At 38.8% G+C, this 115182-nt stretch overlaps 3 protein-coding genes and 1 pseudogene across 10 annotated transcripts; 3 read left to right on the top strand and 1 right to left on the bottom strand.

The window, feature by feature from the left end:
• Positions 1–434: 434 nt before the first annotated feature.
• On the top strand, positions 435–2243 carry LOC118651951 (putative RNA polymerase II subunit B1 CTD phosphatase RPAP2; the record flags this gene model as incomplete). The annotated part of the gene is made up of 1 exon (XM_036301680.1): positions 435–2243. A coding segment is annotated over one exon (1809 nt), but the record flags the coding sequence as incomplete, so codon positions are not given.
• A 10656-nt stretch (positions 2244–12899) lies between these two features.
• On the bottom strand, positions 12900–26022 carry COMMD6 (COMM domain containing 6). 2 transcript variants are annotated; one of them, XM_036300480.1, is made up of 4 exons: positions 25890–26022; positions 25789–25800; positions 16595–16747; positions 12900–13121 (listed from the first exon to the last, which is right to left on the bottom strand). In XM_036300480.1, exons 1-4 carry the CDS (start codon positions 25929–25931, stop codon positions 13071–13073), a joined length of 258 nt encoding a protein of 85 aa, XP_036156373.1. In that variant the 5' UTR covers positions 25932–26022; the 3' UTR covers positions 12900–13070. The 2 variants fall into 2 exon arrangements, with proteins under 2 accessions (XP_036156373.1, XP_036156374.1); XM_036300481.1 differs by having other exon boundaries at positions 25745–25800; positions 25890–26007.
• A 12615-nt stretch (positions 26023–38637) lies between these two features.
• On the top strand, positions 38638–89960 carry UCHL3 (ubiquitin C-terminal hydrolase L3). Of its 7 annotated transcripts, none has more exons than XM_036297870.1 (11): positions 38670–38786; positions 38902–38913; positions 39200–39329; positions 54891–55019; positions 59597–59753; positions 60442–60527; positions 62391–62438; positions 78272–78460; positions 82531–82606; positions 88849–88907; positions 89743–89960. In XM_036297870.1, exons 3-11 carry the CDS (start codon positions 39294–39296, stop codon positions 89824–89826), a joined length of 864 nt encoding a protein of 287 aa, XP_036153763.1. In that variant the 5' UTR covers positions 38670–38786; positions 38902–38913; positions 39200–39293; the 3' UTR covers positions 89827–89960. The 7 variants fall into 7 exon arrangements, 6 of the variants coding, with proteins under 6 accessions (XP_036153762.1, XP_036153767.1, XP_036153766.1 ...); XM_036297872.1 differs by lacking the exon at positions 39200–39329 and adding an exon at positions 40808–40835 and having other exon boundaries at positions 38704–38786; XM_036297869.1 differs by lacking the exon at positions 39200–39329 and having other exon boundaries at positions 38638–38786.
• Positions 89961–91116: 1156 nt separating this feature from the next.
• LOC118650415 lies at positions 91117–98426 on the top strand (annotated as a pseudogene).
• The last annotated feature ends 16756 nt before the right edge of the window (positions 98427–115182 follow it).

Here is a 115182-nt window from a genome sequence, read left to right as displayed (position 1 = left end):
GCACTATGTGTTTTAACTAAGGTCACCTCTCTGAGAACGGTTGTTTCCCCAGGTGGGGATTTTTCCCTGGAGTTAGGGAGGGAATAAAACCCCTTAACTAAGTGCCAGGCGGGTAATTAATCACTTTAACTACAAACAATCACACTTAAGCTACATAATCTTTACTTAGGATAATCTCCTTCAGTTACTTCCTTGTAGCTTAATAGAACAATAGAGTAACCTTGGGATGGAGATAAGAAACGCCCTAACCTTTGGAATAGAATTGATAGGATTAAAATCAACTGGTATAAATACAGATGTAACAAGACAAAAAATAGAACTTGGCTGGAGATCCTGGCTAGAGAACCTGACTAGGCTGCTGATCAACTGAACGCTGTCTCCGTGTCATTCCTTCTTCACCGACTCCATCCACACCTTTGGGAACCCCTGGACCTGCTGGGGCTGGACCCCAACAGATGGCGCCCAAACAGAGACCCTTAGGTACTAAACAGACAAGTACCTTGAAACAGGAAGATGCTTCTAAAAGGAAAGCAGAACTAGAAGAGACTGTGAGAAAGAAGATTGAGTTTGAGAGAAAAGCTCTATATATTGTTGAACAGCTTTTAGAAGAGAATATTACAGAAGAATTCTTAATGGAGTGTGGGAAGTGTATCACACCTGCTCACTACAGCGATGTCGTGGATGAACGTTCTATTATCAAGCTCTGTGGTTATCCCTTATGTCACAAGAAGCTAGGAATTGTACCAAAACAGAAATATAAAATTTCTACCAAAACCAATACAGTCTATGATATTACTGAAAGAAAGTGTTTTTGCAGCAATTTTTGTTATAAAGCATCTAAGTTTTTTAAAGCACAAATTCCTAAAACTCCAGTATGGGTTCGAGAAGAAGAAAGGCACCCTGATTTTCAGCTGCTACAGGAGGGACAAAGTGGCCATTCTGGAGAAGAAGTACAGTTATGCAGTAAGACCATTAAAACATCAGATGTTGACAATCCTGGCCATACTGAGAAGCAATATAAATCTAATTCTTCTAGCATTCATAGTGATAGTAGCAGTGATAATGAGCAAGACTTTGTTTCCTCCATTCTACCAGGAAACAGACCAAATGCAACGGGTATAAGGCAACAGCTGCACATAAAAAGCATCATGAAAAAGAAAGCTTGTCAAAAATCTAACTTCAAGCAAAAAGACAAAGAACAGGCAGTAATAAGTATTACTGAGCAGTTAGGCAATTGCAGATTAGATAGTCAGGAGAAAGCTGCTACTTGTGAACTTCCTTTACAGAAGGTAAATACTCAAGTTTCTTTAAATAATCCTTCTAGAGAAAACTTAGATGCTTCAGAAATTCCTGAAAATAAATACAATAGTTCAGAAATAACTTTAGTAGGCATAAGTAAGAAAAGTGCTGAACATTTTAAGAGGAAATTTGTCAAATCAAACCAAGTTTCTAGGTCAGCTTCTAGTTCAGTGCAGGTGTGTCCTGAAGTTGCAAAGGCAAACTTACTTAAAGTTCTGAAGGAGACTTTGATTGAGTGGAAGACAGAAGAAACTTTGAGGTTTTTGTATGGCCACAATTATGCTTCTGTGTGTCTAGAACCCTCTTCAGTCCCTCTGGTTAAAGAAGAAGAGCTTGATGAAGATGACATAAACTCTGACCCAGATAGTCATTCCCCCACCTTGCGGGAATCTCAGGACAGCTTGGATGAGTCTTTGCCTTTCAGGGCCTCAGATACAGCCATTAAACCACTGCCAAGTTATGAGAGCTTGAAAAAGGAAACTGAAACATTAAACCTAAGGATCAGAGAGTTTTATAGAGGACAGTATGTTTTAAATGAAGAAACCACCAAATCACAAGATTCAGAAGAGCATGATCCCACCTTCCCACTGATAGATTCAAGTTCTCAGAACCAGATTAGAAGACGCATCGTACAAGAAAAATTGAGTAAAGTATTGCCTGGACTTTTGGGGCCTCTTCAGATTACATTAGGAGATATTTACACACAACTTAAAAATCTTGTTCGAACTTTCAGATTAACAAATAGAAATATTATACACAAACCCGCAGAATGGACCTTAATTGCTATGGTGTTGCTGTCATTACTGACGCCAATTCTTGGCATTCAGGAGCATTCTCAGGAAAATATGGTGTTTACACAGTTTCTAGCAACCCTGCTTGAAGAATTACATTTAAAGAATGAAGACCTTGAAAATTTAACCATCATATTTAGAACCGGCTGTTAAACAGAGTGGTGTACTTCATGAAGAATGAATAGAAAATGAACTGTACACCATTTCTAGAATTCTGGTCACAATAATGGTCTGGTGATGACTGACAGCTAGCTTTGTTCCAAGAAAAACCTTTACCTTCTCAGATTTCAACCCCTTCTCTCCCAGCCCCAAAAAGTGACCAAGTAAAGGATAAATTCAAAAAATAGCCTCATGAGACTTGATGTACACACATGCTCGTGGGATTCCAGTTATGAATTGCTGCCATCCCCCTGTGCTGCCCCAGTGGTTTTCTTTGCAAGTGCTTTTGGAACTAAGAAGCTAGTATCTTGGATTAACTGATGCCTGCTAGTGCTTTCTGATTACTTGCATTCTGTTTGTCGCTTCAAAGGAAAAGTAAGGACAAGACTGTTGGACCAGTATTGCAGTTCTGTAGTGTCATTTCTTATAAAAAATGAATTACCAAAATTCATATATTTAAAGCCTAACACCGTTCTAATAAAGGCACAGATTTCTTTTTAATATTTGTTTCAAGCTCTTTAATCTTTATGTTAACTAATCTATTTTCTTCAAATCTCTGCAATAGTTCTTTAAAATCAAACAGTTGGTTAGCAAGCTGACTTTTTTATGTGCTCTAAACAAATAATTGTGAACTTTTCATATGTTGAGTGCTTTCATTTTGATAACTGGATCTCCATTTGATATTTCATTTGTATAACTCATTTGCAGTCTGAAAATTTTTTTAGTGCCAGTCTCTGACATATCATGAAAAGTTAATTTTCTTTGCATTTAAAAATCTCTGGATCATGAAGAAAACGTGATGAAAATAAATTAAACTGAATTACCTTAAAAAAAAAAAAGGAATTTATCCTTTACTTGGTCACAGAGTGACTTCCCAGGTAGAGGGGAACCATTATTCCAACAAGGATATACAAGTCCTTGCATCCCTGGCTATAAGACATAGGATTTTTATCTGAAAATAAATGAATATTTAAGAAAATAAAAAAAGAAAGGTTATCTTGTGATAACAGGAAGACTGAACGTTATAGAAAATTATGAAAAGAAATGTAGTTTATATAGCAGAAGGAAATTCAGATGTCCATCTTTTTTTAATTTACCTTTATTATTGAAAGTATTACAGCTGTCCCCCCTTGTTTCCCCCATTGACTCCTTCCATTCCCCTCCCAAGCCCTCCTCAGGCCTTCACTGCACTATTGTCTGTGTCCATGGGCTATACATGTATGCATATAAGTTCTTTGGTTAATGTCTTCCTGCCACCCCCACCCCTTCCTTCCGAGATCCGTGTATGCATGCTTCCATGTCTCTGGATCTATTTTTTCCAGATGTCTATCTTGATGAACCAAGCAAGTTCGTAAGTCCTGTGAGAGAGAACTCAGGGACATGGACAACAGTGAGCCAGAAATGACCTTATCACATACCTAAGTAAAGCAAATGAGACACTCAGCAAAGTGATTGAAGATACAACCAGGCACTGAATGCTAGAAACATTGGTCCTCCAGGATTTGTACTAGTTGCTATTGTCCCTAATGACTAACTATTCTTGCAGGAATCAGGACCTCCTAGATAAAGCAAAGGTACAAAAGTGATCCCTATCATCAAAATTGACACCAAAAAAGATGCTGATGTCTAAATTGATCAGGAGGCCCACCTGTCTGAGTCAATAGCTGGCATGCTGAAGTCCATAATGGAGAGCACAAAGTAAGGTACAAATGCTACAGTTTTTTTATTTTTTAATAAAACATGGTAAATTACCAGGATTAAAAAAATTATAGAAATTTTCACACACAAAAATACAGTGGCATAATGAACCCAAATATACACACCACCCAACTCCAACAATTATTCATAAGTGGTTAATCTTTCACCTACACCCCCATCAACCAGCAAGCTCCCCAGCTGATTTGTACTCACCTTATAGTTTGAACAACACTACCTCAAAATCTTCTCTCTCAAGGGCATAATCAGTTTCATTCATTCAATAATCTTGACTCTTGGTGTACACGTGGGACAATGTAGGCACCAAGTATATGATTGATGAATAGTTAAATGTCTATACCAGAAAGCAAGGGTTTTTCCAAACAGTCCCCCTCCCCCAGTGGGCGGCATTTTTAGCAAGTGAAAAACACTCTCTTTCCTCATTCCTCAAACTAAGTAAACTGTGTGTCTGGTGGGAAGGGGTGGGCATGCGTTGGAAGGAGACAGTGAACAGAGTCTGCTTCTCTGAGATTCCCATTGGCCCTGCATTCCTTTGCAGACTCCTATGGGCTAGAATGCTCATTTCTGTCTGAATTCCTCAAACCTGTTGCCTGAATCATCCTGGCTTAGAATCTGAAATCTCCCTGCATCCTGCAGTTGTGCTCTTGATAATAACGGTCCTTGAATAGCACGTCTGAAATATTCCTTTGCCCTTTCCCTTAGTACAGAAACGTGAAACATAGTAAGGCATGTAAGTTCTTTTCTTTAACAAATGTTCTTCATATGCTGAAATAATAACTAGCCAAAGATTAATAGCTACTTTCTCCTATAGCACTTGTAATCCAGAAGTGCATACATCAAGATCAAGTTAATCAAGCTATGCAATCCATCATCCTTAGTATGTCTGTGTGCTATAAAATGGTGGTTAAATCAACTGCTAGAATATCCCCCCTATCAAATATAGGCCTGCTAAAGTCAGCACACCCTTTGAAGAATGACACGTGAAATAGTAAAATTCCATTTAAATGATGGCGCACATAAGTTTCTTATTCAAACTTAAAAAATTTTACTTGCTTATTTTTTAATGTGTTTTTATTGATTTTAGAGATGAAGGGAGAGGGAGAGAGAAACACTGACTGCTGCCCTCCCATACGCACCCTGGGAATCAAACCCACAACCTGGGTTTGTGCCCTGACCATGAATCTAACCGGTGACCTTTCCATGCACAAGACGACACTCAGCAAACTGAGCCATGCCAGCCAAGGCCAAACTTAAGCTTTTAATACTTAAATTCTAAAATACTTGATCAGTGAATTCTTGATCAGTGTAGTAGAATATATGGGCTAAATTTATACTAGCATCATTCATTCCATGATGAATATAAACGGTAATATCAATAGCACAAAAGCAGGTATACTGTTTCTTTAGGCAACATGTAAGAAGCTTATAGCAAGTTACCTCCAGAATTTTTAGTTAAGTTTAATTATTCCTGTGCTGAAAAGAGTTAACATAGTAGTCCTGATTGCTTATACTTAAAAAGGCCTGCTTGTATAAAAGATTGGCCCCTGGCTGGCATATGGGAACTTGGATTCAGGTGGGTTCCCACCATTCACTGATATGCTTGACTCTTTGTCTAAACTGTTTGTACAAACAATATAATTTATGCAAACTCTCACATTCCTTTTAGGAGACTGAAATTGGGGTATGTTCCATGCAAAGGGTGTCTATATGATCAACACCCAATAAAAACCCTGGGTGTTGAGTCTCTGATGAGCTTCCCTGTTTGGCAGCATTTTCCACAATTTGTCACAACTTGTTACTTGAGGAATTAAGCACATCCTGTGACTCCACTGGAAGAGGAATCAGAAGCTTGCATCTGGATTACTCCAGATTTTACCCCAGATGCCTTTTCTCTTTGCTGTTTCTGCTTTGCATCCTTTCATGGTAATAAATCATAGCCATGAGTATGACTACATGCTGAGAGTCTGGGAGTTATTCTAATGAATTACCAAAACTAAGGGTGGTCTTGAGCACTCCAATCCCCAAATCTATTTTGAAAACAATCACTTAATTGGAGGGTTACAAATCTGCACCCTGTAAGAAATGGTTTATAAATGCATTGCTAATGAAAATTTGGGGATTCCCTAAGCATTTAAGTTAAAAAAGAAATATAACAACTTACTGTAATTATAACTTATGATTTTGGTTAGTGTTGTAACATAGCAATAGAACTCTTAAACCAGCACACAGCTACCCCGCTGCAGACATTTTCAAGTCTCCTTTGCAGTGGTGGCCACATGAATAGGTTCTGGCTAATGGGATGTGAGCAGAATGAAGTGTGTAACACCCAGATCATAGGTTTATATGGAAAAATATGCCCTTGCCATTCCCTTTCTCTCTTCTGCTGACTGATATGTAGACTTGGTGATAGAAATGGGAGCAGCCATGTTCTTCACCAGATGGAATCCATAAAGAATCCGGAGCCCTCGATGACTTCCAAAGGAGAGCCACCACATCAACTCTCTTACTTCGCCCACCTCACTAGGAAGATACACCCACTTTCATGCATCCATGATCCCACATGTATTATTTTGCCCTGTTTGTCAGCTGGTTCAACTGTAAACTGAAGCCGTAATAACATTAACCGAGTCCATGTCATCTTTCTCACCAATCCTAAAACATGGACCAGGTTTTGTGGTCTGACCTATATCAGCAACAGACCTTTTCCTTTCAGACCTCAAAGTGCCCTCACCTCCCCCAGTTTTATTGAGCTATAACTGACATATAACATTGTATTAGTTTAAGGTACAGCATAATGATTTGATATATGTATACATGGTGAAATGGTTGTCACAATAAGTTAACACCCATCACCTTGCACTGTCATAAATTTTTTTTCTTGTGACGAGAACTTGTAAGATTTACTCTCTTAGCAACTTTCAAATAGATAATACAATATTGTTAATTATAGTCACCATGCTGTACATCAGACCCCTAAAATTTTAATAATCTCAAAATCTAAAATACAGAGCATACCTAGCATCCAGATCTTGCTTTCTAACACCATTGTCCAATAAAAAGAACCAGGGCTCCTGGGAAAAATGGCTGACTCTAGAACCAGGACAGAAAATATACAAATGAGCCTAGAATATCTTGTAGTGTCAAGTGACGGAAAGTAGGGAAGTCCTCAATAAAAAAAAGGGGGGGGCAATGTTAAAGGGGCACAGGAGCCAAATAAAAGAGCTCCCAAAGGTCAAAATTGGAATGATTTGAGCAACAAGAGGATTTAATTATAATTCCAAGTATAAAATAAATATCCATGAGTTCATACTGATATAATAATTAGTAATTGTGGAAGAGAAATACCTCACATAAGAATTACAATTAAAATATGTAGCTACTGCCCTGGCTGGTGTGGCTCCATTGATTGAGCATCATTCCATGCACCAAGAGGTCGCAGGTTCAATTCTTGGTCAGGGCATATGCCCAAATTGTGCACTCAATCCCCAGTAGGGGGCATGCAGAAAGCAGTTGATCAATGGTTGTCTCTTACTGATGTTTCTCTCTCTCTCTCTCTCTCTCTCTCTCTCTCTCTCTCTCTCTCTATATATATATATATATATATATATATATATATATATATATATATTCAAAGAAGGGGCACATAACTCAGCACTCCTTAAGTATGGACTGCAGATAGACACTCCCTTCGAAAGAGTAAAGTATGGGAAAAGGGGAAGAAATGAACTCTATAGTGGAGAAATCTAACAAACACCATCTCAGCAAGGTAATCTAGGTCAACATCAAGTCATAAATCATATTGCTAGAATACACCCTTGATATGTGAAGAAGATGGAACTTTATGTCTGTGACTTCCTCCCAAATATCTACCACTCCAGTCCAAAAAAGCCCATCAAATCCCAATTGAGGCACATCCTACAATATACCTGACCAGTGCTCCTCAAAACTGTCAGGTCAGCAAAAGCAAGGAAAGTTTAGGAACGGTCCGTCACATGACTACTAAATGTAACATGATGTCCTGGATGGGATCCTGAAACAGAGGATATTAGGGAATAACTAAAGAAACCTAATGTATCACTATTGGCTTGTCAGTTATAACAAATGTACCATGTAAGATGTAAGATGTTAAACGGGAAACAGTGTGAGGTATGAAGGAACTCTATAGGATCTTCTCATTTTTTTATACATCTAAAACTTCTAAAAAATTAGTTTATTTTTTAAAATCTAAATCACAAAATAATCTTTACAAATTATTATAAAAGGTCGTTCTGCTTAAGCACTTCTAAAAACAAGCCACCAGTATGTTGGAAGTTTCAGTCCCTTTATTTTTTTTTCTTTATTAAGGTATTACATATGTGTCCTTATCCCATTGCCCCTCCCGCCCCCACTCCCACTCATGCCCTCACCCCCTTGATGTCTGTGTCCATTGGTTAGGCTTATATGCATACATACAAGTCCTTTGGTTTATCTCTCCCCCTTACCCCCACCCTCTCCTACATCCCCTCTGAGGTTTGATGGTCCCTTTAAATAAATATGACTGTTTTGCCTTCCTTCCACATAAATCTGATTCTTATGTTAACCTGTCTTGGTAGCAGAATATACTAAAATACTTGTGTTATGTTTAATATGCTCAGGGGCAATCTATTCCTTTTGTAAACAAAAAGCTCATTAATACATTTTCCAAGTTGAAAATTAGCTGTTTTCCAAAAGTTTACATTTAAATCAAGTGTTTGAAACTTGAAACACATTTTCCCACAGAAATGTTATTACAGTGGTTAATTCCCAGGCCTGCCCAGTGAAGCTCATTAAATTCATTATAAGCAAAAAGACATTTGCAATGAAAATAGTATAAAATTATATTATGAAAAAAAGCTTGTCTTTTAAATTCAAAAGATAAATTTAAAAGTACAACTTAAATGTATTCAGATTAATTCCATCACTGGAAGTGTTTGAGCCAGGAGCTCACTTTGGGCCTCTGCATATAACCTTAAATACTGTAAATGTGGAAAGGGAGGAGATTGGAAGGCATTGACTGGGATGGGTGGTAGATGGAGACCCTATGCACAGTCTGGGAAGGCAAGTATGTTGTTTTCACTCAGGCTGGGTGGGGGGTGGGAGGGTTTCTCCTGTGATTTCTGGGTATACAATGAAACTGGTGCTCAACAGGATGGAAAAAGAAATAGAAAGGGGACGTGACTCCTCCGTCTTAGAATCAGTAATGTGCTACTACCCAGAGGGTGGGTAACAGGATACGCCTGGTGGCAGTTGGTAAGCCCGAATGAGCAGCTAGCTACCTCGTCAAGCTGGTGGGACATCAGTCCCCAGGTGGGCAGCAGCAGACCTTGGACTTGAGCTCCTCACAGCAGTGTGCTACCTAGCAGAGGACAAAGAAAGAACGTAGGCTTAATAGTAGACCTGCGGGCCAGCTGACGGGAAGTGAAAAGGACATCCATTTCCAAAGTGGAGGATCAGAAGAGGAAACAGGTAAGAGGTAGCAATGGAGTTTCTCAGAGGGGTGCCAACCAAAATGTTAGACCCAGCTGGAGCCACCATTTTTAAAGCACAGCAAGGCCTATGTTTGATGTGTTTCAGGTTTGTCTATCCTGGTTTGAGGAGGCACTTTAGAAATCATTTTGTTTCATAAACATCACACATTTGTTAAATTAAAAGAAATAAGAAAACATTATATCACTAAAAAACTGTAAGAGCTTTTCAAAAGCAACTTAAAACCAAGTATTTAAAAAAAATAATAATGTATTTCCAAGTATTTTTTAAAACCATAGCACAGCCCTGGTCAGTGTGGCTGAGTTGGTTGGGCATCATCTCATGCACCGAAAAGTTGCCTTTTCGATTCCCAGTCAAGGCACATGCCCAGGTGTGAACTTGATTCCTGGTAGGGGGCGTGCAGGAGGAAGCCGATCAATGTACTGCTCTCATATCGATGTCTGTCTCTCTCTCTCTAAAAATCTATTTTAAAAAAGTCTTAAAACCATAACATATTTTTTAGAATACATCATGGACTTAAAACAAGAAAAAATGTTTTAACAATTCTTCCTTTCCTTCTCTAGATACCATCTCCACCAGGGCTTCTAACCCGATAGCCTTCCTTCCATGCCTCTCTTAATTTTCCATTCAGTGTTCAAATGTATGGATGCATTTTTAAAAATATGTTTCTATTTAGTTCAGAGAAAAAGGGAGAGGGGGAGATAGAAACATCAATGATGAGAATCATTGATCGGCTGCCTCCTGCACACCCCACACTGGGGATCAAGCCCACAACCCAGGCAAGTGCCCTCACGGGGAATCGAACCATGACTTCCTGGGTTATAGGTCGATGCTCAACCACTGAGCCATACCAGCTGGGCTGTATGGATGTATTTTTACAAAATTTTATATGCCACAGTAATATGTACAATATTGATAATATCCCAGAGGCAAATCTTAGCAGCTATATGACATTCCATAGCATAGATATGCCAAATTTACTTAACCATTTCCTGACATGTATTCTTGGCTGCTTCCTTTACTTTTTGCACTGGAAATACTACAATAAAAATCTTCATAGATATATTTTGTGGTATCCAGAAAGCTCACCAGCTTACAATAAAAGTTTGTTTCTCGCTGACACTACTGTCCGCTCAAGTCAGAGTGTTCTTGCAGTTTGCCTCCAGTGGTGCTTCTGGGATCCACTTTCTTTTTGCTGTTTTACAGTCCTTCGTACCAGCAGCCAGGATGGGAGAGGGCTTGGAGGATGACAAGGAAGGATTGGTGAGGAAGGCTGGATGTGCCTTCAGACACTTCTGCCCCAAACCGATTGGCTACAACCCAATCATGTGATCCCAAACTAACTGCAAGGGAGGCTGGGAAATGCAGTCTTCCTATAGGCCCAGGCATAATAGATGAGCATTTCGACAATTTTGCCAAATATCTTTATATTGGTGGTTTTATTGCAAATTATATATTCCTGGACTGTGAAATTTCTGTGTGTGTGTGTGTGTGTGTGTGTGTGTGTGTGTGTGTGTGTGTGTAATCACTTTGCAAAAAGACCACAAGTCCTAGTTCTGCCAGCAGTCAAAACACTCAGCACCATTCTTCTTTCTAAATCTACCCTTTATAGGCACTAAAAACCCGGAAATTCAGTTGGCTAAATTTGTGTCAGCAGGGTCCTGGCTTAACTTTCACATAATGAGAGGCCCGCATGGACAGATGGCAGAATAGCACGTGGTACAGTGACTTCCAGGTGATGAGCTGCGTTGTGCCGATTGCTGGCAGTGGCCTTCCCTGAAATTCCTGCACTACCGGACTTTCTAAAGCCAGCCATCTCTCCTGCCTTGTTTCCTCAGTCTTTCTGACAGTTTAGTGAATGTCTAATTTCTTGTTAAACTCTCTTCCTAAGTGAAATACTTAAAGCACTAACTTACATATCAACCTAGTGTTTGTCTTTTGTCTTTGTATATGGCCCATTATTTTTCTACAAATAAATGTTTAATTTTTATTTTCAAATACATTTGCTTTAAATTATAGCTATGGGGTTTCTATCTTCCCAAGCCTCAGTTAACATAAATATTCCCTAAGACTTCTAATTTTTATCTTTTCTATTTAATTCATTAATCTGGAATTTATTTTTGCAAATATTATAACTGTGCTAGTATCATATATAGTCACATTTTCCCACCTAGCTGAAATACCATCCTTGCCCAAAATGTCTTAATCTATTTGTAGGCCACCTAGTCTATTCCAGTGATCTATTTGCCCATTCCTAAGCAATGCCATATGTGTTGATTGCTGTGGCTTCATATAAAATACTTTAACAATTGGTTTATCAATTCAACAAAGATCATGTAAAATGTTAACTTTCCTAACAGGTTAACTCAGTTGTAAACAGAACTCAGAATAAAACTTATCTATCTCTGGGCATGTATTTGAACTTTCTATAAAAATTAATAACAAATAATTGAATGCGTGGCTAATATAAGGAAACAATGGTCGATCCTAACCTGATTTCAAATGTTTGAGAGCAAACTCACCCTTCTCACTGATTGTTTTTATAGTAATTGAACACTGTGTTACTGAATTTATAAAGTAATGTCATCCTTCTCAATGTTTTCAATCATTGTTATTTATTTTTTATTGATATGTAATTCACATACCACTGAGTTCTCCCTTTAAAGTGTTCGGTTTGTTGTCATCACAACTAGCTAGTTAATATTAATAATGGGAAAAGGACAGGAGGCCAGACATTATAAGCATGGTCATCTGGGCAGCTTCACCAAAAAGCTACAGCTTCACCTTCCCCAGGGAAGCACAGGTCCATTCCCTGCAGATCACTGGGGGAAGGGACCGAAGAAAGGGGGACATGGGCACATGTGCAGTGAAGCCAGGGTGATGCAGCGAAGAAGCTTGCCTGTCATACTAGCCTGAAAAAAAGATAATTTGGCTAGGAGGGCAGAGCCACTGCAAGCACACAAAATCTTGGAAGGATAAAATCCTCAGACAGAGTTCCCTCTCTCTTGTGCTTCTTATTCCCTCTCTGTCTCTTGCTCCATGACCTGCACTCGCCTGTGCACACACCTATTTCCTCTCCATAGCCACAGGGCTCAGGGCAGTGCAGACCCCACACACAATGGAGTGCAGCTGGGAACACGAGCTAAGCTAGCCAGATGCTGGACTGGACTGGATTTTCATATGGAGTGGAAACTGGGCAGTGGCCTTAACCCTGACCCTGCTGAAGATATGACTGGACTTTTTCCATGGTGGATGGGACCTTGGAGGAGAACCCCCTGAATTTTACATCATCAATAAAGTTTTCCATGAAACCCCATCCTCCCGAGTGGGCCTCAGAAAATTGTTTTCCCCATGGCACCCCAAGAACTCCACTTCTGCTGATAACAAATTCAGTGGCTTTTAGTACATTCACATCTATAAGTGCACTGATCACTTATCTAATTCCTGTGTGTCTAGTTTTTTTATTAAAAAAATGGAAAAACAAAAGTACAATTTTCTTTCAATAAAAAAGTCATCTGATCCTCATACAGTTAGAGTGCAGAACGTGAAGTCCATGATTTTAGAACGATGGTAGCAATTTACCAACCAAGCAATCAGTTTTCACACAGTTTCAATAATTGCAGCAATTTCCTTGAACTGTCTGTAGAAATTCTGGAAAGGAGAAAAATAATGTTAATTTTACTTTCAGAGGTAATAATATCTGACCACCAGAGGCTATATAACAATAAGATTATATGTGAATGTGATATTCTGAACTATTATTGAAGGTTACTCTGAGGAAAAAAAAAAGAGGCATAATTTGGTACTATAAGCAAAAATATTGCAGAGTTGGATAACTAGCACATAACTAAACTTTTCAAAAAGTATACAAGAAAGTTCTTTTGAGATCACACCAGAAAGGTTCATTAACTAGCCAGCACTGTCTTAGACACTGAAGATAAAAATAACAAAAAATGACAGGTTGGTTCCCAAGCCTCAAATCACTTTACATCTAGTGAAAGACTGCAGTCCAGGGTGATAAGGGCTGTTTTGTTTCAGATATGGATTCAATTGCACTATGAGAGACCCAACATTGACAATGGCTTAAATGATAGGAGCTTATTTTTCTTTCATTTAAAAATTGAGCTAGTCTGATCGTTCTCCTGTAGAAGTCATCTTCTTTTTTCAAATTTAGATAAGAAAGGGATCAAACATATTCTGTCTTCCTTCTCTTCAACCTGCCAGGAAGTAGGGAGGCAAATTTAAAATTTAACCTCAGCAAAAATGATTTACACATTTGCCTTTTCCTTCTTTTTTAGTTTTAACTCTCTACTGGTACTTAAGAGTGTATTTTGTTTTAATTTACATGTAAATTGATTATGGAATGAGAAGGATGTGACTATTTCTTTCAAAATATATACCGACTAGAGGCCCGGTGCACGAAATTCGTGCCCTCTCGCAGTCCGAGACCCCTCAGGGGAGATCGGGCCTAAGCTGGCAGTTGGACATCCCTCTCGCAGTCCGGGGTTCTTGCAGTCCAGGACCCCTCGCTCCTTACAGCCCGCATGCAGTAGAAGCGAGAGAGGCTCCTGCCACTGCTGCTGCACTTGCCAGCCGTGCACCTGGCTTCTGGCTCATCAGCACTCCCCCTGTGGGAGCACACTGACCACCAGGAAGCAGCTCCTGAGTTGAGCGTCTGCCCCCTGGTGGTCAGTGCACATCATAGCAACCAGTCGTTCTGGTTGTTCCGCCGTAATGGTCACTTAGGCCTTTATTATATAGACTAGAGGCCTGGTGCACAGAATTCGTTCACCGGTAGGGTCCCTAGGCCTGGCCAGTGATCAGGGCCAATTTGCAGGGCCATCAGGGGACCCCGGCAACTGCCAGTTGGGGCCTGCTGACTGGAGGCAGTTCCTGCGTTGAGTGTCTGCCCCCTGGTGGTCAGTTTTCATCATAGTGACCTGTCATTCCACCGTTAGGTTGATTTGCATATTAGGGTTTTATATAGGAAAACTTCGGTTGGCTGGGCCCAGTCTATGCACCGATAGGTTGCCTGTTCAATTCCCAGTCAGGGTACATGCCTTGGTTGTGGGCCTGGATCCTGGTAGGAAGGTTTGTGCAGGAGGCAGCAGATTGATGTTTCACACTCATGTCAATGTTTCTCTCTCTCTTTCATTCCCTTTCCCTTCTCTCTGTAAAAGTCAAGGTCAAAATTTCAGCTACAATAAAAGATATAAATTGAAAGCTCAAAGAATGTTGCCAAGGTTTCAGTCCTGTAATTTGACTAACGGGCTCTGTTTTCCTCATTAGATGTTAAGACATGTAAAAACTAACTTTAAAAGAGTTGCCCCATTTGTGTGTGTTTTTCCTATGAGGAAAAAAAAATTCTGCAGGTGGAATCAGAGCATATAAAGGCTACACAGAAAAATAAGAATAAGATTCTGAATTATAAAAAGAACTGAAATCTATATTCTCTTTTGAAATTGAAGGGGTTCTTCTATTCAGTTGAAGGCTACTCACAAATCACAATATACTATATTTATTTCCTTTTTAATGAAGTCCTAATTCCATTAAGATATTAATTAGCATTATTAATGCTGAATCTGTGACCATTCTTTTTCGTTTTAAAGCAGAGATATCAGTTTTAAAAGAAAGAAATCAAAAGGAGGAAAAAACCTTAAAATGTAATTTGTAAAACAGAGCTACCATATGATCCAGCAACCCCACTTCTGTTCCAAAGGAAATAAAATCACTATCTCAAAGACATATCTGCACTCATATGTTCATTACAGCTTTATTCACCATAACCAAGGTATAGAAGCAACCTAAGTGTGTGCTGACAGATGAAGGGATAAAGAAAATGTGATATATAAAAACATATACAATATAAAAATATTTATACATATGATATATAAATACATATACATACATTCACAACAGGATACTATTCACCCTTAGAAAGAAGGAAATCCTGCTATTTTGACAATATGAATGAACCTACAAGCCAGAAGACAAGAAAGACAAATATCGCCTGCTCTCATTTATATATGCAATCTAAAAAAGTGGAACTCATAGTAACAGAGAGTAGACTGGTTATCAGGACTGGGGAGTGGGGAAAATGTGGAAATGTTTGTCAAATTACAAACTTTCAGTTATAAGATGAGTAAGTTTTGGAGACATAATGTACATCATGGTGACTACAGTTAATAATAATGTGTTATATGCTTGAAATTTGCCAGGAGAGCAGATCTTAAGTGTTCTCACCATACAGACACACATTAAGTGAGGTGACATAGTTTAATTAGCTTGATTGTGGTAATCATTTCACAATGTGCATATAACCAAAATATCGCCTTGTACACCTTTGATATATACAATTTTTATTTGTCAATTATACCTTAATAAATCTGAGGGGAAAAAGTAAAAGAAAAACTCAAAAGTGGCTTATGAGAGCGTTTTCTTAGGAGTACTAACTGCTGTGAAGATTCTTATCTGTTCACTCAGCTTGAAATAAAAAAAACAAAAACAAAACCCTAAGACCAGTTAAAGTAGTTAATGACAACACATTTCCCTGTATGTACATTTTTAAAAAAATGTAATTTCTCATCTACCCTCTTTTTTCTTCCTTCCTTATAGAAAACAGGTAGAATGCTAATATGACTAACAGGACTCCAAATATAAACAATTCAGATACTCAAATCTCTATCTAACAGAACTAATCAGCAAGTATTAGTGTTCTGATCTGCTTTTTATAAACATTATTAGTCAGAAGATTCAAGGTTAACACTATTAAAAATAAGATTCATTTAGCTCATCATTCTCAAATATTAAACTTAAAAAGAATAAAACAGTTAAAAGCAAAGTAAATATCCTGCGAGAGAAAATGAAAACTTTCTAAATATATTACAGAAGACTACTGTGAAAGTGATCAAATGATACAGTACACAAATTCAGCATATTATATTGAAAACAACTTATCAAATTCCCAGAGAAAACAAATTCAGATCTTGTATACTAATAAATAGAAAGCACATCAAAACAATTGTAAATAAAAACAATTAATATCCCCCCTTAAGATTTTATACATAATGTTAAGCAGCAATGACAGAACAATGAGCTACAATTGACTGAATTAAATCACAAACCTGAAACTGTGGAATTGTCATTTCAAAAGACTTGGTCTTTACTTGGCCTGAATGATCTGCCACTTTTAGCATCACTGCAACATAAGGATACTTAAGTGATCTGCAACTGTCTGAGCTCACAGCCATACCCAGTTTCCACTGAAAATCTACAAGCTGTAATGAAACAGTACAAAACAATACATTGGTAATAATATTGCTCTGAATTCAGATATTTATTTAATTTTACTGCTCTCACATTCAACTTTTGTCAATCATAGTTAAAGAAAACATCTTTATCCTAATATTGCTGGAGGCACAACCACCAAATGAAAATGGAGAGGCAATAAGGGATATAGACAGAGTTAGAAAACAATACTGTGCCCTAGTCGGTTTGGCTCAGTGGATAGAGCCTCCTCCTGCGGACTAAAGGGTCCCAGGTTCAATTCCTGCCAAGAGCACATGTCTGGATTGCGGGCTAGATCCCCCCCCCACCCCGAGTAGTGGGCGTGCAGGAGGCAGCCAATCAGTGATTCTCTCTCATCACTGATGTGTCTATCTCTCTCCCTCTCTGAAATAAAAATAAAAAATAAAAAATACTATCATAATTACAAAAGGAAAAACAAAAAAATCTCCACAGGTGTGTATTGAAAGCAGAAGGAAGATGTGGCAGTACTAGTTTTCCTTTAATTTTGCTTCTGCATTTAAGGGGCCTCCAAATGCTCTGGTGTCTCTTACCTCTTTTCTATTATATATGCCTTCCCCCATTCCATAACCTAAAAGTCCTAAAATGGAGAATGAGTTATATACCCTTTTCCTATTTGACTGAGGCACACATGGGAACCATTCCAGTTTCCTTCCTCACCATGATCCTCAACCTGAAACCTTGCATTAGCATAAATACTGGGTGATAGGTAGTTTAAATTTCATCACCATTGTTAATGGACACCTGCCAGGTGATGTGCTATGCAATTTAAATGTTTAAATGCCTTACTGAATCATCATAACATTCTAGGCTATTATTTCCATTTTGCAGATGACACACAACTGAATTTTAGATAGCCTGGATAATGTGCACAAGGTCACATATTTCTAGAATCAGAACTTGGACCAAAGTTTGTTTGACTCCAAAGATTACATGCTTATTGACTACTGGCTGCCTCAGTACTTTTTAGCTAATTCCTGTCAATGATTGTTCAGTGTTGCTATGGCATAAAACAAGGTTGGATAAATGCAGCTCTTAATAATGACTCTAAAATATATGACCCTGGCTCAACCAGTGTGGCTCAGTGGTTGAGCACTGACCTATGAACCAGGTCATGGTTCAATTCCAGGTCAGGGCACATGCCCAGGTTTCTGGCTCAATAATGATTGTCTCTCATCATTGATGTTTCTCTCTCTCTCCCTCTCCTTTCTTCTCTGAAATCAATAAAAATATGTTAAAAATTAAAAGTAAATAAATAAAATATATGGCCATGAGTGGATGAATTAGCAGGCACTCACAAAAAAATACTTGTCTACTGACAGATACCTTTTGCTACCAAATTAATGCTTACTGTGTAAAAGCTTTGCTTGTTAATAAATTTCTTTTTAAAAGGTGGGATTGGTGTGAGAACCAAAATTTCCTTAACTGCTTTGGACCAATCAGCTACAGCATTAAGGTCAGGTTGGTGTTCATAAAAGGTTAATGTATTTAATAAGTAAAAAGATTGTATAGGTACATTTTAAATAAAAGCATCCCACACAAAAATAGAAAAAGGATAGTAGGTATATAACAAAAGAATTACCAATGAATAAACATATAAAAGGGAAACAGGGAAATGCAATTTTAAACCACAATGAAATACCACTACACATGTACCAATATGGCAAAATTTTAAGTCTGACAATTCTAAGTATTAGGAAAAAAGGTGTATCATACGCTGTTGATGGGATTCTAAATTGGGCCAATCTTTTGAAAAAATGGCTTTACCTAGGAAAGCTGAAAGTATGCACGCCCTGTTATCCAGAGATTCAACTACGAATACAACCTAGAAAAACTTGTGCATGTGTACACAGGATATCAGAATGTTTCTGGTAGCTTTATTCATTATAGCCCTAAATTATAAATAACTCAAATGTACATCAGTATTAGAATGGACAATGAAATGCAGCAATGAAAATTAATGAACTTCAGCTACACTTAACACCAAAAATGCTGAAACGAGTAAAATTATGTGATGAATTCACTTAACTTGAGAAACGGGAAATATAATAGTTTAGGAATGCAAAACTAGATGGCAAAACTATGAGAAGCGACAATATGATTATCACAAAAGGACAGGAAGGAAGGAAGAGGTTTGATTGCCAAGGGCCATGTGGTTAGACTTCCAGGACTGGTAATGTTCCATTTCTTGAGTTTTGATTGTAGTAACACAGATACTCAAATTTAAATTACTCTTTTTTTTATAACTTTATGAGATGAAGGTTAACTAAATTTATTGTGGTGATCATTTCACAATATCTGTATGTGGAGTCATTATGTGGTGTACTTTAAACTTATATACAGTGCTCTATGTCAATTATATCTCAATAAAACTGGAAAAATTAAAATAATTCATTAACCTGTCTATATGTTTTGTATATATGTTATTTTGCACATATAGCAGAGTGGGATATAAGTCAGTGAGTTCCTGGTTGAAAAGAGAAAGTTATTGTAGGCCTGGGTGATCAAGAGATAACGCTATAGAAGGGATAACTTTAAACTCAGTTTGAAGAATAAAAAGAACTGAAATTGAGAGGGAAATGTGTCTTATTTATATATTCCGTAAATACACGCCTACCAAAGAATAAGTGCCTAATAAATATTAAGCTGAACCAACCAGAGATAAAAAGAAAAATAAATCTGGTTAAGGAAGAACATATTTACCTGTCTTAAACTGGAAGGCTTTTATAAGGAAGTTTGGAAAATAAAGCCAAGAAAGGTGATCAAAAGGCCACTAATTCTTTACAAATTATATGAGTTTTCAGAGGTTTCCAAAATACTCTCAGGTACTCTATCTTATTATGGAAAACAATCTATCATATAAGTCATTTAAACTTTTCCTGTAGGCAATAGGGATTCACAGAGAATGATATAGTGTATTGATTAAAAAATATTCATCTGGTGGCAGCAAAATACAATAATCCAAGTATAAAGTTTTAAATGCCTGAATGAAGGTGGTGACAGGTAGGATTGAGCTGAACCTCTGAAGAATGAATCACTAGGTACTGATGATTATCTACAGTTATGGGAGATATCAAAGAAAAACAACTATAAAAATGTGAGCCCAGATGACTGGGAGAATTCTGATATCATGTATCAACCAGGACTTTATATATTTTAGGTACAAAGGTATTACCAAGAAGTGAGAAGGAACATCTAAATAAACATGTTCAATAAGTGGCTAAAAATCCGAGAACACTATTCAAGGGGTTCATGATTAGAGACAGATATTTTATATCAGTTCAATGGTGATGTCCAAAAATATAACTGGATCCATTTTAAACTTATTCATCCTATACATCTCCTTGGTGTAAGAAGTTCCATTTTTTATTGTCCACAGTAAAATGGTAGAGTAAAACACTGCTTATGTGACTCTCAAAGCCTGAAATAAAACTCTGAATCATCTCAAGCAGAAAAGCAATTAAGGAACACAATGGTGGAGTCCGCTGACCATTACAATGGTGAAACTGGCAGGTGAGAAAATGAGGAGAGCTGCCATTCACTTATTGGGCCAAGTTAGTATTCATGGGTCAAAGAAAGCTGGGGTTAGGTTTATGGGATGAGAATCTCCCAAATTCTAAACTGAACACTTAAATGAAAATTAAACGCAAACCTACTAAAAAGTGTAGTTTAGCCTTAAATAAAAATTAAGTGCATGGGATATTAAAAAAAAAAAAAATCAAAACAGAGCACACTTATCACTATGGAGAATATTAAGAATGAAGTAATGTAGCCTTAAAATTCTTAGAGAATGAAGAAAATAATTTACAAAGAAAAAAGTTAGTAGGGGGGAAAAAACATCTTGAAGTAAAATGAATACACAGAAGAAAAATAATCAGAAAGCAAATGTAGAGTAAAAGGTAAAATTGATGAAGATAAAATTGCTAAAGACCATTTCTATTTAAATTTCATTTTTATTTTTCAAAACACAACCCAGGAGAAAATTAGAAAAATAATCATTCACAACTCTCTCCTGAAAACTATTTTCTTATTTCTGTGCCCCCATTTCAAGTCTTTATCTGTAATTTTTATAGCTAGAGTCACAAAATAGATATTTTTATGTTCTCTTCCTTTTAAATCGATGTTTTCAAATGGAAAGAATGTTAAGTGTTCTGCACACATTAATCTCTCTCAGAAGTGCTATGAGGAAATGACTGATCAAACAACTCATCCAAGGACACAAAACTAGCAGAGCTGGTGTTCTACACCACATTTGCCTGATTCCATACTCCACACACTTTTTATTATACCTAGCTGCAACATGATTACTATTTGGAATGAAACTAAGTTCTAGTAGGTCAAGAAAGTAGATTGGGACAAGAATGTTTAGCATCTTCTACATGGTAGACCTGAGCTGTCCAACAGTAGCCATTAGCCAAATGTGGCTATTTAAATAAATTAAAAATAGAATAAAAAATTCAGTTCCTCAGTTGCACTAGCTATATATCAAGTGCTCACCTGTCACATGAGGCTAGTGCTACCACAGTGGACAGTGCCAATATAGAACATTTCCATCATTGCAAAAAGTTCTATGGACTTGCATTAACGTATATGTGGAAACTGATTAAGGCATGAGTGATTAGCAATTTCTACTTGAGAATTCATATTGGCTCTAGCTCAGGTAAACATCTGCTAAGTCACCAGCTTCCCTTATCTTGTTTAATGGCACCTTTCTCCATACTTCGCTTTATTTTCCTAATAGCACTTATCATCACCTGAAATTATCATGTTTATTTATCAATTGTCTCCCAAAGGAAATACAACCTTCAAGAGTGCAGGAGCATTATCAACCTAGTTTAGTACTGAATCTACTGAATACCTGGTACAAAGTGAATGTTCTAATAAATATTTATTGAGTTAATATGTTTAGAACCTCTGTTAGTCTCCAAAGATAGCTTCTAAAAATTGGTATATGTACATGATGCTCCTCACATCAAGAAATGGAGCTTTGCTGGCCGGTGTGGCTCAGTGGTTGAGCCATCGACCCATGAACCAAGAGGTTATCAGTTCAATTAAGGATCAGGCTCAATTCCCATTAGGGGGCATGCAGGTGACAGCTCATCAATGATTCTCTCTCATCATTGATCTTCCTATTTCTCTCTCCCTCTCCCTTCCTCTCTGAAATCAATAAAAACGTGTGTGTTTTTTTTTTTTAAAAAAAAGAGCTTATTTTCCCTCTACAAGAACCCGAGCTGTCCCAGCAGAATATGGCAGCAGAGACTTTCTGGAATCCTCAAGCATGGGCCTTAGGAGAATTGGAAGTGTCTGCCTCCTTCTTCGTGGAACGCTGGCTCTTGGGACTGCCTTTTGGAACCCAGCCACCATTGATGTGCACAGCCATGTGAAGGAGAACCAAGTCACTCCCATTACCAGCTCTAGCTGAGCTCTCAGCCAAGGTCATCACTGAGCCATGTGAGTGAGTCCTCTTGACTTCCGGCCCAATTAGGCTCCTAGGTGACTAAAGCTGTAGTTGAAACGTTAGGGAGTAGAAACTACAACTCAGCTAAACCCAGTTAACCCACAGAGTTCTAAGAAATAATAGTTGTTTCAATCAACTAAGTTTTGGGTAGTTTGTTGTGCAGCAATAGAGCAACTGGCAGAAAATAACTTTATCAATAAGCTTATTATGATCTATGATTTACCAAAAATGTATTCTCATAACTATATAATCTGAACTACATTAGTTTATAGAAATTTTTGCAAATACAAATAACGAAAAAATATTACAGGTAACCAGTTACCTCTTAGATGTTAATACACCCAGTAAAAATAATACTAAAAAATAAAATAAAATCTTTCCCATTAAACACATTCACTACTAGTGCCCCAGCAACGCCAAACATATCATCTTTCCTCAAAAATGTTTTTCATCCTCATTTCATTTCTACTGATGGCCCCTACTTTCCTAGTGACTCACATTTGAACTGTAGTCAACTTTGATTTTTCTCTCCCCCTTATTCAAAACATGTATGAATTGCTAGGTACTCAAGATTTCATTTCAGTCAATGCCACTCACATTTATTCCCGTCTTCCCAATCTCACTGTTACAAACCTACTTTAAGCCCATTTTTAAAATCTTGCCTTGAATTTCACTGAAGTCTCCGAATTAGTTTCTTCTCTATAGTCTTTCTCGGCTCCAATCCAGAGTACAGACTCCAAACAGTGCGTATAGATTAACAAATTCTAATACAACTGGTCCAAACCTGTAAAGTCTGCTGCCCCAAGAGCTAGTTACCAACCATTCACCTAGCACTAAAGTCATGTCATGGAAATCCTGAAGAGCTTTCCCACTTGTACTCACACTGCATCCCTTCTTTACAGTAACTTTCAACCTTTACAGCTTTCCTCATGCTGTTCATGCCTCTTGGCATTCAACTCTCAAACATCTTAAAATTCAAAACTCCTCTCATATTCTACCCATTCTGCGAAGTCTTTCCTGGTTTACTCAGCCTTCCTATGAATGTTCTGTGTCACTTCTTTTACCCTAGCACTTAGAACATGTTGCTGTGTACACCAGTCATCTGTGGGTATGTTTCTCTCCCCCATTCACTGTACTATAAATGCCTTGAGGGCAGCTGGGACATCCAACACAATACATAGAACAAAAACAGTCACACATTTATGAAGCACCATATACACTGTACAAAATTTAAGTCATTATTTCTTATATATCGGAAGAGGGAAAATGGCACTAGGTATTGTGTCAATACAACATACTTCTTTTCATTTATACCATAAAACTGGCAAGAAAATAAAATGTGGCAGCAATAGGAACAATCATTCATCTACGAAGAGTTCTAATTAGACATCTATGTAAGAGTCATGAATTACTTCAAAAATGATTCTAAATATCAGAATGTGAAGTAACAGATACTCTTAGACCTCTAGTGCTGGGCAATATAGCACCACGGTTTGTTAAATTTAATAAGCACAGATTCTAAAGTCAGACAGACAGGAGTTTGAATCTCAGACTTTGTAGATATGACTACATTAAGAATCCTGAGGTGAAGTGTTTCCTGGATTATACATGTGGGCCCAGTGTAATCACAAAGTCCTTATAACAGGGAGGCAGGAGAGTCAGAGTCAGAGAAGGTAACACAACGGTGATAGCAGCAGAAAGAGAAGCGACAACAGAAGCAGACGTTAGAATGATGTGCTTTGAAGATGGAGGTCGAACTCACAAGCCAAGGACTGTGAGCAGCCTCCAGCTGGAAAGGCAAGAAAACACATTCTCCCCAACAGCCTCCAGAGGTTCCACAGCCCTGCCCAAACCTTGTTAGTCCTACGACACTAATTTTAGATTCCTGACCTCCAGAACGTTGATAAATTTGTGTTGTTTTAAAAAACAGTACTCCCCTCCCAATAAAAAGGTTCAATTTTTAAAACCTTATAATCTAGTATGATTTCGTTTCAAGATATCTTACGCAAATCAAGGTGATTTAGTGTAAGTGAATGGATAAAATGAGTTATGAAAGACTGAATCCAAGTGCACTAACCCAGTAACTCTGAGCAAAGCCAGACAAGAGTGTTGATTACTGTCTCTCTGAGTCCTCCCTACCACCCAGGAATCCTCAAAAACAACAAACAGCAAGATCAATTGGAGACAAATGACACAAAGCAGTCAGTGGTCATCTCTCAGCCCCTTGTATTCTCATTCTTTCTCATTTCATCTCTTATAGTATTTTGTATGGATCTGGGTGACTCCTGACCTAAAACAATATCGTTTTAGTACTCTTCTTCTGGGAAGTGTGTTATAAGTTATTTGTCTAAAAACAGTGTATTAGCTAAAATAGAACAAGAACACTTGTAACAAAGAAGCAGGATTAAGATATAGCTAAGAATTCAAATTCTTATTTGAGTATAAATATATAAGGTATCCCCAAAAAATGCATACACACACTTTGAACAATTATAAAGGCAGTGTTTATTAAAATACATTTCATTTTCAAAATTCAGCTATCAACCCTAGCCAGTATGGCTCAAGAGATAGCGAATCAGCCTGCGGACTAAAGGGTCCCGAGTTAGATTCTGGTCAAGGGCACGAACCTCGGCTACAGGCTCCAGCCCTGGCTCTGGTCAGGGCGTATATATTGGGGGGGTGGGGGGGCAAACAATCCATGTATCTCTTTCACATCAATGTTTCTCTCTCTGTGTCTCTCCCCCTCCCTTCCAATGGAATCAATGGAAAAATATCCCCGGGTGAGGATTAACAAAACAACAACAACAACAAAAATTGGAGCTATCAGCTCTTAAACTGTGTTTACATTTTTGGGGGACACCCTGTACACACATAGTAAGATTAAAGAGGTATACTCTCCATTCTCAAAATAACTAGTCTTTAAGACTAAGAAAATGTTTGCGGTTCTATCTTTGTAAATTTTTGTAATTTATTCCCTCAATAATCATCCTGAAATATTGTGTACCTAGCCCCGCGTGCTCAGTGGTTGAGCATGGACCCATGCACCAAGATGCTGCTGGTTAGATTACAGGTCACGGCACATGCAGGCGTTGCGGCTCAATCCCCAGTAGAGGGCGTGCGGGAGGCAGCCGATGGAGAGCTCTCAGCTGGATGTTTCAATCTTATCGATGTTCCTCTCTATCTCCCTTCCCCTCTCCCTACAAGGCAATAAAAATATTAAAAAGTACTGTGCAACTGATTTCGAATAAATGGGACCTAATCAACAAGAATACTTGGCCTGAACTCTTTCGGCTGGGCTGGGTGGGGAGGTTAAAGGACGATGGCAGCAGGCAGTGGCTACCATCTCAGGTGCAAAGAGGAAGGAGCAGTGCGGGGCAACGCAGGTTGGGGGACGAAGGTGACCGGCTTGCGGACACAGGCCTTGGACTGCGGGGGAAGCTGGGGAAGGTTCACGGCGCATCGGCCCGGGTTCCCAAGGCCGAAGGCGGGCCAGCGGCGGCCCGCCCCTTACCCGCGGAGGCCAGCGAGGACCGGGCGGGGCTGCCACTCACTCACCTGGTTGGTGACCTGAAACGGAAGCAGAAAAAACAATTCAGGGAAGGACCTTTCTCGCACCAGAGGTCCGCCTCCCCAGCTGCCTCTAGCCCAGGGCTTACCTTGGCCTTAGCATCCAGAGCCGGCTCGTTTGACCCCTCCATGGCAAGCGTCCAGGGCTCTGCACCACCGACTCAGGTGCACGCTCCCCGAGCTACCACCACTTCCGCTTCCTCTTCCCGGCCCGGGTGGCCTGGCGCACGCATCGGCGTGGGGGAGCAGCAAACAAACATTTTTGTGTAACTCACCCATATGATCAATTAAAAACTAGTTTTAAGGAATATAGTCAGAAAAAATTAACTACTCTAGGAATATTGTTACCAGTATGTAGGCTATACCCTGCTATGGGAGAACATAGAACTTTAGGGTGCCGTCTCCCCCTACTAGCGCTGTAGATGTGGACTCTTCCTATGAGGGGGGCACAGCTCCCTCTGCGCAGGCGCAAGCTAGTGGCTGGCGCGAGTAATTGATCCCGATCAAATTGGCCAGCGGCGAGAAAGCCGCACCCCCTTCCCCACAGAAGTTCGTTTTACGAGGGAGAAGTTGTGGGAACTATAGTTAATAATCAGCTTTCGTCACTCGGGTTTCCTTCCCAGGGCTCCCTGGGGGGTGGGGGGGTGCTTTATCCCCGCTGCCATCCTGACCGCAGCAATAGCGCCCCGTCTGGGCTTCCCGCTTCCCTCCTACTCGTCGCAAATCCACTCCATGCTCCATCTAGACTCACCCACTTAACATTTTTACACATTTGCTTTAGCCCTAGTTACATACATAGTAATGATGACACATTGTCCCTAAGTCCTTGAGCATGTATCTCCCAAGAACAAGGGCATTCTCCCGAAAAATCACAACTATCACACTCAGGAAATTTAAAACTGATAAAATATTAGCAACCACATGGGACAAATGCAAGTTTCCTCGGTTGTCTCAGCAATATTCTGGAGAACTGTTCCGCACGGTACCCAGCAACGTAATGAAGGGCCACCGGGTGCGATTGGTTATGGTGTCTCCTTAGTCTCCTCTAATCTAGAACTGCTCTGGTCAAGTGACAGGACAGCCTGGGTTCCCCCTGGAGGCTCCGGGGGAGAAACCCTTTCAGGTTTGGGCCGAGCGCAGTTTCACGCAGCTGCCATTTCCTTGATGGCTTTGGAGGGGGGGGGGGGGGGGCTTCAGCTTCTAGAGGCCCCCTGCATTTCTTGTCTTGTGGCCCCCTTTCTCCATCTTCAAAGCTAGTAATGGCAGGTCAAGTCCTCTGCACACATGGAATCCCTCTGACCTCCCATTCGCATCACCTTTCTTTCACCACATGGGGTGTGTGTGTGTGTGTGTGTGTGCGTGTGTGTGTTTTAATATCTTTTTATTGATTGCAGAAAGGGAGAGGGAGAGATAGAAACATCAATGATGAGAGAGAATCATTGATCGGCTGCCTCCTGCACACCCCCCACTGGGGATCAAGCCCGCAACCCAGGCATGTGCCCTTGACTGGAATCGAACCCGGGACCCTTCAGTCCGAAATCCGATGCTTTACCCACTGAGCAAAGCCAGCTAGGGCACCACATTGTTTTTAAGGTCTCAAATGACGACATTGGGTTTACCCAGGTAATCCAGGATAACCTCCCCGTCTTAAAGTCCATAATCTTTTTTTTCTAAATATATTTTATTGATTTTTTACAGAGAGGAAGGGAGAGGGATAGAGAGAAACACTGATGAGAAAGAAACATCAATTAGCTGCCTCCTGCACAACCCCCACTGGGGATGTGCCCGCAGACAAGGTACATGCCCTTGACTGGAATCGAACCCGGGACCCTTCAGTCCCCAGGCCGACGCTCTATCCACTGAGCCAAACCGATCAGGGCCATAATCTTAATTTCATCTGCAAATTCCCTTCAGAGCAGTGCCTAGGTTGTCTCTGATTGAATGACCAGGAAGAAGAATCTTGGGGGGAGGAACATCTTTCAAAATTCTGCCTCCCACAAACAACCTTCATATAATTGTGGGAGAACTGCATTAGTTAACACATGGAAAGCCCCCAGAACTGTGCCTGCCATGGAGCACTCAGAATCTATGCAAAAAAAAAAAAAAAATAGCCAAGGTTTTGGACTCAAGGTTATTAGATCTGATTAAAGTACTAATTAGCTTAGGAACACAGTCTCTGAATGAAAAAAATTATTTCTTTTCTATGGACGTGTGATGAAAGATAAGACACTGTGGTGCCTCCCTCTGGTCAGTGCATCATTTGTTTCATTTGTCAGGGAATATTTCTGTAGCCCTTGGCTGCCATCAAATTATGATCCACGGAGGGAACTGTGCTCTATGCGAAGCTGTATGCACACATACACAACTAAACACACACAGGCCACATGTACACACACACACACACACACACACATATGTAAATCTTAACTACATAAAAATGCCCCCAAGAGATGAAAAGAAATATATTTAAAAGTTAATTTTTTTTTATTTCTCTGTATTTTTCATGCATTGTGAATGTTCCCCCAAGTCCCGTGTGGTTCAAGGTTCGGGATCTGGAGGAGGGGCCGTACGCAAATGAAAGAGATGAGACAAGAAATAATAACTTGGAAATATTGGGGGCCAGGCGGGCAAGCCCAATGCAAGAGAAAGGACTTCCCCTGGTGCCCAGGCCTCGCCAACCTCTTATTCAACTTTGGATACACATCTAGCTCTTAGTCAGGCAGGTAATTGTGGTAACAGACAGACTATCTTAAAGGTCAGTAAATATTAGAAGCATTTACTTTGAGACTATTTGATCAGGAAATAGGTTGAGCCCCCATTGTCTGGACTAGACAATCTGTACATAACTCTGGCCCTTGCCAGGGGTTCAAGGTTCACCTGCGTTCCGGGATCCTTGTTTGCACTTCTCTGATAGTGAAGACAATGGGTGGCTTCCTGCAATGCATTCCCTTTAAAAGTTTATTTTTTACAAATTTAAATTAAGCATGACTGTTCCTTTCTAAAAATCTATTGATCTAATTTGGGGAGAGTAAAATGTCAGTTGTATGTAGCCCAATCTCTGCTAATAGTTACTCTTATTCTTGTGCTCCTGACACTCTAGCAACACATGTGATCAACTGTTTATTTTTAAGGCCTCCATCTTACAAAATATCAGATTTTGTGCAAGTTTAAGACTTGGAAAATATAGATTTTATGAATAGAATCAAGAAAAATGCTAAAATTAAAGATGTGTAAGCATAACTTTTGTTTTATTTATATTTTTATTTTATGACATGTAAGTAGAACATATAAATCAGAAAAAAAATTTAAATATGTTTTATTGATTTTTAAAGAGAAGGGAAATGAGAGGAAGAGAGAAACACCCATTCCCAACATAGGTCAGCCTCCTCCCTCCCACACTCACCACACCAGGTATTGAGCCAGCAACCTGGGCATGTGCCCGGACCAGGAATGGAACCGGCCAGCTCCTGGTGCACAGGATGATGCTCAACCCACTGAGCCACACCGGCCTGGGCAATCAGAAAATAGTTTCGAAGCCCAGCTGGTGTGACTCAGTGGTTGAGCATCCACCTATGAACCAGGAGGTCACTGTTTGATTCCAATCGGGGCACAAGCTCCATTGGTTGCAAGCTCTATCCCTAGTAGGGGGCGTGCAGGAGGCAGCCAATCAATGATTCTCATCATTGATGTTTCTATCTATCTCTCCCTCTCCCTTTCCCTCTGAAATCAATACAAATATATATATTTAAAAAAGAATATAGTTTTGAAGCTCTTATAATAAACCCGGTACTACCAGATGTGCAGGAGGATGTCCCACGAACTGTGGCAAAAACTCTGATCTCAGAAGAATTACAGTGTAATGGAGAAAATAAAATTGACACACATGAAGCAAGTAATATTTCTATCTAAGCTTGTAGAGAGAAGTGCAGATAATGCAACAAAACGTGGGTGAAAACATTCTGGGAAAAGAAAAACAATAGGTGTCCACTAAATACATTACCATACCCTACCCTACCCTACCCTACCTTACCCTACCCTACCATACCCTACCATACACACCCTACCATACCCTACCCTACATACCCTACCATATCATACTCTACCATGCCCTACCATACCCTACCATACCATACCCTACCCTACCCTACCATACCCTACCCTACCATACCATACCATATCCTACCATACCCTACCCTACCCTACCATACCCTACCCTACCCTACCATACCCTACCATACCATACCATACCATACCATACCCTACCCTAACCTACCATACCCTACCCTACCATACCATACCCTACCATACCCTACCCTACCCTACCCTACCCTACCATACCATACCCTACCCTACCATACCCTACCCTACCATACCCTACCCTACCATACCATACCATACCCTACCCTACCCTACCATACCATACCCTACCATACCCTACCATACCCTACCATACCCTATGCTACCATACCCTACCATAGCCTACCCTACCCTACCCTACCCTACCATAGCCTACCCTACCCTACCCTACCATACCCTACCGTACTCTACCATACCCTACCCTACCATACCTTACCATACCCTACCCTACCATACCCTACCATACCATACCATACCATACCATACCATACATCACTGGGGGGTAGTAGGCATAATAATGCCCCCCCCCCCAAGATGTCAACTTCCAAATCCCCAGAATCTGTGAATATGTTAGGTTACATGGTAAGGGAGGATTAAGGTTGGGATGGAATTAAGTTTGCTAATCAGTGGACCTTAAGATGTTTCTGAATTACTCAGATAGCCCAATGTAATCACAAGGGTCCTTCAATGTGGAAGATATATGGGAATAGAGGAGTTAGAGTCAGAGAAACTTTCAGGGATATGATGTGAGGAAGATTCAGCCAGCGCTGCTGGCTTTGAAGATGGAAGGTGGCCAAGAGTCAACGAAGCAGGCGGCCTCTGGGAGCTGGAAAAAGAAAGAAAGTGGATTCTCCCATATAGCTTCCAGAAGGAACACAGCCCTACCCACACCTTGGTTTTAGTCCAGTGAAACCCATTTCAAACTTCTGATCCTCAGACTGTAAGGGAATAAATTTGGGATGTTTTCAGCTGCAGAGTTCATGGTAATTTGTTCCAGCAGCAGTAGGAAACTATGACAGTGGAGGATCACGCGATGTGCTGGAAGCTTTAGAGTCCCACAGGCCTGAACTGAAATCTGTCTTCTACCACTCAGCTGTGTGACTTCAGTAAAGGTAGCCTTTCTGAACTTCAGCATTCTAATCTGTAAAAATGAGGCTATTAATATTTGTCTCACAAGGTTTTTATTCAAGCTTAAATGAGATCGCATATACAAAGCACATGGCAAAATTCCTGAACATAGTAAGTACTCTGTAAATACTAGCTCCTATTATTATCATCATGATATTCAATCCTCTAAAGAAAGCTCTACCCTGGCTTGTGTGTCTCAGTGGTTAGAGCATTGGCCCTCACACCAAAAGGTCATGGGTTCAACCCCTGATCAAGGGCACTTAACTGGGTTGCAGGTTTGATCCTGAGCCTTGGTGGGGGCCAGTGCAGGAGGTGACCAATTGATGTCTCTCCCCTCCTCCCCTTCTCTTTTTACCTCCCTCCTCCCTTCCACTCTATCCAAAATCAATGGAAAAATATTCTGGGGTGAGAATTAACAAAAAATGAAATAAAATAAAGTAAAATGAAGTCTCTGGATCATACATTATCTCCATTTTAAACATGAGAAAAACTGAAGTTCAGGAATGTTAAGCAACATCACCTAGCAAACGAAAAACTTTGTTTTTAATTTACAGTCTGCAATCTGATTTCAGGGAACTCCAGAGGGACTGAGCACTCCCAGTATACCTGCTAAAATCCTTCCCAGTTGCCTTTTGCTAATTGAATGTTCTATTTGTGCTTCAGGCTGTTCAAGAATGTGAATAATTGAGTGCATGTTGTGGGGGTGGTGGATAGTGGTGGTAATCAGTGGGCAGCATAAGCAAAAATGCAGAACTGGGAATAAAGCAGTCTTCGTGATCCTAAGATCACAGAGGTTTTAGAGCTTAAAGCAGAGTACACACAAATTCTTAGTCTCTGCGCCAAACCTGGCTTACCCACATATTTAAAAGAAAAAAAATTATATCGGAAACTGAATGAGGATGCATTCAGATTGGTCTCACATGTCCCAGTTTTGTCCCTGTCCCCACATTCTTATTTCACTCCACCTGGCCAATTAACACAATTAACTGAAACCTGCATGACAGGACATCGTTTTCAACCTTTGGCTTAGGGCAGTGGTTCTCAACGTTGGCTGCACATTAGAATCACCTGGGAATCTTTTTAAAATCCTGATTCCTGGGCCTCATCCTCCAGAAATTCTGTTTCTTTGTTTCTTTGTTTCTTTGTTATGGGGTGGGGCCACAACATTAGTAACGAACAAACAGAATTTCCGGAGGATGAGGCCCAGAAATCAGGATTTTAAAAAGACTCCCAGGTGATTCTAATGTGCAGCCAAGGTTGAGAACCACTGGCTTAGGGGGATTTTGCAGAGTCTCTCATTTTAAAAATTAGGTCTAAGTAGGTTAAGTGCATGATAGATAATGGTAGTCACTATTTCTGATCAAGTGGGGAAAATTATTAAGCCATCCTGTAGACAAATATATAACTTCTGGATATGTTCCTAAGTACTACAGAAAGGCTATTTGGAGATGGTTGTTTGTCAATGCAAAGACAGATGACAGGCTACGTGCACATGCAGCAGGAAGACAGCTGGATATATTGCTATTAAGGCCAATAATATGAGATAGCATGCCGTCACAGTGGTGCACCATGAAGGAGTTACAGGTACATAGAGAAACTGGCCCCCATAGCTCCAGGGAAAGCTGGGTGGAGCCTGATCCCCGGGGCTGGTTAGGAGGACTATGACAACTGTATTTGATGAAGTCAGGTGTTATATAAATACTGCATTTCATCAATTGTTCAGTTTGTACTTTTTCACATTTAATGTCTCAGAAATCATATCGCACATTGCATCAGACGGCTTCTTACAGTGACAGGGAGCCAGGTAGCAGTTGTGACTCAGGTGTTTTTTGCCTGTGTATGCATGAACTTGGTCATAGCTGTTCAACACTTCTATTGAGCTATGGGTATTGTTAGCTGTATATTATGATGTTTAGCTATCATTCAAAATGTCTTTTAAAAGATTGGGCTGTGGTTTGGCATAATATTTATCCACATGTAGAAATAGGCATGAAAAGAGAACAGTGGGTTGTAAACTTGTATCAGTAAGGCAAATGTAGATTATTGTAGGGATGACCAAAATTCCAGGTTTTCTTACAAAGCAACGAAATAATTTACAGTCCCAAAATAAGATGGATAGTCTGGAATAGACAATCAAAAGGGTTGCTTATGTCAGTTTAAAGTGAAGAGATTGCCAAATCCCTCAGAATATAAAAAACAAACTTATTAGGATGAAAGAGCAGGTTTTGAGGCACAAGTACTATTGTTAAGACATCAAATATCAAATTGTCCAGAACTTCCTGCTGCTTTTGAATAGAAGCTGTTGAATTTTCATCAGTTGCTGAGAAAATGAAACTGAGTTTAGTCAAGTAGGAAATGGTGGAAAACCCTGATGTTCTCTGACAACCATCAAAATTAATATGTCAATGTTAAAATTGCATGGTTTATATTTTTTATCTGTATCATGTGGTGAAAAAGGCTGGGAAGTACTGGAATAGATAATAAATGCTACTGGCTTTTGAGAAAGAATTTTAGGATGGATGGAGACTGTGAAGTAATAGCCAATTACAACTTCAAAAAATGTTCAAACTCATTAGTGATCAATGAAAATAAAATTTCTTGACCTCCCATTAAGTTCTAAGATTTCTCTCTCATAGGCTCCTTTTCATGATCCTAACTCTTACCTCCTTTTATTCACCCCCTCACTCTCTCCCTCTCTTTCTTCCTTCCTTCTCCAACTCTCTCCACATTCTTCTATCATGCAGAGAGGCTTTGCAATGATCTGTTGTTGGGTGTCCTGCTGACTCTGGTGTCCTAAGGTCTCAATCTCCAATTAAGTGGCTCATCAATGGAATGTTTCTGAATAGACAATTCCTTCCTAAGAGGAATTCAGACACTGCTGTTGCAACTATACACTTTTCACTTTGTTAAAATTGCACTTTTAAAGCTTATCTACATATATAAAACCCTAAGCTACCAGTTGACTGTTTGGCCGGTCGCTATGACGTGCACTGATCACCAGGGGGCAGATGCTCGATGCAGGAGCTGCCCTCTGGTGGTCAGTGCGCTCCCACAGAGGGAGCACCACTCAGCTGACAGAGGAGTGCCAGATGCTGGGCTCACAGCTGGTGAGCACAGCTGGGGTGCGAGCCTCTGCCACCTCCATGGCAGCACTACCTAGTGGCAGAGGTGGCAGGTGCAGCAGGGCTGAGATGAGCAGGAGCAGCGCAGTGCCCGGCACGGTGCCCGACCAGGGCTTGGACTCCTCTGGGTCACCTGCCACTTCGTGCACTACTACATCCCTGGGGGATGTTGAACTGCCAGCTTTGGCCTGATACCTGCAGGCTAGGCCGAGGGACCCCACTGGTGCACGCTGGTCCTCTAGTAAATAAATAAAAATAACGTCATTGTCATAGATATAAGCAAGTTTCAACTCTTTAAAAAAATTTTTTTTTAAGCAAATGCTGCTCTCTTGCTTTTTAAAATGTTTTTTTTTTTTAATTGATTTTAGAGAAAAGGGAAGGGAGAGGGATAGAGATAGAAATATCAATTGCTGCCTCCTGCATGCCCCACACTGGGGATCAAGCCCTCAACCTTGGTATATGCCCTAATGAGGAATGGAACTGGTGACCTCTTGGTTCATGGGTTGAGGCTCAACCACTGAGCCACACCAGTTGGGCAAAATGTTTCAACTCTTGACCCATAATTGAGGCAGATTTGTCCCTAGAATAATTTACAGCTTTTTTCCTTCTTTTTAGCCTTCTCCAACCCCCAGCTTTCTGAGTTCCAGTCCCTGGTTTGTGAACATCATGGTGCGTTTCTTGTTTCTTTCCTGCTTAGAAAAGAGTCCTAGATATGGCTGCAGAAAATCTAGGCTGAAATCACTCTACAGCCTTGGGAAACAGCTTAACCTTTCCAAGCCACCCTTACCTTGTTTCTAATAATGCGACAACTGTATCTCCTCCCCTGCCCACTTTACAGACTGTATTGGGGATCAAAGAAATATATATATGAGAGATGTCAAGGTTTCCATTAAGTGTAAAACCTGAATCAAGTGTGAATATCTATTATTTTCATTGCTAAAATAACATCTCATCTAATTAAAATAATTAAACAGTTCGTTAATGAACTAAAGTTGCATTAACGTATACATTTTTTAAAGAATTTGGAGGTCAAACCACACATTTGTATTTGGTTAGTAGGATTTGGGGGGTTCCTTTCTGAGTCTCAGCTGAGGCGCTATTTCCCACGCAGGCTGGGGCTCTCTGGTGGAAGTTGGGGGTGGTGCAGTTCTATCAATTAGCTGGGTACTCCTTTTAATTTGATTATTCAAATTCCTGGCAGGCATAGCAATTAGTTTTTGCTATGTAAAAATATAAATATTGAAATGTCCACAAATCCCCAATGTCATGCCACAAGCAAACATTTATTTAGCTTACGTGAGTCGGGGGCTAGTAGTGGGTTGGCCAGTCTAGACTGGGCTCCGCTGTCTCTCTGTTCCTGGGACCAGCTGGCTAGCCAACTAAGCACATTTTTCAAGGCTATGGTAGAGGTGCAAGACAGCAAGCAGACACACAAGCTAGTTATGGCTCAGATGTGGAACTGGCACACCATTATTTCTCTCCCATTTTATTGACCAAAACAAGTCATGTGTGGAACTCGGTGTCAAGGAGTGGTATTTATGGTCTACAAAGTCAGCATATATACTACATTAGTAAAGACAAGCCATTGCTCCCAAGGGAAATACAGGTTAGGTTTCTATGAGACTCTGGTCACATTTTCATCCACAGATCAATACACAACCTTGTTTATGTGTGTTTCTGTTTAGAGACACCTTATTTACTACATGTTTGGGTCATACATATACACAGTGAAATCACCAACAAAAATGCAAAAAATGTGTCAGGCCGGTGTGGCTCAATGGTTGAGTGTCGACCTATGCACCAGAAGGTCAAGGTTTGATTCTCAGTCAGGGCAAATGCCTGGACTGTGGGCTTGATCCCCAGTGGGGGGCATGCAGGAGGTAGCTGATCAATGATTCTCTCTCATCATTGATGTTTCTATCTCTCTTCCCCTCTCTCTTCCTCTCTGAAATCAATACAAATACATATTTAAAAATGCAAAAAAAGTGACACTAAATAGAACGCAAAATGAGCACTTGTTTCCAATATGAGACTTCAGCTGGGAACTCAAATTTTTTGCCATTCCTCTACCCATGTCTGCAAATGACATGATTAGAAAGAGGAAGGTGGAGAGAAAGAGAGGGAAATTGAGGTAGGAGAGAAACATGGTTTGGTTGCCTTCCCTACGTGCCCTGACCAGGGATAGAACCCACAACCCACAACCCAGGTACATGTCCTGACCAGGAATCAAACTGGCAACCTTCCAGTTGCACAGGATGATGTTCCACCAACTGAGCCATTCTGGCCAGGCTAATAAAGTTTGTGGGGTTTTCTTAATCCTCACTGGAGGATATTTTCCCATTAATTTTTCAAGAGAGCGGAGGAGAGGGGAAAGACAGAGAGAAATATCAATGTGAGAGAAACACATAGAGTCATCTCCTGCACGCACCCAGACCAGTGCCTGGGCCAGGGAGGAGCCTGCAACCAATGTACTTGCTCTTGACCAGAATTGAACCCGGGACCTTTCGGTCTATAGGCCGATTCTCTATCCACTGAGCCAAACTGGCTAGGGCTAATAAAGATTTTATGGGTCCAAAAGTCTCGGCATGCTGGGACAACCTTTCTAAGGTGAAGAAAGAGTTATTGTACGCTACATTTTCTATTAATTTGGAAGAGGCAGAGCACTTGGTGGGACTTTTTGGCTTTCGGAGGCAGCATATGCCACACATGGGAATACAGCTGCAAGACTTTTCTTGGGAAACACAGACAGCTGCCAGTTTAAGTGGGTCCCTGAGGGCACTATAGCAAGTCCAAGCTTAAATGCAAGCTACCTTGCTATTTGGCTCTATGTCTCAGCAGATCCAATGGTGCTTGAGATGTTCATGGGAGTTAAGGATACTGTATGGAGTCTTAGGTAAGCTCTAATAGGAGAGTCATGTTGCAGAAACTCAGGATCTGGAGCAAGTCCATACCTCTGACAGCAAGTCATTTGTAAAATAGCCCCTGGTATGCCACTGAGAGCCTGACCACGAAATTCAAGTATGATGAAACTACAGCTGCCCATCGTGTGCTGGATATTTCAGATTTACCAAACCACAGTTGGGTGGGGATAGCAGCAAGCTATCGGGCAGATAAGAAAAAAGAGGAGTCATGGATGGGAAATTCCTTAGAGGTCAAAGAACAGTGACCAGAAAAAACATGAGTGGGAGAGGTGAAAGTTTCCCACGAAAGGCAAACTCAGCATAATAATCTTTTCCTCACTCTCTGTTTCTCTCCCTGGCTGCCCTCTATTGGGTGCATAATAGTAATATGCTCTCTACCCCAGGTCAAATCTCCAGAGTTACCATTGACAATTCCTGCTCATCAAAGGGACACCCCCTTAAAACAGTGTCTTTTTAACCTGTGCCTGCCTCTCGATCTTCATGGTTACCGCCTTAATTCAATCTCATCAGTTCACGCGCAAGTTTTCTACATGACTGACAGTGTTTCTCCATACCAGATTATTCTGTTCACTCCCCAGATATTTATTGTGCATCTATTATGTATCTGGCACTGGGTTAGTCATAGGGGAAACAATGTGAAGAATTTAAAAATATGCTGCTGCAGGCCTCATGGAATTTACAGTCTGGTAAAAGAGAGATACAAAAATCCGTCTTAAAATCCTTCCGTGATTCCCTGCTGTTTTCAAGATGAGCCCAAATGTCTCCAGCATCACCTCTAATGACTGTCCCTGAATCTTGCAGGCTCTGCAGCCACAATGTATACTTTCCTTTCTTCAGGGCACCTCCTTTAAAGGGGTTCACTCCCGCTGTCCACCTTCTACAGGAAGCCTTCCAGGCACTCCCTTCCCCCTTCAGCTTCACTTCTCTGTAGTTCCAGCACACCTCACTAATGGCATCACACTTTATTGTTCCACCTCTTCTACTCTATGGAGAGCTCAGCTTTGTGTAACCAATATTTAGTACAGCGTCTGATTCATAAAGGGTTCTGTACTTGACCTTTTTCGTCCAACATGCCCCCTACTCTGCAGTAGCAAACAAGGTCAGCACATCACTTCTGCACCTTGACAAAGGAACTTCTGTGGCATACCTCCCTGGCATCCTCAGGCCTTGGAGCAGCTGCCCTGTCTCTACCCCTAGACTACTAGGGTTTAGTGGTGCGCCCCCTAGCGCCGCCGGCTGACGCTGCCGGGGTGGGTGGGGCGCCCGCCACCACGCGGTCCCAGACAGACGCAAGGCGCATGCGTAGCACGAGAGCGCTTGGCTCAGATAGGACGAGTCCAAGCGTGAGGGGAGCGAGCTGTGGTAGATTCAGATACATTTTCCTTTTGCAGTAGCGAGGTGGCTCTTATTATTTTCCTCTCCGACTGTCCCCTAACTTAAAATGTAAGACTTTCCGCGCAGCTTTGCAGGGAGCGAGAAAGGGGCTAGAGTGTTGTCAAGCTCTTCTTCGCCCTTAAGCACCCCCCTCGGAGGGCGGAGCGTTGGACGGTCCCAGGTCACGGCACGCGGGGCGGAAGCGGCCGCAGCGGCGACCGCGAAGGCTGTCAGAGCTGGCGAGTGGCCGGGCGGAGCTGCCATGGAGCGACACCGCTGGCTGCCGCTGGAGGCCAACCCCGAGGTGAGCGCGGCCCTGATTCCGGCCGGGGGATGCAGGCGGGGGCGAGGGGAGCCGGGCTGCCGCCGCTGGTCCGGAGCAGTTTGTCTCTAAAGCGTGTTCTCTGTTTCGTTTCCAGGTCACCAACCAGGTGAGTGAGGTGTCTGGTCGCTCGGGACCCTGGAGCCCTCCCTGGCCGTCTACACCTCCGCGCCCCCCAGGAGGGTCCCAACGGCGGGTGTGCCCGTTTTACGGCCGGCCCCTCCCACCTGGATATACCCCCAGCTGGCTGGGCTCCTCCCGTGGTCCCACTCCCCCGTCGGCAAGTGCCTCTCGGGGCTGGAGGGATGTTCATTCACCCCGTTTTCCTAGTCCTCGTTCTCTCTTCCTTCTCCTCCTTTCCTGCTCGTGCCGATGCCATCCTTTTCCCACCCCAGGACCTTCTGGGTGACTCATTTGCCTGCACTCCCTGACTCCAAGCTGTGTAAACTCGCCCACCCGGTCCGGGTCCTGTCATCCACCTCCCGCACCATGAAGTCACCTTCCAACCATCCGGTGCCCCATCAGGTCACTGCTCTTCCGCGCCACGCCCCTTTCCTCGTCCAGTTTCTTAGAACTGGAATTCAGCTCCCTCTGTGCCCGAGGAAGCGCGGTACAACCGTTCCCACGCTCTCCTTGGCCCCCTAACAACCCCGAAAGTTCGTCTGGGTTTGGGGAGGAAGAGGGAACATCCCCCAGCAGCCACTCGATTAAGAGAAGCATCGGTGCTGCCCGGTGTAAACGTTTGCTGTTCTCGGGTCCGTTTTGCCTTACGGTCTCAACAGGAGTTTGCTTTTTTATCGCCGTCTTCGTTTATTTTTACACAGAAATTTTCCTTCCCCTGATCTTCATTTTCACCACCAGAGAATATAACGTTGGTCACGTACTTAGTTGGCCTTTTGGTTTTCAACGCTTGCAGAAAATTCCTTATATAATGAAAGTAGATAGACATATTTGAATGTTGGCAGCAGAAATCCTTTGTCTTTTTCAGGTTTAGTATACGCTGTTGAAAGGACTATTATTTCCCCAACTCTTATCTCTTTAGTCATCTAGAAAAAGCGGAAAACCCAGCATATAGCTTTTAGATTATTCTAATGGTGGCGTTTCCTATCTATGTTAATTTCCATTTGCATTTGAGATTTGCTGTTCATTTTTTTGTTTCCGCCTAACACATTTTGACCACTTTATAAGCTGAGAGTAACCTTTAGGCAGAAGTCAGTATTTGCAACTTGTGACTTAATGCCATAGGAAAGAAGCCTATTTTTCTTAGACTTAATCCAAAACTTGTTGTACAGCTTTTGTGAAAAATCAGTTTACCATGTATCTGGAGAGTGTAGGGTTCCATTGATTTATGTGTTTGTTCTTTCACCAGTACCAAACTGTTTTGATTACTGTGGTTTTATAGTAAGTCTTTTCAAAATTGTTTAGGCTACTTTAGTTTGCGTTTCTATATAAGTTTTACAATCAGCTGGACAATTTCCACAAAAAGTCCTATTGTGATTTTGATGGTGAATGTGTGCCCAAATCTATAACTACATTTTGGGGGAAATTAGCATTTTAACAATATTGAGTCTTGCAATTCATGAAAATGGTACATCTCGTCATTTATTTGACTGGTTACAACAGTGGCTTATAGTTTCAGCATGTAGTTATTGCACATGTTTTGTTAGATTAATACCCAAGTGATTAGTGATTTGGGGGTAAGTGATGAGTGATTTTTGGATGCTATTGTAAGTTACACTGTTTTAAAGTTTTAATTTCTAATCTTCTACTACTATATGTAGAAGTACTTTTTTTTAATGAAAAAGAAACTTTATTTCAGATAAAATTAATATTTCCAAAATTAAGGATAAAGCAAATATACTTCCTTGTGTCCATTATCTTAGGTAATTGTGATTTCCATGAATAGAGTTACTGAGTATCATTTGAATATTTGTGTGTTTGTTGGAAGCGTCTGTAGCCTTGATAGCAATTCCAGTTTTTCTGAATTCTTCTTTTTCCTTCAGGCATTCCATGTTGCATTCTTCATAAAAGGTAGGATCATTGTAGTAAGCCGTTGGACATTCTTTCAATGCAGAATTTTCTTTCCAGCATTTTACTACTAAGGATTCCAGATTCCTTGCACATATGGTAAATCTTGAACTTGTTCAGAACATCTCTCTTGGGCCTTTTATCATAAATTTAGGGATCAAAACATCGTTTTCAACATGTCTGAGATGCTGTTCTGTTGGCTTGAGTGCCATTTCGGCAACAGAGCTCAAGATACTCGTTTTTATATTTTGACTTTTGTGTCCTACTGCCTTGCTAAAGTCACTTATTCTAGTAGCTTTGTTGTTTAGATGCTGTGTGATTTTCAATATAGACAATCATATTCTCAATGAATACACTGTTTTATTTCCACCTTTTCAATCTGTGTGCCTTTTATTTCTTACTGCACTGGTTAGGGCCTTCAGTACAACATTGAAGGTTGGAGATAGAACATCCTTGCCTTGTTGCAGATGTTAGGGGAAAACATTTGATCTGTCATCATAAAAGGTGTTAGTTGTAGGGTTTTGGTAGTTTTTTATCAAGTTATGAAAGTTCCCTTCTTAGTTTGCTGAGAGTTTTTATTCATGTATCAATGTTGAATTTTCTCAAATGACTTTTCTGCGTCTCTTGAGACGATCATTTAAGGAAGAAATAATATCAATTCTACATAAACATAGAAGAAGAGGGACATTTTTCAACTCATTTTATGACCAGCATTACCAGACAAACCATAATAGCAAAGACTGAAAGCCAATGTCCCCCATCAACATAGATGTAAAAATCCTCATCAAAATATTAGCAAAGAGAATCCAACAGAATATAAGAGGATAATATATCCTGACCCAAATAGTTTATCCTGGTATTATAAAGCTGGTTCACCATTCAAGTCAGTCAATGTAATTACCTATATTAACAGACTAAAGAACAACTATTTTTAAATTATATTATTTCTTTTAATAAGATGTAAGCTTGTTTTACTGGAAATATATTCTGTGATTCAACTATTATTGGGCTTTGTTCCTAGGTAACCTTGTAAACTATAAAAAAACTTCACTTGTTCACATTAATTAAATAGTATTTTGGGAGCATCTTTTTTTAAAAAAATTATTTCAGAAAGAGGGAGACAGAGAAACATTAATGATGAGAGAAAATCATTGGTTGACTGCCCCCTGCATGCCCCTTACTGGGGATTGAGCATGTACCCTGACTGGAATCGAGCCCTGACCTCGTGGTTTATGGCTTGACCCTCAATCCCTTGCCATACTGGCCAGGTGGTGGCATCTTTTTTGATACCAGGTACCTGAGCAGGAGGTGGTTATACTTTGATGATTAAAACATGCATAGTTTTCTGCTTTTAAGTCCAATGGGAAGAGACAGAAAAGTAGCGATAGTATAGGTGCAATGATAGAAATTAACAGGATGCAATGATAGAAATTAGCGATAGTATAGGTGCAATGATAGAAATTAACAGGGTATTGTGATGAAGAAATCAGAGAAAGCATCACAGGTTAGATGGTGACAAGGAGGCCATTCTGAGGTGTTATAAACAGGAGAAATGTTATTTGTATATGATTGTATTCTATTTCTGGCATTCTTTGTTATGGTTCAGTTTGTTTTAAAATAATTTATAAAAGAAGTGATGCACTTTTAGTGGGAGAATGTGCAAGTATCTAGGCAGTGATTAGTTTTAGCCACAATTTTTGTGGTTGTTTCTTTATTCTCTTTGTATTAGTGATAAAATTGAGGATAGATAATGAATAGAAATTTAATTAACTAACTTAGAATTACTAGGATTAAGCCACAGGTAAACCCAACAATAGTATCCATCTATACCTTTTTCTAATTTTCTCAAGTTGATGGAATAGAAGGCCTTTCACTTATCTCAGTTTCACAGTGTTACCATTTGGGAGTTGCATGTGTTATTATTGTACTTTTAGTTTGAGCAAATACTGGTTTTGCTCTAATGATGCCTACTTTGTATAAGAATGATCAACAGGATAACATCCTGATCATTATTAACTATTACACATTAACTAGTAACCATGTGTCTCTAGGTATGTTAAGCAGTGATTTCTTTTGTTGGTTAATATGCAGTCAGTCCCTTCTAAGAATATTTTGTCATGATACAGGTAGGATTTACCTAGAATAAATTAAGTAATAGAAAATTTATTTAAAAATTTTAAGCATCTTTTATTTACACACTAGAAGCCCAGTGCATGAAATTCATGCATGGGGGAGGGGGGGGGCTCAGCCTGTCCTGCACCCTTTCCAGTCCGGGACCCCTTGGGGGATGTCCAACTGCCTCTTACAATCCCGGACCGCTGGCTCCTAACCGCTCGCCTGCCTGCCTGCCTGCCTGCCTGATTGCCCCTAACCACCTCTGCCTGTCTGCCTGATCACCCTTAACTGCTCCCCTACTGGCCTGATCGCCCTGAACTGCTCCCCTGCTGGCCTGATAACCCCTAACCACCTCTGCCTCACACCACACCCAGGACCCAGGATTCCCTCCTCCGGCTGGTCGTAGGCACCCGGGACTCGGGCTTCCCTCCCTCTGGTCGGCTGCAGGCACCCAGGACCTGGGCCAGCTTTGCCCAGGCTGGCCGCAGCCGCAGAGGACCATGGGTGGGCAGCTTCGCCCAGGCCACAGGCGCTGGTGCCCGGGACCGTGGGGCATGCAGCTTGTCCCTCTCCTGGGCCACAGCCTGGCTAGTCCCCATTCCTCTCTCGTGAGCTCATTTGTGCCTGGCTGGTCCTCATTCCTCTCTCATGAGCTCATTTGTGCCTGGCTGGTCCCCATTCCTCTCTCCCCAGTGTTGAGTGTCTGAGCAATTCTGGCGGGAGGGTGTGATGACCATTTGAATATTAGCTCTTTATTATATAGGGTACATTTAAAGGGGTAATAGAAGCTTGTAGCAGATTTCAGGTAATTAAGCATAAGAATTATAACTTAAAAAAACACACAAAACCTCCAGTCTGTGATGTAAGCAATCAAACATTTCTTCTTATGAGTGCACTAGATTTTCATTCTGATTTTGTTTTATGATTTGAGTACAACACAGCCACACTATGTATATTTTAAATATTGTTGTGTTTTAGAACCAATAATTTTTGGTATGGAAATCCCCTAAAAATATCCCTAAATGTGATTTTATTGAAGAGGTAATACATTTTCTAGCATAATGGATAATATCCAAAGGAAAATAAATTTAATATAACTATTATATTTAGCTTAGATGCTTAGAGTTGGGAAAAGAACTAAAGATCATCTGCTGGACTTTTGCCATAAACATACAAAGATTTTCTAGTTAGTAGATCCCATCTTAGGGGAAAACCCTGTTACTCTGTCCTCCTCTAGCTACTGTCTCATACCTGTTTCCCTTCTTTGTAAGAATTGTTCATAGGAGCTGTTGCTACTTTCTCATCATCATTTTCCTCCTGTGTTTACTTCTATCTGACTTGTTTCTGTCCTCACCATTTCATATTAAGTATTTGTGTAGAGTTTACTAATCATCACTTTGCCAACTATTCATCATTTTCTGTCCCCAAATTTCTTGATCTCTCAGCAACATTTGATAGAGTAGGCCATTCCATCCTTTTTTAAAAAATATATTTTATTGATTTTTTACAGAGAGGAAGGGAGAGGGATAGCGAGTTAGAAACATCGATTAGAGAAACATCAATCAGCTGCCTCCTGCACACTCCCTACCGGGGATGTGCCCGCAACCAAGGTACATGCCCTTGACCGGAATTGAACCTGGGACCCTTGAGTCCGCAGGTCGACGCTCTATCCACTGAGCCAAACCGGTTAGGGCCATTCCATCCTTCTTGAAACATCATCTTTTCTTGGCTTCTGTGATAATTCTGGTTTTCCTCCTTTTTCTCTGACTGTTTCCTAGATTCACCTTTGCTAGATCATCTCCCTCCCAACTTCTAAGGAGTTCCTGAGAACCATGTCCTAGTTGGTAATCTTTTGTATGTGCATTCTCTCACTAGTGACGTTTTCTATTGTATAGCATTAATACTATCAATCGTCACATAGTTGATCATATTTCCTCTAAGCCTGGACTTCTCCACCAAATTGGAAACCTGTATATTCAACTACCTCTTTGATATCTCCATTTTGATGTCTTATAGATACCTCAGACTTAACATGGCTGAAAAAGAAATTGGGATTTAACCTCCTCTCACCTGTCCTCCAAATGCATTTTTTCCCCAGGCTTCCAAGGGCACTGCCTTTTTATCTAATGCCCAAGTCAGTGTCATTGAGTCTTCACAACTATGCTAATTTGGAGAGGCTATATTGTATTGATTTGATATCTTGGGTTTTACCTGGGCTGTGAAACTATGAGCAGTTCCCTAACCTCTGTACCTTAGTTTCTTATAATCCCTTCTGATCTTGTAAAATTGTAAGGATTAAATAAATGACTATATGTAAAGTATGTAGAGCAATTTCTAGAACAAAGCATGCATTCTGTGAATGTTAGCTTTTTAAAATATTGTTCTTTCCCTAACCTCTCTCATTCAGTTGATCTACAAGCCTTGTAGACTTTTCTTTGAAATTCTATTCCAAATCTGGCCATTTTCTTCATTTCCATACTACAGCCCCAACTACCATCATCCTCACTTTAGACAACTGCAGGAGCCTCCTAACTAGTTTTTCTGCTTCTCCTTTCACCTCCCTAAAATCTAGTCTCCATATGTACCCAAAGTGGTTTTTTAAAAATGCAAATGATATCTTTTGACTCCCTGCTTAAAACAGAACACAAAATGGTCTTCCAAACTTCTTACTGTGGTCTGATGAGGAAGTACTGCCCACTGTTGTTCCACACGTGCTGAGCTGTCTTTGAGTGCCATACCCATTCCTGCTTCAGAGTCTTTGCACTTGTTCACTTTTTGCTTGAATCATTCTGATCCGGGTTGTTTCATGGCTGTTTATTTCTTGTCATTTGTGGTTTAATTTGAAATCATATCCTCAGCCTTTTCTTGATTAGCGGTTAAAGTTCCTCCCCACCCCCCAAATCTGCACTGACATTGTGTCTTGTTTTATTTTCTTCAAAATATGTACTGCCTTGTAAAATTATCTTGTTTATGTCTTTACTTATTGGGTGTATACTACTAGTAGAACGTAAATTCTATCAGAGCAAAGACATGTCTGAAGTACCAAGAATGGTGCCTGGCTGCTAGCGTATTCTCTATAGATAGTGAGTGGGAGAATGAATAAACATACAGCTGCTCCAGAAAATCTTTCTCAAAATCATCTTTAATGTGGTCATGAATCTTTAATATTTTAATGAGCAGCAGTCAATCTTATAAGGTGGTTTAATTTCTTATAATAATGAGTAGTGTGCCACACCAGCACAGCTAAGGGTTTGGTGAGCCTAAGGAGAGACGGTGAAGGATTAAACAAAAGACAGACAAGAGAATACAGCTGGGGCTCGGTGATCTCCAGTGCCTGGATGAGGACACAGAAAGACCCAGCCTGCAAGCTGAGGCTTTATTTTATAGTCAGAGAAAAACAAAGAAGTGGTCAACATAGTTACAGTGTTCTTGTGAGTTTCACCTTGCTTTGACAGCACTTGCTGCACCTCCCACAGCCTATTAGCTACCTAGGAAGGAACTAGGGAGGGCTATAAGGTTAAGCATAATAAGCTAAGAGGTCTCTGCCCTCCAAGCTGGGACTTGTTTATGGCTCTGCCACAGGTCAGTCTGAGGCTTAACCCTATAACTGCTCCCTACAGAGTAGTATATAATACGAGCTAGAAGAATTATTTTTATTTTTATTGAAACAATCTTTTTTCTGTAACTTCTTCCAGTTGCCCATCAGTCCTCCCACTGAAACCGTACAGAGTAAATCTAATTGCTCTTTCATGATATTACTGAAAAATATCTGGGGCTAAGGATCATAATAATTTAAGGCTTTTTTGAATGTGCCTAGACTCTCCAGCTGTGATGTCTTCCAAAACCTTATCATTCTTGGTCACCTTCCTTTGCACTTGCTTCTGTTTGGTCATTATCCTTTATAAAATAGGCCTCCCAGAGCTGATATTATAAGACTTCTTTTTTTAAAACATTTTCAATTATAGTTAATATTCAATATTATTTTATAATAGTTTCAAGTGTACTGCCTAGTGATTATACATTTATATAATTTACAAAGTAATTACCCCCTCCCAGCCCCCCATAAGGTCTAGTACGCACTTGGCACAATACATAATTATTACAATATTAGAGGCCCGGTGCACGACATTCGTGCACTGGCGGGGGGGGGGGTGGCCCTCAGCCCAGCCTGCGCCCTCTCACAGTCTGGGACACCTCAGGGAATGTCCTCCTGCCAGCTTAGGCCCGCTCCTTAACGCTGCCTCGGAGGCAGGAGAGTCTCCCGCCACTGCTGCTGCACTCGCCAGCCATGAGCCTGGCTTCTGGCTGAGCAGTGCTCCCCCTGTGGGAGTGCACTGACCACCAGGGGGCAGCTCCTGTGTTGAGCGTCTGCTCCCTGGTGGTCAGTGCATGTCATAGTGATCAGTCGTTCCGCTGTTCGGTTGATTTGCATGTTAGGGTTTTATTATGTAGGATTATTGACTATGTTCCCTATGCTATACTTTACATCCCATGACTATTTTATAACTACCAATTTATACTTCTTAATCCCTTCACTTTTTTCACCCAGTCCCTCTCATCTGGCAACCATCAGTTTATGCTCTTTATCTATGAGTCTTTCAGTTTTGTTTGTTCATTTATTTTATTCTTTAGATTCCACATAATTGTAAAATTATGTGGTATTTGTCTTCCTCTGATTGACTTATTTTATTTAGTATAATATCCTCTAGGTCCATCCATGTTGCTGCAAATGGTAAGATTTCATTCTTTTTTATGGCCAAGTAATATTTATATTGTGTATATACCCATATGTGTACAGTGTATATTGTATATGTACCACCTTCTTCATCCAGTTGTCTATTAATGGGCACTTAGGTTGCTTTCAAATTTGGGCTATTGTAAATAATGTTGCAGTGAATATAGGACTTCATGTATCTTTTCAAATTAGCATTTTGGTTTCTTTGATAAATAACCAGAAGTGGAATTGGTGGGTCATAAGGTAGTTCTATTTTTAATTTTTTGAGGAACATCCATACTGTTTTCCACTGTGGCTGCACCAGTTCACAATCCCGCTGAAGTGTTCTCTTTTCTCCAGATTTTCACCAACACTTGTTGTTTGTTGATTTATTGATGATAGCCATTCTGACAGGTGTGAAGTAATATCTCACTGAGGTTTCAATTTGCATTTCTCTGAAGATTAGTGAAGATTGAGGAACAATTAAGCATCTTTTCATATGTCTATTGGCAATCTCTATGTACTCTTTGGAGAAATATCTATTCAGGTTCTCTACCCATTTTTAAATTGGATTGTTTATTTTCTGGTGGTAAGTTGTTTGTGTTCTTCATAAATTTTGAATATTAACCTCTTATCAGATGTCTCATTGGTGAATATCTTCTTCCATTCAGTAGGTTGTTTTTTTGTTTTGTTGATGGTTTCCTTTGCTGTGCAAAACTTTTTAGTTTGATGTAGTCCGATTTGTTTATTTTTTCTTTTGAGGAGATATATCCAAAATAATATTACTAAGAGCAATGTCAGAGAGTTTACTACCTATGTTTTTCTTCTAGGAGTTTTATGGTTTAGGGTCTTACATGTAAGTTTAATACATTTTTAGCTTATTCTTGTATATAGTGTAACAAAGTTTTATTTTTTTGTATATAGTATATATGGTTTTATTTTTTTGCATGTATCTGTTCAGTTTCCCAACACCATTTATTGAAGAGGTTGTCTTTTTCCCATTGTATATTGCCTTCTTTATCATAGATTACTTGACTATATCAGCATGGGTCTCTATTCTGTCCCATTGGTCTATGTACCTGTTTTTATGCCGGTACCATGCTGTTTAGATTGCTACCGTATTGTAGGATAGTTTGATATCAGATAGTGTGATACCTCCAGCTTTGTTCTTTTTTTCTCAATACTGCTGTGACTATTTGGGGTCTTTTGTGACTCCTTAAATTTTAGGATTATTTATAATAGTTCTGTGAAAAATGTCATTTGATAAATGAATTCAGTAAAATAGCAGGATACAAAATTAAAATAATACGTCTTTTTATAGCAGACTAGCATTGCATTACTTTTGTTGACAATTGTGTAGTCAGTCCATATTGAGCCTTCAGAGAAATAAACTCCTTTCTTAATTCCCACATAAAATGTTTTCAGTATTTGCCTATTCTGTACTTTAATTTCCTTTATTTTTACTACATCTCTGTTAAAATTAATTTTGCTAGTTTCCAGGTTTTAAGAACCATCATTTTCTCATTTAACTATTAGTTATGCTCCTACTTTTGTATCTAGCAATTACTACTACAGTGGGGCCTTGACTTACGAGTTTAATTCGTTCTGTGATGGAGCTCGTAACTCAAATTACTTGTATGTCAAATCAAAAAGTGAACGAGTGAGACACGTGATGCTGGGCTGATGTTGTGGTGTTCACTGTGACGTTCGCTGTGCCAGCTAGCGGTGGGGTATCTGAAGCTGGCTCGTAACCCGAATTTTAGCTTGCAACTCAAAGCAAAAAATCAGCCGAGAGACGGCTTGTATCTTGAAAAACTCGTTAATCAGGACACTCGTAAGTCAAGGCCCCACTGTAGTATACTTTTAATAATATTTAAATCAAGCAATTACTAAATAAGTATAATTTCTGGCATAACCCACAGCATTAATGAATTTGTAATAAGGAAGAATCTATTGCTGTCCAGGATCTTAGGTCTTAAAGACCAGAGAAAGTGGCTTTAGAACAAATTTGAAAGGAAAGTAAATTTAATTTTTCTATTAAAAATTACAAAATCAGATTTTTTTGTTATTTGACTGTCACCTAAAGATTGAGGGACAATTCATTGTAAATCAAGGCAGAGGCCAACAGTGTTTAGATAGAGAACTGCAATTTGTGTGCAGAACTCTGGAGGGTTATGGACCCCTTAAGAACTTGAAGACTTCGTTGTGGCGCAAGTTAGGAAAAAAGGTACAAAAAGAAACTTCAGTGAGAGATGTGGCTCGAGAAGTAAACGGGTGCCAGCACATCCGGAGTTCTGCATGTGGATTCTGGCAGCGAGACCTTGAAAAGTCATGTAACCTCTCAAACTCAGTTTTCTTATTGGTGAAAGGATATAATAAAACCTCCCTTTCCCGTTGCAGTAAAGTTGAAGTGCATTAAAACTCCGCAAATGGTTTCTGATGCATCAAAATCTTAAAAATCATTATAAGTAATTTAAATACTCTTTATCTGGTGGAAAGTTTATCATTGGGCCATTGAATAAAAAGGATAAGTTGACCAAGGATATTGTTATTTACTAATTTTTTTGACTGGCCAATATTTTAGAGGCATTGTGAAAATTTAGTGAGCTAAACATTCAGAATATTTTGTTATTCTATTGCCCAGTATTTAGAAAAGCCAGAAGACTGGTCTTAGATGTTATAAGAGTCTTTATTTGGCTTCATGCAAACAGTATGCTAATTGTATAGAGGGAGCTTTGCAAATGCATATATAAGATACTTTTCTTTGTGAGTAGTCTAGACTCTAGAGAGATTTTTGGAGGGTATAGTTCTAAGACTTTTTTTGGGTTTTCTTCCAGTTTTGTGAATTTCAATAAAATACACATGTATCAATTCTATTGATTTGTAACTTAGAAGCTGCATTTAGCTATTACAAAATTACACTTTTTAAAAATACTGGAAAATAAAAAGTTGAGTTCACACCATTCAAGCTAACTGCTGTTAATATTTTAGAGAATTTTCTTCTAATTTTTCTCTACTTGCATATAATCATCAAACCCACAGAAGGGTTTATTTTAAATGATAAAAGTACAACACCTTTAAGATTTAAAGTAAGAGGTAAAAGTTGAAGACATACCTCCCCACTCTTTTTCCACTTCTCAAAGGTATTTACTATTAATAGCTGCTTTTATTCATTTTTTTCATCTGATGACTTCCTGTTTGAATCTTACCCGTAACAATGGGGGGGAGGGTAGAGGATCCAACCAATATACTTAATAGATATTACTTTAATTGAACTTTATATCAATCTCATTTGATTGGCGATATGAGTAACATGTTAAGGAAAACTATGACTCCAGTGATAGCTTTTGTATTTAATTCATTTTTGTATTTAATTTAATTGGCTGTTTAATCATTAATTGTGTCTGCAATTTGATACTACTCAGTCTCACTACAGCTGCTGCCTTTGGAGCTTGGTACTTTTTATACTTGTTAGATTTGGCTGACATGGAGTAAGTTTACTGCTTACTTCACATTAATTTACCAGTTATGTCCAGACTGTTTTTTTCACTAAAATGTTTAACTGTTACTTTCACTTTGTAAGCACAGATGTGAAATTTCCTGCTACAGGTACCATCTTGTTTTATAACTTAATTACAATATGGCTTTTAGGGGTACATAACATTACCATATACATTTAAATCCTCTTATCAGGGTTAAGGCTGTCAGTCCTGTGCAGGTAATATTTGGAGTTGATTAAATGAATGCCTGATTTTAGATTAACAACCAAATGTATCTTTTCTACCTCTTTAATGTGACACAAATAAAAACAAATATAGCCCTAGCCAGTTTGGCTAGTGGATAGAGAGCCTGTGGACTGAAGGGTCCCGGGTTTGATTCCCAGACAGGGCACATGCCTGGAAGGCAGCCAGTGGATGAGTCTCTATCCCTCTCCCTTCCTCTCTGAAATCAATAAAATATATATATATATTTAAATAAACACATACCTAAGACCTTATTTTTGACCAATATGTTATCATTAAGTAGAGTTTCTTCTACTGGCTGATTGTGCCAGGCCAGCACAGCCAAGAGTTCAGTGAGCCTGAGGAGAGGCAGTGAAGGATTAAAGAAGACAGACAAAATACAGCTGGGGCTCAGTGGATCTCCAGTGCCTGGATGAGGACACAGAAAGACCCAATCTGCTACCAGGTTTTATGAGATCAAAACAAGGGTAGTGGTCAACATGTTTAAAATGTTCTTGTGAGTTTCACCTTGTTTTGGCAGTACTTGTTTTGGTAGCACTTGCTGCACCTCCCACAGCCTATTAGCTACCTAGGAAGGAACTAGGGAGGGCTATAAGGTTAAGCTTAATTAAGCTAAGAGGGCTCTGCCCTCCAAGCTGGGATTTGTTTGTGGCCCTGCCACAAGTCAGTCTGAGGCTTAACCGTAGAGCTGCTCCCTACAGCTGATAAATGGATGGGAATACCTGTGTGAGATTAATAATGCTGTTTATGAAACATGGCTTACTTCCCATCAGTTTAGTACAGATTTTCAACTAGTAAGTTGTTAAGAATTTTTAAAACATGCAATACCTGACTACTGAGTCAGGGACACTGACCTCTTTTCCCTTAGATTGTGAAATAAGAAAATGACAATAGCCAACACAACAGTAGCCGTCCTGTGTGAATGACCTGTTTTAAACCATAAATATATAGGTCATATAATAAAGTTGCATCGTATCAGTCATGTTGCATAATAATGTTGCATCTGGTTGGTTACCAGAAATACTTATATCTAAATACAGACGCCTGATTTTTTAAAATATATTTTTATTGAATTGGAGATGAAGGGAGAAGGAGAGATAGAAACATCAAAAATGAGAGAGAATCATTGATCGGCTGCCTCCTGCATGTCCCCTACTAGGGATTGAGTCCGCAACCCAGGCTGTGCCCTGACCTGGAATTGAACTGTGACCTTCTGGTTCATAGGTCAATGCTCAACCATTGAGCCACACCAGTTGGGGACACCTGATTCTTTTAAAAGTCACTTTGAAGCAAAAAGGTTAGGTAATTACTATTGTTATTATTTTTTTAATCAAAATTATACCTATTTTTTGTTAGAATAGCAAAATATATTTTTGCTGTGCTGTAGAATTTTAGTAATTAGTTTATGTGTGCTATGAGATGCAAAAGGTTGAAAATTGCTGATTTAGCAAGATCTGATCTGATGATCTAAGAACATGTGACCATTCTTTAGGGAGAAATACCTAAGGCACTTTTTTATTTTTTTAATATATTTTTATTGATTTAGAGAAGAAGGGAGAGGGAGAGAGAGATAGAAACATGAATGATAAGAGAGAACCATTGATCGGCTGCCTCTTGCACATCTTCTACTGGGGACCGAGCCCACAACCCAGACAGGAGCACTGTCCCAGAATGGAACCGTGACTTCCTGGTTCATAGGTCCAACGTTCAACCACTGAGACACACTGACTGATGATGTTAGACCAGTAGATGCTATAATGTATTTTTGAGGTAAGGTATAATGATGAATTCTTAACATGATTTTTTGTTTCCTCTTCTCATTTTTTTCTGTCATCTGAAACTTATTTTGTGATAGTACACTTTAAAAAATCATCTTTTTTCAGTACAGACTTTTGTTAAGAATTTGTGAAATTGACATAATTCTCATTATTACATTTTTCTTTTTTCTCTCTGCAGTAGATTAGGGCCTGGCATTTTATTTTCCTATGAAATCTTAATAAAAAAAACACTATTCTTGCCCTGGCCGGTGTTTCTCAGTGGTTAGAGCAGCCGTGGGCAAACTACAGCCCGTGGGCCGGATCCGGCCCGTTTGAAATGAATAAAACTTTTGAAAAAAAAGACCGTACCCTTTTATGGAATGATGTTTACTTTGAATTTGTATTAGTTCACACAATCCATGCTTTTGTTTCGGCCCTCCGGTACAGTTTAAGAACCCATTGTGGCCCTCAAGTCAAAAAGTTTGCTCACCCCTGGGTTAGAGCATTGGCCTGCACACCAAAGGGTCATGGATCGATTCCCAGTGAAGGGCATGTACCTGATTGCAGGTTGGATCCCCGGCCTGGTCTGGGCACATGTGGGAGGCAACCAGTCTATGTGTCTCTCTCACATCAATGTTTCTGACTCTCTCAGCCTCTCCCCACCCCCTAAAAAATCAATGAAAAAAATATACGTGGGTGAGGATTAACAACAAAAAACAAACAAAACAAAACACACCACTATTCTTTTGTTATAGTTGTTTTGCCAGATACAATAATCGGTACAGTTGACTGGGTTTCATTGTGTAATAGAGGTCAGGAAGCCAGTAGTGTACTCCTTATATCAAGCATTATCTGGTGTTCGCGCAAGTCCATTGGACTTTTTTTGGCTTTATATAATCTTTACTTACTGATATGATTTATGATATCTACCTATTTATTTTTAAACTTCAGGCAAGTAGGATAAACTGTGTTGATCTTCTAAAATAATTATCTACTAGGACTTGTATGGGTTTGGTGAAATCCTGGCTTACGTCCCAAAGTAATGGATTTTGAAAAACGTTGTGCTTAGTATCATCCCCTATTTATGGGAAACCTACTTCATCCTTACTGAATATCAGTAATATTTGTACCCCACATTCCCTTTTATGTATTAGACTAGAGGCCCGGTGCACAAATGCATGCACAGGTGGGGTCCCTTGGCCTGGCCGGTGATTGGGGCCTATTGGGGGCTGGCCAGCAAGGGGGAGGGACCACAGGAGGTTGGCCAGCCAGTCAGGGGGGCCGGCTGGCTGAGGTGAGGGGCCGCAGGAGGTTGGCCAGCCGGGGGAGGAAGGGGCCTCTGGAGGTTGGCTGGCTGGTCCCCTCCAATCTGAGCTGATGGGGGGGGGGGGGGCGGCCAGCTGAGAGTAGGGGCCACAGGAGGTTGGCCGGGCAGGGGAAGGGGCTGCGGGAGGTTGGGCCGGCCAGCCAGTGCCGGTTGGGGAGGAGCCGTAGGAGGTTGACTGTGGGAGTGCACTGACCACCAGGGGCAGCTCTTGCATTGAGCATCTTCCCCCTGGTGGTCAGTGCACGTCATAGCGACTGGTCGACCCGTTGTTCAGGTTGTTTGTTTGTAATGGTCGCTTAGGCTTTTATATACTAGCATATAGATACACAGTATTTACATGTTGATTATTTCCTTATTAACACTATATATACATATATATATATTTCCCTCTTCTTTTACCAGTTTCTCAAACAATTAGGCCTGCATCCTAAATGGCAATTTGTCGATGTATATGGAATGGATCCTGAACTCCTTAGCATGGTACCAAGACCAGTGTGTGCAGTATTACTTCTCTTCCCTATTACAGAAAAGGTAATTGTTAAGTAAGATATAAAGTTTTCAGTAAATGCAAAGTTCTCTTTTATCGTTCTATTAAATATTATGCTCTTCTTTAACAACAAATGACTCCCTTCTTGCATAAAAAGAAAAAATCTAGGGAGCAGGGATACCTTAAATATCTAGTTTTATTGAAGAGATGATATTTCGATTTTGATTTATAGACTGACAATAAAACCCTGAGTTAGTCTTTTAAACTTGTGTAATTTTCTTCTTTTAAAAAATGTAGTGAGCCGAAACCGGTTTGGCTCAGTGGATAGAGTGTCGGCCTGCGGACTGAAAGGCCCCAGGTTCGATTCCGGTCAAGGGCGTGTGCCTGGGTTGTGGGCACATCCCCAGTAGGAGTGTGCAGGAGGCAGCTGATTGATGTTTCTCTGTCATCGATGTTTCTGGCTCTCTATCCCTCTCCTTTCCTCTCTGTAAAAAATCAATAAAATATATTTAAAAAAAAAAGAAAAGAAAAGAAACAATTTAAAAAAAAATAAAATAAAAAATGTAGTGAGATTGCCTCAACTATGGTTTGATGTGACATTTATTCACATTTTGATGTATATACTTTAAGAATTTTTTATTGATTTTTGGAGAGAGGAATGGAGAGGGAGAGAGAATCATTGATGTGTCAGAGCTGAACATCCATTGGCTGCCTCCTGCATGCCCCCTACCAAGGATTGAGCCCACAACCCAAGCAGATGCCCTGACCGGGAATCGAACCAGTAACCCTTTAGTGCACGGGCCATCGACCAGCCTACTGAGCCACACTGGCCAGGGCTTGATGTATATACTTTAGAAATGTTAAGTAATGTGATGATCTTAAATCTGTCTTAGAAAATATATGAATAAAGAATATGTTCAAATGTTCAATGTATAAAATATGTAAATCTAAAAATATATGTAAAAAGAAATCTGCTTTTTTTAAGATGATACGTATAACTAATGGCATGGGTTACATTATTTTCAGGATAAACTTGATTTGGGTGGAAACACTAAGATTAAACATAGTTTAATTGGCAGATTTAGGATGTGTTGGAATTATAGATAGTTATTAGATTTCTATTTAAATTCCAGTCACTGTATTTCAGGCCTTCTAGAATGATGTCATATAGATATATGTATTATGGAGCCAGAACATTTAAGTTCATTTTCATACAGCTTGTAAGTCCAAATTTTTCTGATTTTTATTTAAACTTAGAAACAATAGGATGAACTGGTAGTTTTAAAAAATGAAGTAAATGTTTGGGAAGATAAATGAGAAATGAGGTGTTGATGATTTGGCATAAAATGCTCAGGTCATCTTATTTTTCAGTAATAGAAGGAGCTGTGTCTCACAGAAATTAAGAGCTAGGCTTTGCTCAGTCCTAGAAATTCCTGGATCATTTTCTTTATACCAAAACTAATTAACCTCAGTTCAAGATAAAATAAAAAATACTGAAATATTTCTCTTTTTTAGTTAGGAGTACTGTAAAACAAATTAGTTAAAGAAGGGATATTTCTTCATATTAGCTGTTTGTACTATTCATAGAAATTTAGAGTTAGAAATTTCTTGTGGTTATCCAGTATTAGACTGAACACCTACTTTTAGTGGTTGTGATTATTCTGGAATTTGAGGTAGAGTAGGACAAATACTTAAATTTATACTCTTCTCCAGTGTTCAGTTTCCCTTTCTTAGATTGCTAAAATAAGCAAGCAGATACCTACCTCAGGATCCCAATTGTAAGGAACAGGAAAAAAAAAGTCAGCTTCTTACAGCTTAGGCTTTTTAGTTGGTGTGATATAAATGTGAGTCTATATCTGAATTGGAAATTTTCCAAACCATTCATTTTTATGATCTACTTTTTATTTAAAGGAATAAGTAAGATTTGCTCTTTATTTAGTGGGTCATCAGTATTAAAGAGAGCATGTTATCCTTATCAATAGGCCTTCTTCATATAAATGGATCATTAGTACTAAAAAGCTTATTGTATCTATTGCTAGAAAGAACATACACTTCTATAAGTTATTAATAGATACTGATAAGTACTAGAATAATCTATAAATAACTTATAGAAATACTTACATAAGTAGCAAATACAGTGGTATCTGTTACTTTTTCATGTCTCTTACAGTTTGGTAGGTTCCCCATTTCAGCTCATAAGTGACATATTAAAGTTACCCAAGGATATCTAGTGGATGTTTTAAGAGATACAAAGTGTTTTGGTCTTCTGTGTTCTAATTTAGGAACTGATTATGTTGTTGCAAATGGCTTAAGCGTATTAATAGCAAAAGAACTGTCATGGGTACCTCATTACCCTTTAAATAAAGTCAATTATGGTTTTAAATGTGTACTTTATAGTTGAGTTTACCAGCCAAGGAATCATAGTTGGAAAGGCTATAAATTATTTCTTTCTGATATTTTGATTGTCTCTTCACCATGTGTTTTTACTTTGATCTGCCATAATTACATTTTATTTTTTTTCTAGACTTGCTCTGTATCATTTTATGATTTTTCTTCTAAGCATTAAATCTTGTGAAGTTATCAAATATTTTGCTTTGTTAGCAAGGAACAATAATATTAAACAGCAACAAGAAACTGAACTGTAGAACCATACAAACATATCAGGATAAGACCTTACTATATTGAACATTTCAGTTTTTATCAACTGAACTTATATGAATGAAATAATGGTTCAGAATTTATTATGAAAACATAACTACCAGTTTGTACTTCTTCTTTTTTTTTAAAATATATTTTATTGATTTTTTTATAGAGAGGAAGGGAGAGGGATAGAGAGTTAGAAACATCGATGAGAGAGAAACATCGATCAGCTGCCTCCTGCACACTCCCCACTGAGGATGTGCCCACAGCCAAGGTACATGCCCTTGACCAGACTTGAACCTGGGACCCTTCAGTCCGCAGGCCAGCACTCTATCCACTGAGCCAAACCGGTCAGGGCCCAGTTTGTACTTCTTAATCTCTTCCCCTTTCTCACCCGACCCCCTAACCCCTCTCCTCTCTGGCAACCATCAGTCTGTTCTCTGCATCTTTGAGTCTGTTTCTATTTTGTATGTTTATTTACTTTTTTCTTGCGATTCTATATATAAGTGAAATCATATGGTGTTTGTCTTGCTCTTACTGACTTATTTCACTTAGTATAATACCCTCTAGGACCACCCTTACTGTTGCAAATGGTAATAATTTCATTTTTTATGGCCAAGTAGTATTCCATTGTATATATGTACCACAACATTTTATACAGTTGTCTATTGACAGGCCCTTGGGTTGCTTCCATATCTTGGCTATTGTAAGTAACACCGCAGTGATGAACACAAATTAAAAATGAGTGAGGAGAATTAGTGTTTGGATTTCTTCAGATATATACCCAGAAGTGGAATCACTGGGTCGTTAGGCAGTAACATTTTTAGTTTGTTGAGAACCCTCCATATTGTTTTTCCTAGTAGCTACACCAGTCTGCATTCCCACCAACAATGCGCAAGTGTTCCCTTTTCTCCACGTCCTCGCCAATACTTGTTGTTTGTTGATTTATTGATGGTAGCCATCTGACAGGTGTGAGGTGATAATTTAGTGTGGTTTTAATTTGCATTTCTCTGAAGATTAGTGGCTTTGAACATCTTTTCATATGTCTCTTGGCCATCTGTATGTCCTCTTTGAAGAAGTGTCTGTTCAGTTCTTTGCTCATTTTTTAATTGGATTGTTATTTGTTTGTTTTATGGTGAGTTGTATGAATTCTTTATAAATATTGGATATCAACTCCTTATGAATATGTTCTTCCATTCATTAGGTTGTCTTCGTGTTATTGATGGATTCCTTTGTGTGCAAAAACTTTTTAGTGTGATGTAGATAGTACAAAAATAAAAAAAACTGTACTTTTGAAACAGGCAGTTGACCAGATTTGGCCTGTTGGTTCTAGTTTGCTGACTCCTTACTCTATTGGAATTTGAAAATTATAGACAAAACAATAAAGTCATCTTTCTACTCTCCCCCTTCTCTCCTCACTCATTTTTAAACTTTTGAAAATAATTTGTCAAAGCTGCGCAGCTAATAATGGCAAAGCAAGGATGTGAACTCTGGCAGTCATGTAGAGCTCACACTTTTGACATTCATCATTATGCCATATTGGTTTTACAACCAGTTATTAGAAATAATGGTGAATGTTTGTTCTGAATATTGTATGCTTATAAATATAGTGTGAATTTTGTTATGATAGGATGATTCAACTATATAGAAATATAAAAAGCAGAAAGTAAAAATCCTCTAGGAATCTCTAATCCCAGAGATAATCTCTGTTAAATTTTTTTATATCCTTTCAGATTTTCAATAGATATATAAAATAAATATTTTAAAAATATAAATAAGAATTTTATTAATGTATATTGACCTACAAGAACTCTATAATCATAGATAAATTTCTAAGTAAGAATATGTAAATCTACTTTATTCTTTTAAAAGTAGTATTTTAGTAAGATATCCCATACAGTTAGAATTTTTGACGTTTTATGTTTAAGTCCTTTTTAGCATATTATTTTCATATTTTGACTATTGGCTTTTTCTTTAATAGTATGAAGTATTCAGAACAGAAGAGGAGGAAAAAATAAAATCTCAGGGACAAGATGTTAAATCGTCAGTATATTTCATGAAGCAAACAATCAGCAATGCCTGTGGAACAATTGGACTGATCCATGCTATTGCCAACAATAAAGACAAGATGCATTTTGGTAAATAACTTTTCACTGCTGCTGTTTTCATCCCTTAAAGCAGTGGTTCTCAACCTTCCTAATGCCGCGACCCTTTAATACAGTTTCTCATGTTGTGGTGACCCCAAAACATAAAATTATTTTCGTTGCCACTTCATAACTGTAATTTTGCTACTGTTATGAATCGTAACGTAATCTGATACGCAGGATGTATTTTCATTGTTACAAATTGAACATGATTAAAGCATAGTGATTAATCACAAAAACAATATGTAATTATATGTGTGTTTTCCGATGGTCTTAGGCGACCCCAGTGAAAGGGTCGTTCGACCCCCAAGGGGGTCGCTACCCACAGGTTGAGAACCGCTGCCTTAAAGTATAAGCTAACTTATTGAGCACTAGGTGGTGCTCTAATTCTTTCTTTCAAAGTACTACCTAGAATATTTTCCTCCCTTCTTTCATTTATAATGGGGATGTATATACTGTTCGAAGAACTAATAATCCTTCTCATTCTTTCATATTGTTGATAAACGGAGGTTTAAGAAACAAACAACTTAAGCCTTATCATTTAGGCCAATATTCTTACATGCCTAATTTAACAGTGAAAAGGTTTTACCTGAAAAATAGGCAGCATGCTTCTAGTATTTTCATATACCAGTCTCTTTGAGATATCAAGCCTTTTTAATTTTATCTTGTTTAATATTCTCAGAATCTGGATCAACCTTGAAAAAATTCCTAGAGGAGTCTGTGTCAATGAGCCCTGAAGAACGAGCCAGATACCTGGAGAACTATGACGTCGGTACCTTCTATTTGTCTTGATTTTTATATGTGGGCAAAGTTTTATGGGATTGTAGATTCAGTTTGGGGGTTTGTCTTGAAGCTGTCATTTTGAACAGTTATGGATTTGGTTGCATCCATTAAAAAGGCATTTTTTTATGTTTCAGGTAACAGTACTAAAATATCCATAAACTACTGCTTCATTTCTATATCCAGAGCTGAATGAGAGAGAAAAAGCAGTTTGTTTTACAAGTTTATAAATATCTTATGGTAGACTATTTCTCACCATTCCCTCCCTCCAATAAATATATGTTCTGTATGTCTTTCCCGGGGAATTTGGAGTAAGGCTGAAGACAATGGAAAAAACAAAGGTTTAAGGGTAGATGTTAGATCATACTCTACTTCTTTTATCAGCATAATATTTTTGCATGTGTGAAGACAGGCCACAAAGTCTAGTTTTAAATGATTGTACCATTTCATAAAATTTTCTTAGAATGGTATTTAAATTTTATTATTTTTGAAATCTGTTTTTCTTTTGAAGGCATTTTACCTTTTTTAAAATTTATTGTTCAGTTGTACTTGACGTACGATATTATATTAGGCTTTCTACCTATTGGTAACATTAAGCAAATTGTAAGTTCTTTGAAAGTAGAAGCAGTGTGGTGTATATATTACTCAGCTAGAACAGTGCTTTACGCAGAGTTTGTTCCCAGTAAATTTATTGATTTGATTATTTATTTTTACCATTGTAATATAATTTGACTATTTTAAATTGTTTTTTTCTTTAAAAAACCTGCAGAGCTCATAAAACATCTTCATTATACATAAAAATGAAATAACACAAAAGTCAATAGTATCTCACCAATGAGATGTGGCCACCATTGATATTTTTTATAGGGAGTATATATGTATATACACACTTTTTAAAAACGAATATTTGATAACACTGTAATATTGTTTTATAACTTGCTTTTTTCACTTAACTTATCACAAACGTATTACATACCAGTAAGTATATATTTGACATCATCATTTAATGGCTGCATAGCTTTCCATTGTGTAGTATTTTATTTAACAAATAAATTATTGTATTTTTTCCTCTTTTCACTGTTTAAAAAATACAACCATTTTTTTATTTGTAAGTCTAAGGGAGAAGAGATCAATAGTCCTAATCTTTGCAAATAGCTAAATCTTTGCAAATATCCATAAAGATATATACTTATATACAATTATATGTAAATACACAAACTTATAGAAGAGAATTTGCTGGATCAAACTGCATGTTTTTAAGCTTTGATAATTATTGCTAAATTGCCATGCATTGAGATTGTACTTTCACCTGTAATTTACCACTTTGCCCATTTCTCTTCAACTTTGCTAATAGAGGGTATTATAAGAGCATTTTTTTTTAAGTTCAGGAAACTAAACTCTCTAGCTTCTGGTAAATGCATGCTTTTGCTCCACATTTCTAAACTTCCGCCTGAAGCTGCATGGTTAAGCATAACTACAGCCAGAGCTGCAGAGGAGCATGTAACCTGAAGAAACAGATGAGCTAAGCTTTTTCCGTCTCTCTCGTGAGATGCTTACTTCATTCTAGTCTCAGTTGAACAAAGTGTTAAATGTCAGTCCTAACAATTAAGTTAGGATTCCCACTTGCACCTGGAAATTACAAATAATTCAATATTCAATATCCTAAGTCTTCAGAGATTTGTGGGTTGGAAAGTACAGCAATTCATTCTTAAATATTCTTAAATACTTTAAATTAAACTTTTCCTGAATTTACTTCAATTTGTTGTTTCATCAGTATTTAGTATTGTTTTCATTTAAAAAGTAGGATATAATCATTTTCCCCCCTATTAACACCTTGCATTCCTGTTACAGGCTATTCGAGTTACTCATGAGACCAGTGCCCATGAAGGTCAGACTGAGGTATTTCACATTTTTCAAAACTCCTCTGCCATGTGTAAATTTAACCACAAGGTTATTATATAACATGTAGTTTAAAAAAATTCATTGGACTTCTTTTTTTCCTTTGAAGGAATTGGCTCTTATGCAAAAATTAGTCACAAAGTAGCACAAAAACACATTTTGACAGATTGTTAACAGGCACATTTATATCGGCCATCTCAGTTTGTCTAATTATTTAGATAGATTGCAGGTTGTGTGTTATTTGCTTTGGGTAACTGATGGCCTGTGACTTCCCTATAGCAGTGATTTTCAACCTTTTTCATCTCATGGCACATATAAACTAATTACTAAAATTCTGTGCCACCCCAAAATATATGTTTTTGCCAATCTGACAAAAAAGATAGGTCTAATTTTGGTTCATTCATACCAGACAGCTATTGTGTTGGCTTGTGTCATTTTTTTATTTGTAAGTCTAAGGGAGAAGAGATCAATAGTCCTGACTAAATAGGTATTGCATGTTTTAATAATTCTGTGATTTTGAAAATCACTGCCCTATGAGATTCCTTTGACTTGCAAATATTTTGAGAAAAATACCTGCACTGTAGTACAGATGGATAACTTGTATGATTTTTAAGAGTCTTTATCACACCCAGCTTCTAGCAAAAAGCTGCATCATTCTCTTTGCTCAGTAAATCTGTTTTGGGGCAATGCGATGATCTTCACCATCTTTACTCTGTTAGTGAGTTCTTCTAGGTTGCCTCTTCTCCTCTCACCCCCTTGTTTCATTCTAATGGTTTTCCTCATTCCCTCCTTCCATTTCTTCTTTTCTTCTCTCAACCTCACACTCCGCTCTTGGGGGAAGTTTGTGAAAAGGTATTTTAATCTAAGTGACTATAATTTAATTAAAGTCATTTGGTATATTTATAACACATTTAACACCAGAAGATTATAGATGTTTTTCTTTTTCACCCCATGTGTGACTCTAAACCATGCTTTTTAATGTACAAAGCTGACATTGCCTTTATGTCTTAACAATATTTTTTAAATACCTGACTTAAAAATAGTGAACTTAAATATTCCTACTACTTAAAATTTTTTAAGGAGACAACAATTTGATACTACGGTATAACAACAATTTTTCATAGATTAAACTGGATAACTGTGAATGTTTATAATAAAACCATTTAGAGATTTAAACACTAATTCTTCCTAATTATATCATACCTTCTTGGTTGCTGTCAGGTTCTGCTTTCAGAAATGTGGACTTTTGGTTTTTTGACTGTTTACACACAGACACACACATACAGATACACATGCACGCAAAGAATGTCTAAGTAGCTCCAGATTGGAAATTAATGAAATGCTCTGTTTTTTTTTTAATTGCTTTATATGATCCTGGTATGCTTTGCTTTTTTGTTTTTAATTTATAGTGTTAAGCCCTAGCTGATTTTACTCAGTGGTTAGACTTAGAGTGTTGGTTCATGGACTGCAGGGTCTCGGGTTCAATACTGGTCAAGGGCACATACCTCAGTTGCAGGCTCAATCCTGTTAGGGCGCGTGTGGGTGGTAACCAGTGGATGTGTTTCTCTCACATTGATGTTTCTCTGTGTCTCCCCCCCTCCCTTCCACTCTCTCTAAAAATCAATGGGGAAAATTATCCTCTCGGGAGGATTAACCAAAAAAAAAAAATTATAGGGTTAAAATTAGTAATGATGATGATGATCAGCATGAGATTTGTAAACTATGAAAACAGTTATTTGTAATAAAGGAACCAAATGCTTTAATACTTGTTTACTTTTTAAAAAGTGTCTTCAGGATACTTCTCTTGCCACCTTTTAGTTGCTTTATCCAAATTACAGCTTTACTGCCTCATGTTAGATAATGTTCAGATCTCTTTTTCCAGATCTAAACTGAATGACTAATATTTTAGAATGCACATATTCTTGTGTGAGTTTATTGTCCTGTGTCTTACACATTTTCTTCCCTGTCTACCATACATTTTCCCCACTAATACTAATGTAATTTAAATTTGTTTAACTTCTTGCCTGGAAAATTAGCTGCTTATGTAAATTTTCAGTCTTTAATGTTTTTTCTAATTCTCATTCATTTTTACACAATTGTGCTGGATTATCTTTTTTGAAATATAACCTGAATCATTTGCTACTGAAATTTTCTAGGGATTCCCTAAATGATTCTCAAGGTAAGGTGGATGGAGAAGTTAGGATATTCTAGATGGCTTTTTCAAATTGTATTCCCACAAGAATTAATCTCTTCTGCGAGTTTTGCATCTCCCATTCTTGGTGTATGTTATAGCCATAAAGTGTATTGGGGCAAAAAAAAAAAAAAGCATTTGCTAACCATTACCCAAGCATATGTAATAATATTCAGTCTCTTTAGCCTCCTTGCTCACCTGTATACAAGGTTTGCTTAACCCTTGTCCTTCCAGTTTTTTAAAAAATATTTTTTATTGATTTTTTACAGGGAGGAAGAGAGAGGGATAGAGAGTTAGAAACATCGATGAGAGAGAACCATCGATCAGCTGCCTCCTGCACACCCCCTACTGGGGATGTGTCTGCAACCAAGGTACATGCCCTTGATCAGAATTGAACCTGGGACCCTTTAGTCCACAGGCCGACGCTCTATCCACTGAGCCAAACCGGTTAGGGCCCTTCCAGTTTTTCACAGTGTTTTCTTTTTAATTATTTCTCTCTAGCCATCCCTCACTTTATTGTTGCTGTGTTTTACCTCTTGCAATTCCCTCTTCCTAAAAATACTCCTTCTTTCAATCTCTAGTCTTCCTAGGTCTACCTGCCCTTCAAGATTGGGCTTAAATACCACTTTCTTCATAAAGCAATCCATCCCTTCTACAGACTCTTTTATATGACTCCTATTATTTGTATTTTAACTATTTTCATTTATTTAAGATATATTTATTTATTTTAATCCTCACCCGAGGATATTATTATTGACTTTAGAGAAAGGAATGGGGAGGGAGAGAAGATAGAGAGAAACATCCATGTGAAAGAGAAACATTGATCAATTGCCTCCCGTATGCATCCCAACTGGGGATTGAACCTGCTGGGTAATAAAACAATATTACCCAGTAGCTTCCTGGGTATGGGCCCTGACCAGGAATCAAACCCGCCACCCTTTGGTATATGGGACAGTGCTCCAACCAATTAAGTCACCCGGCCATGGAAAGATGTCTATTTTTTGCACATTTTAGCAGCTCTGAAATTAGGATGTGTCTTATAGTTGACATCATAATTTATTTGGTGGAATTCCCTTATGTTATCATTTTATAATATAAATTATACATCTTATAACCAGTGGTTCCTTAGTTTTGATGAAATGTGGTGTCATATCACTCTTACTGTGGCTCTTGGGCCTCGGGTTGGTATCTGATTCATTTTGGCTTTCTCCAAAGTATCCAACACCATTCCTTGCACATAGGCACAACACATTTATGAATTCACCAGAATTGGCTCAGAACTATCCTTAGTGGTGTAAGAACTACCAAAAGAAAAAAAAAAAGGCTAAATCTTGTTTTTTCGTAAGCCCCTTAGTAAAGAAAACATATTCATTAGCCTTTATTCCTCAATAGGGCACTATACATTTTTGGAAAGTTTCAGTTCTTTGTTGTGTGGGGCTGTTTTGTGGAATATAAATTGTTATATTCTAGTCACTGTACAGGGATGGGCAAAAGTAGGGTTATGGTTGTGAGTACATGAAACACAGAATTTATTCTTGTATTGTGTATTTTTCCATATGAACAACTATGAATGTACTTTTGTCCATGCCTTTATTTCAGTGGTTCCAAGTGACTGAGAGAACAAAAACCAAATCATACATTTCCAAATCCAGACTTAACCAGCTTAAAACTCCTGCAGCAGGAACTATTTTGATAATCATCTCATTTCTGGTCCATCTAATACAGTGATGGTGAACCTATGACACGCGTGTCAGAGGTGACACGCAAACTCATTTTTTTGGTTGATTTTTTCTTTGTTAAATGGCATTTATACATATAAAATAAATATCAAAAATATGTCTTTGTTTTACTATGGTTGCAAATATCAAAAAATTTCTATATGTGATATGGCACCAGAGTTAAGTTAGGGTTTTTCAAAATGCTGGCACGCCGAGCTCAAAAGGTTCGCCATCACTGAGCTAACATCTAGGTGCTTAAGTCTTTGAGTATTATCTCCATTGCTTTCTATATGCTAGCACACTGGTTTTGTCATTTTCCATAAATATCTAGGTTTTTCACATTTGTTTTTATTTACTTGCTGCCATAACAGAACACTGAAGACTCGACTTTAACAACAGACATTTATTTTCTCCCAGGTCTGGAGGATAGAAGTCAATATTAAGGTGCCACCAGGGTTGGTTTCTGGTGAGGCCGCTCTTCCTGACTTATAGACAGGTGCCATCCACTGTGTGCACACCTGGCCTTTCTTTGTGCATAGGGAGAGAGAAAGAGAGAAAGGTCTCTTTCTTTTTTTATAAGGACACCAGTGCTGTCAGATTAGGGCCCATCCTTCTGCTTTCGTTTAACTTTAATTACCTACTTTAATTAACTTTAATAACTTTTATTACTTTAAGGAGTAAAAGCCCTCTCCAAATACAGTCACACTGGGGGTTAGGGCTTCAACATAGGAATTTTGGGGCAATATAATACAGTCCATAACACCATCTTTGTGCTTTCTTTTTTTAACAAAACAAACAAACATTTTTATTGACTTTAGAGAGAGAGGAAGGGAGAGAGATAGAAACATGGATGAGAGAGACATTGATCAGCTGCCTCCTGCACGCCCCCTACTAGGAATCGAGCCCACAACCCAGTTATGTGCCCTGACCAGGAATGAAACCGGTAACCTCTTGATTCATGGATCGACTCTCAACCATTGAGCCACGTTGAAATATAGATTATTATATTCTAGGCCCATCTTTGTGTTTTCTAATGACCAAGTTATCTTCTGGGTATACCCTTCCTCTTTGCGTAGTCAGCACCTTCTCATGCTTAAGTCTTATCTTAAAAGTAATTTTCAAAGGGGCTTTCTTTCATCATTGTTAGTTATGTCCACTATGAATTTATTTGTTGTTATAAAATCCTGTTTATTTTCTTTCTGGTGCTTTTTAATAACTTGTTTCTTCTGTTCTTTGTTTATTCTTTTTATTTGCTAGAATATGAGTCCCATGTGGGCATATACCTTTTTTTGTCATTCACCTGACAACCCAGGACAGTGCTTGGCATACATAGACATTTATGAGAAATTACATAGTGTAAAAGTAAGGAGCATAGGATGTAGGTTTGTATACTGACTCCACTGCTTAGTAGCTTAGGCATGGTACTTTCATGCATAAAATGAGGATAATAGCATCTACTTATGAAATTGCTGTGAAGAGTAATGAGTTAGTCACATAAAGTAATTAGAACGGTGCCTGGTATATAATGGGCCTTCAATAAAAATTAAGTCGTACTTATATTTTACTAGGCATTCAGAAAAATGGATATGAATGGTAGAGGATGAAACCAAAAAGGATGAAGTCAAATCAAAGGGCAGCTAGAATTTTATAGACAGTAAAGAGCTGCCAAAGATGGTGTGTTTTGTACTCAGTATATTGAGTTTAAGGGTCATCTGGGTAGAATTGGATATGGAGTCTAAAGCTCTGGGGAGATATCTAGTCTTTTGTATTTGGGCAATAGAACCTTGATAATTCTATAGAGGGCGAATAGTGGTGAACCACAATGAAATCCTGGGGCATGTGGGTGATAAAGGAGTGGACAGAGGAAGTGAAGCAATAATAACAGTGCAGTAGCAATGGCATTCATCACTGGCATCATTGATGCTCTCTTTCAGAACATTTTCATGGGAATGGAATAGGCAGGAGCCTTATTGTATGTAGAGATTCATAGACTAAATGAGGTATCAGTAATTTGAGCCACCAAAATACAGTAGTCTTTTAGGAGGATTAGCAGTAGCGTGCTGCTATAGAGTAATTGTTTATTGTATATTTTTCCCTATTCCACCATGATTGTTCAGAAATTTGGACAGTAGCTCTCCACTGTCATTAACTTATACTGAAAGTTACTGCTTTTATGTTTCACTTAAGATGGGAAAGATAAAAACGATGGGATATGAGGAAATTAAAATGTATGTTTTTTTTTGAATTATGAACAAAGATCAATGATAGAAAATGGAAGTAATCTTCAAGTCAAATATGAAGGCAAGGAAAGAAATCCAAAAGGATATTTTATTTGCCTTCAGACTTTACTTTAACTTCGTTGATACTTATCTAAAAAGCAGTTTCTAAATTTTGAGATTTGTTTGTATTAATCTAGGAGCTAACCCAGCTATAAGTAGAAATCTCTTGATTTATTGTTTATTTGGCTTTAAAAAAATGTAAATCTGCTCAGGAACCTCCATGTCAATTTGTAATGAAAAATAATAGAAACTGGCACAATTATTTTATTTCTGCTTTTAAATTAAAAACAGTATGCCAATATGGGAAAGGTAGCAAAAAAATACAACACACTTTTAGCACTTTATTTAGTTTGAATCTTTTCAAAATTCATTTTTAAAACAGTTGAGATCACAACATTTTGTGGGGGGTTTTTTTTCTTAACATTTTATCATGAGCATTTTCTTGTTTCATCAAAACCTTTTCATAAATAATTTTTCATGGCTGTATACTCTCATGTGAATGAACCATAATTTACTTTGTAATTCCCTTAACTTTTAGTTTATATATAATTGATTTTTAGAGAGAGAGGAAGGGAGAGGGATAGAGAAATAGAAGCATCAATGAGTGAGAAACTTCATAAATGGCTGCCTCCTGCATGCTCCTACTGGTGACTGAGCCCACAACCTGGGCATGTGCTCTGACCAGGAATTGAATCGTGACCACTTGGTTCTTGGGTAGACACTCAACCATGAGCCATACCAGCGGGGCATAATTTTTTTAACTTTTGATGTTTAAATTGTTTTCATTTTCAAGTTAAAAATATAACTTCCTTGAATATCTTTATTTATACATGTACTCATTCTGAGATCTCTCTTTAAGGTAGTTTCTTGTAGGTAGAATTACCTTGAGTCAAAGAAATGAACATATTTAAGGTTCTTGTTAAATAATATGAAATTGTCTTTCATTTAATGAACCAGGTAACCTGTTTGAGCACCTACTATGCCAGGTACTGTGTTAGGAGCTGTATGTACACCTGAATAAAACATAGTTTGTGTCTTCAGGGATCTCTTATTTCACTGGAGGTAGCCTCAAAAATAGACCTTGCCAGTGTTTAATTCTATTTTTAGATTTTAAATTTTGGCTTGTTTGATAGAGGGAAATATTATGTTTGATTGCTAATGATCTTTCAAAGATCTTTTGTAAAAGTTTATGAAATAAATTTAAATCATGAAATTGTAATTAATTTAATGAAATGTGTAGTCTATTTTGGTTAGTATTATCCTATAAGAGAAGGATTATTTGACTATTGGGTAAGCAATGGGTATATTCTGATTTCAAGTATGTGTTCATATACAGCATGGGGCAAAAGTAGGTTTATAGCTGTGATTATGCAAAACACATTCTTAATAATTATTGTATTATTTTTCATATGAACGACCGGAAACCTACTTTTGCTTCACCCTGTAGATGTATGCACAATTAAAGATAAGTCATGTGTTTGTGTTTGTGTGTATGTAGTTGGCTTTTTTTGCCCAATCAATGCAAATTTTCAGAGGGGGTGAGCATAAGATCAAGTTTTATCTTCATTAGATGTGTAATATACCAGTAAGTATAGTTTGCATGGCTTCATTTTACTCTGAAGTATAGTTTTTAGTTATTTCAATTATGTTAGAGTTAAAGGCGTTAAGATGCTCACATTTTTTCCCCTATTTTAGGGATTTATTTTCTTCTTTCTTTGATTTTGGAAGAAACTGTGAAGGTATTAAGAAGAAACTTAGTTCTTGTATAATGTGGAATTTAAGTTCCTGATTATCTTGGGAGAATCAGATAGAAATAGTAAATTAACTCTGATGAAAGTATCATGCATTTTAAGCTATATAGTCCAGTTTTGTCAAGAAGTCTGAAATTGCAACTTTCTGGTTTTTCTTCTTTTTCCATATACTTTGCATACACCATTCCAACAAGACATACTGGAAATCTTTTTTGGGCAACTTCATTCTTAAAATTGAGAAATGCTCTGGAACTCCTATTCTTGCACCTTTTGCCTCTGTCACTCTTTTATCTTTTTTTATTGTTGTCATTGCTTCTGCATATCATTCCTTGAATACAGGTATGTTTAGAGTATGTGTGGAGTTGAGTGGGAGACTTCAGTTTGAAAGATGGAGTACAAATTAGGACTAGTTATAAGGGGAAATATTGAAATGATTCTTTTAATTCCTCTCTTTCAGAACACTGACATCTTTTTCCATGCATGTGATCAGTTCTTTATCTCATATCACTAAATAACGATGTGTAAATGGATTAAATTGGTTGTTGAAAAGTTAAGAATGTAGTTACTACTACTACATCCTGTTTACACTTTGTTTTTCTTCCTTAACAAATGTTTTGTCCTGAAATTGATCGAAAGGGTCTTTTTTCTTTTTTATTCTTTCTTCATCTTTTCCTTTTTTTTCTCTTCCAATATCTGATTTGAAAATGGAGATATTAAACTTATTATTTTAAAGTAGATTTCTTAGACTGAACTCATCAGTTTACTCTTACATATCTGACTAGATGTAACTCTTCCATCTGAAAATGTCTTCAGCGATAAAAATAGAGTCGAAGTTATAACTGAGGATGGTGGGTTTTTCTGTTTGTTTTGGTTTAAACCACAACTTTCCAAAGCAGAGATTATGTTAGGATTTAAGGTTTTTGTTTTTCTTTCATTTGTAGTAAAGGAGAATCTTACTTGGGGCTATTCTCAGATTTAAAAAGTAATAACATTTCTGTTTAATGTAACATTTACAGATATAGGTCATTGTATTAACAGCGATTTCTTATGTGGAGAATTGTAAATTGAAGTGAGAAAACACAATTGTTAAACCATTAGGGAAAAATATAAAGAATGTCTCAAAACCTGTGGGCATCTTGATTTATTAACTGAGCAAAATGAAGAAATTTGCCATTATACAAATTTTCCGTGGATTATGTAGTGATATTTTGTGTATTTTGATATCTAGCCCATGTTTTACTTTGACATCTTTGCCAACTGAATATGGATACTCTGTAGGAAAGTTTGCATCTTTTGCATGAATCTGGTTTTACTTTCCTGTTTTAAATTTGGACTTTAAATTTTGTGTAATGCAGTGTATTATACTTGAAATTTACTTGAAGTCTACAGAAATCCATTTAGAATTTAGAATTTTGATTTTAAACTAATAGTTTTATATATGTGTACATGTTCTCACATATCTATACACATCCATATCCTCACGTATGCTTACACATCATAATTTTACTTCTTTTCATAGCATCTGGCAGCCCTAGAGAAGTTCCTGATTTTTTCCTTTCCATGTATCATTTTTTAGATTCAGTGGTATTTCTAACATCTGAAAAGACATACCACTGAAAGTACATGGAAATAATTTAAATTTGTCACCATCAAGTTTATTATTTTATCAACAGGTCAGTAAAAGGAATCATGATTTCTAATGATCATCTAATAAGAAACTAAAATTCTTTTAAAACATTGAATTTTATTATTTTCAGTATTTTATTTCCATTTCTACCCTGTAAATGAAAAAAGGTATTGTGAAGAAAGTGCACATTGCTCTCTACTAGAGAGCCACAAATATTATTGGTACTTGAGCCAAAAAACTCTCATCATGAGATACTTGGCGTTGCTGAAAACATTGGGCATCATTTTGGGTTGCTACCGTGTAGGTCTTTACTATTCTTTAATGTCATGTATTGGGTGAATGCAATGCGAATTGAGGTGTTTTTCAGTTTTTTCCCATGGTTTGTCATCATCTTAATTTTCACTGCTTTTGAAAGTCTGTCATCTTATAATGATGTTAATTAACATTTACTGAATGCATCTTATGAGGTAAGCACTATACTAAGCCCTATAAGTACCCTGCTCTAATCATCTCAATTCCTTAAGATAGATATTATCCCAGGTTTTTTAAAAATATATTTTTATTGATTTCAGAGAGGAGTGGAGAGGGAGAGAGAGAGAGAAAGAGAGAGAGAGGAAACATCAATGAGAAAGAATCATCTATTGACTGCCTCCTACACACCCCCTACTGGGGATTGAGCCTGCATCCCAGGCATGTGCCCTGATCTGGAATTGAACCGTGACCTCCTGGTTCATAGTTTGATGCTCAACCATTGATCCACACCAGCCGGGCTAAACATAAAAGCTTACCCATAAACCAACTAGTCTTTTTGCTAGTCATGTTACGTATATTTTGGAAGACAGTAATTATTTTACGTATCTATCAGCTAATTGCCCCTATATGTTGATGAAATTACATGGTTATAATGATTTTTTTTTTTTTTTTTTCTAACAGGATTTTCCCCATTTAAATGAGCAAAAGTTTTGGGTATAAGCCTAAATCTACTAACTTTATTTTAGCATTTTAGAATAATTTAAATTTAAGCATTTAACTTATCAAACACTTGATTTTTTTTAATTTTCTTTATATTTATTTATTTTTTTAAAAATTGATTTTAGAGAGGAAGGGAGAGGAAGAGAGAGATAGAAACATCAATGATGAGAGAGAATCATTGATTGACTGCCTCCTGCCCTCCCCCTACTTAAAATCAAACCCGCAACTCAGGCATGTGCCCTTGGCTGGAATCAAACCTGGGACCCTTCAGTCCCCAGGCTCACGCTCTATCCATTGAGTCAAACCAGCTAGGACAAACACTTGATTTCTTAAAAGAAATACTTGTAGGCCTCCTTTTTTTAAAAAAAGGCCTGTATCTTTTTTTTTCTTTATTGATTAGGGTATTACATAGGGGTCCTTATTCCCCCTTTAGTCCCCCCACCCCCCAGTCATGCCCTCACCCCCCTGGTGTCTGTGTCCATTGGATAGGCTTATATGCATGCATATAAGTCCTTTGGTTGATCTCTCCCCCTTATTTCTTTTTAGCCTTTACTGCATTTCTAATTTTTCAGTTTTTATTAGATAGTTTAAAGAGCAATCTCTCTTTTTTTTTTTTTTATACACACAGAGCATGTACATTAACTGAAGGAAAAGTAAGCTGGCTTTTTGCCAGGTGTACCGGTTAATAATGCAGATGTGTTATCAAAGAAAACACGATAATTTCAAGAGAAACATCCAAAGTGCTTTATTCAAAGTAATGTCCATCGCTAGCTACACATTTCCCCCATCTCTCAGGTAATTTGTGGATACCGTCCCAATAGAACTTTTCTTGTTTTGCGGCAAACCATTCAGAGACCCAATTTCCCACTTCTGCGTACGTATTGAAGTGCTGCTCAGAAAGTGTGTGTACCACTTGTGGAACAAGTGGTTATCTGAAGAGGCAAGGTCTTGTGAATACAGTGGGTAGGTTAATACTTCCCAGGCAAGATCTTTTAATGTGTCTTTAAAGTTTTGAAGTGTGTGATGGTGCGTCATCATGAAGCAAAATTTCTTTGCCATGTCTTCTAGCCCATTCTGGTCGTTTCACGATCAAAGCATGGTTCCAATTGATTATTTATTGTCGGTAGCAATCAGTATTAACGGTTTCACCTGGTTTTAGAAGCTCATAATACACCACACCTTCCTGATCCCACCAAACGCAGAGCATTGTCCTGTTTCCGAAGCGATTTGGCCTTGTAGTCAATGTTGATGGTTGACCTGGGTCAACCCATGGTTTTGTGCATTTGGGATTCTCAAAATCACTTTTCATCTCCAGTCACAATTTGATGCAAAAAAGACTCTTTCCTGACAGTGAAGCAACATTTTACTGATGATTTTTCAGTTTTCCATTTGTCTTTTGTTCAGTTGATGTGGCACCCATTTTCCTTCCTTTAAAATCTCTCCCATTGCTTGTAAACGATCGGAAATTGTTTGCTGAGCAATGTTTAAACTTTCTGCAAGTTGTTTTTGAGTTTGACACGCATCTTCATCCAATAATGCTTGTAATTATTGGTCTTCAAACTTTTTCGGTTGACCTGGACGTTCTTTGTCTTTCACATAGAAATCATCACTTTTAAAGCGTTTAAACCAGCGTTCACAAGTATCTTGAGATGGAGCATGTTCACCATAAGTTTCCCGAAGTATATGATAACTTTTTCTTCAAAATAAAGTAATGAATTAAAACTTCCCGCAAATGCTCTTTTTTTGGCACGAAATTCGACATTTTGAAGCATAAAAATATCTATGATGTTAACACCTTCAGCAAATTTGACATATGAAGTTTTGAAGCTTGCTGTCAATACAACAAAATAGCATACATATCAAATCACATATATATATCAACATATGTGTAACTCCATCTATTGAAAAAAGTCTGCATTATTAACTGGTACATCTGGTAGACAGACACACTCCCCCACCTTTTTATTAAAGGTTCAATTCATTAATTTTTAGCCTTCATGGCATTTCTCATTTTTTTATTATTGAACAGATTAAAGAGTTGTTGACTTATTTTTACACTAGAGGCCCAGTGCATGGATTCGTGCACTGGTGGGGTCCCTTGACATATTCTGCAGGGATCAGGTTGAAACCAGCAGTCCAACACTGCCCGCTGCTCCTGCTTGCCGCTCTTGCTCATCCCGGCTTCACTGCATCTCCTGCCGCCACTGCCGCTTAGTAGGCTCACTGCTGCTCTGCTGTGGTCTTTGGGCTGCGGCAGCCAGCTGTGAGCTCTGTGTCTGGTGCCCGTCTGTCAGCTGATTGGCACTCCCGCTGTGGGAACGCACTGACCACCAGGGGGCAGCTCCTGTGGTGAGTGTCTGCCCCATGGTGGTCAGTGTGAGTCATAGCGATTGGTCATTTGGTCGCTTAGGCTTTTATATATATAGATGTACAAAGTGACATGCACATTAATGGTGAAGGAATAATAATTTGGCCTTTTAGGACCCAGGTGTTTTTTGTTTCTGAACTAAATATAAGTTTGAAAAATAGAAAGATTTGAATAGTGGTTGGGGTCTATAGATAGAAGTAGTAATAGATTTGCCTCCAAATCAATTAAATTACTTGACTGCTAGTAGGTGGGTGGGTGGTTTTGTGTGTAATGAAAACACTGAAATTAGAGCCAGGAGCTATGGGTTTTGCCTCTGGCTTTGACAGTCACTGGTTCTATGGCTTTGGGCAGGTCATCTAGATCCTTGGGCTGCTTTTAAAACAGCCCAACTGCCCAGCTGGTGTGGCTCAGTGGTTGAGTGTCAACCCATGAACCAGGAAGTCAGGTTTCGATTCCCAGTCAGAGCACATGCCCGGGTTATGGGCTTGATCCTCAATAGGGGTTGTGCAGGAGGCAGCCGATCAATGATTCTCTCACATCAATAATGTTTCTCTCCCCTCCCTTCCTCTTTGAAATCAATAAAAATATGTACTAACTAGGCCTGGCCAGCATTGCTCAGTGGTTAAGCATCCACCTATGAACCAAGAGGTCCCTGGTTTGATTCCCAGTCAGGGTTTCAGGCTTGCCCAGTAGGGGGCATGTGGGAGGCAGCCAATCAATTTCTTTCTCTCTCATCTATGTTTATATCTCTATCCCTCTCCCCCCTCTCTAAAATCAATAAAGACATATATATTTTTTAAAGTACTAAGTAGGATCATAGAATTTTCAGAGTTGAATGAGCCTCAGAAAGTATTTAGGGAAATCCCCTTCATTTTCCTAAAGTGACTAAGTCATGGTTAATGAAATCCATTATCACTAAGCAAGGACTTAATTGCTTCTTCTCATTATGGTAATAAGTGCTTTTAATTTTTTCATGCTGATTTAAATTAATATTTTTTATTTCATGTACTGACTGGTGTTATTTATTGGAGTAACAGTTATAAAGTTTTCATTTGGATTAACATAAAAAGTTAGTTATCACAAGCATGTTCATTTAATGAATGACTGTTGAGCCAGATTTGTCTTTTATGGTATTTGGTGTATGAAAGGGTGACTCTCAAAATACCTAATTTTAAGAGGATTACCCCCTCATTAGAATGTGGTCTAGTAACTTAGTATTAAGTCTTCCTCTTGGCCACTTAGGCTGTACACCACAGTGATTGAGAGCATTGGATTCTAGAACCAGATTTCCTGTGTTTGAATCCCAGCCCTGCCATGTACTGGTAATGTGCCCTGTGCATGTTAATTAACTTCTGTGTACTCTGGTTCCTCATTTGTAAAATGGGAATAATTATAGTGCCTATCTCATGGGTTACTGGGAGATTAAATAAACTAATACATATAAAGTGCTTCAGAGAGTGTCTGGCACAAAATAAGTGATACATATTTTAACTAATACTATTGTTAGGCCATGATTGCTTTTATTTAACTTGTCAGCCAAAGTAAGAAGATAGTATGTTACATATTTCATGTATATTTCTTTTTTAAAAACAATTCGATATAATTCCATTTTAGTGAGTTTTTAAAAAATATGTTATTGATTTCAGAGAGGAAGGGTGAGGGATGGAGAGATAGAAACATCAATGATGAGAGAGAACCATTGATTGGCTGCCTCCTGCAAGCCCCACACTTGGGATCAGGCCTGCAACCTGGACATGTGCCCTGAATGGGAATCGAACCGTGACCTCTTAATTCATAGGTGGACTTTCAACCACTGAGCCATGCCAGCTGGGTGCTTTTTTTTTTTTTCCAGACAAGAGCTCTTGCTCATTTTATTCAGTGATTTATATTTAGGAAATGTCAATATAATCTGCTTTAGGAAGAAACAACACAGACAAAAAAGAAATAAAATATCATTGTATGCCTGTTACTGAGTGTTCTCATATGTTTTTTTAAAAAATACATTTAAAAAGTGTCATTTATGATGCTCTGCAGTATTTTACAGTATTAAATTATATTACTTAATTTCATATAATTACAATTTTTAAATTCTCAGATTTTTTTTAAAGCTGGAAGGAAAGTAGTAAATCATCAAGACTAAATGCTTCACTTTATAAACAAGGGAACTGAGGCTCCAAGAAGTGAAATGACTTACCCAAAGTCACTGAGACTAGAGCTGGCAACCTCTCAAGTCGATTGTTCTTTCTTTCTTGCATGATGCCTGCTGTTCCACTTTCAACTTGTACTGTCATTTATCAAGCTTTCTCTAAAATACTATCTATAACAGAACATCTAGCTGGATAAGATGTTGAGTGTTTTTTTGTTTGTTTTTCCAAAAGAAGGCTTTGATTAGTAACATTTCACTCCTTTAGGAAACATGTGTAATAGTATCCCTATTTATTTCAATTCAGTCAAATGTCCCTGGATGAATTCTTAGGTATATACTCAAGGGAGCAGGTTAAAACACACACGCACACACACACACACACACACACACACAAAAGAGGTATTATTTGCCTTGTCCAACTAAGAAAGGAAATTTCATGGCAGATTTTATTAATCAGATTGATCAAACAGTTAAATTGCAGCCTATATTTTGTTCCTAGAGAATTTGAATAATCAATTCCACCAGTCTGCTATGCATATGAGGATATGTAAATATTTTAGATGTGCACTTACAGAACCTATGGCATATACCCTGATACCTTGGTTATATATTTCCACTTTACCTGCTTTTAATCAATATTCATTTATGGTTTTTTCTGGATTATGGTTGATTAAAAGTGCTAGACCATATAAATACAAGTATGACCATACGTTGCTTTTAAAAATAAATGATCGCCAAGTAACGTGGTCTAAGTAAAATGTTCTCTTTTTTAATTATGTAGTCCTCGCCATCCTCATCACAGCCTCATTGTAGCCACTGCAGAACGAAGGCCTCATCATTGTGTCACCATGCATCCCTGCCCTGGGTCAAACGTAACCATGTAGACCCTGCAAAGGCTACCAGTCCATCTCTCCGTCTTCGTCGCTGGCGACCCTTCTTACGCCTACCATCTTTGGGTCTCCATTCTGTTGTAAGTGTAGTCAATCTTCCATCTCTTCTTCCAGTGACAAGGGCAGTCCATTTTTCCCCTTAAACTTCTTCGGTCTTCAAAATGCTTTTCTCTTGGTTCACTCAACCATTAGTTTTCCCTCCCAGTAAGATTGCAAGCATACCTCCATGCTTTGCAGTCTAGCTTGACTTTCACCAATGCCTTGGTGAAATCCATCTTTCCACTTCATGTCCTACCAATGCAAGAATGCCTGCCTTTTGATGAGTGTTAATGGACATTCATGATAATGTTTACGTTCCTATCATTCATTAAAGTGAATATGTATTCTTTTACCCTTCATCTTTCTGATTTCATTTAGTTGACTCGGGTCAACAAATGCTGTGTACCTTCTGAGTTCTATACCATTTCTTTTTTTTTTTTTTCTCATGTTTCTGAACATGACTTTAGGCTCTTGTCATGCTCTGGGGTGCTTTACTTACTCTATCCTTAATCTAATACTTCATGGTGTAGGGTGTTTCATCTAAGCTATTTTTTCTTGAGGTGGCTCAGGTACTTGGTTTAATCTTGATCCAATCTTCCTTGCCTATTCAGTTTAAAGAACATCTTTCCAAGTAAGAGGCGAAGGTTTTTTTCCTTGTGAATTGATGTAGGCTTCCCACAAATTTTAGGATTTCTCCTTCTTGAGTAGATAATATTAGCAAACTATTTAAAAGTGTATGTATATGTTCTTATAATCTTGCTAATTTTCTTAAATGTTGAGGTTGATGATAGAATTCTAATTATTTTCATAATTGAAATAAACTGCAGGTTTCAGCAACTACAGCTCTTGTCTTTCTGATGTTTTAGACTATTAGTGGCAATGACTTTGGATTGGTTGAGAGATTTGGTATATGCCATACATTTATAAGAAACTTGACACTTCTATAAATCATCATGACTTTCGAAGCCAAAGGAAGTCTGATTACACATAATGTTTAATGCTTAAAAAAAAAATTGGTGTCAAACATTCTTTCCTCCCTTTACTTACTCTTCTAGAGCTATATTCAAATTCTGAAGTGGAGTCGTGGCACTTTTCCTTAAACATCTGCTTCCTCCAAATAGCAGTATGGTCATCAAAAGAACCTTTGATTTTTGCTGAGTATCAACAAAACTGGTGTCTCTGTGTTTCATTATCTTCATTGGGTCACAGTGTGTATTTGTCATTTTTATTCATTTATCATATTTGTTGTTTCCCTACTGTGCCAATTTGTACAGTAGGAGATATAAGGTGAATTAAATGATCAGAGTAAAACCCTAATTTTGTAAAGTCTGTCTTAGGCATAATTGATTCTAAATATGAATAAATTTCTTTGTACTTAAAACTATTCTAAATATAAATGAGCATATCATAAAATTTGTTTTTTCCAGGTTTATGTGTTTTTATATAATTTTGATCTTTGCTCAATATTAATTCCATTGCTTTATATCTTCATAAATATTTTCATAGCCTAGTGGTTAAGCACACAGATTCTAGAATGACACTGCCTGGATTTGTGATCTAGAACATGTTACTTAATGCTTCCATGCCTCAGTTTTCTTGAGAGTAAAATGGGTATAATTATATTACCCACCTTGCAGGGTTTAAATGATAATTAATTGGTCAGTACATTTAAGACTTAGAACAGTGCCTAATATATATTAAGTACCATACAATTATTAATTAAATTTCAACCATACCTTTTTATAATTTGAAATATCTGTTTAGTATTTACTTTCTATCTAATTAATTTGTTATATTACTTTTTAATTGTTTGGGATAAGTATTTTATTCTAAATTAGGGAACTTTATAAAAAATAATATATATAAATGTAGGCAAAAATGATCCAAATCTATGGCTTCTGTTTTTTGCCCTTTGTTTATTATATGTTGGTCATTTTTTTTAAATGAAAAACTTATTGGAATTTGCTTTTTATTTATTCTTGTTTTGGGGTGGAATCATTTTTAAGCAGTGAATAATTGCACTTTTCAGATTACACGTAGACAAAAGGAAAAGGCTCATAGCAAGTACTGACACACAATTTTGAGTCACTAGATTTAGTGATTTCTTAGATTTTGTGATAATGCAGTATTAATATTGTAATAATACAGAATGTTTAGTATCACTTAACAATTTACAAAGTAATACATTTCATTTAAACCTCAAAACAGATAACAAAATCAGTGTTTACAGGGATTGAGTATATATGTTCATATATCTGACTCCAATTATACTACTTTTATCTTTAGCACAATTATATTTACTGGCAAGATAAGAAAAATGGAAGCTATAAGATGCAATATGCTTAGAAGAAATGGTGTTAAAATATTTTAAAATTTTTGAAAACATGGATCAAAAGATTTAATATCCTGTTGGAGAATCGTATCTTAAAATGAGAAAACCAGACCTTTTCCTAGTTGGATAAACAATTCTTTCTGGCATTTTTTATAGAATTGAATTTATCATTTGTAGAATTGCCTAGGTTTAGCCTTGAAAATTTGAATTCTCTTTGGGTCATTGGTATTAGATTGAGCAATCAGTAATACATTTGATTCTCTGACCAGGAAAGTAAGGGAACTCATTGTCACCATCTTTAATTATTTGAAGAAACATCATGCTCAGGAGCTATTAGACTTTTTATAAGATGGTGGAAAACACTGGGAAACATATTTTAGCTTCAGTATGAGGGTCAAAGATGGAATGGATTGCTTCAAAGTCTAGTGACAGTTTCCTGTTGTTGGAGGGTCTACCAAAAGTACGGGCTGTGGTAGAGAGGAGATTAACAACAGTAACCTAGATGACTTTGATTGCTACCAACTTCGGAATTCTTTAGTTCTATGTTGAAGTTAGGAAGAGCTAGTTTGCCACATCAGTTTTTGTTGCTGTTTTCTCATTCATAAACTTGAAGAAAATAATTCCTGAAGAATAATGTGAGATTACATGAGTCACTCTATCTGTAAATGTTTTAAGAGCATTCAGTAAATCCAAGATAATGTTTCTTCTGTATCTTTCAATTTCTGCACCTGAAAACTTCATATTATAACTACTTAAAATTATGTAATTACTAACGAGTAAAAAAAATACACATTTTAGAGTTAAGCTACTATTGTGTTACAGGATGTTACATACATAATATGAGAAGTAATTTGATTTATGCCTTGTGAAAACTTTGTTTCTAAAATGTGTACTTGCATTTAACACTGATTGTACTTCATTTCACACCATTTAGATTCGATAAATAGTTAACACATATTTGTGTTAACTGTAGTTACTGCGTATTAAAGACAGTGTGAGTGAATCATGTATTGACTTTGCATAAGTTACTTGAATGTTTAACAAATGTAGCAGATATTGCTCATGAAAATTGAATTTGGTAAGCCAAAATAGTTTTAATTTCAAAGCGTTTACTAAGAAAGCAAGAGAAAAAATATAGGCTACAGTTAGTTGTATTTTAATTTGCTCTTATCCTTATTTTCCCCCTTTAACCTTTTGGGTTATTTTCCTGAGTCTATTCATTTATAAACCTTTTGAATGTAGGATGAGTAAAGATACTTATTTTACTCTAAAACTCTTTATGTTCTATTTTTCAAAAAAATAATATTATCAAAGTCAAGTTATTAAGGGAGAACTCACTTTCTTTAAGTCTTAAAACTTAGAGTTTTTAAAACTGTTTATGCTATTAAAATGTAAAAGATTTTCTTTTTCAAATTTCAAAAATTAGACAAATCACTTTATGCATTTATTTCATTCAGAAAGTATACATTGCACATTTACTATATATACCAGGCATTGTGTGAAGTTCTGGGCCTTTGAAGGTGAACAAAGCTTTAGATATTTAGATTGTTGAGATTAAGAAAAATGTGCTTGTAGTTGACATTTTTCTTGATGATGGGTGAGCACGTTGTTATAAACGTAAACATATTTACTCATTGTCCACTATATCAAAGGTTAAGCCTTTAATTATTTTGGATAAATGCTCTCTGATGTGATTTGATACTTGTATGTGTTTACATGTACTTGCTTGATTTGTTTGATTATAAACATATGTAATATGTATGTTTCCTCCTATTGCAGGCACCAAATATAGATGAAAAAGTAGATCTTCATTTTATTGCATTAGTTCACGTAGATGGGCATCTCTATGAATTAGGTAAGAACTTTAAAAATTTACTCTGGGGAGAGAAATTGGAAATGAAAAAGTCTGTATTTGTGATAAACGGGATTGTTGGTATTTATTATTTACTTATATTATATTAATTGATTGCGTTATAGCATTGAACTGGCATAATGAAAGTTTTTCATTTAAGACTTCTTACTAGAAAAAATCAAATTTTTCTTTGGTGTTCAAGCAACTTACAATTCAAAATGTTTGCATACCACCTTTACATTTTAGCAAAGCAGTAAAGTAAAAATCATTATAGGAAACTCCTGTAAATCACTCCCAGCACTTTTTACTATGTTATTGAGATAGATATCATCAACATCTGCATAAGCCATTTTGATCCTGAAACTAGTTTTAAGACATAGTGTATTATTCATGTCTAGTTTTTATATTTGGTAATGAGTATTACTAGTTTTCAGGCTTTTGTACTATCCCTTTGTATTACATCTGACTTTTTAAAAAAATGTATTTTTATTAATTTCAGAGAGGCAGGGAGATGGAGAGACAGAGATAGAAACATCAATGATGAAAGAGAATCATTGATTGGCTGCCTCCTGCACACCCCCAACCAGGGATTGAGCCCACTGGCTGGCTACATCTGACTTTTTAAAAGACTTTACAAGAGTCTGTTTTCTGGCAACAACTTCCTAGGGCATATGTCAAACTACACATGATTAATTACTTAGAATTTTGGCACTTAGTTTTTAAAAAGTTTAACTCCAGGTAGATTATTTCAGGGACTATTTGGAGGAAATCTTCATAATTTTAATTGTTTCATTTAGATAGAGAACTTCTTATGACTCCTTCATAATTGATCTATAGTACTTTAGTACTTATGAGTCCTTGTTCTTCTCCATGAGACCTTCTTGTGTTCAAAAAAAAGAGGGGGGGGGGGCAAATAAAGAAACAAAAAAGTGAAGTACTTTTCAATATTAACTTGCCACTTTTAATTTTCTTAACTTATTTAAAGACAGAGTTTTAAAAAATTTTTAAATCTTTTTATTACAGTTTGCATTCAACACTTTTTTGTACTAGTTTCAGGTGTACAGCATAGCTGATAGACATTCATGTAAGTTAAGGACAAAGAATTTTGAAAGAACTCAGCTTACAACTGCAAATGAGGTCCATAAAATTTAGATGGATTTTGTGTTTGAAATATGCTAACAAAATTATATAATTTATTAAAAAGAAATTGCTCTATTAAAGGGGAAAAGGAAAGGAAATAACATATTTATAAAAATTGATGGTTGTCTTCTATAGTCAAATGATTTCAGTAGGAATCAAACTAAAATGAAAAGAAATTGTTATGGGAGTATGTAACAGACCTCAGAGCTTCACTAATTTATTCCATAAAATTTATATTTGCTAAGTCAGTCTATAAAATTTATATAGAGATAAGGTGTAATAGTGATTGGGGATTTCAGTTGTGTGACTGATTGCTGGAAACTTCATTTCCACTCTGAATAATAAAGAATAACTAGTAGAAATGGAAATAAAGAGAGTGCTGAGACTTACCAGACACATTCTGTTGACTTCAAGGAAGTAGATTTAGAAAAGGCCAGAGAAACGATACATATTATCCATAACTAGGGACTAAAAAGTAATGGTGACTTTCAGGATGAAACACTTAGTAATAAAATAAACAATAACATTGAAAAGATACTTAGAAAAAATAAATCTATGATCAATGGGAAGCAAAGAGTTGTCTAAAAAACTCAATTTGAATAGTTAGCTAGCAGTAGAAAGAAAGACATATATCAAAGGTAAGCTACATAGGAAGAATGTCCTATTTTGTAGCATGCCAAGATCAACACAGAAGTATTTTAAAATTGGTTTGAAGTAAGAATATCAGAAAAGAAAGGCAGAACTACTGAGATCTTGTTTGTTTTAGGTGTTCTTTAGCAAGAATGATCAGTATGGCTGATGGAGAATTAGAGCCCTTTGGAGATAGCAATCTTTAAAGGAGTTTAAAGAACTTCAGTTCTAAAGAATAGTCATAATCTTTGATATATCAGAGAGCAGGGGGATACTTATAAGACAAATGTGGATGGGCAGTTGCAAGGGAAATGGACAGTAACCCTGATATAGATTCCTAATAAATTCAAAAGGAATCTTGAGCAAGAAGAGAATTGAGTTATTGAATAAAAAATTGTAGATGACATGATACTATAAATAAAGAACCCCATGCCAGAACCGGTTTGGCTCAGTGGATAAAGCTTCGGCCTGCGGACTCAAGGGTCCCGGGTTCGATTCCGGTCAAGGGCATGTACCTTGGTTGCGGGCACATCCCCAGTCGGGGGTGTGCAGGAGGCAGCTGATCCATGTTTCTCTCTCATGGATGTTTCTGGCTCTCTATCCCTCTCCCTTCCTCTCTGTAAGAAATCAATAAAATATGTTTAAAAAAAAAAAAAGAACCCCAAAGATTCCACCAAAAAACTATTAGAACTGATAAATTAATTTAGTAAAGTGCAGGATGCAAAGTTAACATTCAGAAATCGATTGCATTTTTATACACCAATAATGAACTATCAGAGAAATTAAGAAAACAATTCACTTTACAATTGCATCAAAAAGAATTCAATACCTAGGAATAAATGTAATAACCAAGGAGGTAAAAGGTCTGTACTTGGAAAATTATAAAACATTGAAGAAAGAAATTGAAGAAGATACAAATAAATGGAAGCATATATTGCACTCATGGATAGAAAGAACTAACATTCTTAAAATGTCCATACTACCAAAAGCAATCTATAGACTCAGTGCAATCCCTGTCAAAATACCAATGGCATATTTCAAGAACTGGCATGAAAATAGACGCATACATCAATAGAACAGAATAGAGAGTCCTGAAATAAACCCACACCTATGTCAATTTATGACAGAGGAGGCAAAAATATACAATGGGATAGAGATAGTCTCTTCAATAAATGGTGTTAGGAAAACTGGACAGATACATGCAAAAAACTGAAACTAGATCACTTTCTTAACACCATACACAAGAATAAACTCAAAATGGATTAAAGACTTAAATGTAAGACTCATAAAACTCCCAGAAGAAAAGATAGGCAGTAAACTCTTTGACATTGCTCTTAGTAATATTTTTTGGGTCTATCTCATTGGGCAAGGGAAACAAAAGAAAAAACACACAAATGGGACTACATAAAACTAAAAAGTTTTTGCACAGAAAAGGAAATGATCAGCGAAATGAAAAGACAGCCTACCGAATGGAAGATACTCGCCAATGGTACATCCAATAATGGCTTAATATCCAAAAGATATGAAAAACTCATACAATTCAACACAAAAAAACCCCACAAACACTCCAATTAAAAAATGGGCAGAGGACCTGAACAGACACTTTTTCAAAGAGGACATACAGCTGGTCAATAGACATATGAAAAGATGCTCAAAATCACTAATCTTGAGAGAAATGCAAATTAAAACCACAATAAGTTATCACCTCACACCTTTCAGAATAGCTATCAAGCCCTAGTCAGTTTGGCTCAGTGGATAGAGCATCAGCCTGTGGACTTGAAGGGTCCCAGGTTTGATTCCGGTTGGGGGCACATGCCTGGGTTGCAGGCTCGATCCCCAGTGGGGGGTGTGCAGAAGGCATCCAATCAATGATTCTCTCTCATCATTGATGTTTCTATCTCTCCCTCTTCCTCTCTGAAATCAATAAAAATCTATTTTAAAAAATAAAATTAAAAAATTTTAAAGAAGAATAGCTATCAATAAATCAACAAACAAGTGTTAGAATGCAGAGAAAAGGGAACCCTCATATACTGTTAGTGGAATACTATAGGATACAGTATGGAGGTTCCTCAAAAAATTAAAAATAGAATTACAGTATGACCCCACAATTCCACTTCTGGGTATTTATCCTATTAAATCCAAAATACTAATATGAAAAGATAAATGCTTCTTTATGTTCATTGCAGCATTATTTACAATAGCCAAGATATGGAAGCAATCTCAGTGTCCATCAGCAGACGATTAGATAAAGAAGATGTGGTACATATATACAATGAAATATTACTTGGCCATAAAAAAAGAATGAACTCTTACCATTTGCACTAACATGAATTGACCTAGAGTGTATTATGCTAAGTTAAATAAGTCAGAAAGACAAATACCATGTGATTTCACTTATATGTGGAATCTAGAAAAACCCAAACAATAAATGGAGCAACAAATCAGAAACAGATTCGTACTTACAAAGAACAAATTGATAGTTGCCAGATGGGAAGGGCATTCAGAGCTGGGTGAAAAAGGTGAATGGATTAAGAAGTACCAGTTGGCAGTTACAAAATAGTAACAGGAATATGAAGTACGCATCTATACTAATGAAAGAAACATGCAAATTGATTGTCCCTCTGCTATGCCCACCAGCCAATCAGAGTGAGTATGCAAATTAACCCAACAAAGATGGTGGTTAATTTGCATATGTTGGTGCAGAGCAACGACTGAAGATAGTGTAGAAGGAAACCAAGCACTGCCAAAGGGAGCGAAGCTGCAGAGAAGCAAGCGGGGCGGCAGAGACTGCCGCAGGAAGCCCTATTCTTGCAGGAATCTTCCTGCAACAGGCCTCTAGTCTATATAATAAAAGCCTAAGCAACCGTTCTGGAGGAACAACCAGAACGACCAGTTGCTATGATGCGCACTGACTACAAGGGGGCAGACACTCAACGCAGGAGCTGCCCCCTGGTGGTCAGTGTGCTTCCACAGCCCACAGTGGGAGTGCCGCTCAGCCAGAAGCCAGGCTCATGGATGATGAGCACAGCGGCAGTGGCAGGAGCCTCTCTCACCTGTGTGGCAACGCTAAGGAGCAGCGAGCAGGCTGGTGGTGAGGAGCAAGGGGTCCCAGATTGTGAGAAGAATGTCCGACTGCCAGCTTAGGCCCATGGGGAGCGGGCCTAAACCGGCAGTCAGACACCCCCCAAGGGCTCCCGGACTGCGAAAGGTTGCAGGCTGGGCTGAGGGTACCCTCCCACCCCGAGTGCATGAATTTCGTGCACTAGGCCTCTAGAAACAAATATAATCAATAATATTATAATAACTGTGTATGGTGCCAGTTGGGTACTGGAAATATCAGCAGCAGTACTTTGTAAAGTATATGATTGTCTAACCACTGTACTATACTCCTGAAATTAATATAATATTGAATGTCAACTGTAATTGAAAAAACATTTTTTTTTTCAAAAAGATTAAAGGAATCAAAAAGAAAATGGTAATTAAGAGAACACATGGTTTTTAAGAAAAAAATAAGTAACCATATTTTTTTGTTTGTTTAATTTTTGCTTATAGTTTTTCTTTGAATATGGTATCTATTAGTCTAAGTCTATTACTACAAATACTTATTGACTAAAAATTTTATTATATTTAGAAACCATAGAGTTATAAAAGGGATTGTGTTTTATGATTTGTACTTGAAGTGCCACTTATAAGACATTTGAGATGATAAATTTTGATGCATAGGATAGGGCGAAAGTAAATTTACAGTTTTAAGTATGCAAAACACAGAGTTTATTCTTCTATTATTATTTATTAATTATTGTAATATTTTCCATTCAAACATTTGTAAACCTACTTTGTGTAGAGTTATCAGTTACCTTTGGGTAACATGAGTTTATATAATTCTAGACTTTTTCATAGTATTGAAAAATTACTAGTTTATTCAAGTGACTATAGTTGCAGTTAGTTATTTTTGCTGGTCAGTAAAGTAATCCTAGTTTATTTAGATTATTATTCTATACTACTACCTTGAAGGTACACAATTAGTAGTAATATATAAAACTTGGGATGGCTCCCTTTTGTTGATGTAAACATGTCAGTCTTAGAAGCCTTCTGATTTAACTCTTAAAGTGAAGAAATAATTTTTTTCCCATATTTCTGAGGGTAAAAACAGATCCTAACTTAAAAAAAAACCCTGACTTATTTTTCATATTCTTTTTAGGAAATTAAATCAAGCCAATATGTATTTATAATAAATTCTGTTTATGAAGATAATTTAGGTTTTCAAACATGGAAGCAAGGTTCTAATAACTTTACTTTTAATCTAATAACTTTTAATGTTAAAGAATATTCATAGGTAGCACATTTAAAATATTTGTTTTAGGACATATAATCATTTAACTTTTACCTCACTGTGAGAGGAGGAAAGTGGAAGTTGAAAGTATATTATCTTGTACAAACAGCTAAACATTCAACTGTTTGTCTATTTTTTATAGATGGACGGAAACCATTTCCAATTAACCATGGTGAAACTAGTGATGAAACGTTATTAGAGGTAAGAGTAAAACTTGTCCCACTTTAAGTGTTATTAATGTTCTGGTTATCTTTGAAACATCTCTAAAACTCACTTGTATAACATTTTATCTATATATGGATATTTCCTTGTCCTTGCTCTCTTGAAAAAATCCAAAAAGAAAAATTTGAGCTAGTGTTAACCTATAGCAAATAAAGAAGTTTTCAGAGCTCTTTGTGTGAACAAGTACCAAATTTGAAAAAGGCAAGAATAGTTTTGCTCTGGCTGAGTGGCTCATTTGGTTGGAGTGTCGTTCCATACACCAAAAGGTTGCAGGTTTGATTCCCAGTCAGGGCACATACCTAGGTTGGGGGTTCTACCCCCATTTGGGGGCGTATGGGAGGCAACCAATCGATGTTTCTCTCTCTCCCTTCCTCTCTCTAAAAATTAATAAAAACATTTCCTTGGGAGAGGATTTAAAAAAGAAGAAAAAGGCAAGAATAGTTTTGAAAGAGTTGCACATTGTATCCCATATTTCATTAGATTCATGATACCATCATTTGTATCTTGATCTTGATTTTAGAGATTTTTAAATTTATGAACAAATTGTGTGGCTTAGAATCAATGAAATGTAATTGCCAAGTTAAAAGTTTCTTAAAAGGATTTTAAGAAAGAATACTTACCGTATCTTATACTTTTGGACTAAGCTAATTAGGCCACGAAATGTTCGTTCTTCTGGTGTGCTTTTAGTTGTTCTTCATTTGGAAAAACAAGTGTGCAGTGTAACATTAGTACAAACTAGGAAAGTATGAAACACTTATGATTTGCAAGTAAAACACATGTTTATAAACTGAAAATTTATATTTTTCCCCTATAGGATGCCATAGAAGTTTGCAAGAAGTTTATGGAACGTGACCCTGATGAATTGAGATTCAATGCAATTGCTCTTTCTGCAGCATAGTTTGTCAATAATGGAAACACCAAGTACTGTATTATTTGCAACAAAAATTTCATTTCTGCTGCCATACACTATCTCAAAAATTTTGATATTTTCATTAACTTGACTGATTAAACTTTATGTGAATTAAACTTTGACTTAATCTGTGTTTTATATACTTTGTCCTGAATTTAAGCTGCATTTCTTTTCTTTCCTTTCTTTCCTGTGAAGGATTTAGGTTGGTTGATGACTAGAAATAACCTTCTTATTCTCTTTAAAGTTTTATGGTAAGTTTTGTATTGGGACACAGACACAGTTTCCATCTGCATAGTGTGTATATACAGTGTCCCAAAAACATGTATGCACACTTTTAACAGCTGATAGCTCAATTGATGTTTCTTTCTTTTCAGCCAGACTAAGCTTTAAACAAAGGAAATTCATCCTAAATGCTATTGGAAGTTTGAAAATACGGTTGAAGTACAAACACTGCCTTTATACTAATTCAGTGTATATATATTTTGTAGACACCCTGTGTTCCCAAAAATGTATACTTACGTTAACAGCTAATAACTCACTTCATATTCATTCCTTTTCAGGTTTAACTGATTGAAATATGGGTGAATCTTTGAATAAAGAAAATTTACCCAGTAGACTTTTTTATGGGTATATATAAAAGGTAAAGTTTACTGTACAAAACTGGGAACAGTCACCAAATGGAGGGGACACAAATACCGAATGAAATGATTCTTGATGTTTGTGATTTCACATTATCAACAGGGCCTGGACCAGAACGGTTATCAGTTTGAAAACAGGCACTGACAAAAAAAATTATTTTCTGTAGATTCTTTTAAATTTTGAAAATGAACTGTATGTTAATAAACACTGACTATAATCATTCAAAGTGTGTATACACCTGTTGGGGACACCCTCTGTATATCACGTGGTAACATTTATTTAGCAAACATTTGTTGAGCATCTAATTGCAATGAGCTGGACAGCGTTCTAGGTGCTGGAGTTACACCTGTGAGCACTGTTGACAAGTTCCATCGTCATGGGGCTTATGTTTTTTTGGGGAGAAGAGACAAATGAAGCACATTAATAAAATACATGCCACCAATAGATGCTATGCAGAAAATTAAAGTCGGATTTGTGTTAGACAGTCTGAGTGTCTACTTTAGATTTTGTGGTCAGGGAAGGCTTCTGTAAAGAGGTAACTTCGAAGTTGAGCTCTGAATAGCAAAAGTAGCTATTTTTGCTAATAGAAAGGTGGTGGGGAAGAGAAGAGGTAATAATGCAGATCCCTAAAGTGGGAATATGTCACTGTGTTGTAAGACTGGAAAGAAGATTCATGTGATCAGAATACAGGAAGTAATGGAGAAAAAGGAGGGGCTTAGTGATACAGAAATACAGGTAAAGGCATTGGACTTATTGCAGCTGTGATGGTAAACTCTTGGAGGGTTTTAAGCAAGAGAGTGACCTGATTTGATTAATATTTTTAGGAGGTCACTGAATTCTCTGTGGACAATATTTTGGGGTGAGGTAAGAATAGAGGTAGAGCGGAGCCCACTGCATTTGTTCAGTTAGAGATGATGGCCAAGTCGTGAAAAATCCAGTAGTTTCCCTTATCTGAGGTCTTGCTTTCCACGGTTTGTTAGCCATGGTCAAACAGTCTAAAAATATTAAATGGAAAATTCCAGAAATAATTCATAAGTTTTAAATTGTGCACCGTTATGAGTAGCATGATGAAAACTCACACTGCCCTTCTCTGTCCTGCCTGGGCCGTGAATCATCCCTTTTTGTGCATCATCCACGCTGTTTGCACTTTGCCTATTAGCCACTTAGCCTTCTCAGCAGTTCCACCATCATGGTATCTCAGTGCTTGTATTCAAAGGGCAAGAGAAGTGATGCTGGTAATTCAGATATGCCAAAGAGAACCCATAAAGTGCTTCCTATAGGTGAAAAGATAAGTATGTAGAGGAAAAACGTATTTGCTGTCATCCACAGTTTCAGGTATTGACTGGGGTCTTGGAACATATGCTCCATGGATGAGGGGGAAATGTTATAGTAGTAATTTAGATAGAGGTCTATGAGTGGATTTGGGGCGTGTTTTGAAGAAGGAAGGGTTTCAGTTGAGTCTGAAAGGATAGGTGGGAGGCAGTGGGAAGGTGGCAGGGTTATTTACAGAGCTGGGTCAAAATAGGGTTGTGTGATGGCACTGTCCTTCCTATAGCATTTTGGGCGAGAGTATTGGATACGCAGTTGTATACATGTATGGAAACTCAATGAATTAATTCATTTAAAATCTGTACTTCACTGTATATTCATTTTACCTTAAAAAAATTTTAGCCCTGACCGGTTTGGCTCAGTGGATAGAGCGTCAACCTGCGGACTGAAGGGTCCCAGGTTCGATTCCGGTCAAGGGCATGTACTTCGGTTGCGGGCGCATCCCCAGTGAGGAGTGTGCAGGAGGCAGCTGATGGATGTTTCTCTCTCATCCATGTTTCTAGCTCTTTGTCCCTCTCTCTTCCTCTCTGTAAAAAATCAATAAAATATATTAAAAAAAAAAATTAAAAAAGCAGAGCTGAATTGGGTTGGCTGGAATCAGTATAACTTTTAGGAGAAAGACTAAATTGGTCCAGAATGAAGCTCTTGATAAAATTGAGTGTAAATGTTTATATAGGATCCACTAAGTTAATGTAGATTCCTGAGACAGTATCATGATGTAAGTGGTATTTTAGGCAAAGTAATAGGGCCATGGCTTGCAGAATGGATTAGATCTTTGTTATTATTCTAAGTATGGTTGCATCAATATTACCTGGAAACTTGTTAGAAATGAAGAATTCCAGACCCCACCTTAGACCTACTAAATCAGTAAGATCTTACAGCATTTTAGGTAAGATCCCTGAGTGAGTCATACATATTAAGTTTGGGACTATACTGAGGAAGATTTACCAACTTTCTATGGTGAAGAGGGCTTGAATGAAGCGATAGCAGTAGGAATGGAGAAATAATCTGAAGTAATTCGATAAATTATGTAGCTGATGGCTTTTGTCATGCCAGTTAACAACCACCTAGTATTATATTCTTTTGTTACATTGTTTGCATTTTGTATTCATATCTGTCTTGCATATTATCTTAAATATTTTAAATATTTCTGAGCAGTTTTCTACCTGTTGCCCTGCAAGATTTCTCATACTATATGATTTCTTAATAGGGCCTTAATGGCATCTCACTAAGAATTTACATAGTTTCTCAGTATTTAATATGAAAATACTGTCTTGGCCCACTGTTAATGGATAAGAAAGGGTTGAGATTAAGTACCTTTTGAAAATATTGGGTTAAAGTTACTTTTTAAAATGTAGATATATTAAGTGGGGACAATTGAAGAATTCAAGTTTTTTAAAAAAAATTCTGTGTCTTATGAATATCATTTCTAAACATTTTATGGAGCAACATTTAGAGCTAGCATTCTTTTGCACACACTTTAGGATAACAGTCCTGCCGGGGTTCTTGTTCCAGCATCAAGAAGGGTTCAGCAATCTGGAGAAGGGGCTGTGCAGAACTTAAAGAGTCCAGAGACGAAATATAATTTTGAAAGGCATTGGGGATCAGAGGAGCCTAGCTAAAGAAACTAAGATCTCCTCGTCTCAGGACCCCATGCTTTTTATTAACACAAATTGTCCTGAGGCGAGGCAGAGATATACACTTCAAAGGGTAGGGTTTCATATACAGAGGCATTGTCAGAATGGGGGAATTAGCCTACGGCTGTTCAAGTGTTTGGCCAGTAGGAGGCAATAACATGTAGATTAAGATGCCCTGAGCTGTCTGGCAGCAAGCAATCATCCCTTTTCAGGTTTGGGGATGATTCCCAATAGATGGTAACATATGTGACTCAGCCCTTGTTGAGTCCCCAAATTCCATCAATCTTTTGATGAAACTCTTGGAATTATGACATGCTGGAATTGGCTTCTGGCACAGTCCCTTGTGGAATATAAATCTTGAAAATTTTCTTTTGCTTCTCCCTTCTTAGGTTATATCTAGAATTTTAGTCCTTCTCCAACTCTATTTCTATCAATACTTAGTTTAATCACTTTCTTAAAACTTAGCACTTATAGAAGAGATTAAATTTGTATGGAAACTTACAAAGAGACACTAAGAGTGATCAAGTTGTGGCTCATTTCTGTACTAGAGGCCCGGTGCACAAAAATTTGTGCACTGGGGGTGGGGGGTAAGTGGGGGTCCCTCAGCCCGGCCTGTGCCCTCTCGCAGTCTGGGACCCCTCAGGGGATGACCAGCTGCTGGCTTAGGCCCGCTCCCCAGGGGATTGGGCCTAAGATGGCAATCAGACATCCCTCTGGCAGCCCGGCAGCCCTCGGAGGTTGTCCACTTGCCAGCGGGGAGCAGGCCTAAACTGCAGTCAGACATCCTTAGCGCTTCTGAGGAGGCAGGAGAGGATCCCACCACCACCGCTGTACTGGCAGCCATCAACCTAGCTTGTGGCTGAGTAGAGCTCCTCCCATGTGAAAGCGACCTGACCACCAGAGGGCAGCTCCTGCATTGAGAGTCTGCCCCCTGGTGGTCAGTGTGTGTCATAGTGACCAGTCATTCCCAGTCCTTCTGCTGTTAGGGTCAGTTTGCATATTACCCTTTTACTATATAGGATAGAGGCCTGGTGCACAGGTGGGGACCGGCTGGTTTACCCTGAAGGGTGTCCCGGATCAGGGTGAGGGTCCCACTTGGGTGCCTGGCCAGCCTGGATGAGGGGATGATGGCTGTTTGCAGCTGGTCACACCCCCTTCAGGATGGGGGTCCCCACTGGGGTGCCTGGCCAGTCTGGGTGAGGGGCTGAGGGCCGTTTTCAGGCTGGCAGGCGACTGAAGCTCCCAACCTCTCCTTTTGTTCTTTTTTTTTAAATTATTATTCTGGGATTTATTTACCTTCTATGGCTGTCATTGGAGCTGAGAGCCGGCTTTAGCTCTGAGGCTCAGCTCCAGTTCTGAGATCTCAGCTGCTGAAAGCAGGTATCTGGGTTTGTTTGGCTTCTATAATTGAAACACTGTTGCAACTCCAGCTCTGAGGCCCGGCTGGCTGAAAGCAGGTTTCTGGGGTTTGTTTAGCTTCTATAATTGCAACATTGTTTCTTAGAGTGCAGCTCAGAGGCCGGCAGCGGCAGGCGGGGAACCTTGGCTTCCTCCATTGCTGGAGCAAGCAAGCCTCCTGTTCACTTTAGCTGCCTGGCTGCCAGCCACCATCTTGATTGGCAGTTAATTTGCATATCGCCCTGATTAGCCAATGGGAAGCATGTCAGAGGTACCATTAATTACCATGTTTGTCTATTATTAGATAGGATATTGCTGTTAATGACCATAATACATGCGGGGCAATGAAACTTAAATGGGAACTGAAACTTGAAATGTTTTCACTTGGTGGACTTTTGGAAATTGACTAAACACCACCTTTCATCAGATGTAATGGTTTGCTTTATATTATTGAAACAGAGGAGCATTTGTGAACTCCACAATATTTAACCCCTAATATTTTCCATGTTCATTTGTGATTAAAACCAAAGTTGAAACTAATATATCTTAAATGGAAACCATCATTAATGTATAAAAATTATTTAAAGAAATCTTATTTGTGTATAGTACTTACTAAGTAAGCTTTATCATTGGGTTGTATATGATATACAACCTGCTTGTTTACTTTAAACAGTTTAAGAGAGATTTTTAGCCATTAATTGTCTTTCAAAATAAAGCATCTATAAGCTTAAGATTCTTGCCCTGCTGGTGTGGTTCAGTTGGTTGGAGCATCCTCAGGCCCATCAAAGGATTGTGAGTTCGATTCCCGGTTAGGGCACATACCAGGTTATGAGTTAGATCTCTGGTTGGGGCACGTGTGAAAGGCAACTGATCGATATTTCTCTCTCACATTTATGTTTCTCCGTATTTCTCTAAAATCAACATTTTTAAAAAAACATCCTTATACTGGTACTTGCAAGAAAATTGTAAAGGGGGATAGTTTTGTTGCCATTGTAATTAGTTATTAATATTAATTATAGGAAGCAAAAGGAGGCCAGACATTATAAGCATGGTCATCTGGGCATCTTCACTAGGAAGCTGCAATTTCACTCTCCCCAGGGAACCAAGGGCCCATTCCCTGCAAATCAATAGGGGAAGGGACTGGACAAAGGGGAAGATGGGTGCATACAAAGTAAAGTTGGACTGATGCAGGGAAAATACGTGTCTGTCAGTCTAACCTGGGAGCAAAGGTCATTGGCTAGAAGGGTGGGGGCCCATGAAAATTTGGGAATACATAATCCCTAGACAAAGGAATTCTCTCTCTCTTGTTCATCTGGCTTTGCTCCTGCTTCCATGCTCTCACCTATGTACCCTTCATAGTCCTAGAGGATGTATGGCCCATGGCCATGTGGACCCCACATGCAATGACCACATCTGGGAACATAAGTTAACCTAGCCAGATGCTGGACAGGACTGGGTTAGGACTATAGGGCAGTATGATCCTTAGTCACCATTTGTAGCTTCCCACCACAGGAGAACAAAGACCAGAAATCAGACCATATAAAGAATTAAACTGTCCTAAAGACACCTGATTGCACACCTGCATTCCATCCACACCAAGCTCACCGACTCAGCCTCCCGCCATTGACTGCATATAAGGATGAAACTCCAGCTCCTATCATCAACCCAGTGTTCCCTTGGCTCTGTGCTGTTCAGCCCTTCCCTTCGGGCATCCTATCCCCCATCCCCTTTTCCTTAAATTCAATTTTTCTTAAATCACCGTCTGAGATGGCTATATAGCCTACCCATGCACCACCATGTTAAACCTTTCATACCGTGCAAATATGGGATGGAAACTCTGGGCAATGGCTTTAATCCTAGCTTTGCTAAAGACAAAATGGGACTTTTTCCTTGGCAGGACAGAGACATGAGATCTTGGAGACTCAGAGATTTAATTCCATGTATATAAATATCACTCATTCTCTCATGCAAGTCTCAAAAAATTCCTCGTTACATTGCAAGAAGCCCACTTCCATCAGCAACAGGTGGGGACACAGAGAGTTTCATCACTTTTTACATTTTTTAAAAATTTATTGATTTTATAAATCAAATCAGAGAGGAAGAGAGAGAGAGAAACATTAATTTGTTATTCCACGTATTTACACATTTGATTGCTTCTTGTATGTGCTATGACTGGAGATCAAGCCCACAACCTTGGTGTATCAGGACAACGCTCTAACCAACTGAGCTACCTGGCCAGGGCCTAAGCTTTTCTATTTATAGAAATGTATTTCTTCTAGAGAAAGCCTATATATACACACACACACACATTACCTGGGAAATAACATGTGCATGTGTACATATGTGTATGTACTAGTGTATATATATGTACACTCATGCTCACATACATTCATACTTTGAATAGTCAAATAACTTTAGTCCCAATTTTCTGTATATCATTTAAATCCCTGACTGAGGAGGTGAGGTTTTGGCTCTGGGTGATCGTTCTCCATCTGCTGTATAGTGGCTGCTGGCCTCGCAGGGAACAGTGGCCATGAACAGCTGGGGCACTTTGCTCTCCTTCCAGCTGGAGAGGGATGTGGTGGGTCCTCCAGGGTGAAATTCCGATTTCCCTGGGTCTTCCGGTAGGAGCTGTGATCAACTGTGCTGACAACAATTTGTATATTATTTGTATATTATTTCTGTGAAGGGGATCAAGGGACGACTGAACAGACTTCCTGCTGCCGGTGTGGGTGGCATGGTGATGGCCACAGTCAAAAAAGGCAAACCAGAGCTCAGAAAGGGGGTACATCCAGTGGTGGTAATTCAACAACGAAAGTCATACCGGAGAAAAAATGGCGTGTTTCTTTATTTTGAAGATAATGCGGGGGTCATAGTAAACAATAAAGAGGAAATGAAAGGTTCTGCCAACACAGGACCAGTTGCAAAGAAGTGTGCAGATTTGTGGCCCAGGATTGCATCCATTGGTGGCAGCATTGCATGATTCTCTGGTGTATTTGTAAAGGAAAAACCAATTAAAAATTGGTGATATGAAAAAATAAATTATAAATATTTCTCTCTTTTCCACGACCAGCACAGCTAGAGAGCAGACAGGAGTCCTGAGTAGGGGCAACTCAGGATTGAGAAAATGAAAGAGACAGACACAAAGACAGTAGGGAAAGCTGGGACCAGGTGGGACAGCTGTCCTCTGATGGAGAGACAGGGACCCAGAGCCGATACAGCATGTTTATTTTATACAATAAGATGCCAGGAAGTTTCACTAAAGTTTAAGATAAAGAAAATATGTGCATTCTTGTGGCTCCTTTGTAATAGTCACTTCTGGGTGGGCCCGGATAATTGTGTTTGTTCCTGGTGCCTGGCTGGATTTAGATAATGAAATCCACGCCCTGGCACCTGAGCTAAAGGTCAGACTGACAACACACCTCCCTCTGGCAAGGTATGTTTCCAGGGCATGGCTCTGCCAGGCGCCACTGGATTCAGACGACAGTCAGCTCAGGGGCCTTTCCCAGGTGCTCTTTACAATCCTATCTAATAATAGAGAAACATGGTAATTAACCATAACTTCGCTACCCTTCCCATTGGCTAATCAGCGAGATATGCAAATTAACTGCAAATCAAGATGGCGGCCGGCAGCCAGGCAGCTGAAGTGAACAGGAGGCTTGCTTGCTCCAGTGAAGGAGGAAGCCAAGGTTCCCCGCCTGCCACTGCTGGCCTCTGAGCTTGCACTCTAAGCAACTATGTTGCAATTATAGAAGGTAAACAAACTCCAGAAACCTGCTTTCAGCCATCAGAGCTGGAGCCAGCAGGACCGCAACAGTGTTACAATTATAGAACCCAAACAAACCCAGATACCTGCTTTCAGCAGCTGAGGTCTCAGAGCTGGAGCCGAGCCTCAGAGCTAAAGCCGGCTCTCAGCTCCAATGACAGCCATAGAAGGTAAATAAATCCCAGAATAAAAAAAAAAAGAAAAAAAGGAGAGGTTGGGAGCTTCAGTCACCCGCCAGCCTGAAAACGGCCCTCAGCCCCTCACCCAGACTGGCCAGGCACCCCAGTGGGGACCCCCATCCTGAAGGGGGTGTGACCAGCTGCAAACAGCCATCATCCCCTCATCCAGGCTGGCCAGGCACCCAAGCGGGACCCCCACCCTGATCCAGGACACCCTTCAGGGCAAACCAGCTGGTCCCCACCCGTGCACCAGGCCTCTATCCTATATAATAAAAGGATAATATGCAAACTGACCCTAACAGCAGAAGGACTGGGAATGACTGGTCACTATGACACACACTGACCACCAGGGGGCAGACTCTCAATGCAGGAGCTGCCCTCTGGTGGTCAGGTTTCTCTCACACTGGAGGAGCTCTACTCAGCCACAAGCCAGGTTGATGGCTGCCAGTACAGCGGTGGTGGTGGGTGCCTCTCCTGCCTCCTCAGCAGTGCTAAGAATGTCCAACTGCAGTTTAGGCCTGCTCCCTGCTGGCAAGTGGACATCCCCGGAGGGCTCCCGGGCTGCCAGACTGCCAGAGGGATGTCTGATTGCCATCTTAGGCCCAATCCCCTGGGGAGCGGGCCTAAGCCAGCAGGTGGTCATCCCCTGAGGGCTCCCAAACTCAGGGGTCATCCCCTAAGAGGGCACAGGCCGGGCTGAGGGACGCCCGCCCCCCCCCCCCCCCCCCCCCCCCCGAGTGCACAAATTCTTGTGCACCGGGCCTCTAGTGAAAAATAAAAAATAAAAAAATCCCTGACTGAAGTTAAAGTAAAATCACTTTGAAAACTGTGTCATTTTAAATGGTTTTTAGAGCTAACTTAGAAGGCTTTGTACACACATACATTAACCTTAATAGTTAATTTTTTTAATTTTAAAACTTTATGCTTCAAAAGACAGTACATCAAGAAGATGAAAGATCCTCTGAATGAAATAAAACACTTGAAAATAATATATGTGATAAGGGTCAAGTATCTAGAACAGCAATTTTCAACCTTTTTCATCTCGTGGCACACATAAGCTAATTACTAAAATTATGCAGCACAATAGTTAATGTTTTTTGCTTATAAAAGTCTGCTTTAAAATCTTAAAACGAAGTCCCTTGTGCTCTCAACAAAATTACAGAACAACTAAAAACCAGGTGTAGCATATGCTGAATTTTTCAGATTGCAGAAATTGAGTTTTATCATTTACTTTGCTTCTTTTGATTTCGAATTTTTGACCTCTTAAGTGCATAAAATATTGTGGTGTTGAAGGTTCCATGTCATGAAGGGCATTTATTTTTTTGGTGTCAGTGATATCAGTGGATCAGATAAGTACACCATGCCTTAGTTTATGGTTATGTTTTTACTTGTTTTGTTTTTCAATAAAAGTTATTCTAAATCTTTCTCTTGACTTCTTTGTTTAGGATGGTGATCCTGAACCTGTTTGTTGCTTCCACCTAATTGATAGAGGAGAGTCCCAAGTTTGACATTTCCACATTCCACACCTAGATATTCTGTAGGAGGTTATGTAGACAATAACAGCTATATATATTGTGAGCATTATCTTATATTCTAATTGATAAGGTGGTTGGTAATCTTTGGTTTAGAGGCATTACATTTACATAACCTCTACTGAAAGCTATTTTGCAAAATGGATTACTTAAAATAATTTAAAATGCTTAGAAATATATAAAAAACATTTTAATCTATAAGACAGGTATGTGTATAAATTGAATAACTTAAAATAAAAATCCACGTGATCAAGAACAAATCCCAAATGATATGGATGACACATTTGATTGTCTGTGTCCTTTATCAGTATGCTAGAGGCTCGGTGCACGAATTTATGCACGGGTGGGGTTCCTCAGCCTGGCCGGCAATGGGGGCCGATAGGGGCCAACTTGCCCAGTCCCCATCAGGGCTAATCGGGGCCTGCCAGCTGGGGGAGGAACCACAGGAGGTTGGCCAGCTGTGGGAGGTTGGCTGTGGGAGTGCACTGATCACCAGGGAGCAGCTCCTGTGTTGAGCGTCTCCTCCTTGATGGTCAGTGTGCGTCATAGTGGCCCAGTCAACCAGTCATTCAGATGACTGTTCATAATGGTTGCTTAGGCTTTTATATATATAGATAAACGAAATTGGTATTCAAGTTATGTTCAATATTGTATCCTTTAAGAGCTTAAAGGATAAGATCTCTGTGTCCTACACATGTTCTGGAGGATAAGATGAAAATAAATTGCTTGAGGCTTTATTTGTATCCTAAACACGAAAGACAAAGTACATGCATGCAAAGGTTGTAAATTAGACTATTCTTAAAGAATGTTGTAAAACCTGTCTGATGGAAAGTTGCCTATTGAGAATTTAACTACCAGTGGTACACAATGACAAAAGACTACATTTGAATTTTCCTTTAGAGCTAAGTGTTAGTTACTTTTCTTTATTCTGCCCTGAATACTAAATATTTGAATCCAGAAGTTCCTCCTTTCCACCACCAGCATAGAAGTATGCACATTTGATAACAGTGTAGAATTAATGCTGATGTTACATTATTCATATTTTTTTGCCATTGAGACCAAAGCATATTTCCTAGTCTGCGCATAATTTAAGAAATGCGTTCTTTTGATAAATTGATGTGTTTTATAAAAAAATTGCAAATGGTGTAAATATTTCTTCAATTTAATATGATAAAAATAACTGCACTTATGGCCATATTCTGGTATCTATATATATAAAAGTCCAGCGACTGTTATGGCAGAATGACTAGAAAGACCAGTCCACCATTTGCTATGGTGTGCACTGACCACCAGGGGGCAGACGCTCAATGTAGGAACTGCCCCCTGGTGGTCAGTGTGCTCCCACAGGGGAGCTCACTCAACCAGAAGCCGGGCTCATGGCTGGTGATCCACCGCAGCACTACCAAGTGGCGGCAGAAGGCTCAGCGGCCAGAATGAGCGTGAGATGCTTGGCGCCCAGCCCCGGTTTGGGCTCTTCCCTGGCTGCCTGCCATTTGGCACACTGCTACATCCCCTTGGGGGATGTCCAACTGGCGGTTTAGGCCTGATCCCCACAATCGGGCCTAAACTGGTAGTCGGACATCCCCCGAGGGGTCACAGACTGTGAGAGGGCTTAGGCCAGGCTGACGCTCAACACAGGAGGAGGGGGACGGGGACGCACTGAGGCCTGGATGCCCACGCTATGGCCCAGGGATCCCAGGATCCGCAAGCCCAGAGCTTGCTTTCTATTAAAAAGGAATTTAAAAAAGTGGCTGGATGCCGCAGCCCTGGGAAGAGTGGCTCCAGGAGGGAAAAGCCGCCCCAGGCTCCGCCCAGCCCGGCTGGCATGCTGTGAAGAACCAGGCACCGACCATGGTAGTGCCCCCCACCCCACTGCCCCTTGGTCCTGAGGCTCATGGTGACTCCAAAGCCAGTCGTGCCAACAGCTGTTCCCCATCCTTCTCCATGGCTGACTCAATGCTGCCTGGCCAAGCCAGGTCAGCTCCGGCTTCCGGCTTCCGGCTTCCAGCTTCCTGCCCGCCCCTTTGTATACTATGTGCGCTCGGGGGCATGGCTTCGGCCTTTCCGGCCAATAGCACCACAGCACAGCCAGAGAGTGGCAGGACACAGCCACCAGGGCTGGCTGGGCATTGATTTGGCCACGTGACTGACATCCATGTCCAGTTACACTGTTTACATTTGTAGGGAAGTAGGGCAGCCCGCTCCTGCCCCCCGCCTCACCTTCTAGGCTAAGAAAGGCCTGCTGATCTCCGTGTTTCTCCTCCCGTCCAGGGATCAAAACCTCTTGGGGATGAATAATCCCAGCAATGGCCCCAACACACACTTGGTGTCACTGTCACAGACATTCCCAGTCATTACAGCCTGTTCCTCAGCCCACAGTGCCCTGCTCCACCCACTGCCACTCCTCACCTGTCACCCCCTGAGGACCACCTTACCTTATCCTATTTGAAATGTGAGCAAGATCTCAAATGCCACCTCCTGTCTTTTTTCCCCCCAATAGCTCCCTTGCTCTATCTTTCTTCCTCTAAAAACCTTGCATTTTAAAAATATATATTTGATTGATTTTGGAAGGCAGCTATGCTTACCACTACACCACCAATGCCGCACTATTTGATTGATTTTGAAGAGGGCTATAGAGATAGAAACATCAATGATGATAGAGAATCATTGATCGGCTACTTCCTGCACATACCAAACTGGGGATGAAAACCTCCCATGGCCCCTCCCCCTGGCCTGCAGGCCTGATTAGTGGTGAGGGAAGGAGGGGGGTAGGTGGGGAGGCAGGGAACCTGATTGGCCCTGATCACCGGCCTGGCCTAGAGACCCAACCCGTGCACAAATTTTGTGCACTGGGCCTCTAGTAGCTTAATAATCAGGTACATATGAAGTATTCAGGACAAGTACTGATTTTATTTTAAGAACTGTAGAAAATATGGCTTAGGGGCAAAATAAATAAAGGAAGAATGTTTATAGCCAACTGTTCACCTGTTTTACCTTGCTCTTTTCCAGTTTCAGAAGACAAGAGCTTATATCTCAATTGCTATGAATATTCCAGTGAAATTTATCTTTATTGTTGAGAGTATTACAAATGTCCCCCTACTTTCCCCCATAGCCCCTCTCCACCTGGCTCCCACTCCGCCCCAAGATCTTTTAGATTTTAGGGCTAGTAGCCATCTATGGTTTCCTTACTGTGCGTGGAATGCCTAGAGAAAGTGATATCTGTAGCTAAATTAATAAAACATATGTCAATGTAAGAAATGTTCAAACCTGTAGAGAATTTTTATGAGTTTATTTGAGCCAAATTGATGAAAATTGTTGGGAAACAAAATCTCAATGGATTGAGAAAATGCTCTGAAAAATGGCAGTTTTTACCACTTATTTTATACATTACAATCAAAGAGGAAGACATAAGGGAGTTACAAGAAATTCATTGGTGATAGATTAGGGAAGCAGAAGAAAGCAAAGGGAGAGGGTGGAATCTCTGGGACTGGATAAAAAGCAAAATGGATAGCCACATAATTATTTTACAATTGTGATTTTAGGATAGTTAACAGTCAATAATTAACATGATAACAATAACAGTGAGGGGATTTGTGGTCTCTGCCCTGGTGTGTAGTTGTGCCAGAAGGGTCTGGAAAAAAAAGGGAAATTACCCTGAAATTCCAAAGATGCAAAAAGATTATAGACAGGATCAGTTAAGGTACAGATTGACCTTTGTCAGGAAAAATACTGGCCCACGACATGACTCTCTGCCATGCCCTGCCTTTAGTTATAAAGTTTTAATTTCAGACCATCCTATGTGGTTACTTTCAGTCTCTGAGTTTGTAAGGCCACCATGCAGGCCTCCCTGAGATTGTCAGGTTTAGTATGCAGAGTCCCTTTTTCACCCTCAGGAGAAAAATGCTTAGGCAAATTTATTCACGTCCCTCTGATATTAAGTCTATAATTGATAACTATGTAGATGTTAGGGATTTGTTGAGCAACTAACCCAATTTTAAAATGGGATCCAGTTATTCTTAATCTTTTTGGTTTCAGAAGCCTCTAAACATTCTTAAAATTATTGAGGAGACCAGAAACTTTTATAGGAATTATATCTGTTGATCTGTATTAGAGAATAAAGCAAATTTTGAAAATATTTATCAAGTCATGTAAAAATAAATTACATAAATATTATTTTTATAAAAATAGCTATTTTCTTTAAAAAGCAAGAAGAGTAGGATTATTTTACATTTTTGCAAAATTTCCTTAATATCTGACTTATGGAAGATAGCTGGATCCTCCCATCTCATAATTAATGAAAAATGCTTACTGAAATTGGCAAATTATAGAGTCAGTGGTGATCTATGTCAAAACAATTTTGGAGATAGTCATTTGAAGACTAGGTCCATGTCTCCTGCATATCATTTTATCCTATGAGTGTGATCTAGTACTTGGCATATAGTAGGGACCAGATGATATTGTTATCAGAGAAAGTGGGGGATCCTTTTCCTTTGAATTTGGAGATCCTGGCTGATAGAATGTTTTAAGAGAGATTTTTTTCTACTATCAATTAGTATTCTTTTCTACTAAGTGGATATTTTATGAAAATTGCTTCACTAGAACCCTGGCCGGTGTGGTTTAGTTGGTTGAGTGTCATCCCATGCACTGAAAAGTCAGCAGTTCAATTCTTGGTCAGGGCACCTAGCTGGGTTGCAGGGTTTGATCTCCAGCTGCAGTGTGTATGGTAGGCAAACGATTGATGTTTCTACCTCACATCAATGTTTCTCTCTTTCTCTCAAAATTCAATAACAAACATATTAAAGCCCTAACCAGTTTGGCTCAGTGGATAGAGTGTCAGCCTGCAGACTGAATGGAGGGTCCCCGGTTCGATTCCAGTCAAGGGCATGTACTTTGGTTGCAGGCTTGATCCCAGGCTTGATCCCCTGCTAGGCTGCAGGAGGCAGCTGATCAATGAGATGTTTACTCACTGATGTGTCTAACTCTCTATCCCTCTCCCTTCCTCTCTGTAAAATCAATAAAAATATATTAAAAAAAACATTAAAAATTGCTTTACTAGAAAACATCTGGCCTTGGTAATTTAGAATTTCAGTGTTCTTACAGTCTTGATTGATAGCACGATACTGAGATTGTAGTGGTTCTACAAAAACAAAAGACATTATTCGGATCTCTATGAATTATCTAACTGTCATTGCTTCATGAACAAAGCTCAGACCTTGGTTTTAGACATGGCTTGATTTTGGCTCTGACTCTGAGTGATCTTGGGCAAACTATTAACACTTTACATAAAAGCACTCTCTGGCAGGTTTTTTGGTGAGAGTTATAAATGTAGTACATAAAAGCCAGCATGCAAAAATGGTAAATGCAATTATCGCAATCACCCCAAGAGTGCAATAAGCTGTATTGAACATAATTTCAAAGTTTGTTTCATGAATCATCAGATTCACCCAATTTTCTAAGGAATTTAAATAGCAAGATGTAATGAATAGATTCCATTTCATTTCCATGCACAAGGGAACTGGGCATATTTTTTCTGTAACTCAGAAATGGTTTAACTTTTTAAAAGTCTCAAAATAGCTGAAGTTAGCAGACTGCAATTTAGCAAGGATGATTGGAATTTTCATGTTTCCTTTAATAATACCATACCAAAGCATACTACTTATTAGAAAAACATTTTTATCTGAATCATCTACTCTTGGGGGATAAGATTGCTGTTGTTTCTTTTATTGCTATGTTTATACAATCTAAATAACTGAGAGATTATTTTAGCATTTCAAGTTATTATTTCTATTCATGCTTCATTTACAACTACTTGAATTTTGATTAATTTCAGTATGGTGCTAGAGTGGCAAAACAAGGTCAGGTAATTTCAATATATGGTTATGGTATAAACCTATTTTAATTTTTATTACAACTTCTATGAAGAAAATTAGGACATACAATATTTCTACTTAAAAGGCATATATATATATATATATATATATATATATATATATATATATATATATATTTCAGAGAGGAAGGAAGAGGGAGAGAGAGAAAGAAACATCAATGATGAGAGAGAATCATCGATCGGCTGCCTCCTGCATGCCCCACACTGGGAATCGAGACTGAGCATGTGCCCTGACCAGAAATCAAATTGTGACCTCCTGGTTCATAGGTCGATGCTCAACCACTGAGTCACGCTGGCCGGGCAATATTTCTATTTTTTAAAAAAATATGTTTTTATTGATTCTAGAAAGAGAGAAAGGGAGGGAGAGAGAAAGAGAGAAACATTGATTGGCTGCCTGCTGCACACCCCCTACTGGGGATTGAGCCCTCAACCTGGGCATGTGCCCTGACTGGGAATCGAACCAGTGACCTCTCCATTCATGGAATTATTCTCAACCAACTGACCCACACCGGTCAGGGCACAATATACCTACTTTTTACAGTTGGATTTCCTATGCTGAGAACAGACCTCTGAGTTCTGGAAAGTGGAGGCAACTGATCAGTGCTCATGTCTGGGCATGTGTGGGCTGGGAGGGAGCCAGCAGCACAAAAGATAATAGTTCTTTGACTACTATATTGTTGCTTTGAAAGCAATAATCTCTCCATGTGGCTTTCTTCAAGAACATATGCATATAAAAAAGAATGTAGGTAGCAGGTTAAGAAGTAAATTAAGACATAATTGAAATCCACTTTGCAGAGTATCCCCAGGCATATGTAACTCCAGTGGAGATGAAATTAAGTCCATTTTGCAGAGTATCCTCAGGCATACTTAACTTGAACTTATATTGTCAGTAGCCTCAATATGAAAAATATTTAGCCCCCTCTTATCAATTTTGTAATCATTAGGATTAGAGGTCTCTTGCACTGTAGAATATGCCTGAGTGATGGAGGATACTAAGAGAGCATAAGGCTACCAGTCAACATCAAGAAGACAAACATCCCAATTAAAAAAATGGGCAAAGGACCTGAATAAACACTTCTTCAAAGAGGACATATTTCAGGCCAATAAACATGAAAACATTTTCAGTGTCACTAATCATCAAAGAGATGCTAATTAAAACCACAAAGAGCCAGGCCAGAGTGGCTCAGATGGTTGAGCATCATCCTGTACACCAAAAGGTTGTCGCTTTGATTCCGGTCAGGGCACATACCTGGGTTTGGGTTCCATCCCTGGTTGGGGCATGTACAGAAGGCAACTGAACAGTGTTTCTCTCTAACATCAATGTTTCTCTCTCTCCCTCTCTCTTCCTCTCTCTCTAAAATCAATAAAAAATATATTAAAACAAACAAACAAACACACACACACACACACACACACACAAAACAATGAGACATCACCTCACACCTGTCGGAATGTCCACTACTACCATAAGCCTATGCTTTGAATATAACTATTTCTGGAATCTGAGCAAAAAAGTTAAACCCTTTGCAGGTATATCCAGCTTGCTGCCTTTCTGCCCTCCATCTGCCCTGCTGTCATTTGTTGGAGAGAGCACCTTTTATACATTGTTCACAGGGCCTATCTGTACCCTGCTTTAACAACATTGCACTCACTGCCTACAGGAGTTGGTTTCACTCTAGGACTTACTAGATACCCTTAGACACAAGAATGCACACAGTAGTTCATTTTCCCAGTCTGAGTTATGGGAGAAGTGGTGGGAATGGGGGCACATATGTATAGCAGAACAATACAGGAAGTAAACATGACTTTTCTTAGTTTTCTTTCTTTTTTAAAAAAATATTTTATTGATTTTTTACAGAGAGGAAGGGAGAGAGATAGAGAGTTAGAAACATCGATGAGAGAGAAACATCGATCAGCTGCCTCCTGCACATTCCCCACTGGAGATGTGCCCACAACCAAGGTACATGCCCTTGACTGGAATCGAACCCGGGACCTTTCAGTCCGCAGGCCGACGCTCTATTCACTGAGCCAAACCGGCTACGGCTCTTAGTTTTCTTAATGTCTGTTGATCTCCTCTGGGTGCCTTAGATAAAACACACAATCACAGAAGATCTCTCAAGGTCAAACAATTATTCTCAGGTATTGGGCAGTCTGAAATCCACATTAAGGGAAGGAAACAAGTCTTTAAAGCCAGAATACCTTCCAAATACTGTTCCCTGTTCACAACGAATAGCCTTTTATATTTTACAGAAGAAAGTTTCAGGTCTTATCCACCCCCCCCCCCCCCCCCCCACACACACACACACACACAACATTCTTCTCATTATCTAGACTTGGCTCTGAGGTCTTTCTCTGCAAAAATAAAATGGAGCTTATTTGTGGAGAGCAGCTACAGTGTTTGGACAGGTTCAAGCCTCAGACTAATGAGAGGGCATAGTTCTCTCATGGCCACGTGCAAGTCCCAGCTTGGAGGGCAAAAGCCCTCCCAACTCAGTTATAGCGAAAGGCTATAATTGTAAGCTTGAACCTATGGTCCGAACCTGTGGTCCCGCGTGGCTAAGTGCTATGGGCTGCAGGAGGTGCAGCAAGTAAACAAAGCTTGATCAGGTGCATGTAATTGAGTAGATTTGAAACCCACGGGAACATTGTAACCATGCCCTTACTTTGCCTCGTGGAATCTGGCTATAAAATAAAGAGACGGTTTACAGGCCATGGCGCTATCGCTAGCTCTCCATCATAGAGGACAGCCTCCCAACCAGACCAAGCTTTTATTCTCTTGTCTGTCTTTTCTCAATCCTTCACCATCCCCTCTCAGGCTCACGGACCCTGGCTGAGCTGGCTCAGCACATATGGTGCCCAACGTGGGGCTGAGTATGCCATGGCCGTGCCGCCTCGCCACACTGATTATAATACTTCTTCAAATAACACAGCCAGGTAGCCCTAACTATAAAGAGCCAACAAAAGAAGAGATTTGTGTGTGTGTAATGTGTAATGTGTGTGTGTGTGTGTGTGTGTGTGTGTGTGTGTGAGTGTAGCCTTGATCCTTGTTGAAGCAAAATCGAATAGTAGTAGGTAGATGTCTTCTCTCTCTGTCCTGAGATGGTCCCAATATCGTGGATTAAAAAAAAGAAAATTTAGTTACATAGGATTGAATTGGTTTGGCCGGACGGGTCTATTTCTGTCCACAAGGATTAAAGAAGTTTAGAGTGGAGTCATGGATGGGGCATTCTTAGTGCAAGAACTCCTGGGAGACTTTGATGGTTTACCTCAGAGACCATCTGGTTTTGTTCATGATCCTTGTGAGCATTCTGAACTGATGCCCACGTTCAAGGAAATGCCATTGCCTTGTTTCATACAGAACTTTTGGCTGGGCTGGGTCCAAGGCTGGCCTCTCTTGGGATTATTTCCAAGCGTGCGGGGAGCACCAGACCCGTGTCTGACGATAGAGATGGTGTGGCCATGCTGGGCTCTGAAGAACAGCCAAGGCTTCATTCCGTGGCTGTCTGTAAGGCTTCCTCATTCTGCATGAAGGTGAAAGTGAGGCTTGTTAGGGGGAAACCTAGCAGTAAACCTAGGAGCACAGCTGGGGTCCTTTGTTTCCAGTCCATTTTGTAGTTTTTGAATCCCTTTCTTTATTTTTTAAAAATATATTTTTTCTTTATTTCAGAGAGGAAGAGAGAAGGAGAGAGAGATAGAAACATCAATGATGAGAGAGAATCATTGATCGGCTGCCTCCTGCACGCCCCACACTGGGGATTGAGCCCCAACACCCTACCGAGAATCTAACTGTGACTCCTCCTGGTTCATAGCTTGATGCTCAACCACTGAGCCATGCCAACCAGGAGAATCCTTTCCTTGTTGAAGCTAATATACGGGGGTGGGAAAAAGCAGTCTAATAATGATAATGAACAATGCAGTACTAAATAATAATAATACAAGAATAAATGCTGTGTTTTGCACACTCAGAACTGTCAACCTACTTTTGCCCATCCCTGTATTATCAGCACCATCCAATATCCACAGAATAGGAAGGAATAATGAAGGGTTACTTAGAAAAACATGTGCTTTTAACTTTTAGAAGCTTCCTATAATGGATGGGCTTTTTCTTCTCTGGGCCCAGTTTCAAAATGTAAACAAAAATGGCTGTTACAGTTGTAAAGTATTAAGAAGACAGTAAACGACACTGTGTTTAATTTCTTTTTCTGCTATTTTTAGCGGAGCAATTTGAACAGATAGTAAGGTTGTTGCTTCTTTCAAGTAAACTTAATGAGAGGTCAGGTAGAATTTTTGTCCCCAAACAGAAAAGCCAGAAGAAAAGAATTAAAAGTTTTAAAGAAGTCCGAACCTGACTATTATTATCTTTGATTATCATTACTAAAGATATCCTTTGAGGGAAAGGACAGTTTATTTTACTCATTTCACTGGGCTTTAGGGAGAGAAGGTTACTAAACACACATTCTCTCCTTTCCCGGAAGCCCCAGTCGTTTACTTTAAAGCTAATTCTAGGGTGAGTCCCTTTGATCTCATTGCTATCACTTAAAGAATTATAATGTAGTTTTGCAATTCTGGCTAGAATGCAGGACTTTACAAAAAAAAAAAAAAAAAAAGGACTTAGGTTTTATGTTAAATAATTTGAGTTCAATGGTAGGAAACTCTTCTACTTTTAAAAAAACAAAACAAAACCAAACAAAACAAAACAAAAAAACCATCCAAAACCTTTAAAATTTTTGCAGTAGGAAGAAAATAACCAACTGCCATTCAAATTATGGGGTTGGTGCATGTTTTGAAAGTTACCATCTCAGATGATCTCATAATGAGATGTCTGAGCACACAGGGGGATGGTCGATAAGAACCAAGGGCTTCTTGTCTACCCCTTCTTGGTTAACCATCCAGAGGATTCATCCACTGAGCAAAGCACTCATCATCCCAAGATTGTACTGAACTGTCCTCGACGTTTGTCTGCCTCTTGGGGGAGTGGTAAAACATGGATTCACCTTGTTTTCATTCCCCTTCTGCTTTCTGGATCATCTGCATACCCCACTCCTAGCTTCGTTTTTTTAATCATTACATGTAACATTTTTGGCTTCTTTTTTCTCTGGCTTCCACTTCCAAATATATAATTGAATCTACCTGGTTGAATATCATTATGTAAGGACTGAGAATGGCATAATCCTCTAATTACTAACACTGAAGGATCTATCTTTGCAAATAGAGATGGAATAATTAGGACTTTATTATTATACTAGAGGCCTGGTGCATGAAATTCATGCACGGGTGGGGTCCCTCTGCCTGGCCGGCGATCAGGGCCGATCAGGGCCATCTCACCCAGTCCCGATCATTGCTGATCAGGGCTGGTGGCCAGGGAGGGACCGCAGAAGGGCTTCAGGGCATGTCTGGCCCTCTCTCTCCCGTCTTGCCCAGTCCTGATTGGCCAGACCCCAGCAGCAAGCTAACCTACTGGTTGGAGCATCGGCCCCCTGGTGGTCAGTGCACGTCATAGCGACTGGTTGAGCTGTCAAACTCCTAGCGGAACTCCAGTTGAGGGGGCAATTTGCATATTAGGCTTTTATTATATAGGATATGTGTATTCTTTTTCGTTTACATGAATTTTTATTTTTTTCAGCTTTAGTGAGATATAATTGACATAATTTGTAAGTTTAAGGTGTATAATGATTGCTACAATAAGGTTAGTTAACACTTCCATCACATCACTTAATTACCAGTTTTTCTTTTTTTTGCAGTGATAACACTGAACATCTACTGTTTTAGTAACTTTCAAGTATATCATGCAGTATTGTTAACTACAGTCACCATTCTCTGCATTAGATCCCCAGAATTTATCTTATACCTGAAAGTTTGTACCCTTTGACCAATGTCTCTTCATTTCCCCCCACCCGCTAGACCCTGGTAACCACCATTCCATTTCTATTTCTACAAGTTTGGCTTTTTTATATCCCACATATAAATTGGAATATACACGATTTGTCGTTCTTTGTGTGACTTATTTCACTTCATAATTCTCTCAAAGTCCATCAATACTGTCTACATTTCCTTCTTTTTGTAATGGCTAAATAATACTTGAGTGTGTGTGTGTGTCACTTTAAAAAAAAAATAAATTCCTCTGTTGTTGTATGTTTAAATTGTTTCCATGTCTCAGCTACTGTAAACAATGCTACAATGAACATGAGATTGCAGATATCTTTTCAAGACAGTAACTTCATTTCCTTTGGGTACGTACCCAGAGGTGAAATTGCTGGATCATATGGTAGTTTCATTTTTAAAATTTTGAGGACCCTGCATACTGTTTTCAATAGTGGCTGTACCAACTTACATCCCCACCAACAGTGCACAAAGGTTCCCTTTTCTCCACATCCTCACCAGCGGCTGTAATCTCCTGTCTTTTTGATAATAGCCATTTTAACAGGTATAAGGTGGTATCCCATTGTGGTTTTGATTTGCATTTCCTTGGTGATGGGTGATGTTGAACACTTTTTCACACACTGTTGGCCATTCAAATGTCTTCTTTGGAAACATGTCTATTCATGTCCTTTGCCCATTTTAAAATCGGGTAGTTGTTTTGCTATTGGTATATATCTATGTATATATAATTTTATACTTTAACCCCTTATCAGGTAGGTGATTTGCAAATATTTTCTCCTATTCTGTAGGTTTTCTTTTTATTTTGTGGATTCTTTGGCTGTACAGAAGCTTTTTAGTGTGATGTAACCCTACTTGTTTATTTTTGCTTTTGTTGCCTGTGCTTCAGGAGTCATATCTAAAAAATTATTGCCAGGGGGAAACTAAGATGGCGGCATAGGTAAACACCGGGAAATTGCCGCCTCACACAACAATTGAAAATTACCGCAAAGGACAGAGCAAACATCATCCAGAACAACAGGAAGGCTGGCTGAGTGTAAATTCTACAACTAGAAGGAAAGAAAAGCATGCTGAGAGCCAGAGGAGCTGCAGAGGTGAAGTGCAGATGTACGGCGGCTCGAGCGCGTGCGAGGAAAGGGGGTGGCACCTGAGGACGCGGCTGTCTTTTTGAATCACAAGCTCCCGACTGCTCTGAACTCCGGTTCCGGGAAGTCTCTGGGGATCCAGGACTCATACGGGGAGAAGCTGGTCTGTCCGGCAGCAGGCGAACTTGAAGGCGGCTTTCCCTCAGAGGTGCTTGCAGCAATTAGCAGGTCACTGAGACGCGCGACTCCGGGCAGAGAATCAGCCATAGCTCCTTGATCCGCCCTTTGATTCCCTGAGACCCCGCCCCACCCAGGCTGCGGCAGAGGCTTTTGCATGTGAATGTACCTAACTGCAGCCGAGCCAGGCAGACCCGGAACTTCCAAGAGAAGGCCCAAGGCCCCGCAGCGGCTTGCATTGCTTCACAGCTGAGCCTCTTCGTGGCTCCTGCTGTGTGGCCTCAGGCAGAGGCTGAATTAGCACCTCCTTAGATCCAGGAGCCACTGTACCCAGTGGTCAGAGGGGGACCATCCAGATTGCAACTCCTCAGATCCATAAGGGACACACTCAGGGAGCAGACTCAGTGAGCACCAAAGCCCCACTGAAGCAAGTCTTGCCCCAGAAGGGTGTCTTTAGCACAGAAGTTCTCCCACTTTAGACACAGCTGATTCTCACAGCCAATTGGCCTGGAGGTCAATTCCTCCCAGTGATCCTACAACAACCAAGGCACCAAGAGTGCACCAAGAGTGTCCACCCCAGGTAACTGGGGAGGCTGAGCTACTGGGCCCTACAGGACACCTGGCGCGCAGGGCCACTCTATCAACACAGGGAAGCTGCCAAAATGCGGAGACAAAGAAACAGGTCACAAATGGCAGAAATGGAGGAAAGCAAACGATTGGATATAGAGTTTAAGGCCACGTTTATAAGGTTTTTCAAGAATTTTATGGAAACCGCCGATAAATTTAATGAATCCCTCAATAAGTATAGTGAGACCATGGAGGACATGAAAAAGGACCAACTAGAAATTAAGCATACACTGACTGAAATAAAGAATAATTTACAGAGATCCAGCAGCAGAAAAGAGGATCCCAAGAATCAAGTCAAAGATTTGAAATACAAAGAAACAAAAAATACCCAACCGAAAAAGAAAAAAGAAAAGAGATTCCAAAAATATGAAGATAGTGTAAGGAACCTCTGGGACAACTTCAAGCGTACCAACATCAGAATTATAGGGGTACCAGAAGGAGAAAGAGGGCAAGATATTGAAAACCTTTTTGAAGAAATAATGACAGAAAACTTCCCCTACCTGGTGAAAGAAATGGACTTACAAGTCCAAGAAGCGCAGAGAACCCCAAACAAAAGGAATCCAAAGAGGACCACACCAAGACACATCATAATTAAAATGCCAAGAGCAAAAGACAAAGAGAGAATCTTAAAAGCAGCAAGAGAAAGACAGTCAGTTACCTACAAGGGAGTACCCATACGACTGTCAGCTGATTTCTCAACAGAAACCATGCAGGCCAGAAGAGAGTGGCAAGAAATATTCAAAGTGATGAATAGCAAGAACCTGCAACCAAGATTACTTTATCCAGCAAAGCTATCATTCAGAATAGAAGGTCAGATAAAGAGCTTCACGGATAAGAAAAAGCTAAAGGAGTTCATCACCACCAAACCAGCATTATATGAAATGCTGAAAGGTATTCTTTAAGAAGAGGAAGAAGAAAAAGGAACTCTTACCATTTGCCACAGCATGGATGGAACTGGAGAGCGGATAAATACCACATGATCTCACTCATTTGTGGAATATAATGAACAACATAAGCTGATGAACAAGGACTGATCCAGAGACGGAGAGGCATTGATTGGACTGTCGGGACTTGGAGGGAAGGTAGGGGAGGGTGGGGGTAAGGGGGAAAGATCAACCAAAGGACTTATATGCAAGCATATAGGCCTAATCAATGGACATGGACAACGGGGGGGTGAGGGCATGAGCGGGGGGTGGGGTGGGGGGGTA

Source organism: Myotis myotis, unplaced genomic scaffold, assembly GCF_014108235.1.
Source record: "Myotis myotis isolate mMyoMyo1 unplaced genomic scaffold, mMyoMyo1.p scaffold_m19_p_3, whole genome shotgun sequence".
NCBI lineage: Eukaryota > Metazoa > Chordata > Mammalia > Chiroptera > Vespertilionidae > Myotis > Myotis myotis.
Note: the sequence above shows the minus strand (reverse complement) of the source record. Positions and strands in the feature narration are given on the sequence as shown.

Coding starts and splice junctions, on each gene's coding strand:
- COMMD6 (XM_036300480.1), bottom strand. CDS start 25,931: ATGGAGGGGTCAAACGAGCCGGCTCTGGATGCTAAGGCCAAG. Junction 13,122..16,594: donor TGACAATTCCACAGTTTCAG/GTTTGTGATTTA, acceptor TCTCCTTTCCAG/AATTTCTACAGACAGTTCAA.
- UCHL3 (XM_036297869.1), top strand. CDS start 38,745: ATGGAGCGACACCGCTGGCTGCCGCTGGAGGCCAACCCCGAG. Junction 59,754..60,441: donor TAAAGACAAGATGCATTTTG/GTAAATAACTTT, acceptor TAATATTCTCAG/AATCTGGATCAACCTTGAAA. Junction 60,528..62,390: donor GATACCTGGAGAACTATGAC/GTCGGTACCTTC, acceptor TTCCTGTTACAG/GCTATTCGAGTTACTCATGA.